We start from the raw sequence: 144,179 nt of genomic DNA, 5'->3' as shown, positions 1-144,179 counted from the left end.
ATTGCAGTTGTCCAGGAGAGAGATGAGGATGGCATGTACTAGACTGGCCACAGTGGAAATGGAGAAAAGTGGACAAATCCAATGAAAATTTTAGAGATGGGTTGCCTAGAGTTTATTGGATTGCATGGAAAGAAAAGACAGGAATCATGGATGACTCACATGTTACTGGCCTGAGCAGTTTGGTAGATAGGGTTGCCATCTATTGTGATGAGAATCCCAGAGGAAGAGAAGGTTTGGACCTCTGAAATTTGAGGTACATATAAGAGAACCAAGTGACAATACCATATAGGCATTTAGACAGACACATCTGGAGCTCAGAGCAGAGGTCTGCCTTGACATTCTAGTCTGGGACTTACATTCATTAGAGTGATTTCTGCCACTAGGGACAGAAATCTAACTCCAAGTGGCTTAGAAATAAGGAATGTTATTGGTTAACATAACAAGGAGTGTAGAGGTCAGATGGGTTTCATGTGCAACTCACCTGTGTTCCGTAATTCCACTGTGTTCTCTTTTGTGGCCTTTCCCATTGGAAGAGGGCTACCAACAGCAATGAAGACCAGACCCCCCCCCCCATTTATGTCTACTGGGGATGTGAGCTTACTTTCCATTTCTCACTCTTTAAAAGCAAGGAAAAACTGTTTAGAAGCTCCAACAAACCTCTCCAATTTGCATTAGGCCTGCTAATCATTGAACCTGTCCCTGACAAGGGCAAGAGTCATAAGCATATAGTTGGAATTTGAAGCCTTTGAAGACATGATCACCAAGAATAAGAGCATAGAGGAAAAAGACATTAGAGTTCACAACTAAGTTTTGACCTTCTCTAGCATGTACAGATCAGAAAGGAGGAGCAACCAACAAAGGAAGAAAAACAGGAGAGAGCACTGTCCCAGGAGCCAAAAGAAGAACATACTTTAAAATAGGGGTACTAGGGGTTAGAGCTTGGCGGAGCATGAGACTCTTGATCTCAGCATTGTAAGTTGAAGCCCCACGTTGGATTCAGAGATTACTTAAAAATGAAATATTTTTTTAAAAAAAATAAAAGAGTGGTCACTTGTCCTGATGAATTCAAATAAGGGTTGGAGAATATCCATTAGATTTAGAGGGCAAGTGGCTGACAATCTGAGCCCTGACAATTATGCTTAAGTAACAGAAATATAAAGGACATTGAAATGGATTGAAAAGTGGAAAGGTAATAGAAACACAACCATAAACACTTCATTTGTGACATGTGACACATATGCCATGGAGGAAGAATAGACTAATACAATTGGCAATTCAGAGGGGAAAAATTAAATTGAACCCTTACCTCTTTATACACAAAACCAGTTCCAGATCCATTAAAGAATACCTTCATGAACTTAGGATAGGAAGAAATCTCTAAGGAAACAAAAGCCCTAACCACAAAAGATTAAGTTCAAAACATTCATTCATCAAAAGAACCACAGAAGAAATAATGGACAGGCCATGAATGTGGAAGGTGCTTGTAACTCATGAGTAACAGAGACAAGTGTCTAGAACGATTGTGCTGTGGAATCAACTGTGCAATGGAATGTTCTCTTGTTCTGTCCTGTCCTAGAGAACATTGCGTGAGGACAGAAATGTTCTATAGTCTCTCTCCTGTCCTGTAGAAAATGCTGCGAGGAGGGAAGTTCTATAGTTCTCTACTATTCCATAAAGTAGCTACTAGCCACATGTAGCCATTGATCATTTGAAATATGGACAACGTAACTGAGGAATTGAATTTTTAATTTATTTTTTAAAAGCTTTTATTTATTTATTCATGAGAGACACGGGGAGGCAGGGACATAGAGGGAAAAGCAGGTTCCCTGCAGGAAGCCTGATGCAGAACTGGATCCCAGGACCCCAGGATCATGCCCTGAGCCAAGGAGAGACACTCAACCACTGAACCACCTAGATGTCCCTAATTTATATTTAAATGACCACATGAGACCAATGGCTAATGTATCAGACTGCAAAATTCTAAAATATATGAAGAACAACAAATCAGTGAGAGAAAAAGCATATGGTGAATGGGAGAGAAAGACAAAAATCTTAAAGGGAAGCCCTTGTTCAGAAAAAAAAAATCCAAATGGCCAATAAATTAAAAGTCACCCAACCTTGTATTACTCAGGGAAATGCAAAGTTAAAACAATGAGGGCAGCCCCGGTGGCGCAGCGGTTTGGCGCCGCCTGCAGCCCGGGGCGTGATCCTGGAGACCTGGATCGAGTCCCACGTCAGGCTCTCTGCATGGAGCCTGCTTCTCCCTCTGCCTGTGCCTCTGCCTCTCTCTGTGTGTGTCTCTATGAATAAATAAATAAATATCTTTAAAAAAAATAAAAATAAAAATAAAACAATGAGATACCCGTAAACACCCTTCAGAATAACAACATTGTAAAACCCTGACAAGGCCAAGTGTTGGGGCATCTGGACCCTTCTACACTGGTGAGAATGTAACTTTGTAACCTATCTGGGAAGGGTGTGTGGTATTATGCCCCTAAACTGAAGAAAGTTGAACTCTGCAAGCCTTACATCCACCAGGATACATATATGAAAATGTCTGTGGCAACATTGTCTATCATTTCCCAAAGCTGGAAACAAAGTGTCCAAGAATAGAAAGAATAAATACATTATTGAATAGTTACACAAAAGAAAAAAATGGTTACACAGTAACAATCTGGGCCCTAAGAAAACATTAGAGCTACAAGCAACGAAATGGACATACCTTACAGTGTTGGCTAAAGAGAAAAAATTTATTCCTATAGAGTGATTTTATTCACACAGAGCTCAAATCAGATAAAACTAACTATAGATTTTAGTGTGTGTACAAAGATGACAGAACTGTAAAGGGGTAAGGGTCCTGATAAGGGGGGGATGCCAGAGTGCCAGAGATATTCTATTCTCTTAGGTGGTGGTTACCCCAGTGTGCACTTGAGAGCTATTTGTTATGTGGTATAAAAGTTTTATTTTATTATATTTAAAATGTTTCTAAAAGAGTAAAAAGTTGGTGAGGAAGTACGTACAGAGCAGACCTAGGAGTGCAGACAGGTCTTGAGACATTTGAATAGGATCTGGCAAAGATTGAGACGTGAAAACAAGAAAGAATCATTTAGTTTGCCTGTTGTTCGATTTGGTTTGATCTTTAACAGAAACTTCCTAAAGCAAGGGCTTTCAAATGTTTAGACCTCAACCCACAAGAAAAATATATTTTATAATGTGACCTAGTGTGCACATATACTGGGTTTTATTAAACGAAGATTCCATTGAGTGTAAGAGGTACATTCTTCTATGTACCATTTGTTTCTGCTGTCATCAAATGTTGAGCAATGCTTTCTTGTCACTTAGAAGTGTTATGTTTATTTGGAACATTAAATTTGTGTTTATTTTAAAACTTTTAGACTTATAAAGTTTTTCTCCCATGAGTGAAATAACTGTGGTCCAAAAACTTCTTTACCTTGAATTCAACTTTTTGAGTCAGTCAACACAAAGTTCTCCCCTTTGTGCCCTTAAATAAATGTTTTAAGATGAAGCAGCTTAAAAGAGGGCACCTCTGGGGTGCCTGGGTGGCTCAGTTGGTTGAGTGACTGTTGATTTCAGGTCAGGTCATGATCTTAGCGTCATGGGATCGAGCCCCATGTCCAGCTCCACACTCAGCATGGAGTCTGCTTGAGATTCCCTCTCCCTCTCCTGCTCCTCTGTACTCTCTTGCTCTTTCTCACACTCTTAAATGAACAAATTAATTAATAAAAAGTGCGGGGGGCGGGAACCACAGTTGTCTCCAGGATTTTCTTCCAGGATATTCTTCAAGGTTTGATGTTGCCAACTTCTTTTTTTTTTTTTTTAAGATTTTATCTATTTATTCATGAGAGACCCAAAGGGAGAGAGAGAGAGAGAGAGAGAGAGAGAGAGAGAGAGAGAGAGAGAGACAGGCAGAGACAAGCAGAGACACAGGCAAAGGGAGAAGCAGGCTCCATGCAAGGAGAGACTCAATCCCGGGACACCAGGATAATGCCCTGGGCTGAAGGCAGGCGCTAAACTGCTGAGCCACCTGGGGATGCCTGGCAACAGAAAGGTGTCAACAGAAAGTTTTCAGAAAACAACCAGACTTCTTATTCCTTCCATAATTGTCCTTACATAGTTTGCTGCTAGAAATCATGAGTGATCATAGTGATGCATTCCTGGCACCTGGACTAACAATCCACTTCACATGTCACAAGTACCACCTAGCTGAGAGCAGCTATAAAGTGTCATCCAATTATAAATCCCATCCTCTCTTGATTCCACAAATGTTCAAAGAAAGTTTTAAATTAAGTTTTAGACTCAACAGAATGTAGTACATAAAAATTTCTATATGTAATATATAATTTTTAATATTGGTCACAACCTACTGATTAATTTCATGGCCCACTAATGAGGCCATTACATGGGAAGTGAACAATTCTGCTCTGAGGCCTTCTGAAAGCTGGGGAGGGGAGTCCCATTTGATGAGGGGGAAGGATGAGGCATGTTGCTCATGGAGACAAGTAGGTAGAAGGGCTGGGGTCAGTAGTCCTGGCAGGCCCTTTCCCCAGTGCTTGCAGGTGGGAAGAAAGAAAAGAAAAAGGAGAGAAAAGGAGGTTGTAAAGAAAACAATGAACTTATGAACCAACACAATTTATTTTGGCTCACTTGGATTTATATTTCTGTGTTAGATTTCATTCACAACACTCAGCTTTGACAGAGATAACCAGAGCAAGTTGCTTAGCCTCTCTGAACTTGAGATTGTTTTTTAAAAACATGAAGAAGGAAAACAAAAAACAAAAAAAAATCTCAGAGTTAAGTTAATGCTGGCTATTTTGTCTCAGTACAATTCCAGTAATTCTGACTGCTTTCAGTCTGAACTTGATCGTCCCATAGCCCAGCCTTGTTGCTTTCAATCTGGCTTCCTGGAGAGGCAGTAGGATATACAGTTTACTCCCTCCAGCAGTGTAGACATTGAATTCAGATGATATGAAATGCACATACCTGTCAGAAGGCAACGTGTTTTTTTCAGGGGGGAAAGAAGGGTATTTTAGTTGGCTTACTTAGTTTGAGCTGGTGCAAGGGAGGCAGCCTAGGGTTTATTTACAGAATGTGGAATGCTGTGGCCTAAAGAGGTGAAGCGTGGTGTTGATTCTCAGCTGCAATGAGGTGTATCATGGCCATGGGTAAGTTACTTGGCTTCTCTGAGCCTGTTTCCGTTGGGGAATGTGGAAAAAGAAGAATTGAAGTAGCATTTAAGACAGTTAAATTTTCATAGTCACATGGTGCCATAATATATACTTAGTAATATTAACCAAAAAATCTAATTTGATAAAATATATCTTGCCAAAAATATGCAAAAGCTAACAACTTTGCCTAGAGAAATCAAAGATAAAATCAAAAGGTAACATGGGCTTGATGAAAATCAATTGTGATGATAGCTGCACAACTCTGAATATTTACCATTGAGTTGAGACTTTAAATGGGTGAACTGTAAAATAGATGAGTTAAATATCAATTAAGCTGTTACAAAAAAAAAAAAAAAAAAAAAAAAAACCTAAACAAAAGATAAGGTACTGCCTCCAAATGCTGTAACTCACCTATGATTGGCACGGAAATTATCCCTGAATAAATGAATGAATGCAGAGTACACAGTAGCCATCCAGTCATGGGAGAAAATGATAGGCCTCCTTTCAGCCCTTGAAAGATTTCGACTCAACTACCTGCAGGACTTTTAAAGCTGACTTCTTCACCAAAGTAGAATTGCAGATATCAACACCATGCATCAAGTTTTGTGTTTTGAATTGTTCTAGTTTCTTTTGCTATTTTTTAAAAAACAGACTTTATGCTTCCTAAAAATGTCTCTAAAATTTATTTCAAATGTATTTCTTGACTAAGCCAATATTACTGGGTTGATCAATGCTCCTAAGTTTGCCTCTATCTATAAAAGAAAGCTCTCACTGAACTCTATCTCTGAAACCAAGAATACACTATGTTTGAATTTAAATAAAATAACATCTTAAAAAAAGCTCAAACTTGACTTAAACCACAAGCTGTCTGATGGCTCAATGAATTTATGTTGGTAAATGCTTTTGCTTCTCAGAATAAAACCATAGGTAAGTATAACAAAGGACAGGGTACTGCAATTATTACTTGAGCTCAGAAGAATAAAATAAAGTGATTTGCAGTGATATCAAACTATAATTCAGTGCCCCAGAATACACTACACTGCTGTACACTTTACCTCTTAATCACCGTCTTTGTTAAGGGTGATTATATAAAACAGAGAAGTCAACAAACCACCTCTTAAAGGACAAAAAAAACTAATGTTTCCATAATTAGAAACATTTCTCTTTAACTACGAATTTTTTTTAATCCCCAAAAGAATGAGATCCCTAGATTCTAAAGCTACTGAGAATCTGTCATCTTCAAAATTTTGCTCAGTCTTTGGAGAGCCCCTTTCTGTCGTATCTTCCTCTCTTAGCCAGTGCCCACATTGTTTTCAAGCCTATGCTTTTTCTCAACTTGCTAAGAGTTCACAAAATATGACCATCACTTAGAATCCCACTTGAGACTGTGTGACAGGTGGGATCCCACCACCTGAGCCCAGATCAGGGCCAGGCCCCAGCATGTGACACCCAGCCCGGGCTCTGAAGATGACTCTGCTCAGCACTCTGCTGCAGCACAGTGATCTGTGAGTCCTGATCAGTGAGGGCAGAGCTTCTCAGGCTTCCTTCCAGCAGCAGTCAGAGCACACAGAGGGCCTGCTGACTACAGCTGGGGAGTCCTGAAATGGCCTTCTATTTGTGCCATGCCCACCCAAGCTACAGTCCAAAAAGCACACCACGATAAGGACACCTGAGGAAAAAAAAAAAAAAAAGACACCTGAGAGTATCCCATCAACTGCAGCCCGACTTCCTGCCAGCATCTCTCCTCCCTCTCTGCAGAGCTCTGAGCAATATTTACATGAGTTGGAGACAGGCCAGAAGTTAATTTCTCTGCTTCTTTTGTCTATTTTTTGACTTTTCTCGCAGGGCTTTATGTTCCAATGACATAGTTCTTAGAGCCAACAGTTAGTACATTCCTTTTGACAGTCCCATAGATCTTCCCTCACTCACCTTCTTTGTGAATGATGAAGGTGAAATGTGAATCCCTAGAGGAGGAGGAAGTAGCTTCTCCCTCTCTCTACCGGTGTTTCTTTTCTGTGGGGTGCCCCAGTGTCACAGCAGGATTATCACTTAGGTTGATAAAATATTGACTCTTTTGGGTGATGTTCTTCTTTTGGTTTCTGGAACATTTGGAGATGGGGAGAGGAAGAGGAGAAAATACAGAAGAATAGGATAATTATAAAGGAAATTAATAAAAGCTATACATAGAACATATGCTTTGTGCCAGGCCTTGTACTAGATGCCAGAGATTCTGAGAGAAGTCACATAGAGATGGTGTTCCGCTGCTACTTCCATTTTTCAGTTACCCAGGAGGCCTTGCTCATGGTGGGTGCTCAGACATCTCTGATTTGAAATGTTCGCTTGTAGGTGGAGTGTCAGCATTGCCGCTCTAGAACTGCCTGCTTCTTATAGTGTGTACAACCATTCAAGAAGTTCCTATGAACAGTAATGCCATGGATCTAGCCCATGAGCAAAGAACAATACCTAGACTACTTCTGCCAGGTCAGTTGGGGTGATGCACCATGATGCCCTGTCCACCAATGTGATATTCTGCAAGTTCAAAGAGGATAATGTCAAATGTGGCCCAAGAATTTTAAGATCATATAGAAATATTTCATTACACATAGCACTACTTCAACTATGCTCTCTAAACATTTTTAGACAAGGTCCACTTCTAGAAGTTGTCAGGGCTGTTGGATGTAGGGTGAATATTTCAGACTTTCAGATTTGTTCAACTGGTATCTCCATTTTTCAGGTAATAGAAAGGCCAGCCTTGTTAATAGTAGATACTCAGACATATGAACTATTTGTCTGTAAGTTGAATACCTACAGTGTATGCTAAGCCTGCCTGGTAAGTTGTTTTGTTTTGCTTTTTTCTTGGTAAATCTACCCAATGGTTCAGGAAATTCTCATGAACATTAATGCCTTAGATCTAGCCTATTAAGGAAAAACAAATTCCTTCTCTGTTAAGTTCAATTTAATAAAACAATGCTCAAAATCCAGTTTCGTGGCAAAATTCAACACTGTGTCTAAAACTTAACTCTACTTTCGTCCTGTTACACACATTATCTGATCTGATGATTCGGTCTCAACAAAGCCAGAAAATTGGCATGGCAAAATATCTTCTTTAATTATTCTTTTACTGTTTTAAGACCACATATGTTTATATTAGAGATATATGTCATGTTTTTCTACCACTTTATGTGCCTGACCCAGCACATGGGAAGATAGCCGACCTTTCTACATATATACAATACATAGTGCTGACGTCATGCTGAGCCACTGGATAAGCAAAAAATGGCTAGCATGCTGGAGGCTTGATAAGACACTGTGTGTCAGATGTTAAGAGGTAAACCATACAAAGATTCTGAGCTCCATCCCTTACACTATATGACACAAAAGGCCTGCCCCTTTGAATGGGGCCTGGAGCAGGAAGGAACTCTCTCCCTCTGTCCTTCCCACTCATGCTCTCTCTTTCTTTAAATAAAAAAAAGGGGGGGGGTGCTATAAAGCTCAGAATCTGTGAAGCACTTTACCACATAGATTTCTGTCTGATAGAAAAGATAACCTTATAGGTGACAAGGAATATTTGGTGCCAAATTAGAGAACTGTTACTTAGGAAAAGTAGAAAATCTTTGTGCCTACCTGACTTTTCTTCCAGGAACAAGAGAACTATTACCTCTGCTCAATAAACTTTATTAAGTATTGTGGGAGACTAAAGGAAAATGGAAACAGGCCCATAGATACAGAGAACAAACTGATAGTCTCCAGAGGGGAGGGGATGGGCAAAAATGAGTGAAGGAGAGTGGGAGATGCAAGCTTCCAGTTATGAAATGTATAAGTCATCAGGATAAGACGTAGAGAATAGGGAATATAGTCCATAGTATTGTACCAGCATTGTATGATAACAGATGGTTATCAAATTGTAGTTATGCATGGTGTAACATACGGACTTGTCAAATCACTATGCTGTACACCTGAAACTAATGGGACACTGTGTGTCAGTGATACTTCAAATAAATAAATAAATAAATAAATAAATAAATAAATAAATAAATTCCAATTTTCAGCCTATTATAAATACTGCTTATTTGAAATACCAGTTATATGCATGTTAACATATTAATAGAAGACATCCAGTAGGAAAGAAATCTGTTTAGCTGTGGCTTAACTGACTTATTAAGAAAAGTGATCCAGGGGCACCTGGGTGGCTCAGTTAAGCTTGACTTTGGCTCAGGTCGTGATCTCAGGGTCCCGGGATCAAGCCCCACATCAAGTTCCTGACTCAGAGAGCCTGTTTGTCTCTCTCCCTCTCCCTCTGCCCTTCCTCCTGCTTGTGTTCCCTTTGTTTAAATAAGTAAATTAACTTTAATCAACTAATGAATTTTATTTTTTTAATTTTTTATTTATTTATGATAGTCACACACAGAGAGAGAGAGAGAGGCAGAGACACAGGCAGAGGGAGAAGCAGGCTCCATGCACCGGGATCCCGATGTGGGATTCGATCCCGGGTCTCCAGGATCGCGCCCTGGGCCAAAGGCAGGCGCCAAACCGCTGTGCCACCCAGGGATCCCTAATTAATTAATTTTAAAGAAGAAAGAAATATGATCCAAATTAGGATGCAGGCAAAAGGTATTCTTGGGGATTGTTTCAGTATCCAGGTAAAAGTTGCTAGCAAGTTTGCTAGAAAAACCTTGGTTTGACTTTCTACTTACTATTGATTAGGATATTTTGCAACTCTGAAGATTAGCTTGAGAATGCCTGGGTGGCTCAGCGGGTTAGAGCCTGCCTTTGGCCCAGGGCATGGTCCTGGAGTCCTGGCATCAAGTCCCACAACGGGCTCCCTGCATGGAGCCTGCTTCTCCCTTTGCCTGTGTCTCTGCTTCTCTCTCTTTCTCTCTCTCTCTCTCTCTGTTTCTCATGAATAAATAAATAATCTTTAAAATAAATAAATAAATAAAATAAAGATTAGCTTGAACACGGTTGGTGGTACAACAAATAATATTTGTCTTATTAGAGTAAATATAACCCCCAAAAGTATTGTTTATTGCCCTGTAGGAAATAAACCATGTTTGTATCTAACACAGGAATATTATTCTACATTAAAAAAAAAATTTTCCTAATTAACATATGGACTCTTGTTATTCAAATGATTCTTGAACTAGTTTTGCCATCCTGCTATTCCTTCATTAACAATGCAATTAAAAGGATCATCCCTGACATTAAAATGAAGTACTGCTGTTTAGGAAAATGAAAGTAACATATACATCCTGATTTCAAATATTTAATTAGGTATTTGAACCTTGTTATAGATACATGTATAGATACATGTATATATATATATATATATATGAGGGCTTTAAAATTTTTATTTGTTTATTTATTTATTTATTTTATTTATTTATTTATGAGAGAGAGTGTGCAAGCACGGGGAGGGGCAGAGAGAGAGAGGGAGTCTCCAAAGACTCCCTGCTGAGCAGGTAGCCCAAAGCAGAACTAGATCACAGCACCCTGAGATCATGACCTCAGTGGAAATCAAGAGTCTGTTATCTAATCGACTGAGCCACCCAGGCACCCTGAGGTTTTGTTTGTTTTAAATCAAAAGCAGGTTCTTTTTTGTTAAAGGCTACTAGGCAAAGACCAATAATCACAAAAATAAATATTAGAATTACAGGCAGCCACACAACCCAGAGAGAATCATACAATGTTTGGCTACTTACCCAATTCTTTTCATTTGAAAAACTGGGATCATACTGATGATGTTACTAATGTCATCTCCCTTTTTTCACTTAATAATATGTTATGAATATTTTCTTTTGTCATGTCTTCTGCATGATTTTTCATGGCCTTATTGTAGGGAGTACCATGGGCCATTTACAAGTCTTTAACCATGGGCCATTTAGTTTGCTGACTATTCCTAACATTTTCTTTAGTCTAGGTTCCTAGAAGTGAAACACTAAAAGGAAGTGTATTTTTCTTTTTTTTTCTTTTAACTTGTTGCCAAATAGTCCTCCAAAAATAGTGTACAATTAAGAATACCACTAACAGGTGCATGAATGTGCGGTTCCTTACATTCTCCACAATAGTTTTATTTGTGTTTCTATTTTAGTTGCTTATTGCTATTTTTAAATATATTGGTCCAAAAATTAAATAAATAAATAAATAAATAAATAAATAAATAAATAGGTCCATTTAATATCTTAGTCAATATGTGGTTAATTTAATAGAGAGATTGGTACCTCATGGTTTTAATTAACATTTAATTACTAGTAAGGTTGGGGATCCCTGGGTGGCTCAGCGGTTTAGCGCCTGCCTTTGGCCCAGGGTGTGATCCTGGAGACCTGGGATCGAGTCCCACACCAGGCTTCCTGCATGGAGCCTGCTTCTCCCTCTGCCTCTCTCTCTACCTACACCCCTCTCTATGAATATCATGAATAAATAAAAAATCTTTTAAAAAAATAATAATTACTAGTAAGGTCAATACTTTTTCATATTTTTTCACCTCAATTTTCTAGTTCTGTGTTTATTTTTCCATGTGAATTTTACTTCTATAGAAAATATTTTTGATCTTTTTATTAATATTGCATTAAGTTTAGAAATTAACCTTCAGAAAACTGGTGTGTTTATGATACTGACCTGTTCTATCCAAGAACACTGAACATATTTCCATTTGTTTAAAATCTATTTATGTACCTTTCAAAAGTGTTTTAAAATATCTTTATATAAGCTTTGAACACATATTTTCATTTTTATTCCAAAATGTATTGCCATATTATATAATTATTGTGTATCTGAAGGCTTTTAATTTTTATATGTTGATATTGTATTTTGCTATCATAATGAAACTGTTGTTTCAGTCAGCTTTATCATTGATAAAGTCTCTGAGACTTTCTAGGGATACTATCACATTATCTGCAATCCAGACAGTTTTGCTTCTTTTAAAAATTCTCCCGCTTCTAATTTAGTTCCTTTTATTGTTTGCATTGGCTAAAACCTCCAGTAATATGTGAAATAGTAAAGTAGATATTGGGTATTCTTTCCGGTTCCTGATCTTAACAGAAATGCAGCTAGCACTTCCTCTTTAAGTAAAATGTTGGTTTAGAACAAAGATATAGGGAAGGAGTTAAGATGGTAGAGGAGTAGGGGAACTCTAAGTTTGTCTGGTCCCTTGAGTTCAGCTAGATGGTTATGAAATCATTCTGAACACCTGAGAAATCAATCCTAGATCTGAAAAAAGAAATGCTGCAATTCTACAAGTAGAAAAGCAAGTTTTTGGAAGTTTCTTTTAACAAGCAGACCAAAACACACCCAGGATCTAGTTTTTTGTTTTATTGTGTTTTGTTTTTTGTTTTTTTTTTCCTGTTGTCATTGTTATTGTTGTTTTTATCTTTCTTTCTTTTTTTCTGTTCTGGACAAAATGATGATACAGAGAAATTCACCCCAAAAGAAAGAACAGGAGGTAGTACTCATTGCCAGGCTTTTAATCAATATGGATGAGTAAGATGTTTGAAGTAGAATTTAAACAGTGATTATAAAGATACTATCTGGGCTTGAAAACAATCATAAAAGACACTAGAGAATCCCTTACCATAGAAATAAAAGAACTAAACTTAGGCTGAAATTTAAAATGCTGTTACCAACACAGTCCCAAGTGGAGGCTATAAAAAATTAGGATAAACAAAGCAGAAGAGAGTATCAGTGATATAGAAGATAAGATGATGGAAAATAAGGAAGCTGAAAAGAAGAGAGAAAAAACAGGTCAACACCTCAAAATATAATAGTGAAGCTTGCAAATTTCAAAGATAAAGAGAAATTCCTGAAAGCAACTTGTTACAAGAGGTCCTTAACTGACAAGGGTAGACACACAAGATTGATAGCAAACCTGTCCACAGAGACCTGGCAAGCTGGAAAGGGCTGGTATGATATATTCAATATGATAAATGGGAAAAATATGTAGCCAAGAATACTTTATCCAGCAAGGCTGTCATTCAGAATAGAAGAAGAGATAAAGAGTTCCAAAAAAATGAAAACTAAAGGAATTTGTGAACAATAAAACACCCTGCAAGAAATATTAAAGAAGATCCTTTGAGTGGAGAGACCAAATGTAACAAAAACCAGAAATGAACGGAGACATACTATAGGAACAGCAACTTTACAGGTAATACAATGGTGCTACATTCATATCTTTTGATAATTACTCTGAATGTAAATGGACTAAATGTCCAATCAAAAGACATAGGGTCTTTTGGGATTAAAAAAACAAGACTCATTGATATGCTGCCTACAAAAGACTCATTTTTAGATCTAAAGACAGATTGAAAAGTGAGATTGAAAGTGAGGAGGTGGAGAACTATTTATCATGCTAATGGACATCAAAAGAAAGCTTGAGTAGTCATCTTTATATCAGACAAACGAGATTTTATTTTATTTTTTTAAAGATTTATTTATTCATGAGAGACAGAGAGAGGCAGAGACATAGGCAGAGGAGAAGCAGGCTTCCTGTGGTAACCTGATTTGGGATTCAATCCCAGGACCCCAGGATCACAACCTGAGCCAAAGGCAGATGCTCAGCCACTAAGCCACCCAGGTTCCCCAAACTAGATTTTAAACCACAGACTACAGTAAGAGGTGAAGAAGTACACTATATCATAATAAAATTGTCTATCCAACAAGAAGATCTAAAAATTGTAAATATGTATGCCCCTAACTTGGGAGCAACCAAATATATAAACCAGTTAATAACAAAATTAAAGAAACTCATTTATAATACAATAATAGTAGGGGACTTTAACACCCCACTCACAGCAATGGACAGACACCTAAGCAGAAGATCAACAAGGAAACAAGGGCTTTGAATGATACACTGGACCAAATGGACTTAAAGATGTATATAGAGCTTTCCATCCTCAGCAGCAGATTATACTTTCTTCTTGAGTGCACATGGAACATTCTCCAGAATAGATCAAATACTGGGTCACAAGTCAGGTCTCAACTGATACAGAAAGATTAAGATCATACCATGTATATTTTCAGACCACAATGCTATAAAACTTGAAGTTAATCACTAGAAAAAAATTTGGAAGGACCACAAATACATGGAGGCTAAAGAACATTCTATTGAAGAATGAATGGGTTAACCAGGAAGTTAAAGAAGAATTGTAATTTTTTTTAAAGATTTTACTTATTTATTCATAGAGACACACAGGGGACGGGGGGCATGGGCAGGGCAGAGACACAGGCTGAGGGAGAAGCAGGTTCCATACAGGGAGCTGGACATGGGACTCAATCCCAGGTCTCCAGGATCACACCCTGGGCTGCAGGTGGTGCTAAACTGCTGCGCCACAGGGGCTGCCCTAAAGAAGAATTTTTTAAAAATACATGGAAGCAAATGAAAATGAAAACATGATGTTTCAAAACCTTTGGGATGCACCAAAGGTAGTCCTAAGAGGAAAGTATGTAGCAATACAGGCCTATTCAAGAAACAAGGAAACTCAAATACACAACCTAACCTTACACCTAAAGGATCTGGAAAAGAACAGCAAATAAAACCTAAATCTAGCAGAAGAGAAATAATAAAGATTAGAGTAGAAATCAATGATATAGAAGTAAACAAAAAACACAGCAGATCAAGAAAAGTATGCCTGGCTCTTTGAAACAATTAATAAGATTAATAAACTCCTAGCCAGACTTACCAAAAAGAAAAGAGAAAGGACCCAAATAAATAAAATCATGAATGAAAGAGGAAATATCACAACCAACACTGAAGAAATATAATCATAAGAGAATATTATGAGCAATTATATGCCAACAAATTAGGCAATCTGGAAGAAATGTATAAATTCCTAGAAATATGTAAACTACCAAAACTGATATAGGAAGAAATAGAAAACCTGAACAGACCAACAAAGAAATTGAATCAGTAATAAAAAAATCCCAATGGGAATGCCTGGGTGGCTCAGTGGTTGAGCATTTGCCTTTGGCTCAGGGTGTGATCCCAGAGTCCTGGGATCGAATCCTGCATCAGGCTTTCTGCATGGAGCCTGCTTCTCCTTCTTCTTCCTATGTCTCTGTCTCTCTGTGTGTGTCGCTCATGAATAAATAAATAAAATATTTTTTTAAAAATCTCCTAATGAACAAGAGTCCAGGGCCAGGTGGCTTCCCAGGGGAATTCTACCAAACATTTTTTTTTTCTACCAAACATTTAAAGAAGAATTAATTTTTATTTTTTTATGATAGTCACACAGAGAGAGAGAGAGAAGCAGAGACACAGGCAGAGGGAGAAGCAGGCTCCATGCACCGGGAGCCTGACGTGGGATTCGATCCCGGGTCTCCAGGATTGCACCCTGGGCCAAAGGCAGGCACCAAACTGCTGCGCCACCCAGGGATCCCCTTAAAGAATAATTAATACCTATTCTTCTGAAACTGTTCCAACAAATAGCAATGGAAGGACAACTTCCAAACTCATTCCATGAGGCCGGGATTACTTTCATTCCAAAACCAAAGACCCCACTAAAAAGGAGAATTATAGACCAATATCCCTGATGAGTATGGATGCAAAAATTCTCACCAAGACACTAGCTAATAGGATCAAACAGTACATTTAAAGGATTATTCACTGTGACCAAGTGGGATTTATTCCTGGGCTGCAAAGGTGGCTCAACATCTACAAATCAAAGTGATACACCACATTAATTAAAGGACAAGAACCCTATGATCCTCTAAATCAATGCAGAAAAAGCATTTGACAAAATACAGCATCCTTTCTTGATTAAAACTGTCTGCAGTGTAAGTATAGAGAGAACATGCCTCAATATCATAAAAGTCATGTATGAAAAACCCACAGTGAATATAATTCTCAATGGGGAAAAACTGAGCAGGGTTGTCCACTCTCACCACTGTTGTTCAACATAGTACTAGGCATCCTAGCCTCAGCAATCAGACAACAAAAAGAAATAAAAGGCATCTGAGTCAGCAAAGAAGAAGTCAAACTCTCACTCTTCACAGATGACATGATAGTCTATGTAGAAAATCCAAAAAACTACCAAAAATTGCTAGAACTGATACAGAAATTAAGCAAAGTTGCAATAAAATAAATAAAGTCAATACACAGAAGTCAGTTACATTTCTATACACTAATAACAAAGCAGAAAAAAGAGAAATCAAGGAATTGTTCCTATTTACAATTGCACCAAAACCCATAAGATACCTAGGAATAAACCTAACCAAAGAAGTAAAGGAATTGTGCTCTGAAAACTATAGAACACTTATGAAAGAAATTGAGGAAGACACAAAGAAATAGAAAAAAATTCCATGCTCATGGATTAGAAGAACAAATATTGTTAAAATGTCTATGCTACCCAAAGCAATCTACACATTCAGTGAAATCCCTATCACATTAAATACCATCAACATTCTACATAGAGCTGGAACAAACAATCCATAAAATTTGTATGGAAGCACAAAAGACCCTGAATAGCCAAAGGAATATTGAAAAAGTAAACCAAAGCTGGAGTCATCACAATTCTGAACCTCAAGCTGTATTACGAAGCTGTAATCATCAAGTCAATATGGTACTGGCACAAAAACAGTCACATAGACCAATGGAACAGAATAGAAAACCCAGAAATGGATCCTCAAATCTATGGCCAACTGATCTTCAACAAAGCAGGAAAGAATATCCAATGGAAAAAAGACAGTCTCTTCAACAAATGGTGTTGGGGAAATTGCACTGCCACATGCAGAAGAATGAAACTAGACCTTTTGCTTTACCATAGACAAAAATAAACTCAAATTGTATGAAAGACCTAAATGTGAGACAGGAACTCATCAAAATTCTAAAGGAGAATGCAGGCAGCAACCTCTTCGACCTCTTCTATAGCAACTTGTTAGACACATCTCCAAAGGCAAGGGAAAGAAAAGCAAAAATGAACTATTGGGACTTCATCAAGATAAAAACGCTTTTACATAGCAAAGGAAATAGTCAACAAAACTAAAAGACAACCTACAGAATGGGGGAAGATATTTGCAAATGACTTATCAGATAAAGGACTGGTATTCAAAATCTTTAAAGAACTTATCAAATTCAACACCCAAAAAAACAAAAGATCCAGTCAAGAAATGCTCAGGAGACACGAGCTGACATTTCTTCCAAGAAGGCATACGAATGGCCAATGGACATATGAAAAAACGCTCAACATCACTTGGCATCAGGGAAATACAAATCAAAACCACAATGAGACACCACCTCACACTGTCAGAATGGCTAAAATGAACAATTCAGGAAACAATAGATGTTGGTGAGGATATGGAAAAAGGAGAACCCTCTTACACTGTTGGTGAGAATGCTAACTGGTGCAGCCACTCTGGAAAACAGTATAGAGAGAGGTTCTTCAAAAAGTTGAAAATAGAGCTGCCCCACAACCCAGCAATTGCTCTACCCGGTATTTATCCAAAGGATAGAAATACAGTGATTCAAAGGGGCATATACACCCCAATGTATAATTATAGCAGCAATGTCAACAACAGCCAAATTGTGGAAAGAGCTGAGATGTCCACCTACAGATGAATGGATAAAGAAGATGTGGTGTATATATGCAATGGAATATTACTTAACCATCAAAAAAGAATGAAATCTTGCCATTTGCAATGACATGCATGGAACTATAGGTTTATTATTTTATTATGCTAAATAAAATCAGTCAGAGAAAAACAAACACCATATAATTTCACTCATATGTGGAATTTCAGAAACAAAATAGATGAACATAGGTGAAGGGAAGGAACAGAGAGGGAGGCAAACCATAAGAGATTCTTAACTATTGGAAACTGAGGGTTGCTGGAGGGGAGGTGGGTGAGGGAATGGGGTAATTGGGTGATGAGCATTAAGGAGGGCAGTTGATGTCATGAGCACTGGATGTTATATGCAACTAATGAATTGCTAAATCCTACCCCTGAAACTAATAATACAGTATATGTTACCTAAATTGAATTTAAATAAAAGATTTTTTTAAAAGAACTGATATATATAATCACATTGAGAAAGTATCTATCAGGGGATCCCTGGGTGGCTCAGCGGTTTAGCACCTGCCTTTGGCCCAGGGTGCAATCCTGGAGTCCCAGGATCGAGTCCCATGTCAGGCTCCCGGCAAGGAGCCTGCTTCTCCCTCTGCCTCTCTCTCTCTCTGCGTCTATTATAAATAAATAAATCTTTAAAAAAAAGAGAGAGAAATTATCCATCAATTTCTAGTATTCTGATGTTTTTAAAAAAGACGAATAAGAATTTGATTTTGTCAATAATCTTTCTGATTTAATGGATATGATGGTACTTTTTTTTAAATCTATTAAAATGGGGGACACCTGGGTGGCTCAGCGGTTGAGCATTTGCCTTTGGCTCAGGGCGTGATCCCGGGGCCCTGGGTCCATCGATCTTCCTGCACGGAGCCTGCTTCTCCCTCTGCCTATGTCTCTGCCTTCTCTCTGTGTCTCTCATGAATAAAGAAAATCTTTAAAAATAAATAAATAAATCTGTTAATATGGTATTTCCATATTATAGGTTTCCAAATATTGAATCAACGTTGCATTTCAGGATTTAATTGAACTTAGGAAGGAAGCGTGCACTATTTTCTTAACATGATATTAGATTCTGTTTACCAGTATTGTATTTAGTATCTGTTATGGGCTGCATTGTGTCCCCCGAAAATTCATATGTTGAAGTCCTAGTTCCTAGTAACTGAGAATGTGACTATATTTGGAGATAGGATCTTTAAAGAGGTAATTATTTTAAAATGAGGTTTTTATAGTGGATCCTAATCCAATATGACTGACTGCTGTCCTCAAGAGAAGAGAAGATCTGGACACTGGCACACATACAGAGAAAAGACCAAATGACAACACAGGGAGAAGATGGCTATCTGCAAAACAAGTAGAGAGGATTCAAAAGAAACCAAATTTGCCAACATCTTGATCTCGGACATCTAACCTCTAGAACTGTGAGAAAATCAATTTCTGTTGTTTAAGCCCCCCTGTCTGCGGTATTTCTTTTGGCAGCCCTAGCAAACTGATATAATATCTTAGCCTAGGTAATCATAAGTAACATTGGTCAGAAATTGTTTTTGTATTATTTTTAACAGCAATAGGTATCAACATTACACTGGTGTTACAAAAGGAACTTAAAAGTTTTTTTCATTTTCTATGCTATGAAAAAAGTTATGAAAAATTATGACTACTTGCTCTTTAAAGTTTTGGCAGAATTTCTCTGTGAAATCATATGAACCTGCTGCCTTTTTGTGAGCAATTTCCTTGATAATTTTCCCTATTTCTCCTATGGAATTGTACTGTTGGTCTATCTCCAGAAAATTCTAGTGAAGAGCAGTTTCCCATAAAATAATCTATTTCATTGGTGTTTTCAACTTTATGTGCATAGTGGTCCACAAAACAGTCCCATGGTTTTATAAATTTCTTCTCAATAGGTGTTTCCCCTTTGTCATTTCTTATTTTGTATATTTTATGGCTTTCTCCTTTTTTTCCCTACTAGGTTAGTTGTTTGAATACTTTATTGATTTAAAAAGACAGTGTTTTAAAGTTAATTATATCTATTTACATATCATCAATATCTGCTTTTATTTTTTATTTCCTTCTTGTGTTTTTTTGTTTTGTTTTGTTTCATTGTGTTGTTTTTGTTTTTGTTTTGCTGTACGTTTTAAGTTCCTAGCTTCTGAGTTGAATATTTAATTCACTATTTTTTTTACTTCTATTGATACAGATTTAAGGCCATTGACTTTTCTTCTGATAACTGCTTTAAAATAAACCCAATAGATTGATACATAGTTTTTAAAAAAGATATTATTTATTTATTTGACATGGAGAGAGTGCAAGAATGCACAATTAGGGGGAGCAGCAGAGGGAGAGGGAGAAGCTGGCTCTCTGCTGAGCAAGGATCCCAGTGCAAGGATCAATCCCAGACCCTGGGATCATGACCTGAGCCACCCAGGCATCCCAGATACATAGTATTTTAATTAACTAATTAGATTCTGTAATTTTTCTTTATAACTTCCCTTTTATTCAAGTGTTATTTAATGAAAAGAAGTTTTAAAAAAATTTTGATGAAAGCTTCCTTTTATCATCTGATTTTATTAATTCTGAATTTTATTGCATTGTAATCATAGAGTGTGTTTGTAATGATTCTGTTTTATGGAACTTATGCTTTTTTGCAACATAATATATAATCATATTTTGTGAATACTACACAGGCACTTGAGAAAGACTGTTTTTAGGATGTGAAGTTGAATATATAGCCATATGATCTATCTTACTGATTTTGTTGTTTCAATTTTCTATATCTTTTTTCAATTTTAGTCCATCTCGACCTTTTTTCTATGCAGATTGATATGTGCAAGTGTGCTATCATTAGTGTGCTAATGTTTTTCCTGGCATTTCCAGTTCTTTTTTGCCTTCTAAGAGTGGCTACTGTTATCATTGCTAATTCTGGCTTTTATGTTAAAATATGTGCTTCTTGGGGCCCCTGGGTAGTAGCTCAGTCAGTTGAGCTTCTGACTCTTGGTTTCAGCTCAGGTCATGATCTCAGGGTTGTGAGATTGAGCCCTAGGACAGCCTCCCTGCTGCGCTTGGAAAAAAAAAAAAAATATATATATATATATATATATATATATGTTTAGTTTAGTTTCATGTTTAGTGCTTCTTCATGTTTAGTGCTTTTTTTTTTTTTAGCTTGAATTCTACTTTGCTATCAAGATCACAGAACTTGCTTTTGCTGGCTTCCATTTTTCCATCACTTTGTTTTCCACCATTCTTTTATATAAAGAATTCAATTGATCTTCTCTTATTAGACACATTAGAAACCTGTTTCATAGATTAACTAAATCCATTCACATTTATTTATTCATTTTGTGTTAAAATTGCCTTGTGTATAAATAATTGATATGTTCCTCTACATGATGTGTTTTCTTTGCTCTTTTATTTTTAAATTTTATTTTAATATTTAGGAAACTTTGTATTTTTATTCTAGAGCTTACTTTTGGAATTCTCTCTTTTCTGATGCTAACTCCTTTGCTACTTTCCTGATTTGTCCATTTGTATTCATATTCACGGATTCCCATCTGTTGTCTAGACAGTGAGTTCATTTTGCTTTTGCTTTCTCTTTTCCTTCTCCTCCTATTTTAGTGGCTTAAATTTTTATATAGAACATATCACATGTATATATTGCTATTTTATCTTCTTTCCCAACTTTGTTATTTATTTATTTATTATTATTATTTTTTAATGGACTCCACGCCCAACGTGGCACTTGGACTCACAACCCAGAGATCAAGAGTCATATGCTCTACCAGCTAAGACAGTGAGACACCACCTTGGCCTTAGATTTAAATTAATTACTATTATATACTCATCATCGTCTTTTTGCTAAAGATTTCTTAGTCATTTTTTCGTTGAAGGTCATCCTCTCATAGAATCCTCAAGAAAGACTCTTAAGTTCCATATTTCCCAAGCTTTTCTATGTTCAAAACTATTTTTCTATAGTTTGGATACCTAAAGGACAATGTAGTAAGTTGAATAATATCCTGCAAAAAGAGATGCTCAAGTCCTAACTCCACGTACCCTTGAATATCAACCTAATTATAAAGGGGATCTTTGCAGATATAATTAAGGATCTTGGGATAATACTATTCTGGATTTCAGAATTATTTCAATCTAATGAGTAGTAACCTTATAGAGGAAAGAAGGTGAAATTTTAAACACAGAGGCACGTAATGGAATGCCATGTGAAGAAACAGATAAAGATTGGAGTTACACAGCCTCAAGGCAAGGAATGCCAGAATTGCCAGCAGCTACCAGCAGCTAGGAGACAAGCATGGAACAAATTATCTCTCAGAGCCACCAGAAGAAACCAGTGCTGCCAATACCTTGATTTCAGATTTCTGGCCTCAGAACTCTGAACTGATACATGTCCATTTGTTTTAAGCCACCAAGTTTCTGGTAATTCATAATGATAGCCCTAGGAATCCTAGGCAACACTGACAGCTTAGTTTGGTTATAAAATCTTTAGTTCATGCTTTCTTTCTTCAAGTTTCTCTTTTCAAAAAATTCTGCTCCATAGTTGCCTTACTTTGCATGATACCTTTGAAAAGTCTGAAGGCTGAAAGCTGCCTAATTCTCTTGCCCTTGCAAGTCATTTGATCCTTTTGCCTGGAATCTTGGAGAATTTATTTTTATTTTTATTTTTTTATTTTTGGAGAATTTTTTAATCTTTAAAGCTTAGCCATTTTGCTATCATATGTCTCAGAATTGATCTCTGTCAATTTTCTCAAGTATTTGCAGGCTCTTTAAATAGTAGATTCAGATTATTTTTATTTTTGGAAAATTTTCTGAGATTATAAATTTATCTGTTGTTGTTTTAAAGTAGGCTCTAAACTGAGTGTGGAACCAACACAGGGCTTGCACTTATGACCATGACATCAAGCCCTGAGCTGATATCAGGAGTCAGACACTTAACCGACTGAGCCACCCAGGTACCCTAGATTATAGGTTTTAATATTAGTTCTGGTCTATTGTTTCGATTAGCTTCTCCATTATAAGAATTTTGGACCTTCTTTACTCATATTCCATTTCAGCCATTTATTCTTATTTTGATTGTTTTCCTGCGTCTTTTTTTTTTTTAAGATTTCACTTATTTATTCATGAGAGACACAGAGAGAAGCAGAGACACAGGCAGAGGGAGGAGCAGGCTCCATGGAGGGGGAGCCGGTCGTGGGACTCATCCCAGGATTCCAGGATTACGCCATGGACTGAAGGCGGCGCTAAACCGCTAAGCCACCGGGGCTGCCCTTCCTGAGTCTTTTGAATGCGACTTATTAAGTTTTTTATTTGAAACTGTTTTCCTTCTGGCATTTAGCCATTTAGTCTTCAACTCTGAGATGATTTTTCATTTTCTTCCTTTTCCTTCGAGTTTTCATTTTCTTCCTTTTCCTTGAGTCCAATCAACACATTTCTTCTCTTCCTAATTTTGCTTATTTTGTTCTTAGTTTAATTTCTGATTCAAGGCGTTTTTCATATCCCAAATGCTTGTCTGAAAATATTCAATTTAATTTTGTGTATGGCATCACAGTTTTCTTCTGCTCTCTGTCATTTCTGGGGAAATAATTTTTTTAAAGGTTTTATTTATTTATTCCTGAGAGACCCTGAGAAATTGGCAGAGAGAGACATAGGCAGAAGGAGAAGTAGGCTCTCTATGGGGAGCCCAATGCAGGACTTGATCCCAGGTCCCTGGAATCATGACCTGAGCTGAAGGCAGATGTTCAACAACTGAGCCACCCAGGCGTCCTTTGGAGAAATAATTTTTAAAAAATATTTTATTTATTTATTCATGAGAGACACACAGAGAGAGAAAGGCAGAGACACAAGCAGAGGGAGAAGCAGACTCCATGCAGGGAGCCTGATGGGGGACTCGATCCCGGGGCTCCAGCATTACACCCTGGGCTGAAGGCAGGAGCTAAACTGCTGAGCCACCCAGGGATCCCCTGAAGAAATAATTTTTATCAGCTGAAATGCTTTTATCTTCCTTTTCTGTTTTCTATAGTTTTGTGTTGATGAAAAGTCTATGCATACTATGAGTAGAGTTGGCAACTGGGGGGTTGGTTTACAAAATGGTTGGTTTGAGGGTGCTCTCCTTTGTCAGGGTAGTAAAACACAATTTATTTAGTGGATGCCTCTCTGAAGGGAGGAGAAAGGGATTGTGATTGTTGATTTTGGTTCTTACAGAATTCTAAATTTCCCCTCTTTCTTCTTTTTCTCTGTACCACCAACTCTCCATAGCGTACCCTTCCCTTTTTTAAAAACTTTCTTCCCACTTTCCCTTTTCAGTTTTTGAGGCAATGACCTTAAGTCCTGCTTATTTTTAAGTTATTTCCTTGTGGTCAGTGTTTTGATCCATGCCTCCTTCTCTACCATATTTTCATTTTTAAGTTTTCCTTCTCTCTCACAACTTTAGGTCAATTTTGGACTCCTTGTCCCTCTCTTCCTGTTTCATGTTTTTTTTTTTTTTTTCTAAAATCTTCCTGGCCTCAGTTCTGTTCAAAGCCTCATGACAGAGCTGGACAATAGTTCTGATAAAAATTGGTGCTTGGGGAATCCCTGGGTGGCACAGCGGTTTAGTGCCTGCCTTTGGCCCAGGGCGTGATCCTGAAGACCCCAGATAGAGTCCCACGTTGGGCTCCCAGCGTGGAGCCTGCTTCTCCCTCTGCCTGGGTTTCTGCCTCTCTCTCTCTCTCTCTCTCTCTCTCTCTCTCTCTGTCTCTCCATGTGTGTGTCTCATGAATAAATAAATAAATAAATAAAATCTTTTTTTAAAAATTGCTTAACATAGAACCTGGTACATATCATGCATTAGTACTTGGTCTACACATCCAGGAAAATATCTCTTCATTTTACTTGAATCTTATTTCCACCTCAGTACTGCTTTGTTATTATATTCACATTTGTCTTGTACATTCCTTTTACTTTGATTACTAGGTGTTTTACTTTTTTTAAAAAATAGGCTTTACACCCTGGGTGGATCCCCAGTGCAGGGCTTGAATTCATGACCCTCAGATCAAGACCTAGGCTGAGATCAAGAGTCAGATGCTTAATCAACTGAGCCACCCAGGCACCCCAAGGTATTTTACATTTATATTGCAATTATTAATGCCATTTTTTGGCAGTGTATGCTCAACTTTCATTCACACGAAAACTTATTTTGTCAGTTCTGGATTCAACTACCTCATAGAATTCTCTTATTGCTTCATTATTTTTTCACTTAACTCTCTTTGGTTTTTTAGGTAAATAATACAATTTACACGTAATGATAATTTCATCTTTCTTTTGTTGATAACTACATCTCATTTATTTTTGTCTCTTCCATCAGCTAGGACCTCCAGCACCATGTTTAACGGTGGCAGTGATGACGGCGTCTTTGTCTTATTTCTCTCACTAGAGAAAAATTCACTAGTAAGTATGATGTTGGCTGACGGCTTGATCTGGATGCTCTTTCTCAGGGAACTGATTGTGCAATGTGACAGTTCTTTCTTACCATGTTAGTTTAGTAATAATCTGTTTTTTAAAAATATTCTGTTGGATATGATTTGCTGTTGTTTTATTAAGGACTTGTATGTTGATATTTTTCTATGTTTTGCTTTTGGTGGCTATCTTTGTTAGATTTAAATGTTAGGGGTCATGAATCTCATAAAATAGATTGAGAAATCTATCTTTTCTTATGCTTTGGGGTAGTTTATATACCATGGAAATTTTTCTTTAAAAATTTGAAAGAGGCCTTAACACAGGGTGTGTAAAAATAAGAAAAAAAATCACAAATAAATAAAAATATGAAAGAACCTATCAAGCATATTTTTCAGGTAATCCTTTGGTATGTTTAAATTTTTCTTCTTTTTTCTACATAGAAGGATATCTTTTATTGTTTTCTTAATTTCAATCAATAATTTTAACATATTTTTGAATAAGTGAAAGACCCAAAATTTGGAAAAGGACACATACCCTAATACCCTAGTCATTCACTTCTCTCTACAGAAAACACTGTTCCTTGTGTATCCTTGCAAAGATACTTTGTTAATATATGAATGTAAGGGTGAGTATATACATATATTTGTTTTTATTTTTTACACAAACATAGCATACTATATATGCAGCCCTGCACCTTGCTTTTTTCATTGGACTTCTTAGGGTATGGTTCCAAACTGGCACATGTAGAACTGCCTCATCCTTTCTAAAAGTTGCATGGTCTTCCATTGCCTGGATATATCCCCAATCTATTTAAATAATGCCCTAATACCAGCCTGTGGTTTCCAGTCTTTTGCTATTGTAAACAATACTGTAATGAGTATCTTTGTATGTATTTATCATCCCACACATGTGGGAGTATGTATACACTTTAAATTCCTAGAAGTGGCACACCTATTAGAATAACTAAAATCCCCAAATACTGACAACATCAAATGCTGGCAAGGATGTGAAGCAACAGATGCTCTCATTCATTGCTTGTGGGAAGGCAAAAACAATACAGCCACTTTGGAAGACAGTTTGGCAGTTTCTTACAACCCTAAACATACAATCCAGCAATCTCTCCCCTTTGTGTTTACCAAGAAGAGTTGAAAACTTATGTTCATATGGAAACCTGAATGTGGATGTTTATAGCAGCTTTATTTGTAATTGCCAAAGCTTGGAAGCAACCAAGATTTCCTTCTGTAGGTGAATGGATAAACTGTGGTACAGACAAGGAAATATTATTTAGGGCTGAACAGAAACAAGCTATCAAGCCATGGAATGACATAAAAGAAACTTAAATTCCTATACTAAATGAAAGAAGCCAATCTGAAAGGCTACATGCTATATATATATGACAGTATATATTCTGGAAAAGGCAAAACTTTGGAGACAGTAAAAAGATTAGTGCTTCCCCATGGCCAGGGGGATGCAGGGATGAGGATTTTTAGGGCAGTGAAACTATTCTGTATGATGCTATAATGATAGATACATGTCATTATACATTTGTCCAAATATACAACATCCGGAGTGAACCCTAATGGAGGGAGTTTGGGTGATAATGATGTATCAGTGTACACACATCAATTTAACAAGTGTACCCCTCTGGTAGGGAATGTTGATAGTGGGTGGGGGCTGTGCTTGTGTTAAGGCACAGGGTACATGGGAAATTTCTGTACTTTCTTTTCGATTTTATTGTGAACCTAAAACTGCTCTAAAAAATAAAGTCTTTGGGCAGCCCAGGTAGCTCAGTGGTTTAGTGCCACCTTCAGCCCAGGGTGTGATCCTGGGGTCCTGGGATCGAGTCCCACGTTGGGCTCCCTGCATGGAGCCTGCTTCTCCCTCTGCCTGTGTCTCTGCCTCTCTCTGTGTGTCTCTCATGAATGAATAAATAAAATCTTAAAAAAATGAAGTCTTTTGAAAATTCTAGAGGTGACATTGCAAGATTAAAGGATATATTTAAAACTGTAATATCTGTAACCAGTGCTTTTCATAAAAACTGTAGCAATTGACATTCTTCTCAACATTCTAACATTCTTCTCATTCTCTTGTCCATGTTTACATCTCACTCTTATCAAGACAGTGTAATACAACTTTTTGATTTTTATTAAAATGATTGAGGAAAAACGTATCTGCTTGACATTTTAGTTTTTATACCTTCTATCATAAATTACATTGAACATCTTTTTTTTTCTTTTAGTAAATTTGTATCATTTGAATTTCCTTTTGGGTGAAATGCCTGTTCATTTTCTTTGCATATTTTTCTATTAGTTCTGCACATACTTTTATTTATTTTTTTAAAGATTTTATTTATTTATTCATGAGAGACAGAGAGAAATAGGCAGAGACAGAGGCAGAGGGAGAAGCAGGCTCCATGCAGGGAGCCGGATGTGGGACTAGATCACGGGACTACAGGATCACGCCCTGAGCCGGAGGCAGACTCTCCACCATTGAGCCACCCAGGTATCCCCTGCACATACTTTTATAGTTAGAAGTTCAAATCGGAATGGGAATGATCTCATATTTTGATTTGAAAATTATAGTTACCATATACCTTGCAGTCAGCCTCCCATCTTTTTTTTCCCCCTTTATATTTATTTTTCTTTTTTTTTATTTTTTTTAATTTTTTTTTTATTTATTTATTTACGATAGTCATACAGAGAGAGAGAGAGAGGCAGAGACACAGGCAGAGGGAGAAGCAGGCTCCATGCACCGGGAGCCTGACGTGGGATTCGATCCCGGGTCTCCAGGATCGCGCCCTGGGCCAAAGGCAGGCGCCAAACCACTGCGCCACCCAGGGATCCCTATATTTATTTTTCTAAGTAGGCTCCACACTGGGTTTACCACCTTGAGATCAAGACAAGGGCTGAGATCAAGAGTTGATCCTTAACTGACTGAGCCACCCAGGCACCCCAGGCTTGCATCTTTAAGCATGAGGTGAAACTAGCACAGAATGAGAAAAGTGATAGGATACGGGTAATTTTTCTCTACATCTGGGTCCAAGCTCAGACTCTTTAAACATAAGAGAATACACTGTCCCTAAATATTATAAAAATCATAGAATCAGGCTCACTGTCTGGCTTCATTCTTGCTATTTTTGTGTAGTAGTCATGAGCTTCATTTCAACAGATCATGCAAGCAAGCTTCTTTGTAGCCTGAAATCTAGACCAGCTATGAAACATACTCCTGGTAAAATAAAGTTAAGCGTTGTAGCAGATAAGACCTGCAAACTGTTTAGAGTAGCGTGAATAACTCAATTGCTTATTTGGCTAAATATGAGTTAAATGGACAAATACTGAGCATCTATTGTAGTATTATATAAGACACTGATGTTAGGCCTATGTAGTACTTTCCTAGAGCTGCCTTAATAAAATACCACAAACTGTGTGGCTTAAAATAAATTTATTGCTTCATGGTTCTGGAGGCTGAAATCAGGGTGTTGGCAGAGCATGGTCCCTCTGAAACCTATAGCGAAATCCTTCCTTACACCTTGGCAGCTTCTGGGGATTAGCTGGCTGTCTTTGACATTCCTTGGCTTGCAGCTCCCTAACTCCTATCTTTGCCTTGGTTTTCATAAGGCATTTCCCTCTTTGTGTTTTTGTCTTCACATGGCCATCTTCTCATAAAGATACCCTATTCCTACTCCAATATGGCTTCATCTTAACTCAATTAACTATGCCTGCAACCCTCTTATTTCCAAATAAGGTCACATTCTGAGATACCGGGGGTTAGGATTTCAACATATCTTTTTTGGAGGGACACACTTCAACCCATAACAACCTTTCTCTAGAATCTTTGGGGAGAAGTGAGGGAGAATGTAAAAGCCAAAGATGCTGACACTTATATACTTTGCATTCAGCCCGCCTGAGTCCAGTTACTGAGATAAAGTTACAGCCTCAGCATTCACTAGAAGCACGCAGTGCAGAGGAGTTACCAAAAAACTTCAATCAATCCAGACTTCAGAGGAATTTACAAATCCAGCCCTATATGCATTCCACCCCCTTCCTGGTTCATGCTTCACTGAACTGCATGCTCTACCTTCAGCCTGTCATTCCTGTCCTTGATTGGAGGAATTACAAGCTTGAGTTAAGAGAAAAAGAAATGTACTAAGAAAGGTCAAATGAGGGCAGCCCAGGTGGCCCCGCGGTTTAGCGCTGCCTTCGGCCCGGGGTATGATCCTGGAGACCCGGGATCGAGTCCCATGTCGGGCTACCTGCATGGAGCCTGCTTCTCCCTCTGCCTGTGGCTCTGCCCCTCTCTCTCTTTGCGTGTGTCTCTCATGAATAAATAAAATCTTTAAAAAAAGAAAAGAGGTCAAATGACAACCCCCACCCTCATCAGATTATAGGCTTCACACCAGGAAGATTCTTGTTTGCTTCTTGTGCTACTGTGCTTCATGGACCCCCTCCTGCTGTCCACATGAGCACCCTTATCACCCTCTGAAGGAGAGGAATCCACGGATGGAACTCTTCTTGAAGTGATCCCAACTGCTTTCAAGTTTCAGTCAAAAGACATCCTTTTTGAATTCAACACCTGTTGGCCACTAAACCTATTTAGAGTCTATTCACGGAGGCCGGAGATTTTACTGCATGGTTCAATCACACTTCCACCAAGAGCCCTTTCTGTCTGTCAGTGGGCAGAATTTGAACTTTTGTTTTTTCTTGCTTTTCCATAGTATTTATACTATTAATCTACTCACATCTAAGGGTTTGAGTCTTACTTTCCCAAATACAGTTTAGAGTAATTCTTGCCTTTTTCAGTGGCCAAAGAAATTCTAAAAAAGCAACAAGAAGCTATCCTTATATTAAGTGGGAAGAAGTCATAGTCATGCAAAGTAATAAATAAAATATATACATATGCAAAACATGTTTATTGTTTTGCACCATAACCTTCTCATAGGAATGAATATATATATTGAATATGTATATACACATATTTTTAGAGTAGCTTCCCCCCTTTTTTTTTTATTTTGGTGTGATGACTGTGTAAGTAAGTCCTTCTGCCAATATTTATTCCCTACTCCATTCTCCCATTGTATATATTTTTAAAGAGCCGGGGACATTTTCTTTTGCATCTACAGTAGTAAATAATCCTTGCCTTGTCTGTTATATGATGGCTGGGCAGGATTTTTTTTTTTTATCATTACATTTTTGTCAAGGTTAATTGTTTTCCTATTACCTGCCTGATTTTTAGAAATTCAAAAAACCAACAGTTGTTTTGTTTTCTTTTTGAGATCAACTACACTTGAGTTATTTTTCTGTAGACATCAGACACCAGAAAGTGCTTGCTGACAAAGCCTGGTAGACAACACTCTGGGGAAGGCAGAAAGCAAAGGACTGTCCTGCTTTCCCCAGTCCTTGGAGCAGCAACTGTTTTCTGGAAAATGGGAAAAAGAAAGTAAGAGGAAAGTTAGATTTGACTTAAAATTGTCACTTTCCGGGATCCCTGGGTGGCGCAGCGGTTTGGCGCCTGCCTTTGGCCCAGGGCGCGATCCTGGAAACCCGGGCTCGAATCCCACGTCGGGCTCCCAGTGCATGGAGCCCGCTTCTCCCTCTGCCTGTGTCTCTGCCTTGCCCCTCTCTCTCTGTGTGACTATCATAAATAAAGAAAAAAAATGTTTAAAAAAAATTGTCACTTTCTAACAGGGAGAATGTCACTTTTTTATATTGCTTCAGCTGAGGCTTAAATGGGAAGTAGCAGGATGTATGATGTGGGGAATGAGGTACTATCTCCCCACTTTTTAGAAGTGGCCTAATAAAATCTTTCCCAAAAGGAATATGCCTGCTCATAAATCAATGGAGTCAACTTTCAACCTATACCCTGCATTCTAGATTTTAGACACCAATGAGAGGCTAACAAAAGTCGCCTGTTAACTTGGGGGGGAGGGCGGGGTTGGCCCCACGCTGCCCTTCCTCTAAGAGGTTGGGATTTTTTTTTAATTTTTATTTATTTATGATAGTCACAGAGAGAGAGAGAGAGGCAGAGACACAGGCAGAGGGAGAAGCAGGCTCCATGCACCGGGAGCCCAATGTGGGACTCGATCCCGGGTCTCCAGGATCGCGCCCTGGGCCAAAGGCAGGCGCCAAACCGCTGCGCCACCCAGGGATCCCTAAGACGTTGGGACTTAAAGGATGGCATGCTTCCTGCTCACTTCCTACTGTTTCGTTCCACACTTTCTATTATCTGTACCTCCTCTCAGATGTCCTACACTCCCTGCCTACCAGGGCCCCAAGTACGGTGAGGTAAGCGAGTCGAAACACTCTCCTGGAGTCGAAACTTAATGGAGGCCTGAAAATGTCTCAGTTAATCAAGATCAGTAATATCTAAATGCAAAAATTCTTTAAAAAATTGGTAAACTAGGCCAGCTGCTGACCGCCTAGTTCTGTAAATAAGGCTCTCAAGGGTGGGATTAAGGTGAGAAGACAGGCAGGATCGCGCAAGTGAGAAAGTGCTTTTGAAATTTTGATATGTTGCTTATCATGGCTTTTTTTGGATTAATTTTGATTTTTTGAAATTATGTTTGACTTTAAAAAACATTGCATCAAAATATTTATCTTGATGATGGAGGTGTGGGTCGTTTTTTTTTTTTTTTCCCCCCCCGAATCCATAAATTTTGGAATTGAGGCACGTGTCTCTCCCCAGCCGTACCCTAGCATTGGCCCTGTAAGATTACGGGTCAACGAAAATCTATCCACCTTGTTCAACCACGACTCCTACAGGCAGGAGAATCAGGCCGCTCCCCTCCCCGCTCCCCAGCGTCGAGGTGCCCGCGCCACGAAGCCCCCTGCGGCCCGGCGGGTTTCAAGATCTTCCCCTCGGCTTTCCTCGCGCGTGCACTACGATACTACACTGCCCTTGGGTCGGGTGCTCGCTCGGAGCAGCCCGAGCGCCTCGACGGTGCTGTTAGGAAACGATCGCTCGCTCTCCGGCGGCAAGCTATCCGGTTTGGCTGCTCACCAACTACCTCCTCCGCCACGGGGCTGACCCGCAGCGACGCCGTCTCCAACAGCGTCTGCCCTCCGCACGGGGACGCCCGGTGACAGGACCTGCCCCAGCCCGGGTCGCCCGGGCCGCCCGGGCCGCCCCGGCCGCGGACCCGCCCCAAGCCCGGATCGGCTCGCCGTCCGGCCGCCGCATCCTTTCACCGGTCATCGTGTGCTCTCGCCTGCGCGCCCCGCCGAGTCCTCCGGCGCGAGAAAGGGCTCGCGCCGCGTCCAGCTTTTCGCCGCACGGGACCGAAAAGCGCGAAAAAGCTCCCCGCACGGCAGTGCGCAGGCGCAGCGGCGCCCAGGGCTTTCCGCAGCGCGGTCCAAGGGGGCGCTGGCTGCGCGCCGGGCGCTCGGCGGCCCGGTGGGGGGCGCTGCGGGGAAGGCGCCCGAGGAGGGAGGGGGCTCCTTGCAGGGGTGGTGCCGGGCCCGGGTCGCCGCCCTGCAGGGCGGGGACCGGTGCGGGCGGAGGGCCGCGGCTGGGACCGGCATGGGGCGGGCGCGGCCCGGGGCGTGCGCAGGGTCCGCGGGCCCGACGAGGCGGGTGACGGCGGGTGACAGCGGGCGGGGCGGCGGGCGGCGCCGCGTTCTCGCCGTCTGCGCGGCCGGGCCCGGAGGGTCGTCGGACTCGGTGCGCGCCGGGCGGGGCGGGCGGAGGCGCCATGCACGGCCCCCCTGCCGGGCCGCTGCGGCTGCTCCTGTGGCGAAGCCCGGCCGCCAGCACGTGGACCCTGGGCGCCCGCGGCCCGGGGCCCCGGCCTCAGCGGACGGGCCTGTGGCCGGCGCGGCCTTGGGGCGCGGGGCCGGGGCTCCCCGGGGCCGCCGGGGCCGCGCGAGGCCCGCGCCGCTGGACTAGCGGCTGCCCGGCCGGGGGTCCCCGCGCGGCGGGCGGGGGATCGGGCCTCGCGCGGCTCCTGGCGCTGTGCGCGCGGCTCCCCGGCGGCTGCAGGTGCGGAGCGCTCCCCGGGCCCGGCGCTCCCCGGCTGCCGTGCGCTGGGCTTCGGGGCGGCCCCGCGGCCGCCGCCCGCGTCGGGGGCAGGGCCTGGCGGCGCGGGCCGGAGGTGCCTGCGGCCGCCGCGGCTCCCGGAGACGACCCGCAGCTGCGCCCCGCGGCGGCCAGGCGCTCGGAGGCCCAGAAGCTCTTGGGGCTGGCGTACCCGGAGCGCGGGAGGCTGGCAGGTAGGGCTTGCTCCGTCCTCTTCCCCTCGGCGTCCGCGCACCTCGCACCCCGCGCGGCCCTGGGGCACACACCTGGGCCGCTTCTAACCCCGTGAAGAGGGACAGGCCGGCGTTTTACGGGGGGACCTTGAACCGGTGCTGAACGAGGGGTGCTCACCCTCGGTCGCATTGTCAGGCCCTTCAGGTTGGCTGAGAATCCGCTCACAGCTGTGCCGCATGTTTGTTGTCTTGGCTTGACACACCTTGCACGAGCGAGCGGCGGCGGCTCGTTATTGGCAGAGGGAGAATCCTTGGGTCCGTTCCGCTTCGCCGTTGCCAGCGCTCTCAGAACGAGCGGGGTTGCCCCCCACCCCTTACATTTTAAAATTTATTCTAGCCAAAAATAGATCTGGTTTTGTATTATGAAGTTATACTACTTTTTATAGACATTGTGTAATATGTTAGGCCAAATAAGTCAGAGAAAGACAAATACCACTGGATCTCACTCCTATGTGGAGTTTAAGAAACAAAACATGAGCGTAGGGGAAGGGAAGGAAAAAGATAAAAACAAAGGGAGGCAAACCGACAGGACACTCTTAACTATAGAGAACAAGCAGAGTTGCTGGAGGGGAGGCGGGGGATGGGGTAACTGGGTGATGGCCATTAAGGAGGGCACTTGTTGGGATGAGCATTGGGTGTTATATGTAACTGATGACTCATTAAATTCTGTCCCTGACACTAATAATAGACTATATGTTAACTGAGTTTAAATAAAAATTTAAAAAACATTATTTGATTTAGGCAACTTTATTAAACAGTCAGCACTTTTTTTTGTGAATTTATGTGAAGTAAAACAATGTAAACCTTTCCGTTTTGTTTCATGTGCCTTTTGCTTCCCTGAGTGGTAAGCAGGAAGTTACTAGCTCTTCAAGAAAACCAAACACTGGCATAGTAAGTGATCTGTGAACTCCAGAATCTATGAGAAACTGTAGATCATAACCTAACTAAATCATAATTGAGTAATTTTTTAAAGGAATCAAAATGAATGTTTTTAGTAGGATTTTCTAAATTCCTCATTTTTTAACCATAATTGGGAAAATGTTATCACACAAGGGCCTTTTAAGATCTAAAAGATCCCAGGACCCAGGGATCACCACCTGAGCCGAAGGCAGACACTCAACCACTGAGCCACCCAGGTGTCCCTCCATTTCTTTAATATTTATTGAGCCTCCTCAGTGTCATGGGGTTACATGGGGGGGGGGGGCAGAAAGAAACATGATTTGTCCTGTGAGGGCTTCCAGCTTAGTGGGGAAGAAACAAATGAAAGTCATATGACTAAGAGAGAAAACTGTAACCATGATGAGGGCATGGGAAGTGGGTCAGATGCAGCCCTTGAAACAGGTGAGAATTCCACATGCTTTGCTGCAAATCCATTGCTTTAGAAAGGATTTTCCTAGAGAGTCATTTGTGATGTAGGGTAGATGGGTGCTGTGGAGGAAGGCAGGTGGAGTAGGAATGGCTTACTTCTCACTGTTGAAGCTTAGGGGAATTCTTGCTATCATTTAAGTATAAAGAGAATTTATTTCATTGCTCAGTTGGTCCTATGCAGATTTTGATGGAAATAAGATCTTTTACTCTATTAAGAGAAATTTTTGAGACTAGAAGGTCTCGCTGGACTGTGAACTGCTTGAGACAGGTGCTGTTTCTGATTCTGTCTAGTCCTTAGCATGTGTGCAGCACAGGGCAGGGGCTCAAGAGCGCTTGAGATGAAGGAATAAGTAATGGTCCCACCAGGCCCAACTTTAGTGACTCTGAGCACTGCAAGGTGTGTCTGTCATTCCCATATGCAATTTGAGTGCAAGGAAAGCCAGTTTTGTTTTATTTCTGAAGTACCAGGTGCTGAGAAGTTTTTTTAGATAAACCTCTCACACTGTGGGCCAGAGTACTTTCCATTTTAGGCTTTGCTGGTGCCCACATGTGCTCAGCACTGTGGATAGTCCAGCCTGGCATCTCTCATAACCATCATCCCTGTACCTTCTTTCCGTTCCCACATGTCTTGCCGTGCTAGTATGTTGAGACAGCTTTAAATAAAACAAGAACTGTACCTACTTTTATTTTAAGAAGAGTGATTTTGATCTGCCTCATTGAATGATTGTGAGCATATATATGACCTGAGAAAATAAGTCCGAGGTTGGTACACTAATTTTTTTAAGATTTATTTATTTATTTATTCGTGATAGAGAGACAGGCAGAGGGAGAAGCAGGCTCCATGCCCGGAACCCGACGTGGGACTCGATCCCGGGACTCCAGGATCGTGCCCTGGGCCAAAGGCAGGCACTAAACCACTGAGCCACCCAGGGATCCCCGGTACACTAATTTTTTTAAACAGATAATAAATACATATTGTATCTTATGAGGAAATCTGATGAAAAACACTTACTTTGGACATATGGTTTCCTTAAAAGTCATTATATATGATATATTGAGGCCAATCTGGATGTTGGCATTTGTGAGATTAAAAGGAAGTGGGGTGTCATCATTAATTTGTAACTTACCATCATAAGAACAGCCTCAGATGTTGATACATCTCTTTGAAAGGGTGTGGATAAAGAGCTCTGTGTGTGTGTGTGTGTGTGTGTGTTAATCAAGAGGCCAAAAGAAACTGAATTGAAGAGAAGGAATTCCAGTGTTAATTTGCTAATTTTTAGGAAAATAAATGCAAAAATCTTTTTTCAACGATTCAGCTCTACATTTGATTAACAGTATTTTCATCTGTCTTCAGCAATTTGTTGAATATGCCACCTGAAGTCTGTGACCAGAAAACTTTGATCTGAAGTAATTTATGTCAGAAACTTTAAAAAAGGTCTACCATTTGAAATGTTTCCAGATGTGTGGGGAGAACAGTTTTAGCATTATTCCCATTTTTCAGGGAATAGGCATTGCAGTCTTCTCACCTGCCCCATGCTTCTCCTCCCTGCAGCTCACTTAGTATAGGAATTGGCAGCCATCTTCCTGTAGCTCTGGCCTACAAAGTTGTTCTCCAGTCTCTCTCTGTTAATTCTTCATCTTATCACTTTGGCCAGAAGAAGTCTTAAAAGTTACTGGAGCTCACTGAGGAGCCCCTGGTGGACTGCTGGGATAAGAAGTCATTTGTTCCAGCCCTTAGCTGCACCTGGCAGATAGAAGGGGTTGTGGAGGGCTCTAGCCATCCCACTGAATTAGGGGCAGAGAACACTGCATAAATTGATCTTGGAAGTGAGCTGTGGGTCATTGGGGTACTGTAAGGCTATAATGACAATGCCAGCCTGGAGGTGCCCACAGAGGCAGCTTGCATTCCCTACACTTTGCAGGCAGGTTCCTGGTTAGATTGTGTAAGGTACACCCCCATCCCTCCACACACACAGTTCAGCTGAGGCCTCTGTGGAGAACTGGGGAGGGTGCCTCTCTTGATAAGGGCTTGTGTGGTTTGAGATTAGGACAGTTCTTAGAACCTGATGCCCACCAAGAGCTTTTGCTAAATTAATATTTTATGAAGCGATCAAAAAGAATAGAGTGATAAAACCAGTGAATACTGTAAGCAAAGAGAGGGTGAGAAGTGTTTAGAATGGCTGTTTCCTGGAGCCCAAATCAGGACAGAGGCTCTACTAAGGACTGTACTGCTGGCACAGTGAGGCTGAACCTTTGAAATTGAGACTGCTCCAGAAAACTGGATGTTTGTTCGCTCTGGAAATACCATATTTCAGAGAAAACATGAACATTTGTAGCTGTGCTATGAAATGTATTAGAATTCATTTAAGCAGAGAATGCATGCCATATTTTAAAAGAACTTGGGATGAAAAAAAGTAGAACTCATTTTTATGTTGATTACAGGTTAACTAATATTTTGGATCAAATCTGTTCCTAAAATTCATCTTCCCCACTCCCCCTTACTCTTTTAATGTGGCAATTAGAAGATTTAAAAGTACATAGGTGTCTACTGAACAGGGAGTGCTGGAGTTAAGGGCAGGACTACCACTATTGCAGATATGGCACAGATGCCTCAGTCTCCAGCACATGCTGACCGTCTGGAAGATCTTTATTCTACAGATTAGGTGTCCATCCACCTGAGCAGTTCTCTAAACTCTGCTAACCTGCCAGCCCCTGATGTTTTCATCCCTTCCCCAGCCAGCTTAGATGCCAGGTTTCTTCATCTCTCCCTTTACCTTGAAATATCCTCACCTCCTTTGCGCCCTATAATACCCACCTGTGTCCTTGGAGGTATCTCCTAGGCACCTGAAAACTCAACATGTCCAAAAACCAAAGTACCCTTCTCCCCAAAGCTACCTTTTCTGCTCCGTCACTTCTCTCAGAGAGTGGGCTGCTGTGTCCTTTGTCAAAGCTGAAGGTCCATTTTAAAACCTACCCTCCTAACATGCTCCCCCAATCCAGCCAATCCTCAGGTCCTAAGAGTCTAGTTCTTAAAAACATCTGCAGTCTTTGACACCTTCCTTGTCCTCTCTGCCCCTACCCTAATTCCCTCCAGTCCCTCTTGCGTGGAGCAGGGGAACAGAATATTCTAACCAGTCTCTGTAGTCATGATGGCCTCTAGTTCTCCCCTCTCACTCTGCAGCCAGAGTGGATCATTTAAAATGTACAGTTGACTATAGCACTACCTACCCTAAAGCCCTCTTAGCCTGCCATTCTGCAAATTCCCCATTTCAGTGTGTAATATAGAACCCACTCTTTCCCCACTTTATTTCTCAATACTTCTTCCTTTGCACCATGAGGTCCCTGTCCTAGCTCTGTCCTCTGACCATCAGGCAGGTACAGCTAACCCCAGGGTCATTCCAGGATTAAAGATGAAGCACAAAAATGAGACCCCACCACTGTCTGAAGCATTTAATAGGCATTATCTCCTTCAATCCTCTCCAAACCCCTCTTACCCATCTTATTTCAAAGGAAACTCAAGCACAGAGAGGTGAGGGAGCTTGCCCAAGTTCACCCAGTTCATATAGTACAGAACTGCACTGAAAGAAAGACTTCCTCATTGTACTACACTACATTACAAGCAGAGAAAAGGACAGCAGCCTGGGGTTTGGGACAGGCCAGGAAGCAGAAAGGCTCCTGCCTGATGGTCAGAGGAATCATTAAAAGATTGGCACCGTGTCTAGTAGGTGGTGGGCATGCTTCTTCCACCTAACCCAAACCTGTTTTTTCATGAGCTAACTCTGCATTTTAGGGTTTTTTCCCTCCTTCTTTTGAAGACTATTTCTTTAACTTTTTGGATGCCATAATTCAGTAGAATGAGTATAACAAAGAAACCTGAAGATATCTGTCAAGAGAGACATAACAGTGGCTGAGGTCCCATTAGCAAGGATAGGAACAAGCAAGAGGCTTAACCATGGAGAAAAGTTGGAGAAGGACTTCAGAAGGATTGTAGTATAGTCAGCATGTTGGGTTTAGGGAGGAATCTGAAATGACAGGGTGCAAGTCTAAATTATTCATTAATGTCTTAAGACAGTGATATGTAGTAAAACCTGCATTAACAAGAATCCATCTAACTGAAATCTGAAAAAAAACCCTTTTATTTTACTTTTGTCTACATTCAATTTGTAGGAAAAGGACACAAATGGCAATAAAACAAATGGATTATATATATATATATTTTTTTTTTTAATTAAAAGGCAAAGGGGGATATCCTGGAATGAGTTTGGATTCAACTAAATTCCTTCCTTTTTATGATCATTATCATTACTGTGTAAGAACTAGTGTTCAGAATCAAAATCATAGGGCATTTCATTCACTAACTACAGATTCTAATCTGGAATAAAAACTTTGAATTAGAAGATTGGAGGAGAGAGGGAGAAATGGACCCTTCTAGCACCTTGCATACGTTATACTCTTGGAAGCATTTGCCAGAGTGAAAGAACAGCCTGGAGAGACTAGCAACTGGTGAAAGATGAAGCAGAAAGGTTTCTCAAGTTAATCCCTTGTTCCCCAGGACACCTTCCCCTGGAGCATGCCAAATCACCACAGTTGTGTTACGCTGAATGCTGAATGCCGGGTGAGATGTTCTGCATACCTGTGGGTTTCAGTCCCTCCGGGCCCTGTCATCAGGAGCGTGGCATTTCAGAATAAGACCCCAGCTCTGACTCTTGGCCAGGTTCACATTTTTTGGTTATATTGTGATATTGGGATTTTAAACCAGACACAGGAACTTTGTGGCTCTGTGCAAGTTGTTGTTTCTGTTTGGATTTTCTGAGGTGCCAGATCTTAAAGTTCCTCTTTAGGCTACTGAGTAACTTTGGTCTGATACACTTTTGTGCCTTCTTTGCCAAAGTTCAATTTATTTGTTCATTCATTCGACAAATGTTTATTGAACTTCTACTATGTGTCTCTGGGGTGGGGATATAGCAGTGAACAAAGCAGACAAAAATCTTTATGTCCTGGGGGACCTGGTTAGCTCAGTCAGAAGAACATGTGACTCTTGATCTCAGGCTTGTAAATTCAAGCCCCACCTTGGGTGTAGAGATTACTTAAAAATAAATTACTTTTTTTTTAAAAAAAAAAAAAGATGTTTTATGTATTTATTTGACAGAGAGAGAGTAAGCACACACACAAGCAAGAGAGAGTGGTAGACAGAGGGAGTGAGAAAAGCAGGCTCTCCCCTCCCTGAGCAAAGAGCCCAACATGGGGCTCAATCCCAGGATGCCAGGTTCATGACCTGAGCCAAAGGCAGACACTTAACTAACTGAGCCACCCAGGTGCCCCTAAAAATAAATTCTTAAAATCTTTTATGTCCTAATGGAAAAATAGACAATAAACAAGTGAAACATTTAGAATGCCAGAGGTGGGGGGTGCTAGGAGAAAAATGAAGAGGGAATGAGGCAGCCAGTATTGAGTATCTATAGTTTAAATAAGGTTGTCAGAAGGCCTTGAGAAAGGAAAAGAGTGATTATGTGAAATACTCCCTATTTAAAAGGCTCTCATTCTTCCTAGAGCTCTGCTCTATACTCTTTTTTTAATATAAAAAATACTTTATTTGCTCTATACTCTTTTTTAATATAAAAAATAATTTTAAAAAAGATTTATTTATTTATTCATGAGAGACACAGACTGAGAGAGAGAGAGGCAGAGACCCAGGCAGAGGGAGAAGCAGGCTCCTCACAGGGAGCCTGATGCAGGACTCGATCCCAGATCCTGGGATCACAACCCGAGCTGAAAGCAGGCACCCAACCACTTAGCCACCCAGGTGTCCCTAAAAAATACTTTTTAAATTGAAGTATAGTTGATGTACAATGTTATATTAGTTTCAGGTGCATAATATATTGAATCATCAATTCTGTTACTCAGTGCTCACCACAATAAGTATAGTCACCATCTGTCACCAAACAGCATTTAGTATTTTATTACTGACTATATTCCCTATGCTGTGCTTTTTATCCCTGTGACTTATTTTATAACGGGAAGATTGTACCTCTTAATCTCCTTTATCTAATTCTCAATACTTCCTCCCACTTTGCCTCTGGCAACTACCAGTTTATTCTCTATATTTAAGAGTCTAAGATTTTTTGTTTGTTCCATTGTTTTATTTTTTATATTCCACATATAAGTGAAATCACTTTTCCCACAGCTTCACTTTCTTTGTCTGATTTATCTTGCTTAGCATAATAGTCTCTAGGTCCATCCATCTTATAGCAAATAGAAAGCTCTCATTCGTTTTTATGGCTTAAGTAATAGTCCACTGTGTGTGTACCACATTATCCTTTCATCTATGGGTGGATACTTGAGTTGTTTTCATATCTTACTATTGTAAGTAATACAATCTACACTCTTTTTATTAAGGTTACATAAAACTAATACCTTTAACTGCAGTATTAGTATAAGGTAAAACACAAAGAGAAGTACCTATTGTTAGGAGAGTGTGAGAGCTCCCATCTCCCAGGGCTCAGTCCACATAGTATTCATCTAGGAGCCTTCTTATTGAATCTGTAATGGTGGCACTAGCTGGGTTCCTAATAGAATCAAACTCAAAAGGTATGTAGTGGTATGTACAGTGCCCCCAATCACCCCAATCTTTTTTTTCCTAAGATTTTATTTATTTAAAGGAAAGAGAGGGAATAGAGAGAAAAGCAGAGGGAGGGGGACAAGCAGACTCCCCACCAAGTGCAGAGCCCGACGCAGGGCTTGATCTTACCATCCTGAGATCATGAACCTGAGCCAAAACCAAGAGTTGGATGCTTAAGCCACTCCCCAACCCCAGTCTTAAAAAGGAACTACTGTTACTTGTTTCTTATTATTTTCCGGGAGATGTTTTGTTTGTATATGAACTTAAAAGCCAACAAGCAAATGTTAACACTTGTGTCCTGGGCTGTTTTCACTAACAGTGTATTTTGGTGACCTCAATACCTGGAAAATTGCTTCATTCTTCTTAATGACTGTGTAATACTCATAAAATAAATGTTCCTTAATTGATTTAACTTGTTCTCCATTGGCAGTTGTTTGCATGCTTTGAGTCTTTTGCTGATACAAGTAATGCTGTAGCGAACATCCTCAGACGTGCCTGTTTTGCATACATATATGGGAGTATATGTATAAGTTAAAATCTTAGAGGTAGAATTATTGTATCAAAGGGAATACACATTCATATTTTAACCAATACGATCACATTACTCTCCACTGCAGTCGTACCACTTTGCACACCCACTAACAGTATAAATGCTTCTTTTCCCACAGCTTCACCAACATGGTGTGCTATTGAACTCTTTGATCCTTGCCAATCCAATATATGAAAACTGGTTTATCTTTGTAGTGAAAATTACATTCCTCTTGCTATGAATGCATTTACTTACCTGGGGTATGTGTTGTTCCTAATTGGATTTTCTCAATATTTTCCTTTTTGATAAGACTCTGTCTCCCTGTTTTTTAGATGTGTGAACAATTGTGTTATTATGTATTTCTATATCATGCTGGTATTCTGGTGCTTTATTCCCAAAGCAGTAAGATTAAGAAGGACCATATCACATGTGTATTGGATGCCAGTAACAGTATACTATTTCAATACTTTAGATAACCTTTGGAAATAGTACACATAATCAAGAGCTTTACCTGCATTGTTTGATCTTCAAGCAAAGACACAGATGCCAGGGAATGACATTGTATAGCGTGAACGTTGGAAAAAAGTCCTCTGAGCTGAACACCCAGATCAAGAGGCAGGAAGGGAGGCCAGAATGGATCTTCAGATTGTCATAGTTAACTCTTGGTTATTTCTGGCAAGGAAGATATAATCAGACCTGAGTAAAGTAAAAGTCATTCTGCCTGGATACTTGGGTATGATCAGTCCCTCCCTACAGTCACCCTACTTCTTCTGTCCCTAGGACCCCCTGGGTTCTTGCCTTTAGTCAAGGGTCCAGGAGCATGAAAGGAAGGAAACTCCCAGCACCTGAGAGCAGCACCTGCTCTGAACAGCAGCTCAGGGAAAGAAGCTTGGTAAAGTTGCCATCCTGCCCCTTGCTGAAGTGCTCACGGACCTGAAGCTGCTTGTGTTTTTCTAGCTGCAGTTGGGTTTCTGGCCATGTCCAGTGTCATCACCATGTCTGCTCCTTTCTTCCTGGGAAAGATCATCGATGTCATTTACACAAACCCCACTGTGGACTACGGCTCTAACCTGACACACCTCTGCCTGGTGCTCAGCGGCGTGTTCCTGTGTGGTGCTGCTGCCAACGCAGTTCGCATCTACCTCATGCAGACTTCAGGTAAAAAGGCCCTCATTTTGAGAAAATGAGTGGAAATATCAGTGAGGGTGACAAAACATGAGAGACACCTAACTCTGGGAAACGAACAAAGGGTAGTGGAAAGGGAGGTGGGTGGGGGGTTGGGGTGACTGGGTGATGGGCACTGAGGGGTCACTTGGCGGGATGAGCACTGGGTGTTATGCTATATGTTGACAAATTGAACTCTAATTAAAAGAAAAAAATATATGCCCTCATTTTGCACGAGCAAGGCATTCCAGGGGACTTGTAGTGGGGTCACATGGGGTTGTTCAGGTGTGAGCTTCATGTGCTCCAGGATGTCTGTTCCTCTTTTTCTACCCCTTGTTCAGCAGGGACAAAGCCCCAAGTGTGGCCAGATGGGCCCATGAGTTGTTTTAGATCAAGCACTCTCTTCACAACTGTCTTTGTACATGAACTGAAGTGAGGGAAACAGCCTATCTTATGGAAGGTTTGAGAACGTGGTCCGTAGTTGGAGGGCTGGAGTTCTGAGCCTCCTCCAGGGACCTGTGGAAACCTTATCTGCTCTGTGTTTATATTTCCCTTTCAGTAGGCAGTGGGGTGATGAGTTTTTACAGTATTTCCCTGATGAGGCCTGGTTGTTAACAGGTGGGCAACTACCACAATAATCATAGAGCCCAGGATGCCCGACTCTAAATCGCTGCTCATTATTTAGCTAATAAAATACTCTGCAGATAATTAACCAGTTCTTGCCATTTGAAAGATCAATACAAAAAAGCATTGCCAAGGAGGAACAAAATTAGCTTTTGAGAATTTAATGTAGTAAAGCTTATTTGTAAATAATACTTTTTAAACATCTCTCAGAGATAATTGTATTTTATCACTGCATCCTGTTCTCCACATCAACAGTCTGTGTATGGTTACTAAGAGAAAATTAGTGCTTGTTACTGGTGCATGCATGTCAGTATGCCAGGGCTCAGGTGAGTCTGTTCCCATCAGATGGATGCAGGGCGCTAGACATGCCTCAGAGGGTGCAGTGCTCAGAAGAGGTTGATGACCTCTGGCCAACCTGCTGCCCATTAGGTGGCTACACCCAAGCTGATACCATTCCTGTTTGCTTTTGCAGGTCAGCGTATTGTGAATAGGTTGAGAACTTCATTATTCTCCTCTGTTCTGAGGCAAGAGGTTGCTTTCTTTGACAAGACTCGCACAGGAGAATTGATTAACCGCCTCTCGTCCGACACCGCACTGCTAGGGCGTTCAGTGACGGAAAACCTCTCGGATGGGCTCAGGGCTGGGGCCCAGGCTTCTGTTGGCATTGGCATGATGGTATGTTGGCCTGGCTTGTGCTGGTACCTTCTAGTTAGGGTTTTGGCCTGTGCCAGGCCTCTCAGTCATGAGATAACTCAAGTTGAGCTGTTCTTATCACCTTGTAAGCCAAGAGTGCTATCACAGGCTGCAGGGACATGGAGATGGCTTCTTCCTTTGGGACCTCCTGCAACTTTTGTTTCTCCAGAATGACTTTCTGGGGAGTGGACAAGAAAGTGGACCATTTAGAAGAGATTACATTGTTGCCTGGATTTTCTAAGAATGTGTGAATGAATGTTGCAGAAAAGAGCCACAGGTGGAAGGAGCCCTTTGGGTTAGAGGAAAGATTGTAAGTTACATTCTCTCCTTGCCCGGCAAAAAGGCGGTGCCATCTTGACAAGACCAGAGGATCATTTCCTTTCCTCTTCTTGTAAGGAGGAGGATAAATGCCATCTTTCTATACACAGAAGTATATCTATACTCCATTGAAGTGAACTCTCTCTACCCCCACAGCCTCTTTCCTGCCTTAGCTGGGTGGCTAGAGCACTGTCATGTCTGCTTGCTTCACTTCTTCAAACCACGTTTCTCTTCAGACCTGTACTGCTGGCCAGTAGAAATGTAATGCAAGCCACATAGGTAATTTTTAATTTTCTAATAGCCATACTTTAAAAAGCAAAAAGAAATATGAGGTGAAAAAAACAAAAACAAAAAAAGAAAGATGAGGTGAGATTATTATTTTTTTTTAAGATTTTATTTATTTATTCATGAGAGACACAGAGAGGGAGGCAGAGACACAGGCAGAGGGAGAAGCAGGCTACCTGTGGGGAGCCTGATGCAGGACTCGATCCCGGGACTCTGGGATCATGCTCTGAGCCAAAGGCAGACTCTCAACTCCTGAGCTACCCAGGAGAGGTGAGATTATTTTAATAATATATTTTACTTAACCCAATATAAACGAAGTATCATCAGTTCAACATGTAATTTACATAAAAATTATTAATCTGATAATATGATTTTTTTCATATTAAGATTTCAAAATGCAATGTGCCTTTTATATTTAATGGAATATCCCAATCCAGATTTGAAATATTTCATCTACATTTAGATTTATAAACTTTGCCATTGAAAAAGTAGATTTACATACCAGATTTTCCGGACATCTAAAACTTAACCAATAACTAAATAGAATATTCGTTTTTAAGTTTAAATTTTAATTAAAACTAAACAAATTTAAGAATTTAGTTTCTCAGTCACACTAGCTACATTTGATGTGCTCAGTAGCTATGTGACCATTATCATTTTAAGCAGTGCAATTCCAGATCCCTAGAATGAGGACTGTAATTAATCCCATATCCCAAGTGGAATAGCTTGGGCTTATGTCCTCTTTGCTTTCCACGTAGCACTATCAATCCAGAGCAGAAGGACATGTGCCAGACTGAGCTGGTAAGATCTGATTATGAAATGGAAAACTGCTTTTGTTTTCCCAGCCAAGAGAGAAGCCAAACTCTGGAAGAAGGCCCACCCTGCACTAAAGCACCATTTCTAATATTTCTAAATATTGATAGTTCTGGAGCTCAGGATGAGTTTGGAACCTCTTTTTGTAACAGTTTCAGACAGTTCAGTATAAGTCTCATAGCTAATCAGAAGGAGCCTTAGTTCGCTCAGGCTGCCATAACAAAGTACTAAAGAGTGGAGACTTAACCAACAGAGATTTATTTCTTACAGTTAAAGAGGTTGGAGTCCAAGGTCAAGGTGCTGGCAAAGTTGGTTCATTGTGAGGCCTCTTCTCTTGGCTTGTAGGTGGCTGCCATCTTGACATATGCTCACATGGCCTTTCCCCAGTGCTTGTGTGAAGAATGCAGGTTCTTTGGTGTCTCTTCTTTTAAGGACACTGATCCTATCAAGGCCCCACCATATGACCTCATTTCACCGTAATTACTTCCTTAGAGACCCCATCTCTAAATACAGCCAGACTGGAGTTAAGGCTTCAGCATGTGAATTTGGGGAGACAGACATTCAGCCCATACAGGGCTTTATGATGTGGCATCACCTGGTCTTTAGCCCTGGAAGAACAAAAAGTATTCTTTGTTTCTCACAAACTCCCTAGACCTGATTTATGATTAGTCTGCTAATAAGAACCTAATAATGTCTATATCATACTGCAAATTTAGTAACTTAAGTCATGGGATCTTCCTTCTTATGTTAAGATGTGTGTTCCTACTATTCTAACACTCCTTTTTGGTGACAAGATCCCTTCAGAAAGTTATTACTAAACATGGAATCAGAGCACACAGAGGTGGGTGGTTCTGAGACAGTCTACCCAGGGGTTCTGATGCACGTTTCTACCCTACCACAGAGGACACCACATGCAGATGGTTTGCTTGAGCTCTGTTCTATTCGGGCACCAGAACCAGCAGGTCTACCCTAATTGAGTCACTGCCTCTGCATGTGCCCTGCTGGACTGCATGACTTGTCTGCTCAAGGTGGATCATTGCATAAATTGAAAGTACTAAGCTCAAAAAGTACCTGCTTCAGGGCCTTTGTGCACTTGCTTTTCCAAGACCCTATTACATCTGAAATTGTCCTCTCTCTTTTACCCATTTTCTACCTAGGTCTCACCTTGGATAAAACTCCACGTGGGTCAGGTATCTTTCAGGTGCCTGGAATAGCATGTGCTGTGTGTAGGCATTCAGTAACGAGCTGTTGAATAAGTAAATGAGTGAATGATTGGTTGATCCATCTATTACTGCACATTTCAGTCTGCAACTTTTCCTCAGTTTTTCAAGAACGCTTTATGCTGATTATACTATTTTCTGTACAAATGAGATTTGACAGATTTAATAATTTGTTGAAGAGATGCTAGCGCCATTTAAAATCCAATCACTAGATTACAGGGTTGACAGGAAAACCCACTATGTTATTTCTATAGAAGTTGATTATTTCCTCTTTCAGTAACTCCAGTTGTTAGAAATTCCTTATGTTGAGTCCATGTCCATCCTGCTGAGACTTCATTCCTCTGAGCTATGGAAATAGCTCCAACTGTCCTTTCACTTGTTAGTTATGCCTCTCTACTGAGTCCTCTTTCATCTGTCATTTGATATGGGTGTCTTTGCCATCTTGATCATTTCAATGAGACACGTGGCCCTGGTTGTTCAGTGCCTTCAAGGGGATCCAGACTTGAATACGGAAGTCATGGTGTGGTCTGGTCAGTGTGGAGCAGCCTGGGCCTCCTTCCTTTACTCCTGGCCTGTCTTCCTCTTCTCTGTGGTCGAACGGGGTGGTCTGCTGTATGCAGCACTGTATCAGCAACAGTACAGCACTGGAGAATAAAAATCCTTCCATCCTTTCTTCAGCAGCTCTGTCACATTACCCCTGTGTGGTATGCTGAGTTTTCCTGGAGTTTTATGAAGATTGTAGATGTCCAAAAAGTTCTACCAAACAGGATGTACAACTTTGAGACAGCACCTTCAAACTTGCCTACTAATTTATTTATTTATTTTTTTAAGATTTTATTTATTTATTCACGAGAGACACAAGAGAGGAGAGACAGAGACACAGGCAGAGGGAGAAGCAGGCTCCATGCAGGGAGCCCGACACAGGACTCAATCCCAGGTCTCCAGGATCATGCCCTGGGCTGAAGGCGGTGCCAAACCACTGAGCCACCCGGGCTGCCGTTGCCTACTAATTTAAATACATACCCTGATAAGAGGTAACGAGAATATCTTGCTCTTCTGTGTAACAAACCCCTTTTGGCTTTTGTTTTTGACAGTTTTTTGTGTCACCGAATCTGGCCACTTTTGTTTTGAGTGTGGTGCCTCCAGTATCCATCCTTGCTGTGATTTATGGACGTTACCTACGGAAACTAACCAAAGTCACACAGGATTCCCTAGCACAAGCCACTCAGGTAAAGGCCCCTCCCCTGTGTGGTCTCCACTAGAACAAGCTCAGAGCCAAGGACTTGCAGGCAGACCCTAAGAAATGGACTTGGGCTTTTCAAAAAAAGTACTTACTTTTCCTTAAGTTAGTCCTCAAGGTCTTAGAAACCTAAGATGCTCTGCCTTCTAGAGTAGATGACTACCCATACCTTGGTATAGATCTCACTTGGCTGAACACTGTATGAATTCCTTAGTTCTTTACCATCACTATTTCCTAGAAGATGAAAAAGCTAATTATATTTTAAAAATAGTTTCTGCATGACAATCTGTCCTTCATTAATTAAAAAGTAAAGCTTTGCAATGCTATCCAATATCGTATTTTTTTAAAGATTTTATTTATTTATTTGAGACAGAGAGAACACAAGTAGGGAGGAGGGTCAGAGAGAGAGGGAGAATCAAGTTCCCCACTGAGTGGGGAGCCTGATGTGGGGCTCTGTCCCAGGACCCCAATATTATTAAGACCTGAGGGGAAGGCAGACGTTTCACTGACTGACCTACCCAGGAACCCCCAAAATTGTATTTATTAAAAATTAAAAATAACTGTTGCATTTTCATGTTACAAAAACCATGCATGTTTGTAATTGAAAATTTGAAAATATAAAGAAAAAAATAACATATATAACCCTGTCTCTCAGAATGAATCTTATTAACATTTTAGAGTCCTTTTTAATCTTTTTTCTCTGCATAAAAATATATTTCAGTGTCTGTTTCTTAGCCCTCCTATTTGCCTTTTTCTCTACATATGTATGATGTGTATATGTATAAATATTTGTTTCCAAAAATAGGATTGTTCATACACTATGCTTTGTAACCTATGTCTGATTTAGTCATGTATCATGCATGAGCAGCTTTCTGTTGATAGTGCCTTAAAAATGAGAGCCCCATTTTAACTTGCCTGTAGAAATCTTGTAATGTGGCATTCCTCCCCTTGAAACGTATTTATTATTCTCCTAGCTAGCTGAGGAACGTATTGGAAATATAAGAACTGTTCGAGCTTTTGGGAAAGAAATGACTGAAATAGAGAAATACACCAGCAAAGTGGACTGTGTGATGCACTTAGCAAGGAAAGAGGCATTTGCTCGGGCTGGCTTCTTTGGAGCAGTAAGTTGATGATTTTGAGAAGTGCAAAGGATGGATGTTATGACTGAAAGACATTTGTATTCTGTGACTTTGCCATGAGTAGAAAATAATTCTATTCCACTTCAAGACTAGGTGTGAGCATTCATAAACTGTTTCTGTGAAAGAAGAGAAAAACTGCTACATGTAACAAAAAACAGTGGGTGGTAAGACCGAAACAGTGTGGGATCAGACAGCTTCCTGGTGTGGCCCAGACCACCTGTATCTGCTTCACCTGGGAACTGGCTGGACACTCCAGACCTACGAATCAGAACCTCTGGGCTGGGGGCCAGCAATCTGTTTTAACAGGCCTCCGGGTCATTCTGACGCAGGCAGTGTGAAACCCACAGAGTATTAACCAAAATAACTTCAGTGTATTTCAAGAAAGAAGTATGACAAAATTGATCACATTGGTCACAACTCATATACAACACAATTAGATAATCACCCTGAAGGGAAATCCATAGCATGTTCAAGTTGGAAAGAATTTCAGGTGATTCAATAATTATCATGATTTAGGGACACAGAGGCCCAGATAAGGCAGCACTGACCAGGGACCACACACCTAACGTCATTCAAGGCGGTTCAGAGAGATAGGATTCCATCTTCTTATCCAGCTTTGCTGGGGGTGTCAAATTAGAATATATAAACACATACATTAGCTATGTATTCGTCTTCTCCTTAGAGAGGGAGATCTTAATATTGTTTTTTCCTTTGCAAACTGAATTGATTGAATAAAATAGGAATCTGGTGGGTGACTCAGCTTCTAGGTTTTCATGTTGATGAGATTATTTCCTTCAATACTGCACTATTTCAGAAGTATTTTTGTATTTGAAATTCAGATAAAAACTTACTATTTGGGAAAAATCTTGTTGTGATAGTTAATGCAAAAAAGGAAATTATAGGCAATGCTAATCCTTCTAGCGTTTAGGTCTCTGGTTCCCACCTGACATCTCTGTTTTCTTCATCTGACAGACAGGGCTCTCCGGGAACCTGATCGTGCTTTCTGTCCTGTACAAAGGAGGGCTGCTGATGGGCAGCGCCCACATGACCGTGGGTGAACTCTCGTCCTTCCTAATGTATGCGTTCTGGGTTGGATTAAGCATTGGAGGTATATAATTTAAATAGGCTTGGGAGTTACAAATTAAAAATCAGGTTATTGTTTCTGAAATAAAAATTTAACTTTCCCATTACATCACCTCTCATCTATTAACTTCAATTGAAAAAACATTTCCTAGAATGTTAGTCCAACTTGACTTTGAAAGAAGAAATAGGGATCCCTGGGTGGCGCAGCGGTTTGGCGCCTGCCTTTGGCCCAGGGCGCGATCCTGGAGACCCGGGATCGAATCCCACATCGGGCTCCTGGTGCATGGAGCCTGCTTCTCCCTCTGCCTGTGTCTCTGCCTCTCTCTCTCTCTGTCTCTCTGTCTCTCTCTCTCTGTGTGTGTGTGTGACTATCATAAATAAATAGAAAGAAAGAAAGAAAGAAAGAAAGAAAGAAAGAAAGAAAGAAAGAAAGAAAGAAAGAAAGAAGAAATAAAGATATGAATGTGATCTTTCCATGAGGTGAGCAGTTCCTTAGCTGGGATGTTGAGGATTTTTACAGGCCTCTGTGGCTCACTGAGCTCAGGGTCATACTGGAGCCATATTTTCCAACTTGCATGTTCAGACAGCTTGTTTGCTTTGGCCCTAGAATGTGAGGAGGAGAAAGGACAGCGACGAACAGGTGTGTACACAAAACCCACAGTCCTGTGGTAGTGGTTGTTTCACGACTGACAAATCACTAGGGAATAAAACTCCCTTTGTACAAAGTCAACCACTTTCAAAACTGATGAATGGTCATAAAGTATAAATTAGAAAGTATATGGAACAGAGTTGTTTACTTTTATCAGGAATCTCTCAGAGTTCAGCTTTTTTTGTTCATTCCTGGCTAAAGGGAAGCAAGGTCTATGGAGACAAAACTGTGTGAAATCTGTGAAGTTTTCTTTTCTGTACTTCTCCTACATGCCCAGCCAAAAAGGGGCAAGTGATTTCCTGCTTTTAGTTTCCTTTCTTTGAAAACTGAGATGGAAAGATTAGATAAATAAATAGCTTGAGATTTGATGAATGCAACTCTGGTATCCTGCAGTGTCACCTCAACCCGAGATTTTTATTGTCGGTGTTTAAAGGTAGAATCTTTTCCTTAAACATCTGCAGGCAAGTGGGGATATTTTCTAGACTGAGATTTCCAGAGATCCTGTTAAAATAGCCTGTTAGTTCTCCTGGCTGCTTTTGAAGAAGAACCTGCTTAAGACGGTTCAGGGTGCTGAGTGACTTGAGAAGTGAGTCGGTCTGGGAAGACCTGGTGATGTGCTGTTGCTTTTCTCTCCACCCCTGGGTTGAGCCTGCTGGGCTGCAGGGTCTCACGCCTGGGCGGTCATGGTCCTTCAAGACTTCTGGCCTGCCGTAGAGTAGATTTGCCTGCCCCATGTCCCTTCCCTGTGGCCTCTCTGCCCACATTCCGTGCTTGACCACAATCAGCTTTCCTCCCCGGCCTTCCCTAATCTTATGTTTTCTGCCACAAGTTGTTGAATTGATCTTTCTTAGTCTTTCTGCTTCTCCTGCCTGCTTTTCTCCAAATTATTTGACCTGATAGAAGCCATCTCTGTTTTGGTGTGCTCACTGCCTTGCTTTTTGTCCTGACAATTCACAACTGTGTCTTGCACAGAAATAGTTTGGAAACACCGTTCTGTCTACTGGGAGTCCGTTACTTCTCTCATTTACAGAAGCTGCCTTTGAGGCTTTGTGCTCAAGGTTTGAGGATAACTTGGCTTTCTGAGCTGCAGGCTATCCCACAACTCTGGTCACTGTCTTGTATGATACCTGCCACTTAGTGATGGAGGGAGGAGAAAAGGTATAGGTAGATGTGTAGAGATCTATTACCACACAATTTCCCCACATTTACAACCCAGATAACTACATAAGACTACAGAAACTTAATTCAAGAAATTGAGTCGATTTTTAATGTTTTTGTGAAGCTCACTCTTCAAAATAATGAATCTGCAAGCAAGAAATTCTATTTTATTTGTTAAATAAGTAAGAATTTTTCAATGTTGTTTTCTGCTTAGAATTTCATAGTGAAAAATAAAAACAAATTCTACTTACGTTCTTTGCTGAGAGAGCGTTAGAATTACTGTTTGAAGAAAAGTATGCCTATTTGTTTTGTTCAGAGAATGCACTTACATCTTCCTGCTGAACCCCAATCTCTTGTTTCTTACTTATGTTTATTGAGTTGAAATTCACATAACATAAAATTAACCATTTTAAAGTTTACAATTCAGTGGTATTTTGTACATTCACAGTGTTGTACAACCACTGCCTCACCTTAGTTCCAAAATATTTTTGTCACCTCAAAAGAAAATCCCATAGTCATTAAGCATCTGTCTCCATATCCCTCCTTCCCTCAGCCCCTGGCACCACAGCTTGCTTTGTGTCTACATGTATTTACTTTAGTCCATATAAATAGAATCATATAATATGTGGCCTGGTATGTTTGGCTTCTTTGACTTAGCCTGATGTTTGCAGAGTTTACCCACACTGTAGCATAGGTTGGTACTTTATTACTTTCTCTGACTGAATACTACTACGTTGTATGGATAGACCACATGTTGTTTATCCAGGGCCATTTTGTTTTGTTTCTATTTTCCAGAGTCTAAACTACGTTGAACTATTTCCGACTCCTTCCTGCCTTCCTTTTTTTAATTAATAGAATTTTTTTCGATAAATTCTAGATTGAGGAGAAAAGTATAGAGTTCCCACATATTCCCTGCTTCTATGCAAGCACAGCCTCCCTCACTATCAACATCTCCCACCACAGTGATACGTTTGTTATGATTGATGAACCAACAGTGACATGTCATTATCACCCAAAGTCCATAATTTATATTATGTTCACTGGTGTCGTATATTCTATGGGTGTGGACATGTATCTATCATTACTGTATCACACAGAATCCTTTCATTGCCCTAAAAATCCTCTGTGCTCTCCCTATTCATTCCTTCCCCTTACATCTCACAACCACTGATCTTTTTACTGTCTCCATAGTTTTGCCTTTTCCAGGATGTCATATAGTTCAGATTGGCATCTTTCATTTAGTAAATAGCATTTAGGGTTCATGTCTTTTCAGGGCTTGATAGCTCATTTCTTTTTAGCACTGACTAATATTTCATTGTCCGATGTACCACAGTTTATTTGTCCATCACATATTGCAGGACCTCTTGGTTATATCCAAGTTTTGGCAATTATAAATAAAGATGCTATACATATCCATGTGCAGGTTTTGGTGTAGACATAAACTTTCACCTTCTCTGGGTAAACGCAAAGGAAATGAGATTGCTGGATCGTACATATGGCAAGAGTATGTTTAGTGTAAGAAATTGCCTTCCAAAGGGGCTGTACCATTTTGCATTTCTACCAGCAATGAATAAGGATTCCTGATGTTCCACATCCTCACCAGCTTTTTGTGTTGTCAGGATTTTGGAGTTTTGTCATTCTATTGGGTGTACAGTGGTATCTCACTGTTGTTTTATTTGCATTTCCCTGATGACATATGATGTGGACCTATGTATGCTTATTTGTCATCCTTAGTGAGGTCTTTATGTTCAGATCTTTTACCCATTTTCAGCTGGGTTGTTTGTTTTCATATTGTTGAGTTTTAATGAGTTCTTCTTATATTGTGGTTATCTGTCCTGTATCAGGTATGTCTTTTACAAGTATTTTCTCCCAATCTATGCATTGCCTTCTCAATCTTTTTGGAGAGCACAAGTTTTTAATTTTAATGAAGTCAAATATATTAGCTCTTTCTTACATGGATTATATGTTTGGTGTTGTATCTACAAAGTCATCACCAAACCCAAGGTCATTTAGGATTTCTCCTATAGTATCTTCTAAGAGTTTTATAGCTTTGTTTTTACATTTAAGTCTATGATCCATTTTGAGTAATTTTTGTGAAGGGTGTGAGGTCTGTGTCTGGATTCATTCTTTCTTTCTTTCTTTCTTTCTTTCTTTCTTTCTTTCTTTCTTTCTTTTTTTTTTTTTTTTTTTTTTTTTGCATGTGAATGTCTGATTCCAGCATCACTTGTTGAAAAAACTATCCTTTCTTTATTGAATTGCCTTGGCTCACTTGTCAAAGATTAGTTGACTATATTTTTCTGGATCTTTTTCTGCCCAGTGCAATTTTAATTTAACCTGAAGAGTTTAAGCCACTGTATTTTGCCCAAATTTCCACAAATATATGCACAAAAATACCTTAGAAAGAATATGTGAATTGCATTTTTGCAGCATCCTTTCTCAGGGAAAGTGTTACAAGTATATAGTTGATATAGCCTAGTGTACTTGGAGTTTGTTTGCTTTAAAGTCATTAATTAATTCATAGTTCAAAGGTGACTTTAAAAAGAGATTGTTGGAATCTTTAACATTTCCAAATTCCTTTTCAGTTTTTAGTCTAGTAAAAGTTCTCTTTGTTGAGTGCCTGAAACGGGGGGTTTGATTTTGTGGATTGAATTTAAAATGAATATTGGGAAAAAAAATGAATATTGGGATGTTTTATATTCTTTTTAAGTAAGCATTATATTTTATTTATATGCTATGTTTTTCGACTAGGTAGATTTTCTCTATAACACTGTGGTTTTAATTTAGTGGTTGGTTACTATTATGGCTATATGCATTTGTAAATTCCCAATCAAACATTTAATCTTTATTAGAAATCAGTGAAATTGGAGGAGGAGGAGTTGAGGGCAAACAAGGGTATGGGACAGAGAGAATGTTGAATATTCCCTCTGGTTTCCCAGGTTGTGCCTCAAATCCTTTTTTGAAAGTTAACAAATTTTATATTAAAAGCAAATTATTATTACTATTCACATAGAACAAGGAGTAGCAGTTGGTTGCTTCCTGGCATCAGTGATGGTTATGTCTGCTTCTTGTCCTTAGGTCTGAGCTCTTTCTACTCGGAGCTGATGAAAGGGCTGGGTGCTGGGGGACGCCTCTGGGAGCTCCTTGAGAGAGAGCCTGAGCTGCCTTTTAATGGTGGGTCTCCCATGGGTGTGTTCTTTGCTGGGATTAAACAAATGTGGCTTTGGACAGTTAGACCAACTTCCTGCTTTACCTGTGAAGGATAAGCATGATACAGATGTCATCCCTGCCACACAGCAGAAAAGGGTAATTGGGTATGCAGTGAGAGAGGAAGGATGGTGCCAGGCGCTGCTGCGGGGCAGAGGATGGCCCTGGAAGCACAGTGTGCTGTCCCTGCAGGTGATTCATTACCACCAACAGCAGGAAGGAAACAAGTGCCCCCTGAGGGTGCAAATAGGAGGGGCCTTGGCGAGTCCACCAGATTCATCTTCTGGAGTGATTTTGATGTTGGGGTGGGGGGTGGGGGAAAACAGATCGCACAATATAAAAGCCTCTAAATTTCTGGGTCTTGGGGATTGGGCTCCCCAAAGGAATGCTGGTGTTAATTGACTAGAGCCATCTTTATCAATTCCTTTCTTGGAAGCTTGTACTCGGGAGAGCTGTGTGGCCTGGAGCAGTAACCACTCCTCCCTCACTGACTCCCAGGACATTGTTGCTTAGCCTCAGACCATGAGTGAAAGCCCAGTATTCTCTAGTGTGACAGGCTGGAGGAAATAAACCCAGCTGAAAGAGATTGAGCAACTTCTCCCAAGTCATTAGCAAGGCAGTACCAAGCTCTGAAGCTGTTGTGCAAGGCCCTTCCATTTACCATCATTCTCTCAAAATATTTATTTAGAGTAGGTAAGATAAACCCTGGACCTAGGGAACTACAGAGGTAGTGGCACAGAGAGGAAAGGCAATTGGGTTTGAAACCAGACTGTTCCGCAGGTGGAAACTAGCTAAACTAACTCTACTACCTGTCAGCTTGAACAGTTGATTGTCTCTGAGACACAGTGTTCTGTCAGTAAAACTGGAGCAGTTATCTCTGCCTCTTCGAGATGAGAGAATGGATAAGCACATATATATAGTGCCTTATACAGAGTGGGTGCAGACCAGGCTCAAGGTAAGCAATAGACAGAGGCTTCTTCCTGCCAGCCCAGGCTCATACTCCAGGACAGCATGGGAACTGTGGTCAGGTCCCATCTGTAGTCAGGCAAATGGGAGAACAGAGTTCTGTCAGCGTGACGTGACTAATATTCCATCTTGTTTCAGAAGGGGTCATTTTAAACAAGGAGAGCTTCCAGGGCACTTTGGAGTTTAGGAACGTGCATTTTGCCTATCCAGCTCGCCCAGAGGTGCCCATATTCCAGGATTTCAGCCTTTCTATCCCATCAGCATCAGTCACAGCACTGGTTGGCCCAAGTGGTTCTGGCAAGTCAACAGTGATATCCCTCCTGCTGAGGTTATATGACCCCATTTCTGGTGAGTGGTTCATCACACTGTGGGGGGAGGACTCTCTAGAGCCCTCTACTTGGGTGTTCTAAGAGAGGACCAAATTATGCAAAGAGTTTGTAGTATCAGAGTCTTGAAGTGCCAGGTGGCCTTTGTGTAAGGGAGTTGTTCCCAGGAAAGAACTTCCTTATACAAAGGTGTCCCTTTTAAATGTATACAGAAGGGATGCCCGGGTGGCTCAGCGGTTGAGCGTCTGCCTTTGGCTCAGGGTATGACCCCAGAGTCCCGGGATCGAGTCCCACATCGGGCTCCCTGCATGGAGCCTGCTTCTCCCTCTGCCTGTGTCTCTGCCCCTCTCTCTGTCTGTGTTTCTCATAACTAAATAAATAAAATCTTAAAAAAAAAAAAGTGTATACAGAAGACCTGTCACACAGTTTGTATATTTCGTGTCTGGCCTCTTCAAGCCCCTGTGACTTCCTGAATTCTGCCTCCACTTGCCCCATGCTGATGTCTCCTTTGACACCCGCTCTCCCGGGAGAGGATGAGCAAGGTTGCTCCACAGCTACACGAAGGCGCCCCATCCCATGTGTGGCTGAGCATCACCGGCCACCACCAGCAGCCCTGTGGCAGCCACTCAGCTTGTAAAGCTTCTCTGGGAGCCTTCAGGCCATGTCTGCCCATTATTGCCCTGTGGCTAGTGTGCAGACAGGTAGTTTGGCAGTCAGTGATTCACTTCTATGTAATTGCTTTATTGAAGCTGTTTTGAGGTAGTAGGGATTTTCTTAATGGATTTTCTTGTTCTGGTATTTTTAACTGAATTATAGCATCTTTTAGAGTAAAGAACCTATTACTTTATTTCTTTATATTCTTTGTCAATTAAGATAAAATTAACATATAACATTGGTTTCAGATGTGCAACATGATTCACTATATTGTGAATATGATTGCATATATTGTGAAATGTCAAGTTAACATCCATCACCATACATAATTATAAACTTTATATCCTTCTTTATATCAGAGCCTGGAGTCCATATTAATGGATTTAGTTTTGGACTGAGAAAACAATGATGTTTCTTAGCAAGAAAATGACTGTTATTAAAAAATTTTATTAAAAAAATTTTATTAATTTAAAATCAGTATGTCTTGTGGTCTCTGTGTTTGCACTTTTTGGTTAAAACCATGAGAGAGGGCATCCCAGGTGGCTCAGCAGTTTAGCAGTTTAGCCTAGGGCCTGATCCTGGAGACCTGGGATCGAGTCCCACGTCGGGCTCCCTGCATGGAGCCTGCTTCTCCCTCTGCCTGTGTCTCTGCCCCCCCCCCTCTCTCTCTCTCTCTGTGTCTCTCATGAATGAATAAATAAAATCTTAAAAAAAAAAAACATGAGAGAGCTGGTTATGTGCCAGATAATTATTTGATTTGCAGATCCTGACCCATAGAATCACTGACTATATTAAAATGGGTGTTAACTATACTGTTTGCCTCTGGAATCCCTGTTTTTATTCACCCTACCTGCTATAAAACTCTGAATTTAGAAAAAAATCCTAGTTAGGTGGATGCAAAGCAAGTCAAAATATGAAGCCTCTAGTTTCTTTCTCATGGTGGATCAATCAAGGAGAAAAGAAACTACATGTAAATTCCAGCCTTGCACAGACTATAGAACCTTTGTACTTTTTAAGTTAAAGACCTTGGGTTGTTGCCAGTTTGTGAAAGTTTACAGCTGGCTTGTATAATTCCATACCACTGACGGAGAAAGCATGGCATTTCTTAGTCACCGTTATGGTCATCCCCAAGCATTATTGAGTTCCCTCTGTGTTACAGAATTAATTCTGTTAGCTAGGATCAGAGAATTACATTGGATTGTTTACAAGCTCTGCTATAGTATCAGATTCTTGGTAATAATAATAATAATGATTCTTTTCCAACTGCATCTATGCAGGAAGGAATATTTGAAGGAGTAATAAAAGAGCTAAAAACGTCACTGGCAGATTTGAATTTCTAGTGTTCAAAACTTCACCACAGAACCAGGCCTTCACGGTATATGCTGATACTGACAGGGTCAGGAAACTCCAGGGTTGGGCAGCCACTGTCGTCGGTGCCAGCTTCAGAACTGTGCCACCACTGCCCGTATTTATGCCAGCAAGTGGACATCACACTGCTTGCCCTCTTCCATGGACCTTGCTTCCAAATCAGTTTTGCACAAGTGAATCTTCTCAGGAGCCCTGAATAACTCCAGAAAGGAAGTCATTGCAGCAAAGTGAGGAGCTGGATGAGTGAATTAGTGGATGGGCTAGTCAGTAGACAGGGAAATTCCGTGAACTATGTTGATATTAGATTCTGTTTGGAGATTTTGAGTGTACTTTTGATCTTTAAAAGAACTGAATGTGGAATTTTTCCACCAGATCCCTTCTGTGTTTACATTAGTCTTAGCCCCATGACACTCTGTGACTTTCCTCTCCTCTCTACAAGGAACAATCAGTCTTGATGGCCGTGATATCCGTCAGCTAAATCCAGTCTGGCTGAGATCCAGGATTGGGACAGTGAGTCAGGTAGGAAGAGAGGCTTCTGTTTTTATTATACTGCCTTTAAAATTTGATTTTATTATTTATTGTTCCTTAGACTTGAACCTCTTAAAAGAGAAGGGATGGAAATTCTCCAGATGTACTAAACTAATCTCAAATGGCATGTTTTTTAAGGTTTGTAAATAGTGCTATATCCTCTTCAGGATATTATCACCTTAAACACTTGAACCAGTTGAAACTGGCTTTTTATCAAAAGCTGGGCGCTAGTGTTACTTTGTAGTGCAAGTAGTCCAGAGGATAGGAAGAAAATGATAAAACTGTTTAGCTTTTACTGACTCTTCCACAATTCCCATTCTCATCACCGGCACAGTGGTCTACTGTTTTACATAATAGGTTTCAGGGATAAGCAAGCAAAGATTATGGCAAGGGCCAGGGTCTCCTTGCAAAGAGGTTGCAGATTTCAAGGCAGAATGTTAGTGTAATATGGTCACTTTAATGAGACTGTTTTTCATGAGACCATTTGGTGCAGGGAAATTTTGACGCAGCTGTTTATATTTTATTACCAGGCTGCGTGCATGGCAGACAAACCTGAGCCTTCCTTCATTTCTGATCCTCTCCCTCTAATGAGCTTCCTCTCAGACCTCACCCTCACCCCACTCCACTAGGTGGGGAGCAGGGGTGGTGGTGATGGGGACTGCTTGGTAGTTTAAGTATATCAACAGTGTATATTGTTTAGGGATGGAGAAAAGAAGCTGGAGGTTTATATGCTTTTTTAGGACTATTCCACAGGGTCCAGTTAAAATGTCATGTTCCCATCTGGTTTGTGTATATTTCAAAAAGTAACGAATAGAGATGGATTCCCCCTTCATCCTTAGTGGGAAGTTTGCAGCTGGAAAATACAGATGGATCCAGCACCTTCCAAACCTGACAGTTCCTAAGGGAGGGAGCTTACATTTATGAAGTATCTACTATGTGCCAGGCACCTGCCATGGTATCTCATTTCCTGCAATATAATGATGAAATCAATCCTGTTCATGGAAAAACATGAATTTTTCAGAAGTCATCTGTGTGAATTTATGGAGAATGAGAAAGTAGAATCAAAATAGTATAAAGTTGGGTACCTGGGTGGCTCAGTTGGTTGAGCATCTGACTCTTGGTTTCAGCTCCGGTCTTGGGATTGAGCCCCAAGACAGATTACATGCTCAGTGTGGAGTCTGCTTGTCCCTCTCCCTCCCCCTCTGCTCCTTGCTGCCGTCCCCCCCCCCATTCATGTGCACGTGCGCATGTCATCTAGTTCTCTCTCTCTCTCCAATAAATAAATAAATAATATATTTTAAAAAATAGTATAAAGTTGACCCTTGAACAATATGGGTTTGAACTGCGTGGGACCACTTATACATGGTTTTTTATGGTACAGTACCGTAAATGTATTTTCTTATTATTTCTTAATATTTTCTTTTCTTGCTTACTTTATTGTAAGAATACAGTATAGAATATATATAATACATAAGAGATGCATTAATCAACTATTTATGTTATTAGTAAGGCTTCCAGTCAACTGTAGGCTATTAGTGGTTAAGTTTTGGGGAGTTCAAAAGTTATACTCAGATTTTCAACGGCATAGGGGTCAGCACCCCTAACCCTCATGCTATTTATTCAGCTGCCAACTGTGTATTCTTTGGGAGGAATTTAATAGTTGCTTAGATATAAGTACTTTTTAAGCTTCACTACATTTCCTAAACATGTTTGAAGTCTGTTCTGAAATTTGCAATAAATATGTTTTGTTTCCAATTTGCAGGAACCAATTTTGTTTTCTTGCTCCATTGCTGAGAACATTGCTTATGGTGCAGATGACCCTTCCTCAGTGACTGCTGAGCAGATAGAGAGAGTGGCTGATGTAGCCAACGCAGGCACTTTCATCCGAAACTTCCCCCAAGGATTTAACACTGTGGTCGGAGAAAAGGGTGTTCTCCTTTCAGGTACCTTTTTGTTACTGCTTGGCAGCAAAAACCCTCTGCTCCAAATAACTCCACAGTGTTTCATATAGCAGTATTAACTTCTAATTAGGCTTTTGTCCTTAGAGTTCATGATATTAGCCTTTCCACTTTCTAAAATCTTTTTTGTGTGTGGACAGCCCCCCAGTTTCCTTCACTTTCTACCCCAAAGGTGCTCCCAAATATCCACGGAGTGTTCACTGAGTAGTACTCAGCCATAGCAGCTTTTTCTCACCTGAGGAAAAAAAATATGTTTTGCAGCTTGAGATCCTTAAAAATTGCAGAAAATAAGACAGATATCAGGTGGCAGGATGATTCATTCAGGGAGCAGGGGCTGTAAATCTGGAGCAGAACTGAAATTGAAGTACTTTGTACTTTACGTGTTAGACCAGAGGTCCACAAACTTTCCCATAAAGGGCCGCAGAGTAAATATTTTAGATTTTATGAGCCACATGTGGTTTCTGTCACATATCCTTTGTTGATTTTTTTTTAAAAAACAATCCTTTAAAACTGTGAAAACCACTCTTAAATTGAGGGCCGTGCACAAACAGGCCCTGGCCCCGATCTGGCTCACAGCGCCGTGTGCCATGCCCTGTGCCAGACACACGCAGGACTTTGAGGCTCAGTTGCTGTTCCCTGGTATGTTAGAGCACATTGCATTATGGGTGCCATATTTTCAGGAGGGAAAGAGAAAACTTGTATTCTATTGCTTTAGAGTGCAGTAGTGGGATCAATGAGTAGACTTAAAGGGAAATACATTTCTGGGTAAACATGGATAATGTTTTCATTGCAATTATTGGCATGTGCTCACTTCCATGGAATGAGCTCTCTGTCCCTGGAAGCATCTGAGCAGAGGACAGATGCCTCCATGTCAGAGTGAAGGTGGCTGGGTTGAGCTAGAGCAGTAGTCCTTTCCAACTCAAAACTTTTTGCTTCAGGTTAGACCATAGAAAATTTAACACAAGACATGTTTTTACTGTGTATGATTTTTTTAAAACAATAGGCAGTGGATGAAAACATGTTTTTGATAGATTTGCGAGATTCCAGCAGAATTATACATTGCTGTGTAAAAGTGAACTGCCCTGGCATCTCTGAAACACGCCCTCAAATAGAAAACCAGTTTCAGCTGCTCATGGTGACATTATTGAGCATCAGGATGTGGAGCTGGGAGCTACCTCACTCTGTCCAACAAGCATGTCACCTTGTCCCCTGGAATAGATTCTGTATGTCCTTCCCTCTACCAGGATTTTCAAGCTTACATTTCAGAGTGAAATAGCCAAAAGTTTCAACCCATGCTCACTTTCTGGAAGGAAGGAAGAAAGGACATCTAGTGATAGATTCCCAGTGTACTGATTGGTACTGAGGATTTCTCAGAGCCAACCTGAAGTCCTCAACTGGCTACTCGACCAGCCCACCTCAGAGTACTCAGACACCCTCACCGACTTGAGGGGATCCAAAACAAAGGGATGTCCCTGGTTTCCTTGTTGTGAGCACAGGGCTGCCTATTTGAGGACAGCTTTTAGGAGCACCATATGTTTCAGATGTAATATGATGAATTGCACATTTCAGCTGTAATTTAATTTCGATTCATCATTTGATGAGCTTCTCTTAGATGAAATAATATAATACAATTACTATTAATAAGTATTTCATCCAATAAAATCAACCAAAAGAGGAATGTTTTCATCACCAAAAATGGAGTGAGTTTTCTAAAACAAAGTAAGTCGGGAGGAGCCCTGAGTACTGGTGTCTGAGACTACTTGTGGTAACTTGGGAGTCCTGTGCCCTGGAGGAAAGGAGAGAGGGTGCTGTAAGGCAAAGTGGAGGAAGGGAATTATCATAGATGTTCTGCCTACTGCTGTGCCATCTGCATTTGCCCACTCCCAGCCCCCAGTTTCTTCCCTTGCTTTTAAGTAGAATTTGAGTTTTAAAAGGGAAGAATTAAAGTGGGTTACTCAGACCTTGGCTCTGCCACTTACCAACTGTGAGACCTGGGACTGGGTTATTTTGTGCCTTGGTTTTTCATCTGTGAAAAGGGAATAATTACAGGATCTACGTCATAGGACTTTTTTTTTTTTTAAGATTGAATGAGATAACATTGTAATGCATTTAGACAATGCCTGGTACATAGGAACTCCTCAAGAAATGTTAGCTATGACAATTGCTATTAATTTTGAGTTTGATGAGGAGACAATATATTTTAAAAATAGGTTTCCTTTCTACTGTCAATCTCAGCTGTGACTAACCGGAAGAAGCTGTCTTCAAATTGCCACTAAGCTTATCAGAAAAACCTATTACCAAGAATTTTTGTTTAGGCTTTCATGTTAAAAAAAAAAAATTATATTGTCATTGTCAGGTGGGCAGAAACAACGGATTGCAATTGCCCGTGCTCTACTTAAGGTAAGCTTGAAGCCACTTGGCTGGAATATTTCTATCATTTTTAATTTAGAGGCCTTATAATTTATAATTTACTATTCTTCTTCCCTTTTTTTTTAGAGGGGGAGGGTAGATATATGGTTGATAGTTCCCATGAAAAATGAGTTGGGAATTCCACTGAGTATATATTGTCCTGATTTAACAAGTATTTCTTAGGTATTAAGAGCCCATACTGTGGTAGGGTTGTTGGAGGGAGAAAAGTTTAACACATGGACCTTCTGTCAAGAAGTATATGGTCTTGGGACGCCTGGGTGGCTCAGTGGTTGTTCGTCTGCCTTTAGCTCCAGGATCGAGTCCCACATCGGGTTCCCTACATGGAGCCTGCTTCTCCCTCTGCCTATGTCTTTGCCTCTCTCTCTGTGTCTCTCATGAAAAAATAAATAAAAATCTTTTAAAAAGCAAGCAAGCTAGCATATGGTCTAACGAGTGTAACAATGATTATATCAAAATATTGAAACAATACAAGTATTGTTCAACCATCACAGTCCAATTTTAGAACATTTCTGTCACTCCACACAGATCCCTTGCACCCCCTTGCAGTCTTTCCCCATTTCCACCCTAGTCCCAGGCTGCCACCAAGGTACTGTCTGTCTGTCTGTCTGTCTGGATTTGCCTTTCTGGGCATTTCAGATAAATGGAGTCAAACAAGATGTGACCTTTGCATATCATCTCTTTTGTTAGTATATGTTTGTTTGTTTAAGCGGGGAGGGGCATAAGGAGTAGGAGAGACAGAATCATAAGCTGGCCCCACTCCCAGCATGGAGCCTAATGCAGAGCTCCATCTCATGATCCTGAGATCATGACCTGAGTCAAAATCAAGAGTCAGATGCTCAACCAACTGAGCCACTCAGGCGCTCCACTAGTATAATGTTTTGGAGGTGTGTCCATGTCGCAGCCTACACCTGTCCTTTACTTCTTTCTCTGGCTGAGCAGGCTCCTCTGTGTGGGCACAACAGGACTTGCTTATCTGTTTGCCAACTGATGAACATTTGGGTTGTTTCCAGGTTGGGACTATTGTGAATCATGCTGCTGTGAGCAAGTAGTGGACAAGCTTCTGTGTGGACATATATTTACATTTCTTCTCAGCAGCTTCCTAGGCACAGCTAGAATTTAATGTGTTAGAGACATTAGTTGACGACCTTTTCTGTTTTATGTGATACTCTTAACTATAAGGATCTTTTTTTTTAAGATTTTATTTATTTATTCATGAGACACACACACACACACACAGAGAGAGAGAAAGAGAGAGAGGCAGAGGGAGAAGCAGGCTCCTCACAGGAAGCCCGATGTGGGACTCAATCTCGGGCCCCCAGGATCATGCCCTGGGCATGCCTGGGCATCATGCCCTGAAGGCCGTGCTAAACCGCTGAGCCCCCGGGCTGCCCTATAAGCAGGATCTTGAGAGTCTAGACTCTGTCTCACTCACTTTAGATCCCTGCCTCACACTGCTAGTTGATTGGCCAGCAGGATAAAACTGCATCATCTACAATGTCCAGTCCAGTGATGCCTGTGATATTGGTTCAGAGTCAGCTCTAACTTTTCCATTTATGCATTTATCTCAGACACTTAGGAGTTTATGCTTTTCTTATTTGTAGCAGCTTTATTATGATATAATTTACATCCTATACAGTTCACCCATTTAAATTGTGCAGTTCAGTGGGCTTCTGTGTATTCTGAGTTGTATCTATCACCATCATCAATTTTAGAACATTCTCATCACCCCAGAAAGAGATGCTTGATCCTTTACTAGCCACACATGACCTCCTCTCTTATTTCTCTGTTGACCCCAGCTGCAGGTAAACACTTACCTACTCTCTGTAGATGTGCCTGTTTTGAACATTTCCTATAAATGGAGTCCTACAATATGTGGCATTTTGTATCTGGCTTCTTTTACTTAGCAGAGTGTTTTCAAGGTTCATCCACATTGTATCCTGTATCAGTACTTCATTTATTTTTATTACTGAGAGTTTGTGTTTTTATAATAAATTGTGTTCCTTTTCTTTTTGATATTTCTCTTTTTTCAGAATCCCAAAATTCTTCTCCTAGATGAAGCAACCAGGTGAGGATATCTTAACACTATGTGTGCCTGTATAAGCCAAATTCTTCCTTTACCAAAAACTTATTATTCTGTACTTCAAAGTGATACAACTGAAAATGCTGTTTTTCCCACTTCCACTTTAAAGTGACCACATCTGAATGGATAATGACAGTTGGGAGGCAGAGGGCAGGCCGAGTCAGAAGTTGAGGGTTCTAGTCTCAGTTCAGTCACGTTTGTGATGAGCCCCGGATCACACTCAGCAGCAGCTTTACAGAGTGCTCTTCTCCTTCTGTGACAGCAGTTCTATGGAGACAAGGATCCAAGTTTCTTTTGTGTAGTATTTTTATAATATAAAAAATATATAGTGGAATTATGTATAGAGTAGAAGTGATTTTGATTGCAGTGGAAATTCACTGCTCCTCTGGGGCACCTGCGTTTTTAAGGGGAAGTACGTGAGCACACAGCATGCACAGCACTGATGTCTCTGCTTTCTCACATGGTTCCTGTGAAAGCGCGCTGGATGCTGAAAATGAATACCTTGTGCAAGAAGCGCTGGACCGACTCATGGAAGGAAGAACAGTGCTAATTATCGCCCACCGTCTGTCTACCATTAAGAATGCTAATATGGTGGCTGTTCTTGACCAAGGAAAGATTACAGAATGTGGAAAACATGAGGAATTGCTTTCAAAACCAGACGGGATATACAGAAAATTAATGAACAAACAAAGGTTTATTTCAGCTTAAAGAAGCAATTACTGATAAAGTGAACATGAGAGACTTTAGAACAAACCATTGCTGCAGGATAAAAAGAAATTTAGGGATAATATCTAATCTACAAATCATACTTCAAGTTATTTAAAATATGCCTATTTTTTCCAAGGTGGATAAAACATTGTTTTGAGATGTACCTATTCTCAAGACTTTTCTATTCAGAGTTTTAATAATTGTAACTTTCTAAATGTCTATAGCACTGAAGTTATTATTGTCAGGTTTTTTTACTTTCTTTTATCCTGGAATACTTTAATTAATATAACATGATGCCTCATTTTTTTTTAACCTGCTGATACACATTGAAACTGTTGTCAAATGACAACTTTTAAAAGAGGGTTATAAATAAAAAGCTTAACTATTTTAGGTGAGTTTGCTAGTCACTCTGTGTAATTCTCTTGGTAGTGTCCTACTACATTATGTCTAATTTCACTAGATGAAAATCTTCCTCTTTTTCTATTCTGATAATCTCCTGAAGCAAACCTGACATACAGACATACAGGAATAGTTAACGTCACATGGCGAGGAGGGAACATTTATGTTCCCCACCTCCTATGTCTTCAGGGGTGTGAAACTTTAGAAATATGTGTTCTTCTGGGATGAAACTGTGTTTAGATGTGTGTGGTTTTCAACATTTTTAGCACATGAAAGTCTGATGAGTTCTAAAAAGGGAAGAAGCCCATCCTTTGAATACGGAAACTTCTGTTTTCATTATTCACACGTTTGTTACTTTGGGAAGCGAGGCATGAACTGCTAGGTATTTTCAAGAGGTAAAAATGAATTTTACATATAAGTTATCCAAAGGCATGTATTTTGAAAATCATCTTTTAAAAATTTATAATTCCTAGCCAAATTTTACATTTTACCAGTTACTGAAATACTTTTGAAGTTGTTTCATTCAATAAGGCAAAAATCTAAATAATATAACTGTAATTTTCAACCTTAAAACATTTGAAGAAAGCTTAGTTCTTCCTTTTGATCTGTTTGTATCAGTAGTTTTCCTATTGATACAGAGTATCAATAAACTTTCAGAACTTGTCACTCACTCTTCTGAAAAGAGGATGATAACCCTTTTGATTTATGGTTATAATTTTATTCACCCAAATGCCTCAGAATTCTGAAAGCAGTGCTGAAAGCCATCCTTCAAATCAGTTCTGTTATTTTGCTGTTGCCTCAAGAAAAAGTGCTTTTTTTAACATTGATGATGCCAGAACCTGAGAAATAACTATATTGGTATAATTAAAATGGAAGTTTGCCCGTGTTCTAAGTATTGATTAGTTCACTGATTATACTGGAAGAAGAAACCACTATTTCCTGATGAGCATGTAGTGTTAGAATTCATTCTACATAAGGGAATTTATCATTGAATAAAATGAACTCAGTGAATGAATGAATTCCATGTTCTTTGTATTAGGAAACAGTATATTTGTGACAATCATTTTAACAAGCCTTACTTGTATTCTTTATACAATTTGCTATTATGGCATGGTTCACAGCAGACAAAACAATTACAAGTTGGATCTAAGGGAAATCTCTTTGTGCCATAGAAATTCTTTACAAAATTGACTTTGATTATATTTTATTTTCTAATACAAGATGTTCAATTGTGTCTTTAAGGAACATTTTATATCCCAGATTAAAATTTATAGTAAACTTTATTTGAGTCTGTCACTTATTATAAAGCTTTATTCTTACTGGAATTTGACTATGGAGGTTCAGTAATAAAGAAAAAACTAACATTATAAATAAAGGAAAGTAGTAATTAAATTCATATCCTTTCATATCCTCCTTACCTAAAATTGTTAATGTTCTCATTTTTATTTTTACCCTTTTGTTGTTTTGCTATTTATAAACTGTTAGAAGGTGGGGGAGGGATAGTAAAGTATCCCCCAAACTGAGAAGGTTAGAGACGGGAGATTGAAATAGGTGACTCCATCCAATTTACATGGAGTTTTCTTCAAAGAAACTTGTCGATGGGGGATTGAGTTGATGATGATCCAGGCAGCTGCACAGCTATTCTCCATAAAGTCCAAACCTTGGTCTACAGATTTCATAGAGCAAAGGGATGTGTGGGTGGGGAGCATACTGTAGTGAGATCAAAGGGCTTGCATGCACCTAACCGGCAGCTAATCTTTAATTAGATATTGTGGTGCCATCCATAGCAAGTGTAAAGACTCTAACAGATTCATGGGAGACCAAAGCAAGCCTCCACACATCCCAGCCTTGGTGTGCACTTCTAAGGTATGTATATTAATTTTCAACAGACCTGGAACACAAGAGAGGTCATTGAGCAAACCTGAACAAGATGGAGGGCTAAAGATAGAGTCAGTATTGTCAGTACTCCTACATAAACTATTTAGTTGCTTTAGTGCAATAAATAAGTATCCTCTACTCCCACTGTGGACAAGGAATTCTGCTTTGGAGTTGATGATAGAATGAGTATTTGCCCTCAAGGAGCTTCTAGTTTATTTAGAAAGAGATAAAGGAAACAAAAAGTAATTACAAGAAAATAGCTAAATAGCAGAGGAGTTACTGCACCAATTTGTTTCCCGAGTGTTTGCACATGTTACCATGTTTGATACTTTGACAGTTCTATAATTTAAATAAAGGCCTATCATCCCCTTTTCACAGAAAAGAAATAAGAATAGGCAAGTTGTAAATTAATTCAGCACTGGTGCTGTATACTAGGAGATATTAGAGAAATGGGAGCTGGATCATGGACCTTCAAAATCATGCTGAAAATCTTAGCTTTCATTCTACATGCATGGAGAACAATTGAAGGATATGTATGTTCATATAAGCAATTGAAAAATAAGCAAAAAATAAAATTTTAATCACCAGAAATACTGCATGTGAGATAAAATTTCATGTTAATGAGCTTAGTGTTTGTTGTCCACCTCCCAGGCTCATCTCTATGTGCAAGGCCTTCTCTGACCTTGGACTTGACTGGTTCTCAGGAAATAACCATAAGCTAAATAAGCTGTTTTAAGCTAAACCCATTTTTATAAACTAAGGTTCTATTTTGAGAAATCCATTTTATTCCATAAAAATTCCATAAAAATTCAAAATAAATGAAAACAAATATAAATGTTAGAAAACATTAAGTATATTAATGAAAGAAGTATGTGAGAACTACATTGTAAATGTTCCTTTGGGGGTGTCCTTCTACATGATTTTTATGTCAGGCATCATGGCAGTCTCTGTTCATTCATTTGAAAAATATTACTGAGCATTCTCTACTTCCCCTATGCCTACAAAGGACCCATGTCTCCTCATGAAACTAGCCCATGGGTCAGTAAACGGACCTGCTGCCTGATTTGTATGGTCTGCAAGCTAAGGATGGTTTTACAGGTTTTTTTAAAGATTTTATTTATTCATTCATGAGACAGAGAGAGAGAGGCAGAGACACAGGCAGAAGGAGAAGCAGGCTTCATGCAGGGAGCCCGATGGGGGATTCAATCCTGGGACTCCAGGATCACACCCGCTGGGCTGAAGGCAGGCGCTAAACCACTGAGCCACCCAGGGATCCAGGTTTGTTTGTTTTTTAAATATTTTATTTAGTGAGAGAGAGAAAGAGAGCACATGTGAGCTGGGGGAGGGGTAAAGGAAGAAGGAGAGAGAGAATCCCAAGCAGACTACACTGAGCATGGTGCCTGACTTGCGGTTCCATCCTACGACCCTGAAATGATGACCCAAGCCCAAACCAAGAGTCCGATGTTTAACCAACTGAGTCATGCGGGCACCCCAGTTTTTACAGCTTTAAATGATTTTTAAAATCAAAAGAAAAATATTTCATAACATCAAAGTTTTATGAAATTTAAATTTCAGTGTCCATAGAGTTTTATTGGAACACAGCCACACTCATTTATGAGCAGTTCCAACAGACTAAACGGCCCGCAAGCTGGAGACGGTCATTGACCCTTGACAGTCTCCTGACCATTGAACTAGTGAAAACAATATGCGTTCTTCCCTGCTTGAAGGACTAAATTCCTTTAAACTACAATGATATTTATAGTTATCTCAAAGTCCCATTGCCATTAGATGGCAATTAAATGAATGCCTTGAAAATGATTGGGCGTGGATGATTTCTATCATGAGTTTTTCATTGTTCCCCTGCCTTTCGATTTTAATAATGTCACCATTACTATGTCAGTGATAATGGGATTCTAACAATTCTACCACAGCTGCAAGAAGTGATTCTGGCTACTGTCCCATTGTTGATTGCAGTGATTAGTACCACATAAATCAAAGTTTGATCTTAACTGAAAGGGTAGCACGTTAGGAAGGGAGGCACATGTTCAGGTTGAACATCTCACAAATGTGCATGTGTCTAGACATACAATGAGATATTTTATTTCATTTTAAAAAAAGATTTTATTTATTCATGAGAGAGACACAGAGAGAGAGAGAGAGAGGCAGAGACACAGGCAGAGGGAGAAGCAGGCTCCATGCAGGAAGCCCGATGCGGGACTCGATCCTAGGACAGGGATCACAACCTGAGCCAAAGGCAGATGCTCAACCACTTGAGCCAACCCAGGCGTCCTGAAGTATTTTATTTCAATTAAAAAATGGGCTCATTGTGGGAAATATCAGAGAGGGAGATGGAATATGAGAGACTCCTAACTCTGGGAAACGAACAAGAGGTGGTGGAAAGGGAGGTGGGTGGGGTGATGGGGTGACTGGGTGACGGGCACTGAGGGGTCACTCGACAGGATGAACATTGGGTGTTATGCTATACATTGGCAAATTGAACTCCAATAAAAAATATACAGGAAAAAAAAGGGCTCATCGTGGACATACTGTTCTTAGACCAACCTGCTTTTTAAAATTTTACAATGGAATATTTTCCTATATCCTTAAGTATTCATTACACACATCTACATGTCTTCTTTTAATGTGAATATACTACAAAGCTATCATTGTACATCTTTCTATAGTCTTCGCTATTATAAACAATACTATCTATATAATGATTTTTTTTCAGATAATTTCTAAAAGTGAATTGCCAAGTTTAAAGAGCATGTGCAAGTTATAAGGCTTTTTGATAGATTATCCTCCTAAAAGATGGTACTAATTTATAAAAATCTCACCAGAAGTGTAAATATCAGCACGTATTACTCCACAGCCTTTCAACATGAACTATTTTCATTTTTTTAAAAAACTTCCAGCTAATTAAACAGGCAAAAAATACTGATTGGTGGTTTGATTCATATTTCTTTAATTACTAGTGACATTGAAGATCTTTTCATGTGGTCATTTCTAGTCTTTGACTTAATGCTAGTTCATGCCTTCCACATTTCCTTTTTTTTTTTTTTTTTCCTATTGGGGTGGCTTGCTTTCTCTTGCGGATTTTCTTTAAAGAGTACTATTTTATTGGAAATACTGTTTTTCTTCAGCTTGTTTGCTTTCATGCTATGTTTGTGTTTTTTTGCCATCCATGAATACAGTCATGTCTCCACTATCTAATTCTCACAAGCGAGTACTTTCAGTAATTTAAGAGGCTCAAAAAGGTGACAGAGACAGTGAATAGCAGAGGTGAGATTTAAAGCAAGTCCCATTTAATTCCGGAGCCTATACACTCAATTACTACGTGAGTGGTTGTCAAAATATCCCCAGACCGCAGCAGCACCCACACCGGGAAGCCTGTTAGACGTGCACATTCCCAGGCAGTGGGTGGGCAAGCTCGAGCGGGAGACGCGGCTCCACACCACCCCTCCTTCTAGTCTCCTGTAGAAGGGACCACGCTGTTCAAAATAAGGTCAGAGGATACATAAGGAAATGACTTAAAAAAAAAAAAGGAGATGGCAGCCACGAGGAAAATGTAGCAGCCCGGGTGGTGATACCGAAGCGAAGTTCTTGGGTCCCCGCTGTCTGGGCCAGGCTGGCCCCGGTGGCCCGACTCAGCTCGGCGCTCCGGGATGTCGCGGCGGCGGTCCGTGCGCCGAGTGACTCCGGGACGAGCTCTCCTTTCCCCGGGGGCAAAGGGGTCCTCAAGGAAAACAGGAATCCAGTTTTTGACACATGGGTCGTGAGGAGTCCGCAGGACACGCAGGTCCCATCGTCCCCCAGGGAGCTGCTGCAGAGGGCAGCTTCTGAGCCAGATCCGGGCTAAAGACCTGGACTCTGCTGGCGTGGAGGAGACGGCGCGGAGTTGAGTGGGGAACGACAAACCTAGAGAAGGACAAACATAACCCTGAGTGTGACACCACTGGCGGCCTTTCAGCGTGGACCAGGGATCCGACACTTTCCAGCTCGCGAGAGGCTCAGGAGAGACCAGCACACGGAGACGCTGGTGTTCAGGCTGCCGGAGGGCCAGCCCCACCCCTCGGGGTCCGGAGGGCACCTGGCTTTCCCGTCTCACTTCCCTGAGGCTCCCGACACCCGCCGGCCCCCCAAGGCCCCAAACGAGTCACCTCTTGGACCACGCCCCGCGGCCGGCTGCGCCGCTCCTCTCCGACGTCATTACCGCGCGCCCTCCCACCGTCCCCGCCACACCCCGCGCCTCGGCGCTGCGCTTTTACGTCTGACCGCGCGCTCTGCCCCCGCCACCCTACAAAGCCCGGAGCTTGGCGCTGTGTTTTTACGTCATCACTGCGCGCCCTCCCGCCTCTGGGTGTTCAAGCTCCGCGCGCGAGCAGAGCCTCAGGCCGCACCGGCGGGATCGGCGCGTTCTGTGTCGCCTCTCCCTTCCGTCATGTTCCCGGCCGTCTCCTCTCCGCGGACACCCGGGCCCGGAACCCGGAGGGGCCCCCTAGGCGGAGTCGGGCCAGGTTCTACGCCCCGGACGGCGAGCAGGAAAGGGCTGTGCCTGGGGTCGGCAGTCAGCTCCCCGGTGGTCTTTTCGCCCGTCGGCCGGCGTAGCTCGCTGAGCTCGAGGTACGTGATTGTCCCCGGTTCGGTCCGGTGATGCGCAGGCTTACGTGCCTCGCGGGCCTGCTGGGCCAGTGTCTCCAGAAACCTCCGGAACCGGGGGCGGCGGGGAGGAATGCCAGAAGTTTGGGGGAAATAGACCTTCGCCATCTTTGCGGGTTGTTTCAGCCTCGCTTTTAATTCGTCAATGGTGCCTTCACTTTTCACTTTTCATGGAAAAGTTCTCTTCTACCTCTGTGTAGAAGGGAACAAGTTGGATTGCAGTGAGTGGTTACCTGCCGCCTCCTTACTGCCCCTGGTTCCGGCGCAAGCCAGTCAGTCATTCTTTTCATCTGTGAAAGGGCGATAGTATTTGACCTGAACCTGCTTCACTCAAGGCCAAGTGAATCAACATGAAATTCCTCGACGACGGTGGGAATGAGCGTCTCCAGCCTAGGAAAATCGTATAATGCCTGATATAATTACTGCCGTTAATATATCTGCTGATTGATAATTAAGGGACTTTAGGCCACACAAGTTAACTTTGTAGCTAAATTAAATAGGGGAAAGGTTTTCCGTAGCATTGACATAAGAATAGTTACCAGAGAAAAGCGTTTCACATTAGTCCACATCACCTGTTAAATCATGCTCCATGCCCCCCTGTCATAATTAATTTAGAACTTTAGAAGGTAGCATGAGTAGTTTCCTCAGAATTCGTCTACCAAAAATGAACTTTTTTTTGCAAGAAAACTGTGATACTGGATTTTGAATTTATAGTTAAAATTTATCTCTGAATGTTTGCAATGCTTTAAAGGAGAAATGGTTTTTAAGAACTACACTGCGTCTTTGACTTTTTGCTTTTGAAAGTGCTCTTCGAAGTGGTGATCTTGTCAGTGTTTTCTACTTTTGAGAAAAATCAGGGAATAAAAGCTGTACTTTATTTAATGTGTTTTAAAAACTTTTCTTACTTTCCAGTGATCATTTATTTTTTTCTTAAGATTTATTTATTTGTGATAGACATGTGGTGGGGGGAACAGAGGCAGAGGGAGAAGCAGGTTCCATGCCGGGAGCCCGACGCAGGACTCGATTCTGGGACTCCAGGATCATGCCCTGGGCCAAAGGCAGGTGCTAAACCGCTGAGCCACCCAGGGGTCCCCTCCAGTGATAATTTAAAGAAAAATCTTTGTTATAACGTTCTGTCAGGAAATAAAGCTCATTTAATCCTCAAAAGAGAGAATAAATTTTATACTGGTAACTTTATTTTTGAAGGTTAACAAGATGAGAAGGAGACACAATTTTTTTTTTTTTTTTAAGATTGAGAGACACAGAGGGAGAAGCAAGCTTCCTGCAGGGAGCCCAACATGGGACTTGATCGCGGGTCTGCAGGATCACGCCTTGGGCTGAAGGCGGCCCTAAACCGCAGGAGATACAATTTCAACTGCTGTATCTGGTGTTGAAGACCAGATAACAGCAGATATTCAGGACCTTATTTAATTTCTTGATCGTACAAGTCTAGTAGATTTCATAAAATTCTGTAGCTGATGAGGGCAAAATGGGCGAAGGGGAGTGAGAGGTACAGACCTGTTACGGAATGTGTAAGGCATGAGGATGAAAAGTACAACATCGGGAATATAATCAGTGATATTATAATAGGATTGCATGGTGATTGTAGCTGTATTTGTGAGCAGAGCATAGTTTCCAATTACTGTATTGTACATCTGAAACTAATGTAACATTGTATATCAACTGTACTTCAATAAAAAGAATTCTGGGGGATCCCTGGGTGGCGCAGTCGTTTGGCGCCTGCCTTTGGCCCCGGGCGCGATCCTGGAGACCGGGGATCGAATCCCACATCTCCCCATGCATGGAGCCTGCTTCTCCCTCTGCCTATGTCTGTGCCTCTCTCTCTGTGTGTGTGTGTGACTATCATAAATAAATAAAAATTAAAAAAAATTCTGGAGCTGATGAGAGCTTAAGGATGATCTAACCCAATGTTTGTAAAGCTTTTTTGACCACAGTGTAGAATAAATTCTAGATTATATTCTATTTCATTTTTCATAAATGTTATTGAGACCTTCAAAATGATCCACAATTTGGAAAACACTGATCTAGTCCAACCTTTGTATTTCACAACTAAGGAAGCAGTTATAAAGGGTCTAAGCAAATAGAGCATGCATCTGATTGCTAGAGCAGAAGAGTCAGAAACCAAGTTTTTCTAGATCCTGTCAGTCTTTTTTTTTTTTAATGAAAAATATAGTTAATTGCAGTAGACATGAGCCAAAGCAAGATCTTCTCTTCATGTGAAAATAGGTACGTAAAGATTAGGATAACACAATTTTAAGTTATAATTCAAATAATATGGTTTCTTTTCTTTAGAGGAACACCTACACGGATATTGCCACACCACTGTGTAACTGAGTCTATGAACTATGATGTGAAAACATTTGGATCTTCTCTTCCTGTTAAAATAATGGAAGCCTTAACATTGGCTGAAGGTGGGTATCATTTTCCATTTGCCTTTATTAGCAATTCAGAATGCAGCCTGGCTCTAGCTTAGATCGAGATTTGTGCTTTCTGTGATATACCTTCACTTAAATCGGGAAGAAACAGATAACATATTTGATCTTCACTGTAATTGAAAAATAAAATAAATTTCAGAAGCAGAATGAGTCTATTCTTAGCACAATCACATTACTTCTTTTATGGCTTTAAACATTGCATATGCAAAACTCAGTCCGATTTCAGAATTTGTGTGTATGAAGTTAGCTTTAAAAAAACAAAAACAAAAACCACTGCCTCACACTATTGGGTGTGATACTGCAATCAGGTCAAATCTTACTTCTATTTCTGGATCCTGTGTAGTATCCCAGAGGTTTTATGTACACATTTATGTTATCAATGTGGTACCTGTAGAAGATTCTCTTGGCAGAGAATTAGAGTGGAAATTTGGAAGATGCAGTCACACAAGCATCAAAAAGGCAACCCTAAGGACGAGGGGTTGGGTGACTGGGGGTGCAAAGTTCAGAGCATCCTCAGTGATGAACCCAAGTCATTTTTGTTTATGATTCAATTCTAGTTTTTTGTGATTTTCTGGAAGTGTTTTTCAAACTGTAAGTAGTGACTGAAGTCATTTTAGTGGCTCATGGCCAGCACTTAAAAAAACAGAGTGCATGATATCAGAGTGCATTTCATATAATAATGTTAGATAATTTTTTTTAAAATTCTGTTTATTTATTCATGAGAGACAGAGAGAGAGGCAGAGACACAGAGGGAGAAACATGCTCCATGCAGGAGGCCCGAGATGGGACTCTATCCTGGGTCTCCAGGATTAGGCCCTGGGCTGAAGGTGGCGCTAAACCGCTGAGCCACCCAGGCTGCCCTGTTTTTTTTGTTGTTGTTGTTAGAGAAATACTGATTTTAATTCAACATAAAGTAAACTCTAGGCATCTGTCATCTTTCAGCCTAAGAATTAGCAAAACTGTTGAAACAAGGCACAATTTTCCCCATATTTGTTACGTGGATCCAGTTAAAAAAAATTTTTTTATGAAAATGTTAAAACATAAAAATAGAAGTCTGATTTAAAAAAGAAAAAGGTATAAAACAATCCCCACAAAACCTGTTAATATTGATCCTGATTCTTCAAAATAGCACCAGTAAGAAGAATAAAAGTTGTTAAAAACCATTACGACAGCATTTCTGAAATCAGGCTGCCCTGTTTTATTTAAATTGTATTTGAATGTATTGTGATACAAAGTGTATTTCATACTGTAAATGACAGTCAAAAAAGGTTAAAGTACCCTATTCTAGAAAGGAATATTCCTCATCAACTTGAAGTTGCTTATCTTTGTCTATGAGTCCTTGGGAACTCAGTTATGGTGGTGTTCAGACAACTAAATTTCCACAAACCTCTATTATGCACTGTTCTTGTTTTAAATATATATGCTATATTTTTCTTTACTCTTCAAAAAAATTCAGCTTAAATTGTATTTAAGCCTTTTAACATACTCCTGGTTCATGCCACCAGGCTTGAACAAATAGCACAGATAGTACTATTAATAGTACAGAGCCTCAAAGGAGAGAGTCACTAGAAATTAGGATGTGCATATGTAAACTATAAGAACTTTTTCCTATATAGAAACCTACGAAGTACTGTGTGTTAAATCAGAGACCTCAGGGGTTTGCCTGTAGAGTATTTGGAGCTGCTATATTGCTTTTAGGAAAAGAAAATATTGAGCAAACATTCTAATTCAGCAAAAACCACTCACTTAGCTTAGGCATGATTTAGTATTGTAGCTTGTACGTTATTGATGCCTTTTGTTTTGCCCTCTGTACCCTGCTTTTAAGCAAAGAGCAGAGCTCAAGTTAATTAAATTTCTAGGGCTAACACACTGAGGTTGGTCACTAATGCTTATGACAGCAATATACTATACTTGCCATTTAATATGGAATGTAACCCATGAGACACCTGGGTGGCTCAGTTAGTTAAGTGGCTGGCTCTTGGTTTTAGATAAGGTCGCGGAATTGAGCCCTGTGCTTAGTGGGGAGCCTGCTTTAGATTCTCTTCTACTCCTTCTGTCCCTCCCTCATGTATGTGCTCTCTCTCTTTTTAAAATAAATAGCTTTTTAAAAAATATGGAATGTCACCTTTGATATTTATATGTTTGCATATAATGATTTATCATACTTTTAAAGAAAGTATTTGAAAATCACATTCTTTTGAAGGAACAATTTTTCCTTGAAATTTTTTTATATATTTAATGGGAGATTGTGTGTCCATATCAAAATAAAATTATAGATGTTACTAAATATTACAGAAAGTAAGATATCTGTTTATAGCAAATATTAAAAGATAGTAAAGCTAAGCCTAAAATATACTTTTTGCCTTCAGGTACATTTCCAAAAATGGTTATAAAAGTTAAATAGATTCTTGTTTTGGATATTAATAAATATTGATTTACTCAATAGCATTTTTTGGGAAAAAAAAGCATTTTATGATGTGAATGAATCTTTTCTGTATGCGGTAATAACTTATATATATATATATATAAAGAATGTAGCCATAAAGAAAATTTTCATATAAGGAATTTTAAGGATCTTTTTTCTTTTTAACAATTTTTAAAATTTATGCTAAAATTTATTTAAAATTTAAGATTAATTACATACTTTTTTTTTTTTAAGTTGATGATCAGCTCACTGTTCACATAGATGAAGGTGGATGGGCTTGTCTGGTCTGCAAAGAGAAACTCATTATTTGGAAGATTGCTCTGTCACCTATTACTAAGGTAATTGCTGTTTAGAGAACTAGTAGGAGATAGAGGAGAGGATTACCAATTGGCTCTAGATTTTTACTCTATAAAGTTTTAGAGTTGTTACAGGACAGTAATCTGAATTTATACAACATTATGGATTTCCATTTTTGTTACAATATGAAACACTGAGCATGCATACACATTTCTATTGGGGGGAAAAAGTTCCTCCCATTTAATAATTTTAAAATAGAGCTATGTTACTTACATTTAATAACATTAGAGACCTTAAAATTTTTAATGATTGTTATAAGCATCTTGTCAGTCTTTAAATGGAGTTTTTAAATGTCAGTCTTTAAATGGAGTTTAAAGACTAAATGCTGTCCACATAAGCTAATGAACTGAGTTTATTTCTAAAATAGGATTGTGTTTCACTGAATTTACTGAATGATGCTTAAGAGAGAAGAACTGAGCGGTGCCTGGGGGGGCTCGGTCAGTTAGGCAGCAACTCCTGATTCTGCTCACATCATAATCTCGGGGTCCTGAAATGGAGCTCTGCCTCACTGCACTCAGTGAGGAGTCTGCTTCAGGATTTTCTCTCTCTCTCTACTCTCGCCCCCCCAAATAAATAAATGTCTTTTTAAAAAACAAGGAAAAAATGATACCAGTTTTAGCAATTGCTAGTTTAACTTTCAGTTGTCAAGTTTCTCACATAGGGTTATCATTTGTGTTTCCAGAACCTTATCCTCAGCAACCTATTTTCCTGTGTGTTTCAGATCAGGCATCCTCTCTTACATCACTCACTGGTTACTGTTACTGGGCCTTATTCCTTTGGAACTGGGGACTCCTGCTTACCTAAACTCTTGATGTCTGTGACCTCTGTACTGCTACTACATAGAAAATAATATTTGTGAGCATAGGAAAGGGAGACAGACGTTCTGGGTGCTGTGATGAGTTAGCAGAAGGAACCTGATACCTGGCTGAGGCTAAGAAATATTTTCTAGACAACTTGGTATAATTAATTGCTCTGTGGTCATGCTGATGTTAGTTGTCAAACAAATCAAGACTAACCTAGGAAAATTCCATACGTATTTTTCTTAACCAATAGACTTTATTTAGTCCAGAAAAACATTGGAGTAGTTGATATTCAGGGTCTAGTCTAGCTTTTAAGTTTTCCTAATCCTATATCTGTTAAAAAACTTTGTTTTGAAATTACCGAAAGCCTGATCAAAAAGATGTGAGAAGAAAGAATATTTGTAGAATGGTATTTCCAGCAGCGAGTCAGAATCTAAAATATGCAAGGAAAGAAAATAGTGAAGTCAAGTGCATATTTTAAAAAATCGATTGATGTGAAAGACTTTTTGTTTGGGTTTCTTCTTTAGTTATCTGTTTGCAAAGAACTTCAACTGCCACCTAGTGACTTCGACTGGAGTGCTGACTTGGTGGCTCTCTCTTACTCTGATAACTCAGGTGAAACACAATCTACTCAGGTAGGTGACTTAAATGCTTATTGATATGCATTTCTTTTTTATTTATTTTATTTATTTATTTTCTTTTTTGCATTTCTTTTTTAAATAAAGAAGTTCTACTATTAGAGGAATCATCCAACCTGATTTAGAGACATAATGATAAAGCCACAGGAATGAAGACTTGTATTGGCAAAGGGACATATAAGGGCATTTGAACAGAATAGAGAGTACAGATACAGAGTGGCCCTTTGATCTTTGATAGCTGCAACAATTATTCAATGGAGTAAAGATGGTCTTTTCAGTAAATGGTGTTGGGACCATTAGACATCCTTATGCAAAGAAAAAGAGAGAAAGGAAGAACTACTCCCTAAATCTCCTACTTTATATAAAGATTAACTCAAAATGGATCATAGGTTTAGATGTAAAACATAAAACTATAAAATTTTTAGAAGAAAACAGGAAAAAAATCATCATAATCTGGGGTTAGACAAAGAGTTCTTGGAAATCACCGAAAGCATGATTCATTTAAAAAATGGATAAATTGGACCTCATCAAAATTTAAAAATTGGCTCTGTCAAACAGAGTGACAAGAAAAAGAGACAAGCTACAGCCTGGAGGAGAATATTCTTAAGTCCTATGGCCCTCAAAGGACTTGTATCTCAAATGCAAAATGAACTCTCAAGGCTTATTAAGAAAACAACTGAATTTAAAAACAGAGCACAGGACTTGAACAGACACCAAGGGTGTCACAGAGATGTTCATGTCATTAGCTATTAAGGAAATGTAAATTGAAACAATAGTGAGATATCATAATACACCTCTTAAAATGGCTAAAATACAAAATACTGACATTATGAAGTATTCCCAAGGATATGGGACAACTGGAATTCATACATTCCTGATGAGAATGCAAAATGGTATAGCTACTGGATTTTCACACTTGCTGTTATGACCCAGCAATTCCCTTCCTGGCTGTTTACCTTATAGAAGTTAAAACTTATATTTACACAAAAAACAGTGTATGAATGTCACGGCAGCTTTTTATTTGTGGTAGCCAAAGGTGGAAACAACCCAAGTGTCCTTTAACAAGTGAATGAATAAACAAACAGGGTTCATCCATAGAATGGAATTCTACTCAGCAGTGAAAAGGAATGAACTCTTGATAACAGTAACAAGACAATAAATATAAAAGAATACTCATTTGTGAGTTCTCAAGACATGCTGAAGTAAGATAAGCTGGTGCTTAAAGGTTACATTCTATATGATTTCATTTGCTTGACATTCTCAGAAAGATGGAACGCTAATGATGGAAACAGTGGTTGTCAGGGTTAGGATGAGGGAAAGGTATGATTATAAAGCGATAGCACCAGGAAGTTTGGGGTGTTGACAGAATTGTGCTGTGTCCCTATATTGGTGGTAGTTACGTGGGTCTGTACATGTGTTAAAATTTGTAGAACTAAAAAAAAAAAATTTTGTAGAACTGCACAACAAAAGAAAGTCAATTTTATAGTCTGATAATTTTTAAAATACAAAAAGGAGGGGTTTTTCCCCCCCCTAATTTTTGTTAAATAGTAAATTGCCCTGGTTTCTTTTTATTGGTGTCACCAGACTCCTAGTTTCAGGGTCTTTTTTATTGTGATTGCTGACTGTTATATTGTTTCAAGGCTGTTGCTGTCATGGTTGCCACCAGAGAAGGAGCCATCCGCTATTGGCCAAGCCTTGCCGGTGAAGATATCTACACAGAGACCTTCGTAGATTTGGGAGGTGATAAGACTTACAGTTTCCTAACAGCAGTGCAGGTATACAATGAGTATTCTTTTATATTTATTGGAAAGCTGTGTTTTGGCTTGGGAGTGAGATGTAAACGACTAAAAATTGTTTTGAATAGACCATACAGGCCAGACGGGGATCAAAAAGAGGTGAGAAGAATGAAAGGGTCTAGGATTTCAATAGGTGGACAAAAGAAAGCCCTTCTCCTAGGACTCTGAAATACCAATATTGGATCATGGCCAGTGGTATTCATTTCTTTCAGAAATTTTCAGACAGTGACTTAGGAACCCTTAAATGGTATGAAGAATAGTTTACTAATGTCCACTCTGCAAGTTTGCCGACAATAAAGTGTGATACTCGATTTGTGAACCTGCAGTATGGTGAACCTGTTTAAAACTCAGAATTAAGAAAACATGCAGAGGGACTCCTGGGTGGCTCAGTGGTTGAGCATCTGTCTTTGGCTCAGGTTGTGATCCCGAAGTCCCGGGATCAAGTAGCAAATCAGGCTCCCCATGGGGAGTCTGCTTCTCCTTCTGCCTATGTGTCTGCCTCTCTATGTCTCTCATGGATAAATCTTTTTTTAAAAAAAGAAAAATATGTGATTAAAAAAACAATTATAACTGAAGTTTTTCTTTTTCTTTTTTTCTTTTAAAGATTTTATTTATTCATTCACAAGAGACATAGAGAGGCAGAGGGAGAAGCAGGCTCAGGCAGGAAGCCCCATGCGGGACTTGATTCCAGGTCTCCAGGATCACACCCTGGGCTGAAGGCAGACACAACTGCTGAGCCATCCAGGCATCCCTGAAGTTTTTCTGTGTAGAGTTAATTATCATGTTAGTGAATTCATAATTAAATCATTTTAGTAAAATGACATTTAAAATTCTTTTTAGATTTGTTTTAAGGTATAGATGATAAATGATTTATTTCTATGATCAAAGCATTTTGTGTTAATGTTCTTTATCTTAGTTGTAGATGCATAACTGCTTTCACAATATTTGTTCATAGGGAGGAAGTTTTATTTTGTCCTCATCGGGAAGCCAGCTGGTTCGGCTGATACCTGATAGTTTAGGAAAGATTCATCAACATATCCTACCTCAAGGGCAAGGCATGCTTTCAGGAATTGGTCGGAAGGTTTCTTCTCTTTTGGGAATTTTATCTCCAAGTAGTGATCTCATCGTAAGTTGATAAAAATAATTTTGTTTTACAAGCTTGTTTCTTAGTGAAATCAGTAAGTTGGAAGTTTCCTATGATGTTGATATTGCCTCCATATGAACACTAGTGTATATGAAATAGAACCTTTGATTTTTTTTCAGTGAAGTATGTTTTGATCAAATAGGTTCGTATTAACCAAACCCTTTTGCAAACCCTGTAACTTTAATATTCTTAAATCATACAGATTCTAAGTAGAGTCTTTGATTTAAAATTGTTATATAAAATTATAAATGTGGGATCCCTGGGTGGCGCAGCGGTTTAGCGCCCGCCTTTGGCCGAGGGCGCGATCCTGGAGACCCGGGATCGAATCCCACGTCGGGCTCCCGGTGCATGGAGCCTGCTTCTCCCTCTGCCTGTGTCTCTGCCTCTCTCTCTCACTGTGTGCCTATCATAAATAAATTTTAAAAAAATAAAAAAAAATAAAATTATAAATGTGTTTAAGGACCAATTTTGCTTTTTAGATTTAACCAAAAGTGTGTTCTCCACTCCCATGACTCCAGCTGTATGTGTGGATGACTCAGATCTAGATCTGTCAGCCGAGCTTCTGCCTCAGGCTCTGGAATAGTGAAAGGAGGTGGACAGGAGCTAACATGGAACATCTATTCTCTGCTAGGTGCTCTGTATTTGTTATCTTGAGTAATTGTTATGATGACCTATAATGTAGAGAGCATTCTCCCCAGTTTGCAGATGAAGATACAGCCTCAGGGACATTATGTAAACTGCCTGAGGTTGCACAGCTACTCTGGCAGATACGTGCCCAGGCCTCTGGGAATCAAAAGCACATTTTCTTCTCACTGTGCTGTTCGTCACTGCAGGTTGCTTTCATCATCCACTTTCTTGATGGTCTTTGGACCTAAAACCTGATGTGTCTGAAAACACATTGCTCATATTCCCTCTTCTCTTATGTTTTCTGTACCAGAAGTGTATATAAAACTCGTTTCTCTTTTGGGCTGTTTATTTCTGTTCATGACCTTGTCACTTTTTTTAGTAACCTCAATATAAAACCTTCATCCGGGATCCCTGGGTGGCGCAGCGGTTTAGCGCCTGCCTTTGGCCCAGGGCGCGATCCTGGAGACCCAGGATCGAATCCCACGTCGGGCTCCTGGTGCATGGAGCCTGCTTCTCCCTCTGCCTGTGTCTCTGCCTCTCTCTCTCTCTCTCTCTCTCTCTCTCTCTCTCTCTCTCTCTCTGTGACTATCATAAATAAATAAAAATTTAAAAAAATAAAATAAAACCTTCATCCTGTATATATGTGTCTTCCCTTCTATAGCAAATTACTTACTTATCAGATACTATAGATTTGACTTCTACCATGTCTCATTTTAATCCCTATCTCTTGCTTCCATTGTTATGCCCTAATCTACACTCTTGTTAAATTTCCCCTAAGTTCTTCATGCCAGTATAGTTTACTCACTGTTGGCCCCTTATCCTGTTAGTGGCCAGAATCATGGTAAGAGGAAAAATGGAGAAAAGTAGGGCTTTAACTCAAAACAATCATGTGTGCCCAACTAAAAACATAACTGTACTTCAGAGCCAAGTATATACTTGAAAAGGCAAAATAATCTACCTACATGGGGCGCCTGGGTGGCTCAGTCAGTTAAGCATCTGCCTTCGGCTCAGGTCATGATTCCAGGGCACTGGGATGAAGCCCCATATTGGGCTCTGCCTCTGCCCTTCCCTCTGCTTGTACTCTCTCTTGCTCTCAAATAAAATCTTAAAAAAAAAAAAAAAAAACTATGTACATATAACTTGCCACATTCATTTTCCTATAATAGCTCTTGAGTTCAAAAGCCATTGATAATATCTTGTTTACTAGATTTACAAACTCCTATTCAGGACTCTGCTGTGTGTGTGTAATTTTTCATTTGAATGTTATTTCTAATTCTTTTTTTTTGTTACAATCTACATTCCAATGTAACAGGACTACATGTTTTCTGAAAGACCTTATAACTTTCCCACACTGTACTCTTTTTGGGCTGTTTACTTTTATATTTCTGCCTATGGAAATCTTACCTTGCTTTCAAGGTCCATTTCAGGATCACTCCTTTCTTGAATCCTAAATGAAGGATTCTGCTAGGATTACTAATAGAATACTCATAAAATACGTAAAACTTGAATTTCAGAAAAATAGTTCATTAACATTAGAACTTAGAAATCTGTAAACTTTTTTCTTCTCTCCATACAGCTTTCAAGTGTCCTTTGGGATAGAGAGAGAGCAAGCTTTTATAGCCTGACAAGTTCAAACATTAGTAAATGGGAATTAGATGATTCTTCAGAAAAACAAGCACATAGTTGGGATATAAATAGAGCCCTGAAGGAAAACATCACTGATGCTATATGGGTAAGGAAAAATAATATTCAGCTTTGTAATTCATATTTTTGGTTATATGAGAATGCTAGTTTAATTGTTTTATTTATTATAACACATTTCAGTGCAATGTAATGTAGCTTTTAGCCATCAGATAAGCAGAAATGGGACCTTCAGTCTCTAGAAATACTGGAGCTCACTGATTTACTTAGTAGTTTTTAAAATGCATACATTATTTGATAACTTTGAAATATTTAGTAGGTGCTGGGAATACAGAGGTGAAAAACTGATCCTTACAGTCATGGAGCTTATGTTACTGATTTTTTTCATATAGGGATCTGAAAGTAACTATGAAGCTATTAAAGAAGGGGTTAACGTTCGGTATTTGGATTTGAAGCAAAACTGGTAAGTAATTAGTTTGTCACCAAGAACATAGGTAGTTATTTGGAAAAATAATGTTTATTGTAAAGTGATGAGCAGTCTTGCTATCTGTTTTTTACTGCTAATCTCATCATACTCTCATACCTTACTAAGTGGTTTAGTGTCCTTTTCTAGAGATGCTGTTTCTTTTTGAGAAACAGGCAGTTTTCAGCCTTTGGCTGTATATTTTTATATTAGCTGTCTGCCCTAGTTCGAGACCAATCTTTCCTGTTGTCATGGCTGGAGCTTCTCTTACTTCATGCAAAGAGCTGTCCTCCCTGCTGCTGTCATTCTTTTCTGAGTGGAGATTCCAGGCATACTGTTGCAGCCATTTTGCTTTAGTAAGCCTATGTTTGTGGCTATATTAAAGAAAGGAAGGTGGGGTGAGATCTTGTCTTGGCAGTACAAGTAAGAACTCAGGGTTTATACTCAGTGAATTTCCTCTTAAAGACAAGAGGAGACAATGCTTTAAGTCGTACTTAAGGCCCTAGGTTAGTCTGTTAAAGCTGAGCTTTATCGCTGTGTTGTAGTTGTGTTAGCTTTATTAGCTGTCTTACAATTTACTTTTAATACCAAAGATTGTATGGAACTTAAAAACCAGTTGTAACATGGCTTCCATGAGAAAGTTCATAATGAGTGCATTATGGGTACTTGATTTGTAATTCTTCAAAACACAACCAGAAGTTAAGGGCAATTTTTATGTGTTTTAGAGTAATTTAGTTTAGTAGAACAAATTCTACTTGTTTTTTGGAAGGATATTGAAATTCTGTATAATTTTTCTGAGGCTCTTGAGAATGTCAGATCTTTTTTTATACTAGAAACCTCATAAGAACTATCAAAGAGGTAGAAATAATAGTATCTATTTAATTTCCATAAATGGTTTAATTACATATAGTTTATGTGTTTTCATGTATCTCTACCAGACTTTCAGAAGTTTAGAACTGCTGCTGGGACACACAGCCCATGTGGGCGTGTGATGCAGACATTTTTTTCACATAGTTTTCAGAATGGAGAAGTAGACTGAAAACAGGAAGAGAAACCTGCTTAGGAATTGCTGTATTGGATCAGAGCCCAGGCTCCTCTCCCCTATTGTCATGCTTAACAAGATGCTTTGGGGCTTTCAAGACACAGCTCTCAGTTCTCCTTCTGGACCCTCTGGTGATCCATACAGTGTGTCCATGTCTGCATACATTTTTTTCTATTTAAGAATAGTGTTCATCTTCCTGATGCTCATTGGTGCTCCTTGCTGCTCCTTAATCTACTGCTCGTTTTAGCCAGGTTTGCAACCTAAGCATATATTTTTAATGAATAGGCTTATAAGTTCTTTTATTAGATTATTATTGAAATGGAACTCAGCCTCATTTTTGGTGTGAATTTGTGTTTGTTTTGTTTTTAAGATTTATTATTTATTCATGAGAGACAGAGAGAGAGAGAGAGGCAGAGACACAGGCAGAAGGAGAAGCAGGCTACATGCAGGGAGCCCTACGTGGGACTCAATCCCGGGAGTCCAGGATCAGACTCTGGGCTGAAGGCAGGTGCTAAACCGCTGAGCCACGCAGGCTGCCCTGGATATTTTAAGTCTTAAATGTAGTATCTTGTGTATATTCACATAAAAATTTGTTAAATTTTTACTGGTCTGCAAAACTTAGATTATCTGTGTGTCTTCTGTGCTACCTAAAAGTGCATCATGTTTTTTTCAAATGTGAAGATGTTTTTATAAAGATATCAAATACAACTGGTCTAACACCAGTCTCTAAGGAATTCTATTTGTTAGACATATCTCTTTGATTTGGTGAGCACCTTTCATCACCCAGTGATAGTCTTTAGAGTAACTTCAATATAGAACCTTACCATAGGTCTAACCAACTATACCTCACTCCTTAGTACATTCAAGACCACATTCTCTGGGGCCTCACTTGGTTCCTTTTTTTGCTTTGTTTTGTTTATTTGTTTTTGGCTACACTGTTTATAATTGGAAGTTTGTATCTACTAATTCCCCTTGTCTATTTTGCCCATTCCCTCAACGATCTCCTTTCTCACAACCGAGAGTCCTTCATTTTTCTGTTTTTTCATTTGTTTTTAAAATTCCACATATAGGGGAAGCTTATGGTATTTGGCTTTCTGTGTCTGACCTATTTCACTTAACAGAATATCTTCTAGTTCCATCTATGTTGTCACAAATGGCAAGATCTCACTCCTTTTTATGACTAATATTCCACTATGCATGTGTGTATGTGTGTATATATGTACTACATACATTGATACTTAGGTATATATATACACCCATATACACACACATCTTGTTTATCCATTCATTTGTTGATGGGCTTTGGAGTTGCTTCCATGTCTCAGCTGTTGTAAACAATGCTCCAATAAACAGGGGTGCATGTATATTTTCAATTTAGTGTTTTTGTTTTCTTTGGATAAATCCCCAGTGGTGGAATTATTGGATCATATGGTTTTTTAATTTTTCAAGAAACCTCCATACTTTTTTCCACAATGGCTTCACCAGTTTGCATTCCCACCAATAGAGTGTGAGGACTCCTTTTTTTTCTCCACATCCTCACCAATACTTGTTAATTTTTGTTTTTTATAGCCATTCTAATAAGTATAAGATGCTATCTCATTGTGGTTTTGATTTGCATTTTCCTCATGATTAGTGATGTTGTGTATCTTTTCATGTGTTTGGTGGCCATCTGTATGTCTTCTTTAGAAAACTGTTCAGGGCCTCTGCCCAAAAAATTGGGTTTTTTGGGTGTTGAATTGTTAAGTTCTTTATATATTCTAGATATTAACCCCTTATCAGATACATCATTTGTGAAATTCCATTTAGCAGGTTGCCTTTTGTTTTGTTGATAGTTTCCTTTGCTGTGCAAAATCTTTTTATTTTGGTGTAGCCCTAATAGTTTGATGTTGCTTTTTTTCCTTGCCTGAGGAGACATATCCATAAATATGTTGTTAAGGCTGATGTCCAAGAGATTACTGCCTGTGTTTTCTTTTAGGGGTTTTATAGTTTCAGGTCTCAACATTTAGGTCTTTAATCTATTAGTTCCTTTTTACGTATGACTTCTATGTCCTGTATTAACTCTTTAGGTCACTGCTAGTATGTTACAAATTTGGGCCAATATTTTTGGATTCCTTTCAAGAGTCCAAGTAGAAGTGATAAGGGTTCAGGGGCTGGGTGAGGAGAACGGTGGAAAAAGAAATGAAAGCCATGTTAGTATCGCTTGATTTGGAGTGATATCAATTAGTCATCAGCTTGTTTTTTTTGTTTTGGGGGCTTTTTTTTTTTGCTTCTTATTATTAGTTGTCAATAGAGGGCGCTTGCTCCCTGTTAATATTTCTGAGACTTGCATGAAAGTTGCTAATAATAAATGCTACTGAATGTTTTGGATGGGTTGAGATTAGAGACTATTCTTTGTTGAGGGCAACAATTTTGATAGACTTAAGAGGAACATACAAGCTTTAAGATAGGAAAAGGTTTGTTTTCATATTGAAATTTCTGTAACTAGTTGTTAAAATTAAAACCAAAATGATGTTCCTCCTAACCAGAGTAAGCTTTAAAGAACAAATTAGGCAAGGGTTTGGCAGCCTTTTTTGTGAAGGGCCTCAAACTGACTATTTTAGGCTTTGGGGGCCATGTAGTCTTCTAGGCTATCAATGATAGCATGAACTATTCTATCAACAGTAGCCTGAAAGCATCTATGGACAATATAGAAATGAGGGGGTGTAGCTGTATTCCAGTAAAGCTTCATTTATAAAAATTCACTTGGGCACAATTAGCCCTAAGGGTTCTGTTTTACCAGTCCTGCATTTGATTTGTTGATCTTTTTTTTTTTTTTCAAGATTTTATTTATTTATTAGAGAGAGAGAGATAGAGCAAGCACAAGCAGGGGAAGTGACAGAGGGAAAAGAAGGTTCTCCACTGACTGGGGAGCCAGACCTGAAGCTCAATCCCAAAACCCCTGGGATCGTGACCCAAACCAAAGGCAGGTGCCCCTGTTGATCTTTTTTTAAGTCAGATTTATTGAACTGTGCTTTACAGACAGTAAAATTCACCTGTTTTAGTGTATAATTTAATGAGTTTTGACCAATGCAGACTCAGTCATTTGTAAGACCTAGTCAGTATATGGAATAGTCCATCACCTCCAAAATTCCTTCGTGCCTCTTTGTAATCAATTCCTCCTTCACCTTCAAACCCTGGCAACTATTGATGTATTTTCAGTCCCTGTAGTTTTGCCTTTTTCAGAATGCCCTATAAAGGAGATCATAAAGTTTAAAGCCTTTTGAGACTAACTTCTTTCACTTGCCATAATGTATTTGATACTCATTCAGTGGTTTCTTTTTACTGCTAAGTAATGGCACACTGTAGAATTACCAGGGTTTGGGGCAGCTGGATGACTCTTGATTTCAGCTCAGGTCATGATCTCAGGGTCGTGAGATTGGAGTCTGCTTGGGATTCATTCTTTCCCTCCGCCCCTCCTACTCATACTCTCTCACAAATAAATAAAATATTTTTAAAAAGATTACCAGGGTCATCTATTCAGCAGTTGAAGGATATTGGGCTTCCATTTTTAGGCAATTATGAATAAAGTCACTATAACAATTTGCACACAGGTTTTTGTGTGAACATAAGTTTTTACTTTTTTTGGGTAAATATCTAGGAGTAGGATTGCTAGGTCTTCTGGTTAGTCCACATTTTAACTATATAAGAAACTGACAGGCTGACTTCCAAAGAGGCTATAGATCTTTCTCTTTTATTGATTAGTGATGGGCTCCTGATCTTGGCAGCTGCATGGCACCCAGCAGACAATCCGTGTCTCATTTATTACTCTCTGATAACAGTAGAAGATAATGGCCACCAAATGTCAGATGCAGTAACTGTAGAAGTCACTCAGTATAATCCACCTTTTCAGGTAAGATTTCTGTCTGCAAATTAAATTAGGAATGACAGTAATGTAACAAGTTGTGTCTGAACCATTGCAGGGTCAGGTTCTTTTGAGAGATTGACCTCCAGGGCTTGGAAATATTTTTAAATAGCTAGTTTTTAGGCATTGCATTTTGTTTGTCATCTTAGATTTGTTCCTTTGCACAACCTTAGCTAAAAAGAAATGAGAGTGGAAGCAGCTGACCGTAAGCAGTTGTTTAATATTGTAAGTATTCTTGAATGATGATGATGTTCATAAGGAAAAGCCTTAACTGTAAATTCATTTCATTTAGCCTTAAGTATAGTATCTAAAAAAAAAAAAAAGTATAGTATCTAATTTTGTTAAGTATTTTTAGTATGACTCTAAATACTGTAAGGAAATCGTTTATTTTGTCCCTATATTTCAAATAAACCTTATTATGCAAGAAGAACATGCTCAGTGTTAAGATTTTTCAGGCAATGCAGAAGAGGTATAAAGAAAGCAGTTTCAGAGTTAAAAAAATCATGGAATAACACTTTTAATGTTTCATTTATAAAATTACTTCTTTAATAATAAACAGTATATATTTTTAGCATTTGCTGATTTCATTTAATTAGGTCATATTTCTTTCTGTTTCTGATTTTATATATGAACAAATTAACTCAATTTTCTTGTGCTCGATAGCTTCACAGTGAAGTAGAAACCAAAATGTTTACCAAGAATCGCTTACAAAGTATTTGCCAATTTTAAATCAATAATATAGTAAACTAATCTTTTAATTTCTCACATTTGTTAGAGGCTTTTAGTTAAAATTCCATCACCATGGAATTTTCAAAATTTGTTGATTTACAACTTGACAAATTGTTTCTCCAATTGATGTTTATAAACTTATTCTGTGTCATATTTTGTAAATCATCCCAAGGGTAGTGTTTAGGTTTTGACAAGGACAATCTGAATTATTTTATCATTTTCATGAGATAGTATATAAAAATGTAAATTTACAAAATTATACAAGTATTTTTAATTCTCATTAATGTAACCTTTAATTTTCAGTCTGAAGACTTGATTATGTGTCGGTTGATGGTTCCAAACTTTTCAAATCAGACTGCGTATCTGTATACTGAAAGTGCAGTCTACGTGTGCTCCACAGGCACTGGGAAGTTTTCTCTTCCTCGGGAGAAAATTGTCTTTAATACACAAGGTACAGTATCAGTTTTAGAAAGGATGATTAATGATTAATCATAATTAGTCATTCTTAGCAGTTTTTATTCTCTTTCATTCCATAAGTGTTGTTTTAAGCATGATACCTCTAAATGTTATTGAGACATTCAGTACTATAGCAGTAGTAGCTGGAAGTTACAAACCCTACTGAAAAACTGAAAGGGCAGTAAAATTCCCAAACTGTTATGTTTGTGGGCAAAAAAATAGTAATGTTTTCCCCCAGAAGAGGCCAAGAAGCAGAGAACTGACATTAAAAGAAGTAATTGTTGATTCCTAATTAGACTAACTTATTACTCTGAGCTGATTGTCTTTAAGTTTGTTCAGACTCCTGGTTAAGAAGAATCCCAGGTGCCGCACTCATGCAAGGGGGCCAGAATGGAGGCACAGGACAGGGGAAGCCATCCAGGAGTGGAAAAAAAGCCAACCAGGCAGTCTAATCAGGATTTTTATCTTAAAGAGATTGGGGAGAGGGGAAAATCCAAGGAAGCCATGGATTTTGAATGGAACCTAGATTTTTCTAGTTTTAACACAAGAGCCTAGACTTTGGGTATTGAGATTGTTATCAAGGCATTGAGCAACCTGAGACTTTTTCCCTTCTCCATTGGCCTATTTAATAAGTAAAGAAAGACAGAGGGCAAGAGGACTCCCTTGAATTGGAAAAAGCTGTCATCTGAGTTTTGCAGAATGAATAATTTTATTTTTTGACTGATTATATTTACCGCTATCTTGAAAGGCTAGTTTTTAATTGTCCCCAAAATGAAGGACACAGAGCTGGTTTTTTCAAATAACAACAGGTTCCTGACATTTGATCTAAAATTAAAAAGCTGAGTTCAAAGTAGGAAGAATATTGTAAAGGGAAAAAAAAGTTCTTAATATATCAAGATGATTTTCTGTTGAGGCCAGTAGATTTTAGAAAGAATTTTATTTGTTATGTATGTCTGTATATTTTCCTTTTAGGAGATAGTATTTTAGGAGCTGGTTCCTGCGGTGGTTTTCCTATCCTTTTTTCTAGAAACAGTGGATTGGTGTCTATTACTTCAAGGGAAGGTGTGTCCATATTAGCAGAAGACCTTGAAGATTCTCTAGCATCTTCAGTTGCTGGACCCAGCAATGAGGTAATTTGGTTCCATAAGATTTTAAGATTTTTATCAGAGTATTTCCCACAGATGTTTTAGTTTAACAGTTTTAAAAGAGGTGTGATGAAAAAATAATTCCCTCATCTCCTCTGTCCTCTTTTCCAGTAGCAACTCCTTTTAAGTCTTTTAGCTGTTTCTATTTGTCTCCATATTACTAAATAATATCATATGTTGCTATCTCTTAATTCATCAGTTTTAGACATTTGTTGATACCTATTACAGGATAAAGATTTAGGGTAATCTGTAGTCCTGCCTCTGCGTTTATCATCCCAGTATAAATTTTTTCCCTTTAATAACAATGTGAATATTACTTATAGTTCACGGAATCAAGTAGTGTGCTGATTACATGTCCTTCATTATTCACCTTTATGTGATTCTCGGAGTGTTTAATGGACCAATTTTATATTTCCTTTCACTTTTCTTTAATATATGGCCCATCTTCTCATGGCCTCCAGGAGCTCTTTAAATGCTTGACAATATGGTTTTCCTCACAGTCAAATCTTTAGAAACTCTGCATCTACTGGCATCTTCGAAACTTCCTTTTCATTATCCACAAATCCTTGCCAGGACTTGTGTCTGCACCACACGCCCTGGTTTGCCTGTCTCCTGTCTGCTCTGTAATCTTTCATTCCTTCTTCTGGTTTCCATCTTTATGTGTTGTAGTTGGAATCACAGATGTTTAGGTGGTTGCGCTTCTGGGTACTTTGGGATGATTTTGACAGAGTGGGATTATTTTTAGAGTTCAAAATTAAAATAACTTCGTAGTTTCAACAGAAGGTAATTTTTTTTTACTTTTATTCATTTGTAGTCATGTGGTTTTTATAATACTGCTTATGTTCTGAAGCTTAGAATATTCCTCTCTGAAATTTTTCTAAATCTGTTTAAGCTTGAAATCAACCATTTTCCTTAGTAATATCCATTGCAATGAATTGTGTAAGAGCAAACCAATAAAAAGTTGTGTGGCTAATGATGAAACCCCCAGATAGTTTTATTTACAATATAATTCCTAAATTATATATGCCTTTTTTTTAACTGTATGTCAATCCATATTTTTTATTTATTTTTATTTTTAATTCCAGTGTAGTTAACATAGTGTTATCCTAGTTTCAGATGTATAATACAGTGATTCAGTAATTGTATACATTATACTTAGTGCTCATTATGATAAATATACTCTTAATCCCCATCACCTATTTCACCCATTCCTTACCCTCCCCTCCCCTTTGGTGACCACTAGTTTGTGGAATAAACAAATAAAATAGGAGTCTGTTTTTTACTTTGTCTCTTTTTTTCTTTATTTGGTTTCCTAAATTCCACATATGAGTGAAATCATATGGTATTTATCTTTCTCTGACTTATTTCACTTAGTCTTATAGTCTCTAGATTTATCCATGTTGTGGCAAATGGCAAATTTTCATTCATTTTTATGGCTGAGTAATATTCCATTTTATGTATGTACCACATCTTCTTTATCCATTCATCCACTGATGGATACTTGGACTGCTTCCATAATCTGACTGTTGTAAATAATGCTGCAATAAACATAGGGTGTCATATATATTTTTTGAATTAGTGTTTTTGTATTCTTTGGGTAACTACCCAGTAGTGGAATTACTGGGTCATATGATAGTTCTGTTTTAATTTTTTGAGCAATTCCTATACTGGCTTTTTAAAAAAGATATTTATATTTATATTTATATATTTATATATTTATATTTATTTAGGCAGAGGGAGAAGCAGGCTCCCTGCAAGGAGCCTGATACGGGACTCAATCCTGGGATCATGCCCTGAGCCAAAGGCAGATGCTTATCTGCTGAGCTACCCAGGCGTCTCTCCATACGGTTTTCCAGTGGCTGCATGACTTTGCATTCCCATCAGTAGTGTGCAACAGTTCCTCTTTTGTCCACATCCTCACCAGTGCTTAGTATTTCTTGTGTTTCTGACTTTAGTCATTCTGCTAGGTGTGAGGTGATATCTCATTGTGGTTTTGATTTGCATTTCCCTGATGAAGAATGATTTTGAGCTTTTTTTCATGCGTCAGCCATATGGATGTCTTCTTTGGAGAAATGTCTGTTCATGTCTGTCTTCTGCCTGTTTTTTAATTGGGTTGTTTTTGGGTGTTGAGTTGTATTATGTTTTTTTTTAAAGATTTTATTATTTATTCATGAGAGACAGAGAGAGAGGCAGAGACATAGGCAGAGGGAGAAGCAGGCTCCATTCAGGGAGCCGGGTGTGGGACTCAGTCCCGGGACTCCAGTATCACGCCCTGGGCCAAAGGCACACACTCAACTGCTGAGCCTCTCAGACGTCCTTATCAGTTCTTTATATATTTTATATACTAACCATTTATCGGATATGCTCTTTGCAAATATCTTCTTCCATTTAGTAGGTTGTCCTTTAGCTTTTTTTTTTTTTATTGTGCATAAGCTTTTTTTTTTTTTTTTTAAGATTTTATTTATTTATTCATGAGAGAGAGAGGCAGAGACACAGGCAGAGAGAGAAGCAGGTTCCATGCAGGGAGCCTGACGTGGGACTCAATCCCAGGTCTCCAGGATCAGGCCCTGGACTGAAGGCGGCACTAAACCGCTGAGCCACTTGGGCTGCCCTGTGCATAAGCTTTTTATTTTGATGTGGTTCTACTAGTTGATTTTTTCTTTAGTGTCCTTGGCCTTAGGAAACATATCTAGAAAAATGCGTCCAGTGTCAGAGAAATTACTGCCTGTGCTCTCTTCTAGGATTTTTATGGTTTTAGGTCTCAAATTTAGTTCCTTAATCACATTTTGAGTATATTTTTGTGTATAGTATAGGAAAGTGGTCCAGTTTCATTTTTTTGCATGTAATTATCTAGTTTTCCTGACACTGTTGAAGAGATGGTCTTTTTCCCACTGCATATTCTTGTCTCCTTTGTTGAAGATTAATTGATCATACATTTGTAGCTTTATTTATGGGCTCTCTAGTCCAATGATCTGTATGTCTGTTTTTGTGCCAGTACCATACTATTTTGATTACTACAGCTTTGTAGTATAACTTGATAATCTGGGATTGTGATACCTTCCCTAGTTTTTTATTTTTCAGGATTGCTTTGGTTATGTATACCTTTTTGATAAGACTTTTTTTTTTAAGATTTTATTTATTAGCGCACACAAGCAGGGGGAAGGGAGCAGCAGAGGGAGAGGGAGCAGCAGGCTCTCTGCTGAGCAGGGAGCTCAGTGTGGGGTTTGATCCCAGGACCCCAAGATCATGACGTGAGCCAAAAGCAGATGCTTAACTGACTGAGCCACCCAGGCACCCCTTGATAAGACCTTATTTGATCATTTGGTCCATTTTATTTTGTTCCAATAAATATTTAAGTATATAAAGTGCTAGTATGAAGGACATGGTAAACAGCTTGTGTCTGTTTTGTTGTCATAGGTGGGTTTGATCCAGTTTTTAGTTCAATAATTCAGAATATTCTGATACCTTCACCTCTGAATTACAGTTTTTTTACTTGACAGAGTATGGTTTTTGAGGCTTCTACAAAGAATGAAACCATAGCCCAGGAAGATAAAACCAAATTGTTAAAAGCTGCTTTTCTGCAATACTGCAGGTATGAAAAGTTTTTTAAATTATGGCTTAATTATGTCACATTTTCGTGACATGCTACTTATTTGTTGTCTGTTGGGGGCAAGTAGGAATGATGCCACTAAGGAGAAAATGTTTTTCTTAGCTTTAATGCTTTAACAAACTTATTCTAAACTTGGTAGCCATAAGAGGCTTTCAATTAGTCTAGGAAAAAACATGATATGACGTACCCTCCCACTTAATGGATAACTATATGCTGTTTAAAATGGTGATCCTGAAAGACATCTTGCAAGCATGTTTTATGTTTACTGTGAAGGCAAATTACTTGCATATGAAGGTCTATTGGTGTTATAAAGAAATTAGACTTGGCTTATTCATTCGGTTATGTTGCATACAAAATCACCAGAGAACTAGTGGCTTATTTAGCATAACTCATGTTTCTGTAGTCTGGCTGTTTGAGATTGGGCTCAGGTGGACATTTTATGGTTCCTATCTGGATTCACTCTCTGTGATCACCTGCCAGCCATGCCAGCTAGACTTGCTTCCAGGCCCTGGCTGGTCATCTCTCTGCTCATATGCCCTGTCTTCATTCATCTAGCAAGCTACCCTAGCCTTGTTTATGTATCTCAGGGTTCCTGGAATGGCAAGAGAGTAAGCTTCAGTGTACAAGTGCTTTTTAAATCTCTCCTTGGGTCATATTTGTTGATATCCCATTGGCCAGAGTAGTCACAGGGGTAAACCCCTAGCCACCCCACCCCCCATTGGGAGGGTGCTAATAAGGAGTGTGTATATGGGAAGGGAATGATTGTGCTCAGTTTGCTACAGTTGCTGACCTGTACTTCTGGTTTTAAGGTGAATTCAGTCATGTGTTTGTCCCAGTTATGTTTTCTGCATATCATATGCCTTCCTTAAAACATAAATTCACATTTGAATGAACACTAAGGAAAATTGAGATCTAGCCTTTGCCCTGCCCCTAAGTAGCTGTGTGAGACTTTAAACAGATTCCTTAACATTCCTTAACATTTCTTAACATTTGTTTCTTTATGAGGTGTTGAGTGGGTTGGCCATTGGGGTGGCCATTGAACTGTATGAAGGATCATTAGTTTATCTGGCAGATTTTTATTTTGAAGTTAAAAACTCAAAGTTAACTACCTCCATATTCCCTAGTTCTCAGTTTGTGATCCCATAGTCCCACTTAGTAGAATCTGGTGTGTAGGGGCTCACTCCCACAAAAGAGATAGTAAATAGTTAGACCCTACAGTGCTTTGACAGTTTCACAAATTTGTGCCATCATAATGATCTGCTGAGCTTAGTTCTTAGCCAGAAGAGGGCACTATTAGACAACTTCAGTCTTACTGCCAAGATTTGGATTAAAAGATTACGATTATGCCTTGCATACATTTGGTCTTTAACAATTTTGACAGATCTGTGGCATCTCAAAATTTAAATGATAATGATGCAAGTCACCATAGTCCTAGTATTAGTTTCCTGTGGCTGCTATAAGAAATCACTACAAACCGGATGACTTAATAGAAATTTATTCTGTCACAGTTCTGGAGTCCAGAAGTCCAGAAGTGTTAGCAGGGCCATGCTCCCTCTGAAGGCTCTAGGGAAGAATGTTTGCTTGTTTTCCTCCTAGATTCTGGTGGTTGCTGGCAATCATCAACATTCCTTAGCTGGTACATAGATTACTCCAGTTATCTCCATAGTCACATGGGCTTCTTCCCCATGTATCTGCCTTTACATGTCACAGTCATTGGATTTAGAGCCCACCTAATCCACTATATCCTCATCATAACTGATTTTGTGTGTGTGTGTGTATGCAAAAACCTTATTTCCAGATAAGTTATATTCAGAGGTTCTGGGTGAATGTGGATTTGGGAAGGGATGCTATTCAATGTATATAGTCATTTCTAAATGTTCTGTAGGGGAAGATTATTAAGCATGAAAAGGAATCACTGACCTGAAGTCCTGAGAGTATAGTAACCTTAGAAATAGGGTCATGGGGATCCCTGGGTGGCGCAGCGGTTTGGTGCCTGCCTTTGGCCCAGGGCGCGATCCTGGAGACCCGGGATCGAATCCCACATCGGGCTCCCGGTGCATGGAGCCTGCTTCTCCCTCTGCCTGTGTCTCTGCCTCTCTCTCTCTCTCTCTCTCTGTAACTATCATAAATAAAAAAAAGAAAAGAAATAGGGCCATGGGTCTCTAGCACAGCCATATCTTCAGCTTACCCTGTATGGCATGGTTGAAGTACTATGAGGTTAACAAGTAACCACTTCTGGGGTGTTGTTGCCTATTAATAGTCTTAAAGAATTAGACTCTTCACAAATGGAATCATACTTTTATTATTTTTTTATTTTTATATTTTTTTAAGATTTTATTTATTCATTCATGAGAGACAGAGGGAGAGAGACAGGCAGAAGGAGAAGCAGGCCCCATGCAGGGAGCCCAATGTGGGACTCCATCCTGAGACTCCAGGTCCATGCCCTGGGCCAAAGGCAGGTGCTAAATTGCTGAGCCACCCAGGGATTCCCAGAATTGTACTTTTAAAGCAGTTTTGCAACTTCATCACTGTTGACATTTGAGGCCATCACAATTTTTTATCCTGTGAATTGTAGAGTGTGTAGCAGACATAACTGGCCTCTTCCCACTTGATGCCAGTAGCATCCTCCCCCAACTTGTGACAACCAAAATTATCTTCAGACATTGCCAGATGCTCCCTGAGGGCTGAAATTGGTAGATAGCATTCAGAAGTATTCTGTGTTTAGTTTTTGCTAAGGTAATGTTGTGATTTTTATAGCATCTTTCCTTTGAAATTAATTTTTATATTATTTTGATTTTCATTTTATTGGCTCTATATAAATATAAGATCTTTTGCTCATGAGAGTTTTAAGGAACTTACTCTGTTAATTTAAATAATTATTGGTTATCTTGCCATAGTCAACTGTATTCCTGTAACCTGTAGCATAATCAGGTTTCCAGCTTCAGCTTGGCCTTAACCACTTCTAGGCAGTTTTTCTGTGTTTATCTATTTAGTTCCATCTCCTGTTCTACCAGGGGTCCATTTCAGTGCCTTTCTACCTCTCCTCCACCTGTCCCATTTCTCTGCCTCCTCTCCCATACCTAGCAGACAAATCAGCCTCCTACTTCACAGAGATAATAGAAGCCAACTCCCTGGACTTACTACCTACAAACTTAGCTGCGCCTCAGCTACTTTTCCTCTTTCCCTCCCTATAAAGTAGGAAGGGGTGTTCTTTCTAAGAAGAAGCTCTGTCTTTTGTTATTGTCTTAAAGATTCTATTTATATATTATATATTAATATATATTATTTATATATAAATATATATTTAGAAAGAGTGTGGGGGGGTAGTGAAGGGGAGAAGCAGAGGGAGAAGAGAGAGAACCTCAAGCAGACTCCTGGCTGAGTGTAGAACCAACATGGGCCTCAATCCACTGAGCCACCCAGGCACCCCTCTTTGTCTTTGTTTTGAATTTCATTTTGAAATTATGTTCTTTGTTACTTATCTTCTGTATCTTTGACCTCTTTTGTGCTGGCTTCTTCTCACCAGCCATTAATCATATTTAATGTGTCATTTAAAAAAAGACCAGGGGCAGGACACCTGGGTGGCACAGTCAGTTTTAAGCATCTGACTTTTAGTTTCAGCTCAAGTCATGATCTCAGGGTTGTGAGATAGAGCTGCACATTGGGCTCCATGCTCAGTGGCACATCTGCTTGGGTTTCTCTCTCCCTCTGCTCCTCCACCCCTACTGCGATCTCTCTCTCTCTCTCTCTCTTTCTCTCTCTCTCTCTCTCTCTCTCTCTCTCTCTCACACACACACACACACACACACACACACATACACACACACACACCTTTTAAAAAAACAGCACCTGGGTGGCTCAGTCCTTTAAGTATCTGATTCTTGATCTTAGCTCAGGTCTTGATCTTAGAGTCATGAGTTCAAGCTTCATGTTGGGCTTCAGCTGGGCGTGGAGCCTACTTAAAAAAAAAAAAAACCAATCTGACTTTTTGTGTTCCCCTTTGAGCTACCACCCCTTTTGTTTGTTCCTGTTTATAACTAAACTGCCTGAAAACTAGTCTACCTTTGCTGCTATCATAATTTTTCTTTCTCCTTTTTTTTTTCTCTTTCCTTGACTTCATTTGCCAAAGAAACCCAGATCTGCCATACTCTAGGCCATTATATACAAATGAAGAATGTTCCAGAGCACTTGTACATTCACAGGCACCTCAGTTTGAACATACCCACAGCTGTGCTTGTCTTCTCCAAGCTTATTTTCTTTTTTAGCCCCTTTTGCTACCACTGGTGTTAGCCCCTTTTGCTACCACTGGTGTTCTACAAGTGTTCTACCATAATCCATTCAATTTTAGAGCAAAAACATACAGATCCGGCCAGTTGCCAATATTTGCCTCATTTCTTTTTTTTTTTGATGTAGGACTTTTTTTTTTTTTTAAGATTTTGTTTATTCATGAGAGACACACACAGGGGGAGAGAGAGGGAGAGAGAGAGGGAGAAGGAGAAGCAGGCTCCTCACAAGGAGCCTGATGTCGGACTCAATCCCTAAGCCCCAGGATCATGCTCTGAGCCAAAGGCAGACACTCAGCCACTGAGCTACCCAAGTATCCCCACCATTAACTTTTTAATAGTGAATTTTGAAAATGATTTGCCTCCTTTAATACTTTTATTTTCCAATTTTATTTCAGAAAAGATCTAGGTCATGCTCAAATGATGGTTGATGAGCTCTTTTCCTCCCACTCTGATATGGATTCTGATTGTGAATTAGACAAAGCTGTTACCCAAATCAGTGTGGACCTGGTGGATGACTACCCAGCCTCTGACCCACGGTGGGCTGAGTCTGTCCCTGAGGGTAAGAACTTCTACTTTTCATATTATGGAGTGATCTGTTTTGAGAATATTTTGTTTTTTTTTTTATTAAAGCATGTCTCAAAGCAACATGAAACAGGTGAAACAATTATAAATTTACTATTTTTTAAAAAGTTGTAACTTACTTTATAGTAGATTTTGGAAAAGGCTCAACAGATCTGCATAATAAAAACTGAAGGAATAATGCAGCACATCCTGCTTGTTCTGTCTGAAGGAGATTAATTAGCCCTACTTACCTTTCTCACCATTTTGTTTCTAAAAGGAAATTGGTAAAAAAAATAAATAAATAAATAAAAATAAAAGGAAATTGGTGACATAAGTAAGCATATTAGCTCCTGGGATCCCTGGGTGGTGCAGCAGTTTGGCGCCTGCCTTTGGCCCAGGGCACGATCCTGGAGACCGGGGATCGAATCCCACATCGGGCTCCCGGTGCATGGAGCCTGCTTCTCCCTCTGCCTATGTCTCTGCCTCTCTCTCTCTCTCTCTCTCTCTCTCTCTCTCTGTGACTATCATAAATAAATAAAAATTAAAAAAAAAAACATATTAGCTCCCAAATTAAATGATACTTTTGACATAATCCCTGTATTTGCCTAATAGAAATTATACATTTCCCTAAGAGCAGCAATGAGCAAATCTCAGTGTATAGAAGTGGACATATCATGTCTCTCTGCCCAGTACTTTCCTTTTTGCCCTGGGTGACTATCCCTCTTACACTTCCACCACAGCATCAGGGGCACTCAAGCATACCCAAATACCAATAAACTGTCTCAAATGTCCATTTCTCTCCCCAGATTTCCTACTTAGCAAGTTTGCTATGCCTCATTAGAAGGTTAGTAAGGAAACATTAATGCTTACCTTTTTTCTTTGACTTTATTTTGAGCTGTCAAGCTCAGAAAGATATAAATGATTAATAATAACATGGCTTGTGTTTTGAATAAATAAAATATGAATTGTGTCGAACTCCCAAAATTTCCCTCTAAATTTTTTAACTCTTGGGTAATGTTACAAATAATTGCATTGAAAGGTTGGCAGTTCTTTTTGTATAGATTTTTTTTATCTTTATATTCATTTTAATAGCAGTAATTGTAAAGCCAGTATGTTATGTCTTTAAATTTTGTTACTTTGTTTCAATAGAAGCACCTGGGTTTAGCAATACATCACTGATTATTCTTCATCAGCTGGAAGACAAGATGAAAGCCCATTCTTTCCTTATGGACTTTATTCACCAAGTAAGTATCCTAGTTGCTGTGAACAGGGATGGCCAGGACACTTGGCTTTACTGTGTCTTTTGTTAGATCTCCCTAGGATAGTGAGAGATCCTCTTACTCTGAGGTGGTTTGTGGAGTGGGACATGACCAGTGAGTGTTTCCCATTTTCATTGATGCCATAAAAATAAATATAACTCCAGCGTTGGTAGGGGAGGGGGAGCTATTCAAGTATAAAAACTGCATTGAAAACAGGATAAAAAGAAAAATAGTGTATTTCTGCAGAAGTGTTTTTACTTCTAATATTCTGTGATATTCTATGTGCTTTTATGTAAACTTAGGTTTTCATGAATTTACTTTGTATTATTAAAAAGATAGTGAAGAGTAACAGATTTTGATATATGGGTTTATGATTTTGAAGTACCATTAGAATCAATTCCTTATTTAATTTTTTTTTTTTTTACTGGAGTATCCCCCACTGAGCCCTTGATATTAATTCTTATCCCCTTTGGCAAGAGATATGGCCTTGTTGGCATGGAGTCTGGCTTGAGGAGGAGAGCCTCCTATTCAGAAGTATTTCCTTGGATATAAGTATCTGGTTATATAATTATTTACATTAATAATAATAAACAGTAATAAGCTCTAAAATATTAAAAGCAATACAAACAAAAGCATACCCAGAATGGCTTTTAGATCCAGCTAGATACTACCTTGCAATGGACACTGCCTCCAAGAGCTGAGTGACTCCAGCAGGGTTTCTGAAGCCCAGGGAGGCTGTGCCAGAGATATGGCAACCACTCCTGCTCTGTGGCTCTCTCACCCTCTGATAAATTAGTGTGTCCTCGGTGTGGCATATTAAGGCATGAACTCCTTTCATTCCACTATGCACACCTTCTCTTCCATGGTTAGAGCTTCTCTTCACTCCTTCTTTCCTGGCCTTGCTATTCATTTGGGATGATAGAGAATATTCTTGAGATCCTTGAGGTATTATACTTCATTCTGGCCCAGGTTTATCACACCCATTCTGTTTCGGTTGTATTCACTGAAGGAAGGGTTCCTGTGTGCTGTCCTCTTAGTTGATAGTTTATTATGTATATAATTGCTATAGATTCTCAGAAGTCAGGGTGCAGCTTTTCTTGGAGCAGTTAAATGAGTGAATTCAGCAGCAAAGTGGCAAGAAAATGGTTCTCCAGACAGAAGAGGTCCTGTTCATCCTCTTATTGCCCAGATTCTTGCTCACAGTGGTAGTCAGGGAGAGGCACCACTGGTGCCTTGTCCTGGGCACACGGCATTTCCATGTTGGGTTGCAGTGTAGAAGTAATCTATCATTCAGAAAAAATGAAAGAGCATTTTTGCACAGAGAAAAAAGGGAAAAGACGCATGAATGTCATCTTTTATCTTTTGTTTTCAGTTGGCTGATGTTGCAATTTTTGTTCTCGACATACGATTGTAAGCCAGACTTGCCAAGACACAAGTTGTTTTGGCTTTTCACTATAACTAATTCTTGTTCCTCCTGTCTTGACTGCTGATGTTCCTCAATGATTCTGATGTCTATTGTATGGGAAACAGCCTTCCCTTGTGGCTTTCCATTTATACACTGTGGAGCTATCTTTATACTTTAAAAAATAAGAAGAGAAGACTGTTACTAGCCTCATGAGGGATTTGCAGAAAACCGTTTAGCCCATTTAGCAAATGGTAGATTCCTCATTGTTTTAAGAAATCTAATTCATGAAAAAAGTTTTCTTACCATGTGTGTTTTTTTATCCATGTTAGTAGGATTTAGAGATTTGGGGCGTTGTTTATTTTTGCTTTCTGTGTACTTTTTAAAAAATAAACCTAAGCATACAAAAATCAAGTCTCTCAGTAATAAAATGTGGAAAAGATTTCGGTATTTAGATGTATCTCTTGGTTTCTTCCTAGTTGGTATGTTAACACTTTATCAGATGAGAAAGCTCACAAGAACTCAACCTAGTAACACATCAGGAATTTGCCACCAGGCAGATCAGAGGTAGTAGTGCAGAGGATTAAAGACTCTCCCACCCTCCTCATGGCTTTAGGGTTCTGGAAATTAGTCACTGAAGATGAAGACTGCTGACTATCTTGTTCACAAAGATCTAGAATCTTGGATAGTTAGGTAGTAAAGAGCAGTTTTACACTTTTGATAACCATAAATAATGAGAAATAAGGTAGAGTAGCAAAATGACCATAATCTCAGAAGAGGAGAATCTATACTTTCTTTTTTTTTAATATTTTTTTAAATTTTTATTTATTTATGATAGGCACACAGTGAGAGAGAGAGAGGCAGAGACACAGGCAGAGGGAGAAGAGGCTCCATGCACCGGGAGCCCGACGTGGGATTCGATCCCGGGTCTCCAGGATCGCGCCTGGGCCAAAGGCAGGCGCCAAACCACTGCGCCACCCAGGGATCCCGAATCTATACTTTCTTATAGGTGCTAATGACTCTGGCTGAAGGAGAGGGGAGGGGAGGAAAGGGGGAGAGAGAGAGAGAGAGAGAGTGAGTTTAGAACAGCAAAAAGGAGAGATAGCCATGGTACTTTCTTGGGGACAGCTAAGGCCAGTGGCTTTCTACCCATCGTGCTTCTGGTGGAGAAAAGACTGCATTATTTTATGTGTTACTGTAAATGCTTTCTAAGAACATGTGTTTGTATTTCCACTAGGTTGGCTTATTTGGACGTCTTGGCACTTTTGCAGTAAGAGGGATGCCCATGGCAACTCGACTATTGCTCTGCGAGCATGCTGAAAAGTTATCAGCTGCCATTGTTCTCAAGAACTACCATTCGAGGCTCTCTGACCTGGTGAACACAGCAATAATGATTGCTTTAAACAAGAGGGACTGTGAAATCCCATCCAACCTGACTCCTGCAGACGTCTTTTTTAGAGAAGTAAGAGTCCTTTTGCTCTTAATGTGGCTTCGTAGAGCTATGCCATTTGTGGATTATGCCATGAACAGGGATGAGATTGAGGACAAAAAAATCTCAGTGAAATTTTAAATAGGACTCCATATTCATTTATCACATTCCATATAAATTAGAGCTTGCAAAATTGATTAAGTTTTTTCTACTATCTGCTGAATGTTTTCCTTTTGCCTCTCCAAATCCACTCTTGACTGCCCCAGAGGGCATCTTCATCAGCAGGTTCCCTTGACCCTCTGGCTTCCTGTTGTCTTTGATAATGGTGAGGCACTATCAGGTGGGGAGTGGCTGTCTGTTGATATTTGTTCTCATTCCTTCCCTGCTTCCACTGCAGTTTGCTCTGCCTTCTGTCAGAGACTGTGGCTTCTCCATGGCTGCTTTTCAGGTTTCCAATAACTGCTTCCTCCCAGCGCCCTTTCACACCTGGACTTAATAGTGGCTCCCCTAGATGTTGTACCTTCCTTGTAGATCCCCTTACCCCTGCCAGCACCACTGTAAATCATCCCTTTACTAAACTCTTCTCGCTACCTGCTAGGATCCTATTATCTACTTTGCTTTTAAAATCAGATTTATTTTCAAAGGAAAAGAAAAACCTACTGCAAACTTCAGAGGGAGAATAGATTAAGATACTGTCCAGTTGGTGGTAGCTGATCATTGTGATAATAGTATACAGCTCTTGTTCTCATGCAACTTCTTACAACCTCGTGAAGGCGCAGGGGAGACTTTATTCCCTCTCGTAAAGATAGTGATACTAATGGTGCTAGCTCACCCCCCACCTCTGAAATTTGGAACTGTTTTTTACATTTGGGGAACTTTTAATTCTTATTTGGTGAGTCTCATTTTTATTTCCTTCTGACTACAGTCTAGCTATGATCCAGGATCTAACTATGCTATGCTAAGGCTATGCTAAGAAGTCTTTTTTTCCTTCTTAATACAGTTGACCCTTAAACAACATGGGGTGCTGACCCCCTTGCACAGTGGAAAATCTATATATAACTTCTGACTTTCCATCGGAGAAGGACAAACATTATATCTTCTCATTCATTTGGGGAATATAAAAAATAGTGAAAGGGAATATAAGGAAAGGGAGAAGAAATGTGTGGGAAATATCAGAAAGGGAGACAGAACATAAAGACTCCTAACTCTGGGAAACGAACTAGGGGTGGTGGAAGGGGAGGAGGGCGGGGCGTGTGAGTGAATGGGTGACGGGCACTGGTGGGGGGGGCACTTGACAGGATGAGCACTGGGTGTTATTCTGTATGTTGGTAAATTGAACACCAATAAAAAATAAATTTATTAAAAAATAAAAAATTAAAAAAATTAAAAAATAAATAACTTCTGACTTTCCAAAAACTTAACTACTATTAGCTTACTGTTGACCGGAAGCCTTACCAGTAGTTAAATTAACACCCGTTTTGCATGTTATATATTACATACTGTATTCTTACAATAAAGGAAATATTAAAATTTACATAAGAGAAAGTAAGCTCACAGTACTGTATCGAAAACTAATCTGTGCATCAGTGGATGGATGCAGTTTAAACCTGCCTTGTTTAAGGGTTGACTGTGTTCCTTGTACTATAACCTAAAAATAATTTAAGACGCTGAACTATGTTCACATTTTCTTTTGATTCCATAAATGTGTTTAGTTTTAAGAATGCCTTGTTTTTATATATTTGGGTTAGTTTTTTTCCTAGGGAATGTAAGGCAAAGCACTTTTTTAATTTAATTTTGTTTTTCTTTAATCTAGGAAATATGCCCAAAATTGAATGAAAGAAATAAAAATAGTTTTGCCTCACATTTATTTTTTTTTTTAAAGATTTTATTTATTCACAGGAGACACAGGGAAAGAAGCAGAGACATAGGCAGAGGGAGAAGCAGGCTCCCCAGAGGGAACCCAATGCGGGACTTGATCCCCAGACCCAGGATCACGCCCTGAGCCAAAGGCAGACGCTCAACCGCTGAGCCACCCAGACATCCCTTAACCTCACATTTCACAATCTTACCATTCTGAAAGGAATCTATACAAAGCCCCCATTCCCCTACCCCTGGCCAAGCTTACAGATAAAACTCACAGGTGTCTGCACTTAGCCCTAACTGTTATTTAGGAAGGGGAGGAGAGTGATGGTGTCAGAAACAGAAGCGGACAAAGAAGGACTGCGGAGGAGAAGGTCGCTTACAGGATGAAGTACTATTTGGGAGGGAGAAATCAGAGATATCTGATGCTAGAGCTTGTCCGAAGAGGTGGGGGCCGTTCATAAAACCCTGTGAGAGAACTGTCTACCTCCTGTTGGGAGTGTAAGGTGTTGGGGTCGGTCTTGGAATTCTGGGGAGATGGGAATAGTGAAGAATGCATCCCACCTTGGAATGGTGGGGGAGAAGAGTATATATGTAGATTGGGGACGATGAGGGGGATAAGGAAGACGGCCTCATTGATAATTCTAAGATCCTGAACTAGTCTGTAAGAGCCATCGGGCTTTTTGACTGGAAGAATTGGAGTACTATAAGGAGAGTTAGTAGGTTTCAATATATTTGAGGAAAGGGATTTGAAATGAGGGGTGGTAAGCCTTGTAAAGCCTCAGGTTTGAGAGGATTTGAGGTTTTGAAGGGAAAAAGGTAGGATCCTTAAGGTGATTGTGATTTCTTTCACAAACTGTTAGAACTTTTATGTCCTTTTTTGGTCTTTGTTCATACATAATTTAACATGGCAAAAGAAAGATTTTAAGTTATTAACAAATTTTTTGAAAGAATTGAGTAAGAGCCTGGTTCCTTTTTCTGCATTTGGATCAAAATGGAAAGGATACTAGTTAAATTCAGTATACCTGCATTTTCCACTTACCAAAAAAAAAAAAAAAGATCTGGAAATTATCAGTTGAATACATTAGTTCATGAGTAGTATCTTAGGAATATGATAGAACAAAACTAAAAATATGATTGGTTCCAAAAGAACACTCCATATGGAAAATGGTAATGTTTAAGATCATTGATACCACCATTTATCTTAATTCCTCATGACATTTACTGTTCTTAGATCCTTCGAGATGTAGTTTTGAATCCTAGGGTTCTATAAAGCAGAGTTAACTGCCTAAGGGATGGATGATTGGGTCAGCATATGAACAGTATTTGAAATCACTGAGTACGTAACTCACATGATTGAAGGTGTTTATTAGCAAATGTTTTGACATTTTATTTGCTTTTATATTATTTTCTCTTTTATGTCATATATACTTTCTTATGATTTTCACATTAACAGTATTAAGAAATTCTTACATTTAATCTTATAAATTAAATGAGCCAAAAAGTGTCTTGCTGGGGTCGTTAGAATGCCTTTGACTAATACCCAAAATAGAAAAGGAAGAACAGGGTTCTTCTCTTTGGGCCACATTTTGCATGTGCATATGTCTTGTTCCTTCAACTAGTTTGTAAGCTTAAGGGCAGCAAACATCATTTCTCTTTTTTCTTTGCATGCCCAATTGCTGTGCAGACTCTAAATGTATTTAGTAAGTATTCCACTTAAAGGGAGGAAATTTAATCATGGGCTGAAACTGGAAGCAGGTGTTTCAGTGCTTAAGAACATTTTTACGCCATTACATTCATATGTTAATAATGACAAAAAATTAGAAAAAACAGTGAGAAGTTATGAACGCAGAGGGGCAGGAGGTTAAGGATGCTGAACCCCTACGCTGTCAGAATATTTTTACAAAAATCATAAGAGAAAGTACATATATAGTACTGTACTGTATCAAAAAATATCCACGTGTGAGTGGACCCATGCAGTTCAACCCTGTGTTGTTCAAGGGTCCCTTGCATGATATTTTCTCTACTTCTTTTAAATTTATTTTCACCATTAACTATTTTATTCTATCGAGCTGAGGGCATCCTTTGATGAGAAAAGCCCTTGAGTAGATTCTGGGCAGTTGTAATTATTACCCATCACCATAATTGTTGTAAGTATTGCCTTCTCCTCACTCTTTCAGGTGTCCCGGGTAGACACTGTCTGTGAGTGCTTACTGGAGCATGAGGAGCAGGTCTTAAAGGATACATCATTGGAATCCATTGAATGGGCTGAGGTGGTCATCAATGTGAATAGTATTCTCAAGGTACAAAACTACAGTGAAGATTTCAGCAAATCAGAGACCAGAGTATGGATAGAAGAGAAAGTGGTTTCCATATTCTTGTCTGTATCACCATTAATTTATAAATGTATTTAACCTTTAATTCCAAAAATGTAGAAAAATACCAGTCATTTTATTAATCAGCCAAACATAAACATTAATTACCAAACATTTAATGTTTGCCTTGTGCATGTTGAAAGTTTCTATAATCCTAAGTTCTGTTTGGTAAAATAAACCTTTTATTTGGAGAAGGATATGTATATATCATTGCAAATGTATTAATGTTATAGTAACGAGATAAGTCTCTTACTCAAAAGCTTACTATTTATATTACTGATTAAAATGTTCCATCTTATAGCAGTGGATTTCCTACTTTGGTTATTATAATTTTCCAAAACTGCAGCTAAATTATGAAGTAAAGCATTTCAGTGCAGAAAGAACCAAAAAGTAATTCTGCAGACTTGGTATTTTTTAGTATTAATAGACTTTGGTGTTTTGAGTTACCTTTAAAAATACTGAGATTCATCACTTTCTGCATGTGTTAACATTTTTTTCCAGGACATGCTACAAGCTGCTAGTCATTATCGACAAAATAGAAACTCCTTGTATAGAAGAGAAGAACCGCTAGAACAAGAACCTGAATATGTTCCTTGGACGGGTGAGTTTGCAAGCACTGAGCCCAAACATACTGATTTATTATTAGCAAAATATATTTCTAATGACTGTTTTTGGAAGCTATAATACTCCCATTAGTTCAGGTTTATAAGTGAAATGAAAAATAAATGCCATCTCCAGAATGAGCAATTCTTGTGAAAACTGCTTTTTATTTCCTTAGAATAATTTATAGATCTTTTCATAATTTAACTAGTACTTCTTATGTGTACACTAGATTTTTTTTTTAAGATTTTATTTATTCATTCATGAGAGATAGAGATGAGAGAGAGAGAGAGAGAGAGAGAGAGAGAGGCAGAGACACAGGCAGAGGTAGAAGCAAGCTCCATGCAGGGAGCCCGACGTGGGACTCCATCCCGGGACTCCAGGATCACACCCTGGGCGGAAGGCAGGGGCTAAACCACTGAGCCACCCAGGGATCCCCCTAGATTTTTTTTTAAGTACTCTCTACCCTCAGTGAGGAGCTCAAACTTAGAATCCCAAGGTCAAGAGTCACATGCTCTAGTGACTGAGCCCACCAGGCACTCTGTGTCTACTAGATTTTAGGACGTATAGTTACTCAAGGAAGCAGGTCCTGGCTTTCTAGGAGAGAGAGAGTTCACTATATTTAATGTTGATTTAATACAAGGAAGTAAGTGGAACAGCATAAGAGGGATTTAGAAGGAAGAAGTATCATGTTTACCTGGCTTTGTTGAGGAAGTTTCCATAGAGAAGATGGGATTTGAGCAGGACAGAGGTATCAGCTGACGCCCTATGTGATTTATTTTTCCAGCAGCAGTGAGGTGATAGTTTTTAGACAGTTGGTTTTTCCCTTAGCCGCCATAGAACCCTTACTTACCATATTACTTTGTGTGATTTCATAGCAACAAGTGGTCCTTCAGGCATCCGAACAGTAATAGAACGCCAGCATGGGATTGTCCTGAAAGTGGTTTATCCTCAGGCAGACAGCAACCTCCGAAACATTCTGACAGAGCAACTGGTAGCACTGATTGATTGCTTCCTGGATGGTTATGTTTCCCAGCTGAAGTCTCTGGACCGATCTTGTGATCAAGAAAGATACAGCAGTCTGGAAATGGAGTACCTACAGAAAAGATCAGTTCTCTTATCTCCACTTCGTAAGTACATGTATAGCAAGGGCCACGGGTCTTTGAATTTGCAGAACAGATGAAGGAGTCAGATCACTAATGTAGCAGATACAATATACTATCATTCATCCAACCATAACCAAGAACTTAAAGCAAAGCATATGTGTACAGTTTGTTTTTTAATTTATTTTTTTAAAGATTGTATTTATTCATGAGAGAGAGAGAAGAGGCAGAGACACAGGCAGAGGGAGAAGCAGACTCCATGCAAGGAGCCCGACGTGGGACTTGATCCCGGGTTTCCAGGATCAGGCCCTGGGCTGAAGGGGCGCTAAACCGCTGAGCCACCCGGGCTGCCCCTATGTACAGCTTTCTGTGTTGATTTGTTCGATTTTGTTTTCAAAACTTCCCAGTACAAGTGCCATAGACAGTGCTAAAGAAGATTTGAAAATGAATAAATTAACAAATGGAAACTGCCCTCCAAGAGCTTGGCATCTGAGACCTTTATGTACATAACTAGTCTGCACAGTAGAGCAGGTTGAGGCCTGTTAGAGGGCACAGCTGGGAGAATGTGGCCGTTCAACAAAGGACCCATTATTTTTATAGAGAGGAGGAAGGATAAGGGCCTGTACACTCAGGAAGGAAACTGCCTCCTAGAGAGACAGGAATGGGCAGCAGATTCACTTTGTCTCTTTAATGAATTTGTGTGGATGCCAGTAACTAGAAAGGTTTCTATTCCATTATGTTTAGAATATAATATGAGTTGAAGGTAAAATTTCCAGTCATTTTTTATCACATATTAAGTTTTCACTAACGGGATTTTTTTCTATCTGTTCTCATTTTTACAGTCACACTAGGCCAGTACCCGTGGGCTGCTTCTTTAGCAGAAAAATACTGTGATTTTGATATCTTAGTACAAATGTGTGAGCAGACTGACAACCAGAGCAGACTCCAGCGCTACATGACCCAGTTTGCCGATCAGGTAGTGTCGTCAGGGACATAGGCAATAGGTCCTGTAGTGAGGTTTTACCATTTCAGATCTTACTTGGGTTTTTGAAAGATGATATACAATCTTTTTGTAGTTAACTTAGCTACCAATTTGTGCATTATGTTTCTTGGTAAATTGGCAGGCAATTCCAAGTATTATTGAATGATTCTTTTAAGGTTTGAAGAATATGTTAAAACTTTCATTTCTATTCAGATATTTTCAGTTATAATTAAAAGTACTTAGGTATACGAATGTTGGGAGAGTTCTTAAACTTTGAAAAAAGATCTTGGGAGCACAAGATGCTTCAGCTTTGAGAGAGCTTAGCTTTCCATACACCAAAGATTTTTGCTTTCCTTGTTTGACATCATGCTTATTTTTTTAAAAAGTTCTCATTATGACACTCTCTAAGTGAATTCTAGTTGCTCCTAAAGGCCATGTTATTCAGTTGATCTTCATGTGAAACCTGATTTTTTTGCTACTATGAAGTGACATTGTATACAGACAGACATGTTTTGCCAATTGTTTGTTTACCTTAGTACGTCACAAACATTTGTCCTTATTAAGTATTTCACAGCAATGTTTTTGATGATGTTAGGGTATAACGTGGACTAGATGTAACTTACCTTATTTGATCAGGGCCTAATTGTGGGACACGGCTTATTTAGTATTTCATAATAGGCTAAGCCCATCATGGTTTTTATTCTTTTTGTGGATTCTAGTCCTTTGCTGACATTTTCCATCCATTTTTGTATGCTTTTATTTTCTTTAATATGTTTAGTAAATACTTAAAAATCCTTCTGTGCTACCTCCAAAATCTGATCATTCTCAGGTCTGCTTCTGTTGCCTACTACTTGTCATATTTTTCTGCTTTTTATGTCTTGTAATTTTTTTTGTTGTGTTTGGATATTGTGTATAAAAGAGCCGTACAGATGGAAATGAATGCTATTTTTACCTGGGGAGGCAGATATGGTGAGAAGCAGGTCACTCAATTCAACCAGAATAGAGGTGGACCAAGGCTTGGTTGTGGCTTTTGTTACATTCACTTCATTTCTGGTTTCGAAGTCTTATGGTACCGGTTCATTGCAGAATTCCCACTTTGGTGGAAAGATCTCTTACATATATGGCTGTAGGACTTTTTAGTCTTCCTTTTCCCTCTAGCCTTCCATATTACCCCAACATCTGGTGGGAAAAACTGACTAAGCATTTAGGGCCTATCTAGATTTCTATTTATCAAACCAGCCTGCATGGCCTCCTGGCAAAGAATTCAATTCTTGAGAATCTTTCATTCTGCACTGTTGCATAGAACTTTCAGGGACAGTGGAGATCTTACTCATATTTTCTGTCTCAGATAGCACATATAGGGCCATTGAGCACTTGAAATATGGCTAGTGTGACTGAGGAACTGAATTTTTTAATTTTAATGAAGTTTAAACAGCTACATGTAACTAATGAGTACCATTCCACACCATCCATATATAAAGTTTACATGATCTTGAGCAGGATCCCCTTTCTGAATCTGAATTCCTCATTTGTTAAATGAAGTTTTACTAAGTTAAGTTTTCTTTAGGACACTACCATATAGAAAATAAGTGTTTAAAAGAAGATTTTTATTCTAGAATCTAAGACCTTTAAGAAAATTTAATATTTTATTATCAGAAATGTACTTTTTAAAACTGTACTCCCGAATATTGTTGGATTCTTTGCTCTGTTTTTTGTTTTTGTGTTTTGTTTTTGTTTTTGTAGAATTTTTCAGACTTTCTCTTCCGTTGGTATCTGGAGAAAGGAAAGCGAGGCAAATTATTATCTCAGCCCATTTCTCAGCATGAAGAGTTGGCAAATTTTTTGCAAGCTCATGAGCATCTTAGCTGGTTACATGAAATTAACAGCCAAGAATTAGAAAAGGTAAGGAAGATTGAGTTACATGGAGCCGATTTAGGCAGTTTTTTATTTAATTGGTTTAGCTTATAGTGATTAAAATATTATTTAGAGGTGATTTTAAATATGTATCTCCTGTTCGCTGACATAATTTGAATAAAGTGTTCTTTTTTTATTTATGATGGCATAAAACAAAAAAATGTTCAAATTTTGGGTAAAAACCATACATGAATTAATTTTAAAGTTTGTCCTTGACAAGTTGTTGAAGTGAATATGTAATTGTTCTAGAACGAACGTTTTATGTATGTTTCTTTTCCCAATAATTAGTGTGGCAGGTTGATATTTTATTGTGCAATCACTCTCAGTATATAGTACCAATCAGTTTTAGGTTTGCTAGTATTAATTGATTTTTCATTGTTATCAGTTGGGAATAATTTTGGGTTGTACTTAACTTGAATTAGTACTGAGAATCTTACCATTTTTCATATTTTGTTTATTGTAGGCTCATGCAACACTTCTGGGTTTGGCAAACATGGAAACTCATTATTTTGCAAAGAAAAAAACCCTTCTTGGTTTGAGTAAATTGGCTGCATTGGCTTCAGACTTTTCAGAGGATATCCTACAAGAAAAAATTGAAGGTAAAAGAAAGGATTTGAATGTTAATCATGCTATCAGTGAACTCTTAGAATGCATTCCTGTTATTAATAGGGCTTATTAGAAACAGGACCCATCACTCCTTTAAGAGGTGCGATTTCTATCCAGTCTCATTAGATACTTAAGTACATATTTTTTGGGATTCTATTTTTTACAGAAAATCTGTTTGTTAAATAAGAATTCCTAAGAATTATGTATGATTTGAAGAGTGCTCTGAGTATACCCTGAGTGACTCATAATCCAAGAACAAGAAGAACTGCAAAGAAATCTTTGACCTTTTTAATCAGTGGGTTTGTTGTAAATAGTGGTAATTTTGAAGCTACTGGTTTCAGAATTCAAAACTTTTTGGTGTCATAATTGTATCCAACTATTTTGTTACATTGTAGGTTGAGAAAATGATACATGTCATTTTTGAGAACCAAGGGGAAGGGAGATAAAATCTAGAAGGAAGAGAAGGAAGAACCCTGTATACAGCATTTGAATTGGAGATTTCAGATGGAATCAAGATTATTTAAAATTAAAGTATTCCTTGGCTCTGTTCACTGAAAAGGGCTAAAAGCAGTGACACCCCAGTAGCATGAGTATACCTAGTCCTATGTTTTGGCTTCTAACTACTTCTAACTGTTTCTTAGTAAAAACAAAGGTTATTGAGGAAAGATCTTGAATCTTGCTGAGCCAGAGAGCAAGGTTTTTGTAGAGATGTCAACAAAATAGCCTCCACTGGCCGAGTTTGAACACCAAAAATAATGATAGTAAAATGATAGTAAAGCATTTTATTTCACCATTTAAAAGCAAAAATTCATAAATCTACAGTGATGCCCAGAATGGGAAGGATCAGTGAAATTCTTCTTTACGAAAAAAGAATACCAGCTGATAAGTGTGGAAATAGGACTTGGGAAGCATCTTGCAACTATAGTGACTAATTGTTCATCAAAGGATGCTAAAACATTGAGTCTAGGGTTTAGGGGTAGAAGATCATCTCATGTTTTCAGACTGTCATTACACACATCTAACAGACCATCATCAGCAGTGAGACAGATTAACATTATATACTTCCTGGAGTGATGCAGAATACCACTTGCATTGCTTTCGTGCTAGAGATGTTCAACCTGAATCTAACAACAGGGAATGATTGGATGTATCCTATTTGTGGGGCATTTAATATAATCAGCCCAGTCTTTTCAAAATTAAGCAACATAAAGGGCAAAAAAAGAGGCTGTTTTAGATTAAAGTAGCCTGAGAGCTGTGACAACCAAATGCAGTATGAGATGCTTGATCAGCTCCTCAGTCATCCCCCAAATAACTGTGACAAACATTTTGGTGACAACTGGGGAAATGTGAACATAATAAATATTAGATGACTTTACTATATCTGTTAAATTTTTCAGACTTGATAATGATACTGGTTGAATGGTCTTGTTCTTAGGAGGTATATGCTAAAGTAATTAGAAATGAAATGGTGTGAAAGTCTGCAACTTCTATATTAAGGGGAAAAGCAAATCGATGGGTTGATAAGTAGATAGGTAGATAAAGCAAAGATGGCAAAATGTTAACAGCAGGTAACTCCAGGTATACAGTGTACACTGTATTCTTTAAATTTTTTTGTAGGTTTGGAATTTTTCAAAATAAAAATCGGAGGGGGATCTTAGCTATGTGTTCAGGGGTGAACTGTATGCAAATACAGGTGTTTGGTTTCAGGGCTTAGCCACAGAGTCCAGTCTCTTAGGTACAGATTCTAATTATACTGCTGTCATTTGTTTCTTCGAGGAGTGGGAATAGTGGAAAGAATCTAGATGGAAATTGGACAGATCTGATTTCAGATATTTTCTCCAGCTTACTATCTTTGTGACTTTGGATACCCTCTGACAGGCCTCAGTTCCTCAGCTATAAAATGGGTAGTTACAAGGATTGGAGGCACTGTTCTTGAAAAAAAAAAGTCTTACATATATTATTTAATAAATCCTAGGATTAGCATTTAATTTTTATTATTAAAATTATTTGGGCAGCCTGGGTGGCTCAGCAGTTTGGCACCGCTTTTGGCCTGGGGTGTGATCCTGGAGACCCAGGATCGAGTCCCATGTCGGGCTCCCTGTGTGGAGCCTGTTTCTCCCTCTGTGTCTCTGCCTCTCTCTGTCTCTGTGTCTCTCATGAATAAATAAATAAAATATTTTTTTAAAAAAAAATTATTTTGCACTGTTGAGGGAAATCTTCAGTCTTTTATTTTTAAGCACTGGTAGTCCTTTTTTGTTCTAAAGAAGTGTGTATAAATTCAGCAAGGTTGGCTGATAATCTGACGTGGAAAGCCATAATTTAGTCTGATCACCAGAGATAGACCATGTTAATTAAATCAAAGTTTTATTTCTTGCTACCTCACCCACCAGAAATCGTTAGAACTGGTCATTTTGATTTGATTACTTCTTAACTTTCACATTCTTAACACAATGGAAGTATTTTCAGATGTCAGTAATTACCTACAGACTGTCATCAGTGTATCTGGTCATAGGGAGTAGATTTTTGAAAAATAACTTCCTTTCTGGTAATGTGAATAATTCCTTATGGAAATTTGTAAATTACCAGGAAAAACACAAACAGAAAAAAACAAATTGTCTATATAATATCTCACTGCCACAGAGATTACTACTATTACTGTTTTATGTATCCTCCCAGTCTGTTTTTCTCTGTATGGAAATTGCACAAAAATGATTTGATTGTAAAGTGATGTCAGTATTTGTATGAGCGTATTTGTGCTTTGGTCACTGTACTTTGCTGTGATGTGACCGCTGTGTTTATGAGGCTGCATGGCAGTTCTAGATCCTTTTCCTCTGTAGCCCAGCCTGGGGATGGTCTGCAGCCTGGATAGCTTATGGCAAGTAAGCCTCACCTTGTCACCTCATCCTATTGAGATTACCATTGCTAGTTAATAGGTTTGACACATAAGCTTCCAGGTTTTGTTTTTCCTAGAGTATACTCATTGTGGCTTTTAAGTAGATCATTTCCCCTAGTGAAAGATTATGCTAGAAACTCTGGTGGGAGTTGCTAAGTTACCATAAAATGGGACTGGATCCCCCGATCTGAAGGACTTGTGCCTCATGAGATAGCCATCTGTTCTACAACTTCTTCAAGCAGTAGGGTGTATTTTCATAGCTCTTCTCTCCCCTCCTGTATCTGGGGATAGTGTTTGTTTATATGATTTGGATCACACCATGAATATGTTTTAGCATAATCAGAAATCAAGAGTTAGCAGAATTAATAACATTTTAAGTTCACCAAATAGTGATGAGATTACCTTTAGAGATGTTCCTCTTTTTTAAAAAAAATTCAGATTTGTTTTATGATGGAGCAGAAGAGTTTATTCCTCTCCCCGCCTCTCATTTTGAATTCTAGAAATGGCTGAGCAGGAGCGCTTTCTGCTGCACCAGGAGACCTTGCCTGAACAGCTGCTGGCGGAAAAACAGCTAAGTCTCAGTGCAATGCCAGTGTTGACTGCCCCACAGCTCATCAGTGTGCGTGCTTTTCACATCCTTGCACCATTCCTTAGTCTCAAAACAACCTCTCAGTATTTGAGTCAGATGGTATAGTTCCTACAAGTGGTCATCTGCCCACTTCCTATTTTTCTGGTAACTTTCCCCTTCCCCTAGAATAGTTGTTAGAAGTTGCTTGAGAGCAGGACTCAAGTTAGTGGAAAGTAGTGGGTCAGCCTCTGCCTCCACCTGTTCCTAGAGATGCTCATCCAGGTGACCAGAAGAAAGTATTTGTATTTTTCAGCATAGGACAGACATGTACCATGAGGTACAGTTCAGGCTCTTCCATAAGAAAAATGTTCAAGGAACTGGATTTTACATAGCCTATAAGTACCATCCTCACCCTTTTTCTCTGGAACATAGCACATTCCTAAGGGCATAGCTAGATTATGGGCTACAGCCTAGGTAGGCTAGCTTTGTTGTTATGTACGCTTGTAGTGTTAACTTTGCTTCTCCTTTGCCTTTCAAGAAAGCTTTCAAATGCAAGAACAATGTAGGATCACTTTGAATTTGCTCTAATTCTATTAAAAAGAAGACAATTCAAAAACTTCAGTATTTTAGCCATTACTAATAACAGATTTCCTATAATTGAGCTCACAACAGCCTCTCCATATATAGCATATTGCAAAGAATATGATCAAAAGAATACTGAAATACATATACTGTCTTGAACTTAAGAATATAAATGTACTGACATTTTAAAGGTACATATACCAAGTTATGCAAATTAAATACTGTTGAGCATAGGCACATTTTGAAAGACAGTTTATTGTGAGGGTAGATGGAGTGTGAATTCCAAAGATGATAGTCTTCTTACTATAAAATAAAAATACCTGTGACTTACTTGAAAGACAGAATGACTTATTTTCTCCATGAATTTCTCTAGTCTTGGTTATATGATTACTTAAAATAATCCTCAGTCTTATTTGAACTTGCCATAGCTGTATATCTGTGAAGAAAACAGAAGAGCTAATGAATATGATTTCAAGAAAGCTTTGGACTTGCTGGAATATATTGATGAGGTACGTAAATCACTTGAGATGATCATGGGCAGGTATCACAATTTATATATTTGGCTTTCTGTAGAGCTAAAGACATAAAAAGAAAAAAATTACTCTTTTAGCCAGTTGTGACAATGTGTTAATTTAAAAAGACTCTGGTTCAGATATTCCTAACTTGGCTTGTGCAAAACTCTTTTAAAAAGCTGTCAGGAGATTCCCTTTCCTGATAATTCTCAGACATTCCCAGATGTCTTTTTCTGCACATGAATAAAAAACACTGCTTTTCAGAATCCTGGGATATTTTTTCTCTTTCATTTATGAAGCCATTATTAGTTCCTTAGTCTGATATATTGCTTTATCAATTTATTCTTCACAGTATTTATCCTAAGAGGAGCTGTTCTCAGCCTTCTTTGGCAGGGTGGGGGGAGAATATAATGACAATTCTGTAGGTTAAATAGTTGGCCCTGCAATTGAAAGTAGTTTGGTTAAAGGAAAAAAAAAAAAGTAGTTTGATAGATTTTTAAAATGTAGTATATTGGCTTTTATATTACCTTGTTTAAAATCTTAACCCTTTCAATCAGATTATCACAGAATAATCAAACTAATTCACACACAGTTATTAATTGGCTTACACTTCTGAGTATTGATGTCTTAAAAGAAATTTTTTAAATTATGAATTAAAGTAAATCAATCATTTATGCAGAATTAGCTAACTCAAGTTTAAGCATGTATTTTTAAAATCAGGACTTAATGAGGATTTATTTGTTTTACTGTAAAGGAGGAAGATGTAAACATAAATGATCTAAAACTGGAAATCTTTTGCAAAGCTCTTCAGAGAGATAAGTAAGTTCTTAGTTCTCATCGTATGAATCTAAGCTATGGTTTTGGAAAAGGACTCTTTAGGAACATTATATCATACATCAAATGATTTTATAACCTAATTGTATTATAACATAAAAATCTTACTGCATGGGCAGCAGTGGTGGCGCAGCGGTTTAGCACTGCCTGCAGCCCCAGGGTGTGATCCTGGAGACCCGGGATCGAGTCCCACGTCGGGCTCCCTGCATGGAGCCTGCTTCTCCCTCTGCCTGTGTCTCTGCCTCTCTCTCTGTGTCTCTATGAATGGATAAATCTTTAAAAAAAAAAATCTTACTGCATGCATTAATAATTAAATTTTTCATTCAATAATAAAGGGAGAGTTTAAGGACTTAGGACCACTGATATGATAAATTTCTACGTCTGATTTTATTTATTTGAGTGAGCAAGAGCAGAGGTGGGATGCAAAGGGAGACTGGGAGAAAGAGAATCTCAAGCACTCTGCACCCAGTGCAGAGCCCTATGCAGAACTTGATCTCATGATCCTGAGATCATGATGACCTGAGCCGAAACCAGGAGTTGGTTGCTTCACTGAATGAGACACCCAGGTGCCCCTCTACTTTTGATTTTAAACTTTTGATTTTAAAATTTGGACTGTTTGCACAGAAATATATATGTTCCTGATTTTCATGTAAGTTGGGCCTATTCTGCTAAACAAGAAACTGCATTTTGTTTTAAATAAAAAGTTTATTAGCGTATCAGTACTCTTTTATAAGTTACTGAGACCTCTTTTTCACAATCCTCTCCTTCCTGAGGAGGGAGACTTCCATGGGAAATGGTGGCAAAGAAAGGTGGTGGCAGTGAAAGACAAGAATAATCGCTTGTGAGGATGAATTATTTCTGGGAAAAGGATTTTAAATAGATTGTAACTTGAGTGCTAACACTCTTCCCTACTCACAGTTTTCCTATTTATATGAGAAATTGTATTACTATTTTTACTAAAGCATTTCTTCTCTGATCACTCCCAGATAGTTAAAATTGTTGTTCTCTTTGGTCTTGGAGGTCACTCTCTAAAGCATCTGGCTCTAACCACTTGATTCTTCTTCCTAATCTTAAAAAAGTATATTGTCATTTGACTGGAATTCCTTGTCATGACTTCATGTTTAAAAACTTTGAGGTATGGGGCAGCCCTGGTGGCTCAGCGGCTTAGCGCTGCCTTTGGCCCTGGTTGTGATCCTGGGGACCCAGGATCAAGTCCCACATCAGGCTCCCTGCATGGAGCCTGCTTCTCCCTCTGCCTGTGTCTCTGCCTCTCTCGCGCTGTCTTTCACGAATAAATAAATAGAGCCTTTAAAAAATATATTTAAAAAAAAAAAAACTTTGAGGTAGGGCAGCCCGGGTGGCTCAGCGCTTTAGTGCTGCCTTCAGTCCAGGGTGGGATCCTGGAGACCCGGGATTGAGTCCCATGTCGGGCTCCCTGCATGGAGCCTGCTTCTCCCTCTGCCTGTGTCTCTGCCTCTGTGTGTGTGTGTGTGTGTGTCTTTCATGAATAAATAAATAAAATCTTTAAAAACAAAAACAACTTTTAGGTATTGGGACACCCGGGTGGCTCAGTTAAATGTCCACCTCCTGATTTCGGCTCAGGTCATGATCTCTGGGTCCTGGGATTGAGCCCCGCATTGGGAGCCTCCTTCTCCTTCTGCCCCTCCTCCTAGCCCCTGCTTGTGCGTGTGCTCTCTTTGTCTCTCAAACAAAATCTTTAAAAAAACCCCACAAAACTCTAAGGTATCATGGGATATATATATTCATTAATTACTACAAAGCAGTGAGTGGATCTGTGTGTGTTTCAACAATAGATAATCTAGACTAGATAAAGAAAACTTGCTACTATTTTATTTTAATGAAAAGTAGAATATGTTACAACATACTATAACTATTACTTGTGCTCTGAAGATCATGCTTGGGAGTCCCTACTAGATTTGTTACTTTTTTACAGAATTTTTTTGGCAAAGATGGCTCACTACTTGGTTTTGACATCAAATATATATGGTTGTGTTGGGGGAATAGCTACCTAAGTGTAGCATTTTGTATCTAATATGGAGACTCTAAGTATAATACAACATTTAAACCTCTCTTATTTAAATAATTTGAAACAGTATCACAAAACTCAAGATTCTCCAGCCCGGCACAACCATCAAAACAAAACTACAGGAGCAAACAGAAGTCATTTATATTTCAGATAATCTGTTATTTCATTTTCTTCTCATTGCAATTTTGTTTTTTAGCTGGTCCAGTTCAGATGGCAAGGATGATCCAATTGAAGTATCTAAAGACAGTATATTTGTGAAAATCTTACAGAAACTTTTAAAAGATGGTAAGTGGTTTGTTAATATTGGAAATTGTATCATCGCTCCTCAGTTTTAGAAATCTGAGAATAATGGGTATTGGCTAAGGTGTCAGTGCTAGGGCAGTTTAAACAATATCATACTCAGAGAATTTTTTTTTAAAATGAAGGAAGGGGTTTTTCCTTTCCTCTCCCAGCTGAGGGAACATGTGTGAAGGTGAAGTCTCCATCCACATAGGTCCCAGGGGACTCCAGTGGGCAAAGTCTCCATGTTGATTCAAGATGGACAGGGAATGGATTCAGATACGGGTTGTGACACCAAAAATCTGTATGATAGAAGTAACCATTTTCTTTTAATTTTTCAGTTAACTCTTGTGAAGATAGAAAACTTGAGATATAAATGAGAAATAACTTTTTGTTATATAACTGACCATACTGTGCTTAAGTACAAATTATAAAATGCTTTTATAAATCCATTTTGGACATTAACACTCTAAAATTCATTTTAGGAACAAAATAAAAAGAAACAAGGAAATATGTTTTGTATATGTTTTTTACCTAAAACAGTGAGCAAAACTCCATTTGCTGATTGAGACACAAGTATAAAGGAGCTATTCTAAGGGGGAATATGAAGTAGAGGATACAGTTGACCCTTGAACAATGTGTGGTTAAGGGGTACTGACCCCCAGCACAGTTGAAAATCCACATAAAATTCTTACTCCCTAAAAACTTCAACTGTTAGCCTGCTATTGACCAGAAGCCTTACCAATAACATAAACAGTTAACACATAACTTTGCATGTGTATTATATACTATATTCTTACAATAAAAGAAGCTAGAGAAGAGAAATTGCTATTGAGAAAATAATAAGAATACATTTACAGTACTGTACTGAATCCAAAAAATTTGGACCTAAGTGGACCCATGCACTTCAAACCTGTGCTGTTCAAAGATCAACTGTAGTTACCTTCACCTTTTTTCATATTACTGAGAACTTAACATATGGAGAGTGTTAGAGATGAGCAGTTTTGCACATTTTATACACGTGTGGCTCCTGTTATATCATTTTCTATCAAAATGTGTCATACTAAATTCAGGCCATGTGCAAAATAAGGCTTAGAGTTTACCAGTCTTTGCAAAAAGATAAGGACATTCTTTTGGACCACATGGGAAAAACATACAGTGATAAGTTATTGTAAATTCAGTCCTCTTAAATGGATGGGACTTTAATCCATCATAGTGACATTTACACACATTTGAAAGTTTTCTATATATATATATGCAAGAGACATTTTTTAACATACATAAAACGTGGCAAACTGAGTCCCTGGTATGTAGTAGTCACTCAACAGACACTTGTTCTTTGAATGCCTACAAGTATTTTGTAGATTCAAAGCCCCAGCTCCTCTGTAATGGATTGTATTCTGCCATCTTGTATTTTAGAATTGCTGGCTTACCCTGGGAAAGTAAAAGGGGGCTCTTGGAAAGGTAGTGTGAAACCAACCATACCACCCCATATTCGGAGGTGAAACAAAAGCAAACTCTCAACCATTTGTGTGTCAGAAGCTTTTGTTTTACAGCCCATCGGTGGTGGTCTCCTTGCATTCATTGCTTTTCAGATTTTTAGTCGCGTTTTATAAGTGATCCAGTGAAAATACAGTTCTATGACTAGACAACTTGGAACTTGCCTAGAATTGATATGGATTTTATTTATTTACTTTATTTAATTTATTTATTTATTATTTATTATTTTTTTTAAAGATTTATTTTTATTTATTTATTTATGATAGACATAGAGAGAGAGAGAGAGAGAGGCAGAACACAGCCAGAGGGAGAAGCAGGCTCCATGCCGGGAGCCCGATGCGGGACTCTATCCCGGGACTCCAGGATCGCGCCCTGGGCCAAAGGCAGGCGCGAAACCACTGAGCCACCCAGGGATCCCCGATATGGATTTTATTCATGAAAAAGGAATGCTTGATCATCCTACATGACAGATTTAATAGTGCATTCATTTTCAAAGGCAAGCAGATAACACAAAGGTTAATCAAGCCTTTTCATTGTTACAAAATAAATAAAAATTAAAAATGAATTAAGAGATATAGCAAAAGAACCTGACTTTTGCTTGAAAGTATTTGAAATACTTGAAATTCAGAAACAGCTATAACACTTGTAAGACTTTTTTTCTGTATTTGAAAATGAAGAAATAACTGGATATAGTTGATTTCTCTGTGCTGTTGGAGAGATTTTCCGATTGGGCCTAATAGATTATTAGAAAGCATTTGGACTCAAATCCAATGTTTTTCATGAAGCTTGTTCTCATAAAAGTGCCACAGAATTGAGTTATTGCTCAGGTAAGTGTTTAGTGCCTTTTAAAGGTGACTTTGCTCTTTTTGTTATTCTTAGATTATAAATCATAGATGGGCAGCAGGAATGGAAAGTTGTGGTTTTATAGAAAAAATTACTGAATTGTGACCAAAGGACAAAAAAAAGTAGAAACTATTATGTAAATAAATAATATACACAAATGAAAGATATATATATTTATTATAACAAGAAGGTAGGGACGTCTGTTTTTGGAAAAATTTTAATAATACTGTAGAATAATACTATATACAGTAGTAAATGTTTTTAAAGGACAGATCCTGAAGGTAGAGAGATAAATAGCCTCAAATTTCATAGTTTTTGACAGCCAGCAATTAACTTCAGCTTGTGGAATGTATTCATCCAACAGATATGTTTAACTTACCCACATGGAATTTTTTGGTTTGTTTTTTTATATTATTGAAGTACATTATACACACAAAATGCACAATCTTTGTTGAAAGTATTTTAATTGTAGTAAATGATTATAAATATTTTGGATTTAGCCTCATAACATTTATTAACCCAGATTTTTATTATATAACAAGTACAAAAAATGGTGCTAGGCACTTTGAGGGTATTAAAAAAAAAACTCCGTATTTGATTTTGAGAACTTAATGCTAATGTGACAAGTTATATTGTCTTATTGAATTATTTTCTAGTTTTCTTTATCAAGTGAGAAAATTTTATGTGCCTCTTTGTAACTACACAAATCCTGATTCTGGCAGTTCCATTTAATCAATGTTCATTGGCTTTCCAGCTTTATAGAGGACTAATGAAGAAATGATTCTTCTCCTGTCTCATTTCAGACTGTATTTTGAGACACTATAGCTAGCTTTCATGATATTATCTCTGCTAAATTATTTCTCTCTATATATATAATTGGGTATATGTTTAATATATATAATTCTTGAAATACTTGAATATATAATTGTTAGAAATACTTGTTTTCAGGTGATTATTAGTTGAAAACTTCCATTCTGAAGAAATGACTTAAGCTATAGAGAAAAATGAAAATATTTCAGATCTTATTTAAAAGACTTTAATCAGATTGGCTGTTTTGACCACTAGGCGGAAAAATACTCAAGCACCCTCCTCTAAGTAAACAATGTCCTGTCGTTAGACCTGCAAGTATGTTTGACAGTGGAAGGAATTTAGAACAGTATTTCCCAATAGTGGAGTGACATTATATTTTAAATAGAAGCACAGATGTTGTTATCATTAATCATCTTAATTCATTTGAGAGTTTTATGAAAATAAAAAAGGACTGTGTGTTTGTGTTTATAGGTATTCAGCTCAGTGAATACTTGCCAGAGGTGAAGGACCTCCTACAAGCAGACCAGCTTGGAAGCTTAAAGTCCAATCCTTACTTTGAGTTTGTTTTGAAAGCAAACTATGAATATTATGTTCTGGGACAAATGTAACTTTTTCTAATAACAGTCACTGTTCCTGGAAATGTATATAATATAAGCCTCTCTTTATAAAAATCTTAGGTCCTAAACATCTAAAAATTTGTACAGTTTTATAACGTGTTGCTGAATTTTGTATACTATATTTTAAAGCTGCTACAAAACAGCTGTGTGACTGTAGTTTTGGTTTTTTGTTATAATTTCTCTTATCCTTTTTCCATCTGAAATTTATCACTTGTGATTTCCATGCTTTCTACCCTTTCTTTCTCTCTGTCAAGGGTTCTGGAGTTCTTACTCTGGTTCTGGCTACTTGTATGCACAAAGCACTTCTAGGCCTCATTTCTGTAACTCTAAACATGAACAAGCTTGCACTGTCTCTGAAATTGCTGTGACTTTAGATGGTATATCCTGAAGAGAATCTGGAGTATGTGATGTCTGTTTTGGTTAGGGCTAGTGGGAAAGATGTAGTAAGCTAGATGTGAGATATGCTAACTTGCTGTAGGACTAGAAGACTAAACAAGTGGCAAAATTCATGTGAGCTTGAGAACTGATTAATTCACTGGGAGGATATTAAATATTTCTACATGAATAATAGAGTATTAGAGTAGTGAATAAGACCCCTCAGTGTTTTCTAACCTATCTGTAAGTTACCGTAAGTATACAGTATTAATGTTAGCTACAGTCTTCCAGTGTGGGTGGGGAATTCAGTTAACTTCATATATTTTCAAAGTGTTTTACAATGAATTCCAGCTTTACCACAGTCTGACTAATGTAAAGCATGTGTTATGCTAGAAGCCATTATAAGTTTTCTTAAAATGGCATCTGATTTACTGAAAAGTGGTGGTTCTCAAAGCTTCGTTGTTCTGACCGATGTCATCACTCAGTTTTTATCAGCTTCAAATAAAGACCAGAGATTGGACAGGGAGTTGCTGGCATATTCAGACTTTGGCCCGGTTGAATGCTCACTAAACAACTTGCTCCAACAGCTGAAAAGGTCAGAAGTTAAATATGGTGAAGAGAGTCCTGTTCCTGGTTTCATAAAGTACAACCATCATGCCCTCTTCTCCTCTAGGCTTCAAATCCAGCCTTTGAACATGGTGGCAAAAACAGGTTAATGGAGCTCATTACATTAATAATGAAAGGAAAGACACTAGCAACCTTGTCTTTTTCTGTTTGCAGCTTGTGCGTTGGACAGCATCAGGGCCCAGGTTAGGAACTTACTGATGGATGCTAAGGGAAGTTAGGAAGAACTTGTCAAATGGTAGCTAAGAAATTGTTAAATTCTTATGTTATAGGACAAGGCTTTGGTTCTACATAGACATTAACAATTTTTGCCTGTATGATCCTTTTAGGTAATAATGTGCTCTTGAGGATACAGGATTGTGCCCCCTTCAACATACTGCCACAAATCTAATATCCCTAGTGTGACAGGAAAGCCAGTCTGACAATGACCCTGGCCCCATTGATGGCATGATGTGGCACTACTGGTGTCACAGTATAATGCATAGTCTTAATTTGAGGGAGAGAAAGGCTCACTCTTCTAACTCTATCTTGTAGTCAGCCTAGCACCAAAATAGTTGGGTTTTTAAAAATTAGTAATAGTAAAATTAAGGCTTTAAGATTTTAAATAATTTTTCTAAATTTTTAAAAATTTGTTTCACAACAGTCTTTAGCAAAGAATTGAAATTTTTTTTAAAAAGTGAGCGTGTTCTCTAAGGAAAGAGAAATTTTACTGACGTGGGAAAGGTTTTTTTTTTTTTCACTCACATTGTGCTGTTCTGAAAGTCACAGCTTGCAGCCTGATTAAATGAAACAATAACATGTTTTTGAAAGTGAGCAGCCAGCTTTGTGTGCTGAATGTTTTAAGAATTTGTGAATGTGTCAAGGATGAAGGCAGAACCAGAGATATACATAAGGGACTTGCTGAAACTCCAGTGAAGGAAAAAGCTATTGATACCCTCTATTGTAGGAATTTCATTTTTGAAGAAAATTTCAAAACTGGATTGTTTGTTTTACTTTGAGGTCTGAACCAGAGTCCTGAAGTGTTATCACCCACCAGGCATATTAGGCCTGCAGGTAAATGGTACAGCGCATTTCTCCTTTGAGGTGGATTTCTTTCTCTAGAAACAGGAACAGAAGGAAAGCCACACTGTAATACCATCAGACTCACTTCTTATTCTGTTGTAATCCAGCACACTTGTACATTTTGAGGCTGAGGAACTACAAAAATATTAATGTAGTCCCACCTGCTTATTCCTGGACCTTTTACTTGGAGAACGCCTGAAGAGAAAATAGTTTTACTATTTCTACATAAAATCTACTCATTAATACCAAAATATTAAAAATGTTGTGTAATTCTAAAAATTTTTTAAAGATTTTTATTTATTTGACAGTATGAGGTGGGGAGGCAGAGGGAGCAGCAGACTCCCCACAGAGCAGGGAGCCCAGTGCTAGGCTTGATCCCAGAATCCTGAGATCATGTCCTGAGCTGAAAGCAGACACAGTCCATTGAGCCACTCAGGCACCCTTAATTAATTCTAAAATTAAAAAAAAAAAAAACCTGTAGAAATGTGTAACGTATTTTTTTCTAAGTATACGGAAGAAGATAAACCCCTGTAATCCCACCAGCTAGAAATAGCTTCAGTTACAGGTTTGAAATGTATATGAGGGACACCTAGCTGGTTCAGTCAGAAGAGCATGCAACTCTTGATCTCAGGATCATGAGTTTGAGCCCCATATTGGATATAGAGATTACTTAAAACTTTTAAAAAGTGAAATGTATCTTAGACTGGGACTGTGCATACTGTGTGTTCTATAACCTAATGTGTATTGTGAGCAACTCCATGTAGCCTTAATCCAGTGTTCCCCAGTCTTTTTCCCATTGTCATTCCTGAGGAGTTTTTAGACCCATTTTGCCCTAATCAGTCCACACACACCCCACCCCCGTGGAAGTTTAATACTGCAGATTAACTATATTTTTTATGTGCTGTGCCTCTGGAGGGCACAGATCATTGTAATATCTAATTTAAAATTTTTTCACACCCCCAAGAAACAATTCTCCCCCCTTTAAAAAAACCACATCTTAATTAATTAAATAACCACATCATGAGAGACACAGAGAAGTAGAGACACAGGCAGAGGGAGAAGCAGGCTCCATGCAGGGAACCCGGCATGGGACTTGATTCCAGGTCTCCAGGACCAGGCTCTGGGCTGAAGGTGGCACTAAACCACTGAGCCACCCGGGCTGCCCAACATCCAGTTCGTTAATGACCACATGACACTTTACCACATGGCTATGCCATGCTTTATTTAATAGTTCTCTGCCTCCTTAATGATCTTACACTTGAGAGTAAATGGTTTGGGTTGGTTTTTTTGTTTTGTTTTTTACTTTATTTTTGCCACTTTAGGTAATACTAAAATAGTAAGTCTTTGTACAAAAATCTGTGTGCACTCCAAATTCCTGTGAAATTACATGACTCTTGTTGAGTTTTTGATGTTGACACGTGTTTAGCGAACAGTTCTAGTAATATTGAATGTCCTTTGCTCCCCTCTTGTACCATCTCACCCCCCTCCCCTCCTCCAAAGGCTCAGAAGAAAGATACTGTACTATTTGTCCATGTTCTAGGCACTTCATTCTAATCTTCAAGTCAGTGTTCAGGAGTAGGTAGTGTCCTCAGTTGAGAATATGGAGTCTTTCTTGAAGTAAGCTGCCAAGGTCATGTAGCCAGAGTGGAGGGGAGTACACCCAGAAATGCTTCACTGCAAAGTGCAGGCTTGTAACACACGATGCCAGACACTGGGGCGGGGTGGGAGCTGATGTTTCCAGTGGAATCCTAGGCCGGTAGAGATGGCCAGGTCAGAAGTCCTGACTTCACTGTAGGACGTCTTGGCCCCTCGGAAAAGGTTGCTTAAGGATCTCTTACGTTTCCAGAACCAAATCAAGTGTTGGGGAGTATTTAAGAAAGGTGGAAAGCAGTTCCCACCCCACCCTGACTGCTAGTGGGAGGGAGGGTCGTCCAAGCCTCAGCTGTGGGACCTGGGGATGTGGTCTAACTCCCTGAGCGTTGCTTTTCTGATTTTTAAAACTGACTCACCTGTCTACCTCAGAATAGTTAAAAGTGAGGGTGGGCATACAGGTTTGTGAGGAGCTCAGAGGACAGGGCTGAGGATGAGGGAGCTGTGAGCATGCAAGGGCCCTGTCAGAGTGTCCAGAGCCGGGTTGCACCTGAAAACTTAGAAGCAGGCGCTGTCAGGCACGCCCTACGTGGCTGAGCTCGACTTAGTTCTCAAAAGGGTATGCAGGCAGTCACCCGCTTATCAGGCGAGAGCAGGGCACTGGTGCGTTCCCCCCAAGTGTACATGTATGGAGACCGTTTTTCCACTCGCTGGTGAAGTTGTTCCCTAGGCCAATGAGAATTCAACAAGACCAGAATGGTACTGGGTGGCTCTGTAGTGACCGGGCAGAGACTATTTAAACGGCTCCAACCGTGGGCAGAGAGCAGGTGTCTGGCTGGGTGTTCTCGGGGCCGCTCCCCCAGGTTTGCTGAACTAGGAGCTTCTTCCTTGGGAGTGTTTTTTTTTTTTTTCCTTTCTTTTTAAAAAGATTTCATTTATCTATTCGTGAGAGACACACGAGAGGCAGAGAGGTAGGCAGAGGGACAAGCAGGCTCCCCACAGGGAGCTGGATGCGGGACTCCATCCCTGGACCCCGGGCCCGGAGCTGAAGGCAGACCCTCAACCACTGAGCCATCCAGGCATCCCGGAAGTGTTTTGTTCATCGCTTTGTGTGTTTGAAGCTGCTGGACTCTGGGCTTAGGAAAGTTTGCTGTAGGAGAGAGGACTGCACTGAGCAAGAGTTTGGGAAAATGTTGACAACCCCGTTCCCCTTTAAAATACCAAATTTCTAGCTATTCTTCCTACTTTCGGGCCAAAATTTAAGCTTTCCTCTTCTATTGTATCGACAGCCCATTTGCCAGTTAATTTTTTTCTAGTGTCTTCACTACCCACTGAAAGCAGGACATGAGGTATTAAAAATGAAATATAGTTCTGTCACTCTCTAAAATAATTGAAAATGTTGAATATGAATCCACAGTAGCTTTTGGCACACCCCTTATACTCATCACATAGGCCCCATACTAACCAAACTATTTTTTAATTGACGTTGATGGTTTTAGGAAGAGCTGCCATGAGGTGGGCTACAGAGGAGGGTTACATGTGCTCTGTGTCCCTCCTCCAGAGAATCCACACCTGTCCCAGTTGCTGGGCTCCACCACCAAATGTGAATCGCAGCTATTCTGGGAACAGTTAAGCACGTCAGAAAAATGAATGATTCCATTCTCACTGATGTACCCCTCAAAGCATGTCACTGAGTTCACCACAGAAAATTGTTTCTCCTTATGCCTTCTACAGCAGCGTTAGGACTGTGCTGGTTCCCCCAGCCTTGCCCCCCCCCCAAAAAAAAAAGAGAAAATGTGAGCCAGGCACCAACTGGATAACCTCCTCTGACCCTCATTCCACCATACCATAAGTAGATCCAAATCCTTCTAGAAAATTTGAAAGGCATATCCCCGTATATCAGTGATATAAATAGAACCGCTTCAGCCAGTCTCTGGTGGATGGTGACTCTCCAAGGTGGACTGGGAAGTGGCCTGGCCTTGGCAAGGCATCATCCTCTAAATATAAAGATGAGTTTGTTCAGCCTTTGCAGAAGGAAAAATTGCTACCCATCCTAGAGTGCAATGTCCTTGTCCTCTTTACTGGGAGGAAAGGTCGGGCAAGGCTTCATTTAGTAAGGGCGCTTCACCCATTCCACCCCCAGGTTGTGGGGTGTGACCCGTGCCTTGAAGCCCCAGGACGGGGACACTCTTACCCCACCGAGGAGGTGGGGACTTGGGGACTCAGTTCGGCCCACCCAACCTGGGGCAGGTCCGTCCAGGAGAAAGAGAACACTCCCCAAATTCACTCTATGAACCCCCCCTCCCGTGTGCGCTGCGCGTCCCCGAGGCGAACAGCTCCCGGGCGCCCTGGCTTTGTGCCTGGCGCTGCCAGAGCCGCCGACCCGGCCTGTCCCCGGGAGCCCTACGCTTCCTCCTCCTCCCCGCCTCTCCGGCCTCCCGCCGCCAGTTGTCCGGCCCGCGACAGCTGCGCGCCCTCCCGCCGCCGGCGGCCCTCTCCGCGGCGGGGGCGGGGGCGGGGGCGGGGGCCGACTGGGGTCAGCGCTCTGAACCCGGGAGCTCAGGGGTGGGGAGGGAGAAATGAAGCCGACTGGCGGGGAGCGGGGTCTCCTTCCTTGCCTTCCTGGGCCCCCGGGGCTGCTACCCCCGGCCTTCCCGTCCCACCCCTGGCGTGGCTCCCTGCTCCCTGTAGCCGCGCGGGGGGCCCCGGGGGTCTGAGGAAGCCCAAGGAAGGGCTGAACTGTGGGAGGCACCCGCCGGAGCGCGCGGTGCGAGCAGAGCGGACGGGGTGGGGAGGCCTGTCGGACAGGTGCAAGCTCCGGGAGCGCAGGCGCACGCACGCACCCACTGGCGCGCGCGGTGACCCTCGCCCCACCCTGTCCCCTCGGGCGGGCAACTGGGCCGGGTCGGGAGGGGCCGACCGGCCGGGGAGACACTCCATATACGGCCCGGCCCGCGTTACCTGGGCTCGGGCCAGGCCGCTCCTTCTTTGGTCAGCGCAGGGGACCCGGGCGGGGGCCCAGGCCGCGAGCCGGCCGGGGGTGGGGGCTCTAGTGTCCAACACCCAAATATGGCTCGAGAAGGGGAGCGACATTCCTGCGGGGCGGCGCGGGGGGGGCGCCCGCGGGCTATATAAAACCTGAGCGCGAGGACCGGCGGCCACCGCAGCGGACAGCGCCGAGAGAAGCCTCGCTTCCCTCCCGCGGCGACCAGGGCCCGAGCCGGAGAGCAGCAGGTGTAGCCACCCGCCCAGGTAGGGCGGCGGTGGGGGAGGGGGCGGGGCAGGCGAACAATAGGACGGGGGACGAGGTGACGGGGCGCCGCCGAGGGAGCCCGGAGAACTCCGGGGTAGAACCCAACCGACCGCCTTGCTCAACCCCGAGGCCTACTCTCTGCCTCCTGCGTCTCGGTCCTCAGAGCCACACGCGCTTCAGAGACGACACCATCAGTTTGGGAAACTCCAAATTTCTCCCCAGCGCCTTTGGGCTCCTCTGCCTGCCCTTGAGTGTGTGCCCGGCAGATTCAGGGCTTTGCGTCAGTCCCCCCGAGGGCAATGCCCTCCCGACGAAGGCCAGAGCCAAAGGGCTGCGGGGCCACAACTTCGGGGGGGCCCTCAGGAGGAAAGGTGCCGCCCGCGAGGGTGCGGCGGGCCCCCCTCCGCGTCCCGAGCGCCGAAGCCCCTCCCGCGGGCGCGCCGGGGCTCCTCCGGCCGGGCCTGGCCTCCCAGGTGGGGCGGCCGCGGCGCCGAGAGGCGGGGCGCCGGCGCCCGGGTCCCGCCGCAGGTAGCCCGCCGCGAGGGCGGAGAAATGTCTGCGGCCCCTATGCCGGGGTCCGGGCGGGAGACGGTGTCCGCGAGGTCGCGACGACCCCGTGCCCCTCTCCCGTCGCAGCGCAGCCCTGAGCCCGGGAGCGAGGCCCGGACGGGTCCTTTGGGTGCTCCCGGGCCCGTCGCGCGCGCTCCCGGGCGGGGGTGTCCTTCGGGCCCCGGGGCGGGAGGGCTCTCGGGCCGGCCGACGCGCATCTCCGCGGCCTTCCTGTCCTTTGCAGAAACCAGACACCATGTGTGACGAAGACGAGACCACCGCCCTCGTGTGCGACAACGGCTCCGGCCTGGTGAAAGCCGGCTTCGCCGGCGACGACGCCCCTAGGGCCGTGTTCCCGTCCATCGTGGGCCGCCCTCGCCACCAGGTCAGGCAGCGCCCCCGGCGGAGGGAGCCGGGCCGGGGTCCCCGTGTGGCCGGGGTCGCCCCGCGCCCCTCCGGGCGCCGTAACCTCGGCGTGGTGTCTGCGCTCCGCAGGGCGTCATGGTGGGGATGGGTCAGAAGGATTCCTACGTGGGCGACGAGGCCCAGAGCAAGAGAGGCATCCTGACCCTCAAGTACCCCATCGAGCACGGCATCATCACCAACTGGGACGACATGGAGAAGATCTGGCACCACACCTTCTACAACGAGCTGCGCGTGGCCCCCGAGGAGCACCCCACCCTGCTCACCGAGGCCCCCCTCAACCCCAAGGCCAACCGCGAGAAGATGACCCAGATCATGTTTGAGACCTTCAACGTCCCCGCCATGTACGTGGCCATCCAGGCGGTGCTGTCGCTCTACGCCTCGGGCCGTACCACGGGTGAGTGCGCGCGGCCCGCCCCGCCCCCCCGCCCCCCGCTCCCCCGCCCCCCCCGCCCGCCGGGCCTCGGGGCGCCCGCTCACCCCCGCCGTGGCCCCCGCCCCGCCCCACGCGCAGGCATCGTGCTCGACTCCGGCGACGGCGTCACCCACAACGTGCCCATCTATGAGGGCTACGCCCTGCCGCACGCCATCATGCGCCTGGACCTGGCCGGCCGCGACCTCACCGACTACCTGATGAAGATCCTCACCGAGCGTGGCTACTCCTTCGTGACCACAGGTGCGCGGCGCTCGGGGCGGGCGGGGCGGCGCGCGGGCCCCGGGGCCGGCGCTCAGGGCTCCTCTCCTGCGCCCGCCCCCCACAGCCGAGCGCGAGATCGTGCGCGACATCAAAGAGAAGCTGTGCTACGTGGCCCTGGACTTCGAGAACGAGATGGCGACGGCCGCCTCCTCTTCCTCCCTGGAGAAGAGCTACGAGCTGCCCGATGGCCAGGTCATCACCATCGGTAACGAGCGCTTCCGCTGCCCGGAGACGCTCTTCCAGCCGTCCTTCATCGGTGAGTCGCGCCCGCCCGCCTCCGCCGGGGCCCGGGGGCGCGCCCGGCCCGCCCGGCCCGCCCGGCCCGCCCGGCCCGGGGCGCCCCCGCCGCTCACGCTGCTCCCTGCGGCCCCCAGGCATGGAGTCGGCGGGCATCCACGAGACCACCTACAACAGCATCATGAAGTGCGACATCGACATCAGGAAGGACCTGTACGCCAACAACGTCATGTCGGGGGGCACCACCATGTACCCCGGGATCGCTGACCGCATGCAGAAGGAGATCACGGCGCTGGCCCCCAGCACCATGAAGATCAAGGTTGGCGGCGGCTCGCGCCCCCTGCCGGCGGCGGGCTCGGGGGTGCGGGCTTGGCCCTCCTGACGCGCTCTCTGCCTTGCAGATCATCGCCCCGCCGGAGCGCAAGTACTCGGTGTGGATCGGCGGCTCCATCCTGGCCTCGCTGTCCACCTTCCAGCAGATGTGGATCACCAAGCAGGAGTACGACGAGGCCGGCCCCTCCATCGTCCACCGCAAATGCTTCTAGACCCCATGCCACCAACAGCGAGCGAATTCTCCTCAGGACGACAAATCGGCTCAGGTTGCAGGTGGCTGACTCGAGTCACCGCTGCAGCAACTTTGTCTCTAACAACTCGAGTTGCTGCCGCCGCAACCCTACACAATGTTTATAACGTGTACATACATTAACTTATTTACCTCATTTTGTTATTTTTAAAACAAAGCCCTGTGGAAGGAAATGGAAAACTTGAAGCATTAAACTCAGCCATTCTGTCTGTTGCGTAAAGTTGTTTGTTGTGTTTATTTGCTGGGGTGGGGCGGCGGGGGGGAGGGGGGGACGAGGGAGGAGGAGGAGGCCCCCCCCATCTTCTTGTGTCAATTTCCACAACACTTGGAATGAGTGCTCTCCCTGCAACACCATTACTTAAGTCTTCCCTTGCTCGGGATTTCCCCCTCTGGATCAGATCCATTCCCAAACACTGGCCGCCCCGTCGGGGCCGCGACCTGGCCCTCTGTGGTGGGGTCCGGAGCCTCTCCCTGTGCAGGGCGCTGCGGTGAGCAGCTGGCGGCTCTGGTCCGCCGCAGGCGCCGGGCGCTGTCCACGGTGCTGGCGCCCGGGACCTGCTCCACCTGCGGCGGGGCGGGCACTCGCGTCACAGTACTCCCTACTGAGTCTTGGGATCTAACTGAAGAGTTGTGTTCGGCATTTAATGAACTAGTTTTCGTTTGTAAGTGAAGACAATCACTTCTCTTCCAGGCTGGGAAGTCCTTTGCTTCATGCCAAAGTGATGGTGGTATAAAAAAAGTGCCTCTTCCAGTGTGGGCCGGGGGAGGATCCCTGCTCCGAGGTGGAAGGGAGGGGTGAGGAAGGGCCAAATGAGTACGGCGCATGCTGGACGCCGACGGGCACCAAGGGCAGCCCAGCAAGGAGGTGTCTGCAGGGAGTGGAGCTGAGACTGGCATTGGCAAAAGAGGGGCGAACTAGGGAGGAGGAGCACCACTCCCTCGGTCCCATCACTGGCAATGTGCTAAAAAGGAACAACAAATACCAACAGAGTTGGAATTTCAATGGGAGAGCACAGTATCTACTTTAAAAAAAATAGCTTAATGTTTTCTAGTCAAGATACCAAGGACAGTGGCACCTAAATAAAATAGATTCTGACTCAAAAACGGTAATACACTGTTTTGAAAATAACTTTATAAATAGAATTAACAATACGCAGTGTTATATACCACGTAGCCATATATTTGTTCATTCTCTCTTTTTATGGCCAATTGAAAAGTTTCTGAAATGTTTGAGGCCTCTCAGGTGGGAATACTGACAAAACCAGATATCAAGAAAATCAGTTATTCAGAATTTAAAATTTTAATAAAAGAAGTATATGATTCCATGTATTATTTCCCCATGAAAGGTGGATAAATGTTAAAAATAGACTACATTCTAGTCTCACAGAGGAATCTAGGTTTTATTAATAATAACAAATATACATGGGCATATCTAAGCAAAGCAAACCCACATACACGCAAACTGAATAATTCATGTAGCCAGCAGCCTGGAAAAATACCAGAATTACATGAATTAGCTAATTATCATGTTAAGCATTTTTTAAACTAAAACTCTAAATCACTTAATAAAGACTTTGGTAATCTATGTAAGGAGATAACGACCCATTTCTCTTGTGATCAATGAATCATTAAATGATCATTGTCATTTAGAACTCACAGAAGTTTTCAACACAATCTGGTAACATTTCTTTGTGCACGACCTTTGACACTGCTTTTCTATATTAAAAAAATATGCCTATTGAAAAAAATATTATTAATTGTGTGGTTTCACTGAGAATGTGCCAAATCTAAAAATTACTTTCCTTTTCTGACACTTCTCTAAAAACAACAACAAAAAACATACATTTTATTAGTGTTCTGCTATCTTTCCTGCTGTCTTCTTTTTAAAAGATTGTATTTATTTATTTGAAAGAGAAAGAGAGAGAAAGGGCAAGCAGTGGGAGCAGCAAGAGGGAGAGGGAGAAAAAGGCTCTCTACTGAACAGGGAGCCTGATGTGGGGCTCAATCCCAAGACCCTGGGATCATGACCTGAGCCAAAGGCAGACACTTAACGACTGAGCCACCCAGGTGCCCCTCCTGCTTTCTTATTAGGTTATAATTATAGTTATTTTGTAAATTGTGTTATTTGTATATTTGCCCTGAAAGAGGATGTTGGGTGTGGTGTTTTGAAAATATGTATCTAGAGCATACACAAAATGTTTGTGCTGGGTAAAGGGAGAAATAACTAAGTCCAGCAGCCCTAAGAGTGTAATAATAAGAATCAAGAAGTCCCTGTGTGGTGGCAATGTACTTGGCAGTGGAGTGAATAAGGTTACATCTGATTCCTCACTGAAAAGCCATCTCAGAGAATCAATTTCTGGAGCTGTGAGAGAATTGAAAACAACAAGAAATTTCTCCCACCCGTTGCTTATTGCTTATGGTGTGTTTCCTTAGACTTGGCAGTGGGACTTATGAAGGATCTTATTTCCTTTTCACAAAAGCTTGTGAAGTTGCCACCGATTTGTTTTCACTAAATCTATATTACTGGTGCTCAGTTGGAGAAAGAAGGAATAGAGAAGAACATGGAAAGAGAGAATGTGTCAGGATTTAAGAGAAAGATTAGGTTGAGTGGAAGAAATGAAAGGATCCAGTACCACAGTACACCCTGGGCTCTATCATTAAACATTTGGAAGTTCAAATTAGACCATGGAATATCAGGCTCCCTCCCAGCTGCATCTCTCCCCCGACCTATTATGCTAGTTGTGGTAGAGCCCACAAAAGGTTAACAAAATATTTTGTTGTCCACCTACCATGTGCAAGGAGTACAGAGAGGGCTAAGATATGGTCCCATCCTTAAGAGTTTGGTGCCACAATACCCAATTTCACCAGGCCCTTATGCCTTGACTCTGATTACTGCAAAACCTATTGAGCTCCTGAAGGAGAAGGCCCACTCTACACTGTGAGCCATCAGATGCTATGAGCACTGTGGCTGTTTTGTACCTGGCTCAGCCTCTTGCCACTATGAAGCAGGCTTCCCTCCGGTGTTTTCTGATAAGACTGGTTGGGTTCCAAATATTGGTTAGTATGGGGAAATACACCCCTCATTGTACTTAAGAAGGTCTACCCTGCCTCTGGTGTTGGAGACACAGAATAGTACTGCCTCTTACCGGGTTACGCCTCAGCCCCGAGGATTGGAGGTGGAAATGGGCTCATGCCACAGACCAGCACTGCCATGTGGGCATTTGTGCGTCAGCTTACCAACTGAATGCTTCCTTCTCCTCTTTGTCTCATTTCTATCCCTGTCATTTTCTTCCTGTCCTGTCCTTTGGAAGGCATCCATTTCAGCACCATTGATATGTCATAATTCTTTTGAGTAACTACCATAAGCTGATGATATATACCTCAACAGCAGCTCTCAGAAAGAAAGCTGAAAAAATCACGCTTTGATGGCACTCTGTTTAGGTAGGTAGGCTAGTAGGAACACAGGATTCTGGGCCCATCTGCACCCTTGTCATCCACAGCCAGAGCTAGCTCCCAACCCGTCCTCGGCTACAACTTCCAAAGGTGGTTTAAGGAGGCAAAGGCAGTTAGAGGTTAGCCAGATGTGAATAAGGAACATGCGGGGCTTCACCAAGGGTGGTCCTATCACACAGGAAGCTGGACTTGTCACTGAGTGAAGGAGCCCTGAGCCCTCTGATTGATCCTGCCCTGCCCCCCTTATCAGTTTCTTAATGGCTTCTCCTGATATCGAACAGTTGCTGAAGGTGATATGTGAGTGAGTAGAAGACAGATTGTGGAAGGTGCATAGATGATATTGGTGGTTCTCATATGTGTCAAGAGAAACAGGACTGCCTTTTGTTATGATAATGATTGGAGTTGCCTAAACCTCATCACTGTACTGTTGCTGGTCACTAGAATTGGCCTCAGAAATGTCTGATTCTCTGTATCACAGGCCAAGGGGCAGCCATAACACCCTTGGATGCTTATCCTACCACATCTTCACTTATTTCCTTCATGATACCTATATTAGGATCCTGTGGCTGCTGTAACAAATTACCACAAAGTAGGTGGCTTAAAACGACAAGATTTAACTTTTTCACAGTTCTGAAGGCTACACGTTCAAGATCAGATAGTGGCAGGATTGGTATCTTTGGAGGCCTCTCTCCTTGGCTTAGAGATGGCCATCTTCTCCCTGTGTCTTTACTCCATCTTCCCCCTTTCCCTGTCTTGCTCCAAATTTCCTCCTGGTAGACCACCAGTCATACTGGATTTAGTGCCCACCCTAATGACTTCATTTTAATTTAATTACCTCTTGGAAGACACCACCCCTGAATATAGTCACATTAGAAGTACTGGGTGTTAGGACTTCAAAATTTGAATTGAGAGGGGTGCACAAGTCAGCCGGAAATAGGGGGCAGCAATATAACCCACTAGAGTATCTAAGAAACCCTGTAACAATTCATTTATGTTAACATTAACAAGTCATGCATCTCTTACGTTAACACTGTGTCTTGGGATCCCTGGGTGGCGCAGCAGTTTGGCGCCTGACTTTGGCTCAGGGCGCTATCCTGGAGACCCGGGATCGAATCCCATATCGGGCTCCCGGTGCATGGAGCCTGCTTCTCCCTCTGCCTGTGTCTCTGCCTCTCTCTCTCTCTCTGTGTGACTATCATAAATAAATAAATTTTTAAAAAAACACTGTGTCTTATGCTATAAGAAGCACTTACACATACATGAACTGATTTTAGCTAATAAGGTAGCTAGAATAGAGACTATTATGCCACATTTGTATATGATAAAAGTAAGGCTTCAAGACTGAATGACTGGCCCAAGTTTATAAATTAGGAAAAGTGGTAAAGCAAAGACTTGAACCTGGAACAGTTGACTCTATTCTTTTATTTTCAACCTTTGTATGTCCTTATGTTTTATATGTATTTCTTGTAAATAGTATATGATTGAATAGTTTTTCCAGCTGGACAATTTTGTCTTCTAATTGAAACACTTGGTCCATGTATATTTGATGTAATCACTGACACAACCCTGAAATCATGACCTGGGCTGAAAATGAGAGTTGGACACTTAACCGACTCAGCCACCCAAGCTCCCCATTCTATCTTTTTAAATCCCCAGATATTATCATTTGTTGTACATTGGTCATGGCTTTAACTTCCTCAAGATATTATAATTGTTTTATACAGTTTAGATTTACTTGTATATTAACAATTTTCTTTGTCCATTTCTTCCTTTCTATGGATCCTTTCCAAGTGGGATCATTTTTTTGCTGTTCAAAGCACAAAGTCTTTAGATTTTTTTCATGAGAATCTGGTCATTGTAATATCTCTTAGTTTTTGTTTTTCTATGTATGTCTGTTTCTCCCTTGTTCTTAGAAGAATTTTTCCTGAATATAGAATTCCTGTTTGACGGTTACTTCTTTCACCATACTGAAAATGACCTTTCTCTACCTCCTAAGTGCCATTGATGTTGAGATGTCAATAGTCAGCCTGGTATTTCTTTGAGACAATATGTATTTCCCTCTCCCTACCTCTCAGCTTTTTTTTTTTTTAACATTTCTCTTTGCCTTTGATACTCCTCAGTTTCTCTGTGATATACCTAACTGTAGATTTCTTTTTTACTTACCTACTTTGGAATTTATGAGCTTTTTGAATGTGTGGATTGATGTCTTTTCAACAGGTGTGGGAAATTATCAGCCACTATTTCTTCAAATACTGCCTCCAGTCCTATGTTTTCTCTCCTTTCTTTCTGAAAAATTGACAATTTGGGCTTCACCAAAATTAAAATACCTGTTCATCAAAGGACATCATTAAAAAAATGAATAGTCAAGTCTAGTACTGAGAGAAAATATTCGCAAAGAGGTATTTGCCCAAACATGTTCATAACAGCATGATTCACAATAATCAAAAGATGGAAGGATCCCAAGTGTCTATTGATGGATGACTGTATAAACAAAATATGGTATATGTGTACATTGGAATATTATTCACCCTTAAAGAGGAAGGAAATTCCCCCCACACCCCCCCCCCCCCGTGATTTGATGCCAACAAGTTAACTTCAGAAGGCAGGGCTCCAATAGCTCCGTGGCTCCCATCCTGCAGATCCGATTGGAAGATAATCCAGAGAGTCTCAGAGAATTTCCTTCCTCTTGAGCCCTGCTCCACGCTCAGTGAGGAGTCCGCTTGAGACTTTCTCTGCCCCTCCCCTCTGTGCATTCTCATTCTCTCTCTCTGTAATAAATAAATAAATCTTTAGGGTAGGAAAAAATAAAAGAGTCACATGCTCTACTGACTGAGTCACGTGCCCCGAAATATCCAATACCCTCTACATTAAATTTTTTTTTTACTACTTTTCATTTTTGGGGGTTTATCTGAATTGATCTAATGGATCATCCAATCTATTAATTCTTCCTTTTACTTAATCTATTATTAAGCTCTTTTATTGATGTTTAAGCTTTTATGTTTCACTTATAACATATATATGTTCACTTATAAGTTTCTTTTTCACTTACAGAAATTTTTAGATACTCTATTTTGTTCTTTTCCAACCCAATTACGTCATGTTTTTATACTTTTTGTTCCCCATGGGTATTTGTTAGCTTTTCCCCTACTTCCTGAATAGAGCATCCAAGGGTTGGGTTTTTTGTTTGTTTGTTTGTTTGTTTGTTTGTTTGTTTGTTTGTTTTTAACAATGTGTACCTAATAATCCCAGTAGCTGAAGTCCTGGAGTGTGTTTCTGTTACCTGTTACTTTGGTGTTTATTCATACTACCTTGTTTCCATGTGTTTCCTTGTTGACAGTGTCATGTTCACTGTCCTTAAAGAATTACTGATAGAACACTTGGAAACCTAGAATAAAAGTGCCTCTCTCCAGAAAGGATTTATTTTGCTTGTGCCAGGGATCTCCTACGATACAACTAATAGGAAATGATGGTAAAATTCACAGCCTGAGGTCTCTTGGTCCTCCCAGGTGTTACAAATTGGGACTGCAGATACATGTGAGGACTCAGCTGTGTTCACAGTTTCTCAGAAATCTGTGCCCCACACTAACACTGCCGCCGCCACCACTACCACCACCATGTGCTCAGAGTCAAGACAACTTATCTTTCAGATGCTTGAGTGTCAGTGTGGGTTAGGATTTACTTCTGGCTAACTCCTTCACTTTTACCCTGTGGCGTAGCCCTTCAGGGTCCCAGCTTCATGTAGGCAGGCCCCAAGCTTTACAAAGCTGTCAAAGCCCACGTGCAAGAAAATCTAGATAAGCGAACACTCACTCTCAGGGCAAGAGCTGTTCCTAGAATTGCTTTACTTCTGGCTTCCCTTAGATTTTGGCCCTAGCAATTCTTTAGTATCTTGTCAACTCTTCAGTGCCTGCAAGATTTTTTAAATACTTTATCTGGCTTCCTAAAAGTTGTTTTCAACAGGAGTGTTGATTCTGAGAATTTAGCTTGCCACATTCTCTAAAAATAGAACTCAACATCTCTTCTCAAGCTTGGCTTTAGCCACCCCTGAAAAGCAGCACAAATGTCATATGCAGGCTTCAGGAATTTTGCCCCAACTTCTGCTGCCTTATTTTAAGGCTGTTGTTCTTTCTCTGGCCCTAAAAATGCTCTGGGTCTGAAATATTCCCCAGGATGACAGGGTACTGGCTGGGAGGCAGAGGTGCCTGGAGCCCTTGCCGCCTAACGCTAATGTGCCATGTGTCAACAGGGATCAGGCGAACCGTGACAAAAAAAAAAAAAAAAAAAGAGAGAATGAAGGGCAAAAGAGACAAAGGAACTGGGTCAAAGTGATAAGTCACCACAACAGCTTCGGCAAATGAGTTAATGGGTGATATTTTTCTGCCTTTTTGTATTTCAGCATTTCTTTTTTTTAAAGATTTTATTTACTTATTCATAAGAGAAACATAGAGAGAGGCAGAGACACAGGCAGAGGGAGAAGCAGGCTCCCTGAGGGGAGCCTGATGCGGGGACTCCATCCCAAGGACCCAGGGATCACACCCTGAGCCGAAGGCAGATGCTCAACCACTGAGCCACGCAGGCATCCCTCAATATTTCTTTCAACTTGATTTTTCTTCAAGAAATGCGTATAATGTTAATACTAAAGATAGTCAAGTGAAAAATGAAAAACAAACAGAAGAGAGGAGGCCTCAGTAGCCCAATAGTCCTGGATGGTGTTTCCAGCAGAGGCAGGGATGAGGCTGGGCAGATCCATTCACAGCCTGCCTGGT

The 144,179-nt window shown here is 40.3% G+C and overlaps 3 protein-coding genes across 4 annotated transcripts; all 3 read left to right on the top strand.

Moving 5' to 3' along the window:
* Window positions 1-32,699: 32,699 nt before the first annotated feature.
* Window positions 32,700-68,221, top strand: ABCB10 (ATP binding cassette subfamily B member 10). 2 transcript variants are annotated; one of them, XM_055308818.1, is made up of 13 exons: window positions 32,700-33,376; window positions 42,889-43,089; window positions 44,192-44,394; window positions 48,143-48,277; window positions 49,263-49,409; window positions 50,400-50,535; window positions 55,393-55,488; window positions 56,629-56,835; window positions 59,275-59,354; window positions 61,126-61,306; window positions 63,678-63,721; window positions 65,782-65,816; window positions 66,308-68,221. In XM_055308818.1, the coding sequence occupies exons 1-13, from the start codon at window positions 32,860-32,862 to the stop codon at window positions 66,537-66,539; spliced, it is 2,214 nt and encodes a 737-aa protein (XP_055164793.1). In that variant the 5' UTR covers window positions 32,700-32,859; the 3' UTR covers window positions 66,540-68,221. The 2 variants fall into 2 exon arrangements, with proteins under 2 accessions (XP_055164793.1, XP_055164792.1); XM_055308817.1 differs by having other exon boundaries at window positions 32,702-33,376; window positions 56,626-56,835.
* Window positions 68,222-73,171: 4,950 nt separating this feature from the next.
* Window positions 73,172-127,399, top strand: NUP133 (nucleoporin 133). The gene is made up of 26 exons (XM_055308920.1): window positions 73,172-73,439; window positions 75,789-75,907; window positions 78,591-78,694; window positions 80,041-80,148; window positions 81,792-81,926; window positions 82,903-83,073; window positions 85,295-85,450; window positions 85,752-85,822; window positions 90,606-90,753; window positions 91,798-91,945; window positions 92,923-93,080; window positions 96,596-96,687; window positions 101,387-101,550; window positions 102,702-102,796; window positions 105,451-105,675; window positions 109,683-109,805; window positions 110,379-110,478; window positions 111,356-111,607; window positions 112,423-112,556; window positions 114,306-114,464; window positions 114,940-115,075; window positions 118,476-118,594; window positions 119,554-119,634; window positions 120,392-120,456; window positions 122,715-122,803; window positions 126,422-127,399. Exons 1-26 carry the CDS (start codon window positions 73,258-73,260, stop codon window positions 126,556-126,558), a joined length of 3,471 nt encoding a protein of 1,156 aa, XP_055164895.1. The 5' UTR covers window positions 73,172-73,257; the 3' UTR covers window positions 126,559-127,399.
* A 5,946-nt stretch (window positions 127,400-133,345) lies between these two features.
* On the top strand, window positions 133,346-136,180 carry ACTA1 (actin alpha 1, skeletal muscle). Its single transcript, XM_055308987.1, has 7 exons — window positions 133,346-133,470; window positions 134,265-134,405; window positions 134,516-134,840; window positions 134,958-135,119; window positions 135,205-135,396; window positions 135,515-135,696; window positions 135,779-136,180. The coding sequence occupies exons 2-7, from the start codon at window positions 134,277-134,279 to the stop codon at window positions 135,920-135,922; spliced, it is 1,134 nt and encodes a 377-aa protein (XP_055164962.1). The 5' UTR covers window positions 133,346-133,470; window positions 134,265-134,276; the 3' UTR covers window positions 135,923-136,180.
* The last annotated feature ends 7,999 nt before the right edge of the window (window positions 136,181-144,179 follow it).

The sequence above is a fragment of the Nyctereutes procyonoides genome, unplaced genomic scaffold (genome assembly GCF_905146905.1).
Source record: "Nyctereutes procyonoides isolate TBG_1078 unplaced genomic scaffold, NYPRO_anot_genome, whole genome shotgun sequence".
Classification (NCBI taxonomy): domain Eukaryota; kingdom Metazoa; phylum Chordata; class Mammalia; order Carnivora; family Canidae; genus Nyctereutes; species Nyctereutes procyonoides.
This window is presented reverse-complemented; position numbering and strand designations above follow the sequence as displayed.

What these genes read in the sequence shown, in the direction of transcription:
- ABCB10 (XM_055308817.1), top strand. Translation starts at nt 32,860, where the DNA reads ATGCACGGCCCCCCTGCCGGGCCGCTGCGGCTGCTCCTGTGGCGAAGC. An exon ending in CCCTAGCACAAGCCACTCAG is followed by an intron (nt 48,278 to 49,262) that starts GTAAAGGCCCCT and finishes TTATTCTCCTAG; the next exon opens with CTAGCTGAGGAACGTATTGG. An exon ending in GGGCTGGCTTCTTTGGAGCA is followed by an intron (nt 49,410 to 50,399) that starts GTAAGTTGATGA and finishes TTCATCTGACAG; the next exon opens with ACAGGGCTCTCCGGGAACCT.
- NUP133 (XM_055308920.1), top strand. Translation starts at nt 73,258, where the DNA reads ATGTTCCCGGCCGTCTCCTCTCCGCGGACACCCGGGCCCGGAACCCGG. An exon ending in CTCCAAGTAGTGATCTCATC is followed by an intron (nt 83,074 to 85,294) that starts GTAAGTTGATAA and finishes CTCTCCATACAG; the next exon opens with CTTTCAAGTGTCCTTTGGGA. An exon ending in TGACCCAGTTTGCCGATCAG is followed by an intron (nt 112,557 to 114,305) that starts GTAGTGTCGTCA and finishes TTGTTTTTGTAG; the next exon opens with AATTTTTCAGACTTTCTCTT.
- ACTA1 (XM_055308987.1), top strand. Translation starts at nt 134,277, where the DNA reads ATGTGTGACGAAGACGAGACCACCGCCCTCGTGTGCGACAACGGCTCC. An exon ending in CGCCTCGGGCCGTACCACGG is followed by an intron (nt 134,841 to 134,957) that starts GTGAGTGCGCGC and finishes CCCCACGCGCAG; the next exon opens with GCATCGTGCTCGACTCCGGC. An exon ending in CTACTCCTTCGTGACCACAG is followed by an intron (nt 135,120 to 135,204) that starts GTGCGCGGCGCT and finishes CGCCCCCCACAG; the next exon opens with CCGAGCGCGAGATCGTGCGC.